Here is a 110,925-nt window from a genome sequence, read left to right as displayed (position 1 = left end):
CCCCAGCTTCTCCCTAGATTTAATTAGCAGGTCTTTCATCTCGGTCCTGGAGGAGTCAGCTATCTTCTGTCTCCTTAATTAACGTTCATTAAGCAAATCAGAACAACCGAGACTCTGCCCCCTCCTCCTTGCCGGAAGGTTTTAACCCTTGGTAGGTGGGCTTTGGGAGGGGAGCCAGCCCGGGGGGCCTGAGCACTGTACAGGCACCTAAGCCCCCCCAACACACACAGGTGGGACGAACCCCCCTGCGGCCACCTCCGCGTGGAATCCTGGACTCCACCCTGTCCAGCTTCCTTCAGGAAGTGATTGGCATGCCTGAACCTTACCTGGCTCCCTAGGGCTGCCCTTGCCCAGGTCAGAGCCCTGCCCGGTTCATTCTGTCCCTCACCAGTCCAGCCTCGCCTCCCTTGCTCCTGCACCCCCTCAGCCCTTTCCCTCCCACCCCCTGCTCTGTAATGCGTGGAAGCCCCGCCCACAAGGCCCCTTTCCCTCCCAGGTTGCCGTTTCCAGACAAAAATCTCCTGGAGAAGGACAGGGTTCAAAGCTAGCAAGCCATATGACAGTGACTCCGGGGACAGGTGACTCCAGGGACTGGCGCCTGCATGGCCCTTCAGGGGCATGTGGCCTTGGGGTGGGGGCGGGGGCTTTCACTCTTCAAAGCGGAACACAGGGACTGTCACGCAGGGCTTCGAGGTTGGGCCTCAAAGCTCCGGGCTAGAGGGAGACAGGCCATGTGAGCTTCTGTGGGTTTGGGGTTACATTGCTGTGAGGTCCTGTCTTCAGGGGACAGACACTGGCCCTCCCCAGAGCCTCCTCTTGCCTCGCGTTTTCTTGCAGTGTGAGCATCATCGGCCTTGTGTACGCTAGGCATGCACTCTGCTACTGAGCTGCCCTGCAGCCCTTTCAAGCCTCATCTTTACAGAGCGGCACAGGGTAGGTCCCCCCACCCCCCAGAGGGGTGAATGTGTGGGTTGGCACAGGGTAGACCTGTCACCCCTCAGAGGGGTGAGTGTGTGAGCTGGTGCAGGGTAGACCCTTCACCCCCCAGAGGGGTGAGTGTGTGAGCTGGTGCAGGGTAGACCCCTCACCCCCCAGAGGGGTGAGTGTGTGAGCTGGTGCAGGGTAGACCCCTCACCCCCCAGAGGGGTGACTGTGTGAGCTGGTGCAGGGTAGACCACCTTCAGGAGGGGCGAATGTGTGAGTGAATCCTGAAAGCACACCGGCTCCCTGATGGACACGTAGCCACGCCCTCTCACGGCCCAGCATCGCACACGGGCGGTCCCTAGCTGTCCCATTTAGCCCTTTCCAGCTGCTGCAGATAAATGTATTGCCGATCTCACTCACATCTTGAGAGTTTTGAGATTTGAGGGTGCACAGACACCCCATGCATTGGAGGCACACTGTATTCTGTGCCCGTCCCAAACCCTCTCTCAAGAAGAGCCAACCACATGGGAGGCAGGAACTTGGTTGGTCTCTTATTGCCCTGACATGTCACTTCCCCCAGTTCCTGCTTTGTACCGCTGGACCCAGACCTCAATGACTTCACAGGGCCATTATCTTGGATTCCAAGACTTTAGGGAGTTGGGTGACTGACTCTCAGCCACAAAGCCCTCCCAGGAGGGAAGGATGAAAGCCGTCCGGTACACTTGCCCTCATCCAGTGCTATTCCCACTGAGCCTGAAATGTGGGCACCCACCCATCGGCCTGGACAGAGACTCCCCAAGATTTGTGGTGAGTGTGGGAGCGAGTGTCTGTCCTAGACAGTGGGCTGAGGCCTGCCCCCTCCTGCTGTGTGTTCCTGGGAGTCTCTCCTGTCTCCGAGGCCCCCTGGAGTCTGTCCATCTACAGGGGTGTCCCGGGCTGCACAGGCCTGTTGTGTGGGGCCGAGGTGGCAAGAGACAGGCTGGAGGAGAAAGGCCGGCAACCTTCCCTGGGCTTTATTCCCTTCTCGGGTCTGTTCTTGACCACTGGTCAACTCCACACAGCTGTGCAGCCATGGGCCGCAGTGTTTTTGGCCTCTAGGGGGCAAGAGAGGCCTGTCCCTGTACTACAGCCAATGTCGCCACCTGGTGGCTAACACTGTACTCCTTGGGGCCTCAAGTGAAGAAAGGAAAGCAAGGGACCTTGGGTGCCTCTAAGCGCCTCCACTGAGGTCACCAGCCAAGGCAAGGTTACTGGCCCAGTTGGTAATCATCCAGCTGGCCCTGAAAGAGGCCATTGCCTCTAGCCCAAACCAGCCTGGAGTTCTGTGCACCCCACAAGCATGCCCTGGATGCTGCTAGGTGCAGACATCCTCTGTGGTGGTCTCTCCCTGCTCATCCCGCCAAGGCCCCGGGGGCCAGCTAGCCGGCCAGGCTGTTGGAGTGGAGAGCAGGTCCTGGTGACGGGATGAGACTGAAGCAGGGTGCCATGGTATCAGTCCCACACCACGCCATGAACTTGCCTTTGTGCTGTACAGGGACTGCAGGTTGGGTACTTTCAAGGGGCAAGAGGCAAGTGTGCCTCCCCCTGGTGTCCCCAAGGCCTGCACAGTGAAGGTGGACAGAGAGGGTGGAGCTTGCCCGAACCCAGTCCAGGCAGCCTTGCAGAACCATGGAGCTATATCTTAGCAACTTGTGTGTAAAGAGTAGGATCTTGGCTTCATTGTGGTGACCGTTGTCGGTGATCTGGGCTCCGCGCTGCATATTGCTCCAATGCTTAGGTATTTCTGACGGGGCCTTATTTATGTGCTCAGGGGAAGGTTGGAGGGACCTGAGGGGCTGCCACATAGACCATTGCTCCCAGGGAAGCTGGGACAGTGCAGCCACCTCTGCTGGCTCTGATTGAAGCCCCCTCCTGGGGGGGGGGGTCAGGAAGCCACTGGGGCTATGGCTACCACACAGGGGCCTCAACACAGGCTGTAGAGGTGGAATCGACAGGGCAAAGCCGCCCTTCCCCAGGACCTCATGTAGCCCAGAACATTCCGTCAGAAGGGCAGAAGACAGCCTCCGGGATCCTGACTGCAAAGGCAGCTAGGTGGAGAAGATTTGGGGCAGTCTTAGTGGGACAGAGGCTGTGGGCCCTGCCACAGCCACATGGGTGGTACAGAAAGGACCCAAATGCCGTGTGACTAATGGCGTCTGTGTCATGCAGCGCGGATCCCTCGCCTACTCAGTCTCTCAAGCAACTCGATAAAAGCCTCACGGGTTGAACTGAGAGAGTAACTAAGGACCTCGCCCAAGCCGCGTCCTTGATTGAGAGTTATTAGGGGTGTTGTGGGGAGTCCACTCTGCTCTGCAGCCGGGCAAAGGGCACTGGACACCTAGGTCTGTCACTTCGACATCGCTGTCCCCAGCTCACCCCTCCCTGTGGGGCCAGCCCACACAGGCCATCCGAGTGCTAACAGTGGGCAGCACTGGTCCATTTCCATCCTATAATTACACACCGACTCGACACGCTCATGAACCAGCTTGGCTATCTCGGTGACCCCTGTACCTATCGGTGTGAGGAAGGAAACCCCGGAGCGAGGCAGCGCAAGCTCCCCCCCCCACACAGGTTTGCGCAGTTGGCCGGTTCGCTGGGCCACCCCTGCCTGACCCCAGGAGAACCACTTCCCTAAACCTGACCCTAACTCCCATGCAGGGCTGGACCCCTGCTGGTTCTCCCCACCTGTGGGTCTGGCAGTGTCCAGCTCAGGGAGGTGTCCCTGCCACGGGGTCATTCTGTTCCACTATCTACAAGGGGGGCAGCTGCCTTGGGAAGGATATTAGCTTGGTGGAGAGAAGGGGAAGCCTCTGTTGAGGAGAGGAAGCCCCTTGGTAAATCGCAGGTGAAAAATATCAGCTTTGGGAGGAGAGAAGCCAAGAGCCGCAGCACTTTTGAAGGAGAAACGCGGACAGGTATGGAAGGAAACTCCCAGAGGCCATTCGGCCAGGTGAAGAAATGCCTGCCCTTGCCTTGCCTTTCGGCTCTGGAGGGTTCACCAGCGCACGGCTTCCATAGAAATGTCCCACTAATGGTGTCTCTACCCAGCCCATTTGTCAGAGAGGACCGCGGGCCAGGCTGGCTCACAGTCCCGGGGCGCAGCCCAGCCAGAACAAACAGGCACTCCCGGGCACGTCCAGCAGGTGGGGGTGAGCACGAAGGGACTGAGCTCGGACGGTGGGGTGTCGCCTGCGTGGGTCCCGCCCTCAGATGCCGTCGGGTCCCGCCTGCAGGGGAGGGCTGCGGGGCCAGTGGAGCGCAGAGGGGTCGAGCGCCGAACGCGGCGCAGCGTGGATCGGGGCGCAGAGTGGATCGGGCACGAAAATGGCTGTGTCCGGGGTCCTGTCCCGCCTGGCAACGGTGGCGTCGGTGGCGCTGGTGTCCCTGGTGGCGCTGGTGATGCTAGAGGCGCGTTGCGCGGAGGGCGCCGGCATGGGCTCTTGCTACGACGGCGCGGGGCGCGCACAGCGCTGTCTGCCTGAGTTCGAGAACGCGGCGTTCGGCCGTCGCGCCGAGGCCTCGCACACGTGCGGACGCCCTCCCGAGGACTTCTGCCCGCACGTGGGGGCTCCAGGCGCCGGGCCACAGTGCCAGCGCTGCGACGATGCGGATCCCCGGCTCCGCCACGACGCCTCCTACCTCACAGACTTCCACAGCCCGGATGACAGCACCTGGTGGCAGAGCCCATCCATGGCTTTCGGGGTGCAGTACCCCACCTCGGTTAACCTTACCCTGCGCCTAGGTAAGCGTGTGTCCCCTGTCACCTTGTCTCCATTCCATGGAGGCCCTGGCAGAGGAGAAGGGCTGTGCACCTGGGCCAGGCTGCAGGACCCAGATGTGAAAAGTCAGGACCTGAGCTGCAGGAGACCAGCCCAAGGGGCGCCCCTGAGGGTTTCTGGGGACAGAAAGCCTCCTTTAATTTTTGCAGAGCTGTGAAACTGAGTGAAGCAACAATTCCCAGGAAGAATTGTTAGGGAAGTGTGTGTGTGTGTGTGTGTGTGTGTGTGTGTGTGTGAGAGAGAGAGAGAGAGAGAGAGAGAGAGAGAGAGAGAGAGAGAGAGAGAGAGAGCGCTCCATGATGACCTGGTCCAGGCAGGGACTCCTAATCTGGTCAGCTTCAAAGGCCCAGTGGACCTCCAAGGTCGCGAGCAGTCTGGGGATGGGAGGTAGATGAACGCTGTAGCACCCTGGACAGGACAACGGTTTCTTCCTGCCACTGGATAGCCACCCGGCACATTGTCCCAGCCCTCTGCCTTGTCCATGAATTGCTCCACCCAGCCTGAGCCAAGGTGCAGGAGCATTGGGCCCCCCGGGGATAGGAACCCAGGGCCTCACTTCCACCCTGAAGCTGGACTCTTCTCTGCCCACTCCAAGTCCAGACGAGCCCAATGTCTTCCTTGCTACGTCCTGGACACTGTGCGAATCTTCCAAAGCTTTGATAACTTGGATTTGGCATTTTCATAATTCATTTTGGCACTAAACCTGACCTGAGGCTCTTCATAGGCTTTGTGTATCTCAGTACGAGCCAATATTCATATGTTTTGCTACTGAAATCTCCTTTGCGTACAGCCTCCAAGTCCAGAATGAAGGCCGTTAGGTAAGCACTCCATCCCTTAGCTATGTACACCCTCACAATAATACCCCGAGAAGTTCTGAATTCCAAAACACACCCGGAGCCAGCAATTTGGATAACAGATGATGAACTGTCCCCATGAAAAACTGGAAGCTCAGAGAGGGTGAGCGCTTTGTGCACAGACACACAGCTGCTGAACGACAGGCAGGACACAGACATTCCTGTGCAATGGAGATCAGAACATGAACTTGGCATGTGCTGCACCACTCATGACTAAGCTGGTTCTTCCCCATGGGTGGCAAAGCCCTGGCAAGACTAGGAAATGGCCTTGTCCTTGGAAAAGAGAGGTGGGAAGGATATTTAACCCCTTCGTCAGCACAGGCAGGCACATTCCTCTTGCATCCCAAACCCACTTCCCAGGGGTGAGGACGTGGTGACTGTCCAGAGCAGGAGGTGGAACTTGGTGAGGTGGGGTCTGCCCAGACAGGAAGCAGGAAGCTGGGGAGTTGGCTGACGGGACTGGCAAGACCCCAAGGCCATGGGAGGAATTTGGGGCAGGGTGAGGGACTGTGAGGGAGACACAGTGTTCCTAACAAAGACTGTCACATGTGCCCATGAAATCCAGATGCCAAGGAGGGCTCAGTCCTCAGGCACTGGGGGAGGGGGAGGCAGAGTGGGAAGTCCGTGTTTGCCGTAGGGGGCAGCTGTGTTCACAGGGGTGCTTGGGCCATGCCTGATAAATGCGACCTTTAGATGTTTCCACGAGCAGTCTCCGGGCATCACGGATCCTCCGATGTGAATGTGAGCGTGAGCGAAGATGCCAGATGCTCACGCATGTACATGTACAAGGCACATACATCTGGGGTGGGTCTTCCCATCCTATTGGACAGCAGCATCATGAATGAATGACTGTCTGGATGAATGAATGAATGAATGACAGTGTCACACTGCATCCTGGACGCTGGGCCAATTCAGTGTTCTCTTGCTGGTTCCAAAAGCAGGATGGGGTATAATCATGCAGAGGGACTTTGGACTCAGGCATAGCGTAGCCACTACTGAGAAGTTGGGACTCCGTGTTGCACCTCAGTTTCCCTGCCTGTACTGTGGGGACAAGAGCAGGCTGGGGAAGTGGCTCTGTTGATGGGGTGTCTTCCTAGCACACACAGGCCCTGGGTTCACTCCCAGCACTAAATACTGCTGATGGAACTCAGGAGGCAGAGGCAGGAGAATCAGGAGCAGGCTAGCCTTGTCCTGTCTCAAAAAAATAAAAATAAGAAGTTGCTGCCCCTGAGGACAGTCACGCAGCGACAGTGCTCAGGAGCCACCATGGCCCTCATGGATGAGCAGGAAGCCCTGGGTAGGGGCTGAGCCCTATGGATGGGCTCTGAATCAGGGAATAAGGGCTCAGCCTGTTCCAAGGCATCCGGAACCAGGGCCGGGTTGTGACGGCCCATTTGGGAGCTAGCTGTCTTAATTTTGCTGCAGCTAACTCATGGGTCATGATATCCAGGGATCAAGAGTTCCTTGGCCGTTAGCTGAGGTGGGCTGGTCATACCCCAGCAGCCCTCTGCTGCCCCTGTGTGCTGGGTGGGAGGGGAAAGTCAGAAGCAGCTCTAGCCAGGGTCCCCTGGAGGGGGTGGGGTGAGGAGTGGGAGAAGGGGAGGCAGAGGTCGGCTAAGGATGGAGGTCACAGCGTTCCCAGCTCCCCGCAGCTCCTGACATCTGGTCCAGATCCTATCCTGCAGTTGCTGCTGAGCCAGGTCTTCCTGCCCGTAATGAAAGGCCACAGTGGGGATGGTCGGGCCGGCTGCTCTCAGGGCTTCACTGAGGCCTGGAGAAGACAGCAGGGCTGGGGTGAGGGGTGGGTGGAGGGAGGAGGAAACAGAGGGCCATGGGGTGACAGACTGTTCAAGGACCAGTTAGTGGCTGTGCCTGCACCAAAGACACTCTGGCCAGCATTTCAGCAGGGCGGAATTTATTCTTCACATATGGGGAAACTGAGGCTCTGGGGATAAGGTCAGTTGTTCAGGGTCATCCAGGGTAAAGAATAGCTCCACGCCAGAGCTCCGCTGTCTGCCCTTAGGACAGAGTGGAAGGGGAAGCCTGGCCCTGAGCTTTCTGCCCTCCACCCCAGAAGAAACCGGTGTGATGGCTATTGGTGTCTGTCCTCTTGTCTTGGGTTGTCAGGACTCTCCCAGAACCATAGAAAAATGCATCTGGGTCTCAAGCCCCCAAGTGGAGGGGGAAGTAGCCGGATAGGCCACTGACATCCACCTGCCCGGTATTCAGGGAGCCTGTGACCTTGGCTCTTAGCCATAAGAATACAGCTATGCCCGTGACTGCAGGCTGGTCACAGGACACTGTGGGGAGAATCGGAGCTCTGAGAATACACGTGGGACACGGAAGCCTCAGTGGCAGCGGGCGGCGTGGGGGGGGGCGTGGGGGGGGCGGGGTCAGCACTGGCCTCTCAGGGCCTGCAGGTACTAGGAGTTGAGAGAAGCCAGAGCACTCCAGGCCTGAGGAAGCAGACAGGCAGCCCCGTGGATCTGGAACCCTCCAAGCCTAGATGGCCCCAGGGGAGGAAAGAACACCGTAGAGGTTAAGCAGCCATGGTGGAGGGCCCGGCTTGGCTAGGAACGGGACCAGGGGCCCTGCAGGACCCCAGAGGTCCCAAGACTCCTGAGTCTCCTGAGCTTCGGCTCTGTTGTGCCCCCTCTGGAGTGGATGGGTATGTTTGCCTTGGCTAGGGCCAGAGCCCGGGGACAGAGTCCTCAATCCACCTCCTCAAGGGACTTGGCTGGAATGCTAGGCTTCAGGCAGGTCAAGAGTCAAGGCAGTGGTCTTGGACAGCCTCCCTCCACCCACAGAAGTGGCCCTGGGCCAGCTGGCCCCGCCCCCACTCCCCAGGGCCTCCCACAGGGATCTAGGAGCTGCAAAGGTGGAGGGGTCCTGCAGTGGTGGGGAGGATGATTGGCTTACCAGCCTCCCATAGTCCCTTTCCACCTGACCTGTTCTGACAGACACCATGGCTCTCCTGCCCTTCCTGTGGGGCCTTGCTGTAAACACCCCGACTTCTACTGGCTCACTTTCTCTTCTCAACTTCTGGGAACCCAGACTAGCTCATAAACCAGTGGGCACCCACTGGGTGCCAGATCCCAAGCCCTGGGGGTGTGGCAGAGAACCTGCCCTGTCCACTCAGCTTAGGGTGCCCTCCTTCAGGAGCTTCCGGCCAGGCCTGCACTCGCCTGCCTTCCTGCCCCGGCCCTGAGTACCACCGTCACCCCCAGCTGTGAGTGGAGCAGGGCCCTTGTTTTCAGGCTTCCCCTCACACCCAGCCCAGGCCCCCTGGCTCAGTCAGTGAATACCAGAATGACTAAACAGCAGCTGAAGTTCGCTTGTGAGCCTTGCAGACATCTGATCACTTTGCCCTCTAATTATCACGCTCATTTTGCACACAGGGAAACTGAGGCACAGCACTGACCAGCGCCCAGTGTCCTCTGCAGGAGCAAGGGAGGGAGGGAGTGGAGAAATGTCCAGTGAAGGTCGGCCCTTCTAGAGGCATTGCTGCTGAACTGTTCCAAACATGGCTTCCTCCCACCCTGGCCCTGGCCCTTCTGAGGCCAGCCAGCCCTTACCCCATCTCATGGCCTGGCTTCACCTGCTGGAATCGGGATCCACCTCTGAGATGACCCACCCCTTCCCAAAGGCATCACTTGTCTCAGCCCAGCCTCCCACCCGAGCCCTAGGCTGGACATTTAAGCAGCTTCCAAACACCACGTGGTCCTTGGAGCTCAAGCAGGGCCCGGAAAGAAAGAAAGGCCCTGTAATGCTCCCGAGGGCACTCCAACAGTCAGGCGCAGCCAGCGCGGCTGCCCAGCCGGGGACCACCTCCACAGCATAGCTGTCACCCAGCCAGAGATGAAGCAAAGTGATGGGTGCTCGTCACGAGGGGACAAGTGCTTCCCGATTCTACTTCTAGAAAGTTCCTGGAGCCGTCAAATTCATAGAGGCAGAAAGTAGAAGGGGCCACGAGGGACTGGGGGGGGGGATGGAAAGTAGGTGTTTAAGTGGGCAGTGTGGGTGACGGCATCACAGTGCAAGGTGCCCGCTAAGAGAGGATGCTTTTAATTTGTGTACTCTTCTTAAAGAAATGTGCCCCCTCCCTGACCCCCCATATACTTAGGCAAGTATTTCTCAAGTCAACACCCTCTTCACCCTAAGACTGTTTGCCAAAGTGTCCAGTCGCTCTCCAGATCTCCCATTAGCCCCATCTCTCCACTCTTCCCTCTGCCCTTCCTCTGTTTATCGCCTATGTTTATTTATGTCCGGCTGTGGTTCGGAATGTCCACCCCCTTCGCTGCAAACTTGTATTCTGTCGACTCCAGTGATCACAGCTGGGCCTGGGCCTCAGAACGGTTCTTGACACAAAGCCTTGTGCAATCACCGGTCAGAGAAAACCTGTTTCCTCTCCCAGGCTACACAACAGACTCGACAGCCTTGATGAGCATTAGGTGGGAGAGCTGGTGTGGAGCCAGGCCTGGTTCAGTCTGGTTCCTGTGCCTGTGGACTGGGATCTCAGAGGGACCCCAGTTCTTCACAGGGACTCCAAATGCCCAGGGCTGCCAAAAGCTAGCTTGGGAAATACAGGACTTGACAGTGGATGCCAGGGCCTGGGGCTCAGGCCCGGGTGGCTCTCATATGGGAAGTAGCTCCCAGTGGTTGGTATCAGTCTGGCCTGCCCATGTGTTCCGGCTCAAACCTTGCGCCCCCTCTGGCGCCCCCCCCCCCGCTCCACCCCTCGCGGATCCCCAGATGGCTGTAATTAAAGTTTGTTTTGTTTCCATATTCCCAAAATAAGCCTGGCCTACCCACCAGGTCAGCACCGGATGCAGACCAACTTGGTTTACGGCAGTCCTGAGTCTCGACGGGCTTTATGTCCCAGCTGGTGGGGTAGATGTGCCCTAGCACCTGGTGCTTGGCTCAGGTGGCCCTTGCCATGACAGCCACCAAAGCCTGGGTGGCAAATCTCTGCGTCTCTGTGAGCATCTGTATCCCTTTCCTAGAAGCCCTGTCTCCCTGGGCATCCAGAGAGCCCCCTTGGAAGGGTAGCTGGCTCTGAATAGCTTTTCTGAGGGCCTGAGGACCAACTGTGTCCAGTTGGGACCCCTTCTCATTAGTGGAGTGCATCCCACAATGGGACTGGGGGGGGGTCTCAGACAGACAGTGTGCAAATGTGCCCAGCAGGCTTAGTAGGTGCTCAATGCAGTAGGCTGGGCTGAGATGCATGAGAGGTAGTTCAGGGAGTTGGGGAAGACAGTATTCAAGGTAGAGGGAACAGTATACCGGGTGGCCTAGAGCTAAGAAGCAAAACCATCACCCTGGAACCTCTCTGATTCCCGGAGCCTACAGTAAGAGCCTGGGCGGCTGGGGGTGTAATGCCTGTCACTGTATATCGGGGCCATTTCCTTCCCCTGCCTTTCAGGCTGCCTTCCTCACAGAGCAGGCTGGAGTTGTCTTCTAATTAACTCTCCAACAAACCATCCCTCTGAGCCCCTGTGATGTTGCCTCAGCCGCTCTCCTGGCTCGGCAAGGAAGGAGCTACGAAGTTCCCCAGAGCAGAAGCCTCGCTTGCATGCATGCAGTCCGTGACCCTCTTTTTCCGAGGGCAGCCTCCCTGCCAGCCACCTTTGAAGTGTCCTGGCTCCCTCCTGGGAGGTGTCTGACTGCTGACTCTCTACCAGGCCGACAGCACCTGTGTCTTCCCCAATGCCTGCACATCTGGGTACATCTGGGCCTGGCGCTCCTACTAGGGAGCCGGCCTGGCACCGCCCGACCCTGCCTAGGCCCCTGGACACCCTCTTGTGAAGGGCTCAGAAGCTCTGTGCCAACTGCACTGCCACAGAACTCTAGAAAACATCTTAAAACGGAACCTGGCAAGGCGGCTGCTTTTTAAAAAGTTTCGTAAAGCTGGGTTTCCTCCAATTTTAAATTAGAACAAGCTTCAGGAAAGAAAATTGGGAAAAACAGGGAAGCTGAAGGAGGAACAGTTGTGCTGAGTTCCGAGGACAAACATGCTCGCCAATTAGACGGCTGTCTTTGGGGCCCATGCCTTTTGTTTGGTTTTTCTGAGACAGTCCCAGGGATCCCGGCAGGCCTTGAACTCACTGTATAGCCAAGGACGGCTTTGAACTCCTGATTCTCCTGCCTCTACCTCCCGAGTGCTGAGATGACAAGCGTATACCACCACACCTAGTCTTTTAACTTTCTTTTTTTAATTATTTCTGTGTGTTTTCTGTGTATGTGCACACGAGGTCACCTCAGGGTGCAGTTCCTCAGCTGCTCTCCACTTTGTTTCTCCAGACAGGGTCTCTCACAGGCCTTGGAGCTCGTGGATTCAGGTAGGCTGGCTGGCCAGTGAGCCCCAGGATTGTCCTGTGCCCACCCCCACGCATCCCGACACCCAGTCCTTTAGGCTAAGGGCTCGAACTCAGGTCCTCATGCTGTGGGGCACACACTTTCCCGGTGAGCCGCCTGCCCAGGCCCTCACGATCCTGCACAGCACCTTGGTTCTTCTTCCCTTCCGCCATCTTGACTCTGGCTTTGGTCACCGTGGGAACTGCTGTCCTGTCATCCCTGTAGCTGTTTCTTCAGATGCCCAGTTTTCCCAAGTCTATAAAATGCCTTGACGGTTGGTCTGTGCTTTCAGGCCATGACCCCCCACCCACGAAGCTTCTTTTGTCGGTTACTGGGAATAGTCCTGCGGCTCCGGTCTCTGTCAGCAAACTGCTTCCCCACAGGGGCAATGTATTTACCCTCAATTTTCCTTTTGTTGTGGTGCAATCGGCATAGCTCATGATTGGATCCCCTTTCAAGTGTGCACAATTTGGGGTCACAAACACATCCCCCCGTTCTGAAGCTGTACCGAGGGCTTTCAACTTAAGAAACAGAATGGGCTGCCCCCCCAGACCCTGCAGCCCCATTATAAAATGTATAATCTCTTAAAAACATTCACTGTTTAATTATGTGTACGCTGTGTGTGTCTATGTGTGGGTGTGTACACAGGAGAGGAGGTGCCAAGGAGGCCAGGGAGGGTGTCAGGTCCCTTGGAGCTAGAGTTACGGTAGTTGTGAACCGCCCAGTGCCGGGAACTCTAGTACTCAGCAAGAGTCAAAGACGCTCTGAGACCCTGAGTCATCTCACCGGGCCCTGTACAACTGGAGTGTGTGTGTGTGTGTGTGTGTGTGTGTGTGTGTGTGTGTGTAGGTGTGTGTGCCTGTGGAGGTGTGGTGTGGGTGTGGGGAGGTGTGGTGTGTGTGTGTGTGTGTGTGTGTGTGTGTAGGTGTGTGTGTAGGTGTGTGTGTGTGTGTTGGTGTGGTGTGGGTGTGGGGAGGTGTGGTGTGTGATGAGTGTGTACTATGTGTGGTGTGTGTGTTACATGTATATATGTGTGTGGTGTATATGTGGTTTGTGTGTGGTGTGTGTGTAGTGCTTGCATGTGTGTGTGGTATGTGTGGTGTGTGTTTGTGATGTGTACATATGTGTGTATGGTTTTGTGTGGTATGTGTGTGGTATGTGCTGTGTGTGGTGTGTGTTTATATGTGGCATGTGTGGTGTGTATGCGGTATGCGGTGTGTGTGTATGTGTGGGGGGGGTGTGGTAAGTGGTGTGTGTGTGTGTGGTGTGTATGTGTGTGTGTGTGGTATGATGTGTGGTATGTGATGTGTGGTGTGTGTGTGTGTGGTGTGTGATGTGTGGTATGTGATGTGTGGTGTGTGTATGTGTGTGTGTGGTGTGTGGTATGTATGGTGTGTGTGGTATGTGATGTGTGGTGTGTGTATGTGTGTGTGTGGTGTGTGGTATGTATGGTGTGTGTGGTATGTGATGTGTGGTGTGTGTATGTGTGTGTGGTGTGTGTGTGTGTGGTATGATGTGTGGTATGTGATGTGTGGTGTGTGTATGTGTGTGTGTGTGTGTATGTGTGTGTGTGTGGTGTGTGTGTGTGGTGTGTAATGTGTGGTGTGTGTATGTGCAAGCACGTGTGCATGTGGAAGTCAGAGCAGGTCAAGTGTCTTCCTTTATCATTTTCCGCCTTGTTGCCTTTTGACTGGGTCTCTCACTGAACTGGAAGCTTGCTCTTTAGGCTGGCTGGCCGCTAACACTTGACGTCTGCCTGTCTTTGCCCTCCCCCACTCCCACCCACTCCATTCTGGGGTCACACGTGCAGCTGTCCTTGACTTTATGTGGGTGCTGAGATTTGAACTCGGGCCTTCGTGCTTGCCAAGCAGGTGTTGCTATCTACTGACCGTCCTCCAGCCCCTCCCGGCACCGTGTCTCCGTGCGTGAGATGCAAGGCATGTCTGCAGTGGTGATGTGTCTGTGACACACTTCTTCCATCTAGCACCACACCCTCAGGGCTCGTCTGTAGTTGAGGCCAAGGGTCAGGTTGCCCCACTTTCCAAGTCTTGCGTGGCTGGGCCATCTGTCTGACATGTGCTGGGCAGTTTCTTCCTCTCGGCCGTCCTGAGCAGTGGTGCTGTGAACGCAGATGTGTGTGTCTTCCTTGATGCCTGCCTTCGGTCTTTTCAGGATATTCCACACTGGGCATGCCAGGTTGTAGGGTAAGGCTGGCTCTCGCTTTTCCAATGACCTGCTCCTGTTATCCACAACGGTGGCACTTTAAAACTTACCGTCATCAGTGCATAGTGGCCTCTGTGTTGTCACCCACACTTGCTATTCCCCGGTGTGTGTGTGTGCGTGTGTGTGTGTGTGTGTGTGTGTGTGTGTGTGTGTGTGTGTGTGTGTGTGTGAGGGGCTCAGCTCAGCAGGACAAGCTTGCTTAGCTGACGTGAAGCGCTGCCTCTGCCTCCCATCACTTGACAATAACCATGGAGTCAACTGTAGGACGCTGTCATCGGCCCTTAACAATCCTGTGCCCGTTAGTCGTCATTCCGCTTATCCCAAAGTCTCACCCTGACGTCCAAGTACTGCTAACCTCCTTCCTGTGGCTGGGCTGTTTCCGGGCACTCGGCATAAGTGAGGTCAGCTAGCAGGGCCTCTGTTTTAGTGGCTTCGGCATCCCCTCTCACGGGCCATGGCTGCATGGCCCATCCAGACTTCGCTCCTTGTTGCCTAGCAGTAGAGCACACCAGTGGGTAGACATTTGGGCCGTTCTTAGTGCTGCTGTGGACATGCACATCCCGCTCTTCGTGGGTCACGCGTTTTGTGTTGTTCTTGGCCATCTGCCTGTGACTGGAACTCTGGGGTTGTACGCCAACCCCGTTCAGCATGCTGACGTGACTCCAGCTCGCTTCCCAAAGCGCCTTTTCCACTCTTACTCACAGTTGGGGCTTCACTTACCACACGTCCTACAGGGCACATAGTGTTAGTCTTTATTTTAATTATTTAATTATTTGTTTGTTTGTTTATTGAGCAAAAAGAGACACTGCCAGTCAGGGTATAATGGTTCAGATTCCCATACAAAGGGGTGGGTTGAACTAGATAAAATATGGGCAAGTATCTGGGCAGTGGTGGTGCATGCCTTTAATCCCCCCACTCGGGAGGCAGAGGCAGGCGGATCTCTGTGAGTTCGAGGCCAGCCTGGTCTACAGAGTGAGTTCTAGGACAGGCTCCAAAGCTACACAGAGAAACCCTGTCTCGATGCCCCCCAACCCCAAAAAAAGATGGGCAAGTAGCTGGGAAGCCGGCTGGTGCTGCCCTCCGCATGTTCCCGACAAGCATCAGCAGCCGATGGTGGTGCCCCAGCCTACAGCTCCAGGGGGTTTCTGCCAGGCAGCTCTCCTGCTTCCCCCATGCAGGGCTGTGTACCTGTTCCCTTCTGTAAGATGGTCTGCATCTGCCTGCTGCAGGGAAGGCCTATGAGATCACCTACGTGAGGCTGAAGTTCCACACCAGTCGCCCCGAGAGCTTTGCCATCTACAAGCGCACGCATCCCGGGGGACCCTGGGAGCCCTACCAGTACTACAGTGCCTCCTGCCAGAAAACCTACGGCCGTCCTGAGGGCCACTACCTGTGGCCGGGCGAGAATGAGAGGGTGGCCTTCTGCACCTCTGAGTTCAGCGACATCTCCCCCTTGAACGGGGGCAACGTCGCCTTCTCCACCCTGGAGGGCCGCCCCAGTGCCTACAACTTTGAGGAGAGTCCTGTGCTGCAGGTCAGTGGACAATGGGGCCTGGGGGGGTCATGGGGGGATGGGGCAAGCCTGGGTTGGGGGACAGCAGGCAAGCCAGAAGAGCTAGGACCTAGATGCCCTTAGGACCTCCTGGCTGGCATACCTTAAACCCTAGAATCCTTTTGTGGGTACCTGGTTTTCAGCTTTACTTTTTTATTTTATTTTATTTCTGTTTTGTTTTGGTTTTCTGTGTAGTCCTGGCTGTCCTGGAACTCACTCTGTAGACCAGGCTGGCCTAGAACTCAGAGCTCTGCCTGCCTCTGCCTCCCGGGTGCTGGGACTAAAGGTGTGTGTCCCCACTGCCCGGCTCGGGATCTCAGCACCTAATAGGCAGAAGCAGGAAGGTCAGGAGTCGCAGGCCCACCTGCATCCCGCCTGTTTCTCTCAGCTGTGCGAGGCTGCATAATGGATAACAAGTTCTACTTAGGAGCCTAGACTTCCACTGGTGAATTATTTTGTCTCCATCCAGGCTTTGGCTCCCTGGTCCTCAGAGGCCTCAGCATCTCCCAGGGGCCTTTCTGAGAACACAGAGCACCAGGCTGTAATGTGGCTTAGAGATGCCATGCTTGCCCAGCATGCACAGGGCCCTAAATTTGACCCCAGCACCACAAACAAGAAGAAGTGCAGGGGTCCCAATCTGCACAGCTCGGTGGGGAGAGCGCTTTCCTAGCACAAAGGAAGCCCTGGGTTCCATCCCCAGCACCATATAATCTGGCTGTGGTGGTGCACATCTGTGTAATCCCAGCACTTGGGAAGTGGAGTTCCAGCCATCTTGGGCTACATGTTAGGCCAGTCTGGGATAAATGCAATCACATCAGAAGAAGAATAAAAGGGGGGAGGAGGGAGGAGGGAGGGAGGGGAGGAAAAGGTGAACTGCAGCCTCACTCCGACCTCACAGTCAGACCTGCCTTCAACAGACCCCTGAAAGCAGTGACCTTTGCAAATCCCAGCCCCAGGTGACTCAGAGAGTGACAGGGACCCGCGGCCTCAATGCTGTACAGAGTTCTCAGGACTGAGTCCTGCTGGGGTGAGGAGCAACTGTACCAGGAGCTCATTTTCCATCCTGACGGCCTGATTGCTAAGCCAGGGGCTCCTGGGCTGAATTAAAATGTTGATTAATATTCCGCCGGAGCCGCCTCTGATTATAACAGCAGGCGGATGGAAATGTCACTCTCCACGTGCATCCCCCACTTCCTCACCACGCGCTTCCACGGGGAAGCTGCTCATCCAGCCCGTGATCAGCAAGTATTTATCAAGTGTCTGCTCTGTGCCAGGCGGAGCCCAGGGGCTCTGGCTTGTGGGGCTCGTGTTCTAGGGTGTCAGTCTTCTGCATGTAAGGGGAGAAAGCAGGGAGGGGAGAAGGCAGGCAACCTGCACACCAGGGTCTCAGACGGGCTGCTTCAGCTGCTGTACACACACACACACACACACACACACACACACACACACACACACACCACTTCTGTGCAGATGCCCGGCCCCACACACAGTAGTTGGCACTGCCACCCTCCTCCTCACACCCTCGGGGAGCCACTAATCTGGCTGCATTTTACAGATGGGGAAACAGGGGTACCAAGGCATTGGGGCTTGTCACAGAGTTGTACAGTCAGCAAGTGGCCCGGCCCCAAGATTGACCCAGGCCTCCTGATTCCTGGCCTCTCCTCAAGATTTGTCTCAGCCAGGCCTGTCCCTGTGCCCCAGGACCACCCCCACTTTCTGGGGACCAGGGAGCAGGATTTCCCAGTGGAGCAGGCCAGGAACACTTGCTGATGCTGTCCCTGTCCCCTTCTCCAGGAGTGGGTCACCAGCACCGAGCTCCTGATCTCTCTGGATCGGCTTAACACATTTGGGGATGACATCTTCAAGGACCCCAGGGTGCTCCAGTCTTATTACTACGCTGTGTCTGACTTCTCTGTGGGCGGCAGGTAGGCTGCAAAGGGGCACAGAACCAGGGGAGGCCGAGGGAGCAGGCCCCATACCTCAGGTCCGAGAGCCACAGAGCTGGTGAGGTACCTGGGGTGATCCAGAAGGAGTGAACAGGACCCAGCCCCCTGCCTGCATTTGAAGTCCTGCTCCTGGCGCCATTCCACCTCTGCAGACCTCCCCCAATGCGTTTCCACATCACCAGGAAATGTGGAGAGACGAGAAGTTCCTACCCCAGGCCTGTGGTGTAGTGGACATGAATTCAGTAGCTCTCAGTAAACACATGAGTGTACCCCAGAATAAAAGCCCGGGCTGGCCTCAGAGTCTGCTCTGCAGGGTAGTCCAGGCAGAAGCCTCCATGACTGGGAAAGCTGAGCTTGAGGGAGGAAAGGCTACGAGGCTGGAGTGAGGGCAGGTCATAGACAGAGATAATTCCCACCCCGCTGTCTCTGGGGAGCCACTGAAGACCTCAGATTGTCAAACACTCAAACCCAGCTATTAGCTGATTCCCCCACCTCTGTGACAACACACTTGGCGAGGCAACTTCAGGGAGGGAGAATTTATTTGGGCCCACCAAAGTGCAGTTCGGGGGTCCAGTCCGCCATGATGGGACGGCGTGACGGCAGGAAGTGAAGCGGAGAGAGATGAAGGCTGCCTCAGCTGGGGTTCTCCTTCTATCCACTCTGGACCCCAGCCCAGGAATGGGTCAGTTCACCCTCATCTAGAAACTCCCCCAGGGGCCGTCCGGAAGGTGAGTCTAGGTCCTGCCAAGTTGACAGTGTGAGCCACCACACCTTGGTATAGCAGTGTGGGGAAGGATGCGGAGAGGAAGGGGCGGGCCCTGAAGGAGGCGGGGAGCTGGGACCAGCAGGTGTGCTGAGACCAGCAGGCACTCAGGGATGCAGGGCTGGACCGCAGGGCAGCAGGGCCGGGAGCCTGGGCTGACAGTTAACTAAGGTGATGTGAGCGATAGGCTGTGGGTGTGGACAACGGTGAGGACGGCCCTCAGACGCTGGGCTCCCACGACTCAGGGGTGCTTGGTCAATACTGAAGCTGGGGAAGGCAGGGAAGAGCCCAGGCCCAATAGCTGGCACTTTGAGATGTCTGCTCCATGAAGACTAGGTGTGAAGAGACCTGAGAAGACACTGGTGAGGAACTCCAGATGACCCCCTTGACTTGCAAGTCGGGTCAAACCTCCCAGCAGGACTCCAAAGATGGTCATGACCGCCATCTGTTGTCAGGGGCTACAGGCCAGAACACATCTGGGTCCCAGCTGTGGGACCCAGACCACCCTCAGCTCTACAACTGGCTGTGAAGGCTGACTTCGGGAAGGAACAGCACCTTCCCTTGGGTCAGAGGGATTCCCGGGGAGTGGGGAGCTTGCAGCACCCTCTCAGGGATGGAGAAGTCACTTTCAAGTTCCCACGACCCCCACCTTCTGAGGCTGACAGGGGCTGGACTCAACCCTCCCAGCAGCAGTGGGGGGTTGCTGCCCGTGAGAAAATAGTCCCATAACCCCGTGTCCCCAAATTAGAGATGGTGCTGGGGGCCCTGGAAGTGGCCAGTCATCCATCACTGCCCTCTGAGGACAGAGGGGGAGTGGGACTTGACCTTGGGGAGCCAGGATGGTAACTCTGTCTGCCACTGTTGTGTCCTGAGCCTGCTCCGTCATCTACGGAGCTGAGGTATAGAGTCCTTCCCACCTCCAAAGACGCGAGCAACGTCTGGAGCTATTTGCTTTGTCTGGGACCATCTCAAAGCAAGGCAGGAGCAGGCCAGTGTGGGCTCTGAACCACACAAGGTCAGTCTCCACTCAGCACTCCACATTGCCACCCCGCAAAGCACTTCTTGGTTCTTACTGAGTTCACCCACCTCTTGATCTTGTGGGTGTCCTGGGATCATAGGCCCAAGGCTGCCTACCAAGGCTCAGACTCCGGGGACTTCTTGGGAGGGCACAGGGTGCTTCTTTCTTTCCCTTTAAGACACAATTGCAGAATTACCTGGGATAACCTTAGTCCGCTTAGAACTGACCCTATGACCCGTTGTCCACCCCGACCAAGAAACTGAATTGGCTTCTCCCTGGGTCCCAAGACCCCTGATTTGGGACTCCACCCAGAGAGAGACTTCTGTGGCAGCCAGTTACTATCTGGAAGCCACAGATGGACGGCATTCCAGGCCTCAATTTCTCAGTCTGTTCAAAGGGGATGCAGGAGGCTGGTGTAGACAAGTGTGCTTATTAGTTGGTATTTTGTCAACACAGCTAGAGGAAATCTCAACTGAGAAAATCTCTCCATCAGACTGTCCTGTAGGCAAGTCTCTGAGACATTTTCTTGATTCACGATTGATGTGGAAGGATCCAGCCCACTGGGGGTGGTGCCACCTCGGGGCAGGTGGTCCTGGTTGCATAAGAAGGCAGGCTGGGCCAGTCATGAGGATCAAGTCTGTTAGCGGCACCCTTCATGGCCTCTGCTTCAGTTCCTGCCTCTAGGTTCCTGCGCTGACTTCCTTCATAACAGACATAATGGGAGTGTGCAAGATGAAATAAACCATCTCCTTCCCAGGTTGCTTTGGTCGTGGGGTTTACCACACAGTAGGAAGCTAACTGGGGCAGCAGGCAGCAGGGTTTGCTCCGTCAAGCATTTAGGAACCCGGCGCTCTCTTTATCACAGCCCTGGGCAGGTGGTCAGGGCTCAGGGATGCCCACACTTGCGCTGCAGTCAAGGGGTGCCGCACAGCGAACCCCTCCCTTCTCCCAGTGTCTCCAGCCCTCCTCTGGTGCCTCCCTCAGGTGCAAATGCCATGGTCACGCCAGCGAGTGCGGCCCCGACGCGGCCGGCCAGCTGGTTTGCCGCTGCCAGCACAACACCACGGGTGTGGACTGCGAGCGTTGTCTGCCCTTCTTCCAGGACCGTCCGTGGGCCCGTGGCACCGCAGAAGACGCCAACGAGTGTCTGCGTGAGTGTCCCTGGGGCGGCAGGCCGGTGATGCTGCCTGGGAGACAATCCCCCAAACCGCACAGTGGGGCCGCTCCTGGGTGGGCCTGGCAGCGTGGAGTCCGCAGCTAGGAAGGGGAGAGGACGGGATGCTGAGGGGAGCTCGAGCATCAATCCCCTCACAAGTCGTTCCTCCAGGACACGTCCACCCAGAGAGGCGCCTGTGGTAGGAGGGCAGGAAGGTCCCCAAACTAGACTTAACCCTTTGTTTTAACTGTTCCAACCCTGGCCGCTAATGAAATCCAGGCCCCCTACCCCCACCCACAGGGCTCTGACCCGCCCACCCCAGCCTTTCCCACAGTCCCCCACAGTCCCCAGAAGGCCTTTGATGTCCCAGCTGTGTGTGGTGTGGCTCTGCCTGCCTAACCTCAAAGAGGCACTGGTGAAGGGAGGAGGGGCCCTGGAAGGCTACGGGGCAGTGGCGAGGGAGAAGCCTTCCCAGCGGGTGTACCAGCCACCCCAGCACCCCACTTTCCCGGTCTCCCTTCACAATCCTCCAGCCTGCAGCCCGGGGCAGAAGTCCACATACAGCCTCCTAGCTGGTCGACCTCCTGGGCCTGGGCCACGTCTGCCAGGGGACCGTGGGGAGGAGTCAGATTGTCCCTTGGGTCAGACAGCTTTTTCCTGTCTTCAATAGCTGCCCCAGGGGGGGACGCAGTCTTAATAAGTTCCTCTTGGCTTGCTGGCCTCCCCCCACACCCCCCCACCCCCCCACCCCAGGAAGCTGTGCTGCTCTGTGCTTGGGCCAAGTCTGTGCCTGTCTCTACATGGTGGGGGTGCCGAAGACCAGACTGCCCGCCCGCCTGCCATGGTCAAGTTTCTGTCCTCGGTCACCAGCCTGAAAGATGTCGTTTCATGTCTGACCCTTCACCTCTGACTCCTAGCCCAGGCAACCTCTGAGCCTCAAATTCTTTGCCCTTCACGTATCTCTAACCCTCTTGTCTCTGTAAGCCCCGCCCCTCCTCTGGCTCTAGCCGCCAACCTCCCCCACCTTCAGCGAAAGCTCTTCAAAGTGTGCAAATGCACTTATGGCCCTCACCTGGTTACACCCCTCCCCCCCCCAGCCCTGGGCTCCTGGACTCCTGGCACCTCTGTCTCCCAGCCACCTTGGCACCACACACCACTCACCTTGCGGTATCCACCATCCCCTGCCCGTCACACGGCAGAGTTGCCCACAACCAGCCTCTCGAGACACACACACACACACACACACACACACACACACACACACACACACACACCAAGCAGACACTGCTCCTCTGGTCCAGATGTTCTGCTCCTGGATGGGATGTGTTTCCTGCTCTATCACCTTCCCCATCCCAACGCCTTTCCGACTCCCTCCAGGAAAACATCATTTTGGAGTATTTATTATGGAGCCCACCTAGTTCTTAGGGAGCATTCTGTTTGGGGACATTCAATGACCAGGCTCTGTGTACTCGGTCAGACTAAGCCTGAAAACCATCCTGGACTCTGGCGCTTTGTGTCAGTCACTCTTCCTGTTGCTATGATAAAATGCCCAACAAAATAGTATAAGGAAGGGAAGGATCGTGTGGCTCACAGCCTGAAGTTACCTCATGACGGGGAACTCATGGTGGAGAGAGTATGAGGCAGCTGGTCCCACGGCATCTGCAGCCAGGGAGCAGAGGGTGGTTAATGTTGGTGGTCAGCTTGCTTCCAGGCTTCTTCTTCGGTCCAGGTCCCAGCCCAGAGGATAGTGCCGTCCATATTTGAGGTGGGTCTTGCTACCTCAGCCTACTGTAGAATCCACTGAGAGGTTTGTGTCCTTGGTGAGTCTCGGTCCTGTGAGGTTGACAAGATTAACCAAGCACACTCATCTGGGAGATGCCTGCTCCAGGGGACAGAGCCCCCTCCCCGAGCAGAGCGGGTCACTCACACTTACACCCCTCCATCCCTCACAGCCTGCAACTGTAGTGGACGCTCCGAGGAGTGCACGTTTGACAGGGAGCTTTTTCGGAGCACGGGTCACGGCGGGCACTGTCGTCACTGCCGTGACCACACGGCCGGGCCACACTGTGAGCACTGTGAGAGGAACTATTACAGATGGGCCCCGGGGACACCGTGCCAACCCTGTGACTGCCACCCAGCAGGTGAGTGGCCCCAGCGTCACCCTTCCCCAGCTCCTGTCCTCAGCTCCTTCTGCCTCCGCTGCCCTGTGTCTCCTCCCCAGGCTCCCTGAGTCTCCAGTGTGACGACTCCGGCACCTGCACCTGCAAGCCCACGGTGACAGGTTGGAAGTGTGACCGTTGTCGGCCTGGGTTCCACTCCCTCAGCGAGGGCGGCTGCAGGTGAGGATGTGGGCACGGGCGGTCTGCGTTGACCATGCTGTGTGTTGGTGCTAAATACGACATGGAAGGTACAGCAGGTCCTTCCTGGCTGTAGCGATTTTGAGGCCAGCCTACGATCCATAAGACCACACCCCCAAAGTGATTCTGAATTTGCAGTATTGGCCACTGTGAATTCCACTGTGATCTACCAGTATTAAATGTGTCTGGCCCCTCTCTATGTCCTTGCCTTACATTTTCTCATCCTGTAACCACCAGGCCCCAGCCTTAGGAGACATAGAGCTGGGGACATGGGAAGAAGGAACCTGCCCGGTGGGGTTGGAGTGGGGGAGACCTGGGAGGTTCACTTGCTGTGAGAGGGACAGAGTCCCAGGTTGAACCTGAGCCTGATGAGTGAGGGACCCAGAGACACTCCAAGTAGGAAATACAGCCAAAGCTGAGGCAAGGGTCAGGCGAGGCTCAGGTCTGGAAGAAGAGGCCCTGGTGCAGAGGAGGCCTCGGGGAGCTGAGGGCTGCTGTGAGCAGGGAGGCCAAGACAGGTGGCTGTGTCCGAGGCTGCTGGAGGCGTCGGCAGGGGTAGGCCTGGCCCTGAAGAGGGGGGAAGGAGACAGCAGATTCCAGAGCCCAAGTCTGTGGTGACAGAAGACTGAGGAGGAGGAAGGGATGGAGGCTGGTCCTCGTGGCAGAGGGCCAGGTGGAGACTGGGCAGGGAGCCAGGTATTATATACAAGTTTGGAGTGCGTGGTACCCAGCCATGAGGAGAGAGACTAGTTCGGGCCCAGCAATCTGCCACAGGCTGGCTATTAGAGAGGGGCCAGACACATTTAATACTGGTAGTTCACGGTGGAATTCAGTGGCCAATACTGGAAATTCAGAATCACTTTTGGGGTGTGGTCTTACGGATCGTAGGCTGGCCTCAAAATTGCTACAGCCAGGAATGACCTCCTGCCAGAGTTAGAACTGTGCACCACCCGTGGCCAGTTCTGTGTGGTGCTGGGGTGTGGACTCAGGGCTTCATGCATGATAGACAGGTACTCTGCTGTCCCCAAGCCGCACTTTTAAGTAGACTTGTCAAGGCTCAGCTGGTCAAGTGCTCACCGCGCAAGCATTAGGATGTGAGTTCAGATCCCCTGCCCCCATGTGAAACCCACAAAAGCCGGGTACACCATCTGTAAGCCGGTGCTGGAGGCTGGGGGGCAGGCAAGGACAAGTGGGTCGCAGGAGGTTGTTAGCCAACCAGTCTTGCCAAATTGGTGAGCTCCAGGTTCAGTGAGAGACCCTGTCTCAAAAAATAAGGTGGAATGCAAGAAACCTAATTTCAACCTATGACCTCCATACATACATGCACACACTCATGTACACACACAGGAAAGAAAAAATAAAATGAATGAACTTAGTTCTAGTGAATAATAACGTGTCCCCATGCATTTGAAAGGCAGGAGAAGCTTGTTGGGTGACATGGTGGTGCAGAAATGCCCACTAAAGTCAGGGCCAGGACTCAGTGGTGGAGTAAGTGCCTGCCAAGTATGTAGAGGGCTCTGGATTCTATCCCCAGCACAGCAAAAACACACAAAAAATGCTGGACCTGACCCTGGCTGCCTCCCAGGTCTTGGTCTTGGGACCTTTGCACATGCTGTTCCCCTCCCCCGAGCATGTTCCTTTTCCCAGCCCCGCCCCCTCAGCCTGTGTCACATACTACTACCCATGCTTTGATCCCCAGCTGAAGCATTGCCCCCTCGAGAAGCCCCCTGCTCCCCCACCCCGCCCCCCGCTCCCTCCCATTCTCCAAGGCTGGGCCAGAGGCACCTCCCTGGGGCTGCCTCACCGCTGTCCATCTCCTTCACGCTCCTGGGATCCCTGTCTTACCAGCTGATGTGTGGGTGGATGGATGAGTGAGTACGTGGACGGGTGCATGGAAAGATATGTGGATGGGTGGATAAATGGAGGTGAGTAGACGGCGGACAGAAGGATGGTTGGATGGATGAAGGTGGGTGGATAGATGCATGAGAGAATGGGTGGGTGGGAAGCTAAGGGACAAAAAGATGGATAAACAGATGGATGGACAGATGCACTAATGGAGGGGCAAGCAGGGGATGCTATTCAAGAGCATGGGTGATGGATGGGTGGATAGAGGAACCAATGGAGGACGATGGGTGGATAGGAAGTGATAACGTGAGTGGTGGATGGATGAACGGACAGATGGATGGATGGATGGATGGATGGATGGACGGAGGATGGATAGATGGATGGATGGACGGATGGCTGGATGGATGGACAGACGGATGGATGGATGGACGGGCGGATGGATGGATGGATGCACCAGTGGGTGGGTGGGGTAATGGGCAGGGGCATCATTGCATGGGTAGGTGAGGCACTTCCTGGTAAAGTGGGAACAGTGCCACCAAGCACAGTCTCTTGGATAATGCTATCCCTGACTTCTCGGGAGCAGGGAAGAGCATGAAGAGTTCTGAGGATGGGACAGGCCACTATGGAGTTGTTCAATGGACATGTGTTTTCTCTGTTTCTTCGGCAGGCCCTGTGCCTGCAATGATGCTGGCAGCTTGGGCACCTGTGACCCCCACAGTGGGAATTGTCCCTGCAAAAAGAATGTTGAAGGCAGTCTATGTGACAGGTGGGTGTGCTCATCTACAGAGTGGCCTTGGGGGTCTCTGGTGAGGCACCCATGCTGTGTAGTAAGGGAAAAGGCAGGGCAAGGTTCCCGGAGACCTGGGCAAGCCTGTCACCCTATGTTCTGTCTGAAACCCCAGGGACCTGCTACCCAGGAAGATAGCCAAGGCCCCATGGGCACTGCTTATATTCTGATCCAACAACATTGAGGGTTTGTTAGCCGAGGAAATGCATTATTGCTTCAAGATCAGAATCCTGGAAAGAAAACTCTGAACAGATAGGAAGAGCGTGCCTAATCCAGGCAGCAAATACCTGGTTATCACATTTCAGCTCTTCTGCCTCACACCCATGGTAGGTGTCACTGGTGGAGAGCTGTCCCAGCCCTCCCATCTCACACCAGTATCAGACATCACTAATGGAAAGCTGTCCCAGCCCTCCCATCTCACACCAGTGGCAGACATTATTAATGGAACACAACAATCTTAACCTCAGATCCTCAATGCCTTGCTCCAAGGAGCCCCTACCAACTTATCTAAGACAAGAATCATCCCTGTCCCGTGTGAAAGGGATACAGGAGCCAGTCCACAGGAAACCTCAAAGCTGGAACTATTTGAATAACAAAATTCATGAAGACGTGATTACATTATAACCCTAAGAGTGGGGCAGAGATCTGTAAAGCCAGTACATGATTGGATAAATAAACAGATGACAGCGGGGCAAATCTTCTTTCAGAATTCCAAATGCTGGAGAAGGGTGGGGTGGGAAACCAGGCTGGAAGCGGCAGGCAGCAGCCACTGCCCACAGCAGCCACGAACGCATAGCCTCAAGAGTCGGCTCTGGAAATAGTTACTAATAACAATGGTGGCTTTCAAGTGTGTTGCCAGCAAGTTCTTCGGTACTTGTCCCCTCCTGGGAGGTTGTTAGTTGTTTTGTGTCTTGTTTTTGAGTCATGTTCCCACTGTGCCACCCAGGCTGGCCCCACACTATTAGAGATCTGCCTGCTTCTGCCTCCTGAGTGCTGGGGTTCATTCAGTGCTACTCTTGGCCCTCCTTTTTTTTTTTTTTTTTTTTTTTTTTTTTTTTTTTTTTTTTTTGAGACTGTGTGTCAGGAGGTCAGGCTAACCTTGAACTTGCTATGTAGCTGAAAATGAACTGAAAATGACCAGGAGGACCCTGGTCCTCCCCACCTTCACCTCCTGAGTACTGGAGTTACTGGTATCCACCACCATGCAGGGTCAGTGCCCCTCTTCTAATGAGTAAACTGCAGTGACTGTTTAGACAAACCTTGTGGGCATCACAGTAGCCAGGAGATGATGTCACTTAGGAGGCTGAGACAGGATTGTTAAGAGCACAAGGCCAGGGCAGGGTATAAGACTCTATTTCAAAAAACGAGGGGGCTGGGAGGATGGCTCAGCAGGTTCCAGCACTTGCTTCTTTTCCAGAGGACCCACGTGGTGGCTCACAACCATCTGAAACTCCACTGCCAGAGGATCCAACACCTTCTTCTGGACTCCCCAGGCACCAGACATGCACATAGTACCCAGATATGCATGCAAGCAAAACACTCATACATATAAAACATTTTTAAATTAAAATATCCTTTAAGAACAAACAAACAGTCGGGTGGTGGTGATGCACATCTTTAATCCCAGCACTCGGGAAGCAGAGGCAGGTGGATCTCTGTGAGTTCGAGGCCAGCGTGGGTTACAGAGTGAGTTCCAGGACAGGGTCCAAAGCTACACAGAGAACCCTGTCTCAAAAAGCCAAAATAATAATAATAATAATAATAATAATAATAATAATAATAATAATAATAAATAAAAGAACAGACAAACAACAACAAAACCCAAAGCCTGTCGTGGTAGTGTGCACCTTTAATGTCAGCACTCAGGAGGCAGAGGCAGGAAGATCTCTGTGAGTTCAAGGCCAGTCTGGTCCACATAGCGGCTTTCAGGCCAAGCAGGGCTACATAGTGAGACCCTGTCTCAAACAAACACCCCACGGAAACGAAAGTGTCACTGGAGAGGAGGGCAGGTTTACAGTCAGAGGCACCAAGGCTAAATGCAGTGTCAGGTCCTGGATCAGGGAAACATGTTATCGAGGAGAGGAGAAGCCCTGACGCAGCCTGGAGTTCGTTAGCATCAGGCGAGGCTGATCTTTTCTTCGAGGCTGTATATCAGCAGCAGAGACTGAACCAGCAGGCTCAGGACCGTCTGTCCTGCCTTTCAAATTCTTGTGGTTCTAAAATAATAATAATAATAAAAATTAAAATGTTTTCTTAAACTTCCCCAGGATTCTGAACAGTCTAGCTGGGTGGACCCCAGTCCTGTGCCGTCCTGGCTCAGATATGCGACCCCGCCTGACTCTCTTGCAGATGCCGCCCTGGGGCGTTTAACCTGCAGCCCCACAACCCGTCAGGCTGCAGCAGCTGCTTCTGTTATGGCCACTCCCAGGTGTGTGCCCCCGCTGCCGGGTTCCAGGCACACCACATCCTCTCAGACTTCCGCCATGGTGAGCAGCACACAGAAGCTCCTTCTAACAGCGTGGTTCCTTGCCCTGGCTGGGCGTCTCGTTTTGGAAGCTAGGGTGGGGACAGCCCGTCCGCCAAGGCCCCTCTGGAGAGATGCCCCCGGCATCCACACCGCCTTGGTGGGCAGAGTGTGGAGGGGAGTCCGTCCGCCGGCACCTGCCCGCTACCCCTGGGCTCCTTCCCAGCCTCCACTCTCCCTGCCTCCAGCACGTAATCCTCTGGGTGGTACTGGAAGGCTGGGTATGTCCGCAGGCACCCTGAGCCCTGTGGACAGCCTCCATCCACCCCCAGGAAAGTTAGTCTCTCTTAGCATATTTGAGTTCCAGCTTAGAGTCTGGGCCTCCATGCATCAAGCACCTGCTGTATGCCAGGCGCAGCTGAGCTCCGCATTCCAGGGAATCTCAGCATCTATAGACAGATGTTCTCATCCCACTTTACAGACTAGACTGGGGCCTGTCTGAGATTGGTTCTGGCAGCCACGACTATGTCTTTGGACCAAAAGGGGTGGAACTCCAAGCTCTGCAATCCATCAGAGCCGGTGTGCACAGCCATACTCCTTGGAACACTCCCCCACACCTGAGAGTTTATAGTCTGGCCACTGGTCCTTGGGCATCCAGACACAGTGGCAGTGCGCCCTCTGCTGGACACCACACAGAAAGCACGTGACAGTGGCTGGTCAGAACAAGCTCTGGCCAGGGCTTGTCTTCTGAGTCCTAAGATAACATGGAGAGGGCTAGCGATGTCGCTCGGTTGGCAGAGTTCTTGCCGAGCATGCACAAAGCTCTGCCGGGATGTGGAATCATTGTCCTTACCTCGGGCATGGCCTAGTCTTCAGAGAGTGATTTTCCCCCACCGTTCCTCTCTGAGACAGGGTCATGTAACCCAGCCTGGCCTCAAACTCCCTCCCACTTCAGAGCGCTCTGGACTTGTTCCTGGAGGCCAGCCTTCAGGCTCACAGTTGGGGTGAATAGTCTGTCTTTGATGTGTAGGAGCTGGTGGCTGGCAGGCCAGAAGCATGGGCGCATCAGAGCGTCCTCTGCCATGGAATCAGAGCGGGATCCTCCTGGACCTGCAAGGAGAGGAGGGACTCTCAGCACCAGGTAGGTGACAGCCCTCCAGATCACAGCACCCAGGTCCCTGCCAGCTGCTAATCAGACAGTACAGGGAGTGGATGAGTGCTAAAAGACAGGTTCATTCTGCTCAGTTCCTGCATATCTTACGGTAGCCTTCCTGTCGACAGAGTCCTGAGGCGGTACAAGCCATCTCATTTCCATTCCTATGAAGTCCCCACCCAGATTCAACCATGGGGGCCATTCCACCTCATCCTAGTCCTCTCCCAGAGACCCCTTCCTGACTCTGCAGTCTGACTAAATTCCCACTTCTAAACGAGAGGGATTCCATTGGAGCACAGGTTTAGGGGTACCCGCCACAGCAGGTGCTGACAAGCGGCCACACGTTCGGTGGCTGAAAACACACACGTGCATTCTCTCGGTGTTTTTGGAAGTCCGAGGCATGGAGTGGGTGTCACAGGGCTGTGTTCCTTCAGGCCACTCCAGAGCAGAGACCGCGTCTCCCCTGCGGCACTCACCCCTCCCCACCCTCAGAGCCACTGTTTGCTTACATTCACAACTGACCTCCCCTCTCTGGAGATTCCCTTGGCCCTTGCTGGATAATCCAATAGCCCTCCTCTGTACCACGGCCTGTGCACTAACACCCCCAACTCCACCTGCAGCCTTAATCCTTTTTGCCTGGCCAAAGCCCCCCTGTGCAGACCCATCCCTCAGGGTTTCGGGTTGGGGACACCTTCGGGTACTATGATTCTTCAATCAAACCACAGCATATGTGAAATCACCAAAATACTGTGTGTGTGTGTGTGTGTCTGTGTGTCTGTGTGTGTGTGTCTCTGTGTGTGTCTGTGTCTGTGTGTGTGTGTCTGTGTCTGTGTGTGTGTGTGTGTGTGTGTGTGTGTGTCTGTGTGTGTCTGTGTGTGTCATGCATGTTTGCACGTGAGTGGGCACAATTGTGTGTATGGATGCAAACACGTGAAGGCCGGAAGTTGATGTCAGGAATCATCCTGATCCCTCTTCCACCTTGTTCCTTGAGGCAGGGTGTCTCAATCAATCCCAGAGCTCGCTGATATGACTAGTCTCACGCCAGCCAGCCTTGCTCCATAGATCTCCTTCCTGCCTCCACTTTCTGAGGCTGGGATTACAGCGGCCGCCATGCTCATGTGGCATTTACGTGGTTCTGGGAATCCACACTCTGGCCCTCTCACTTTGGTGTCAAGCCCTCTCCGGAGCCCTGGCCTTGCGTTTTCCACCCGCTGCAGGCACACGCTGTTTGGATGGCTACTTGTTGCCATCGATACAGATGCTAGGATCAAGTCAAGCATGTGGCTCTATCAAAGCCTTTCCTCTTCCCTTCAGAGAAGTTCCTGGGAGACCAGAGGCTCAGCTATGGACAGCCAGTCATACTGACCCTCCGGGTGCCACCCGGGCGCTCCCCACCTGCTGTGCGCCTGAGACTGGAGGGGGCAGGATTGGCTCTGGCTCTGAGGCCCTCCAGTCCACCTCAGGACACCAGGCGGCCAGGACAGGTTCAGCTCCGGTTCCTGTAAGTGGCCTCCGTGTCCTGAGAGATGGAGGGAGTGGGATGGGCAGGCAGGGTGGTCTCTGAGGTCGAGACACACTGGGAGGCTCCTGAGGACCCCAGGCTCCCTCTGTCCCTACGTCAGGCTGTCCCACTGACTCCCTGTCCCTTCCAGCCTGCAGGAGACCTCTGAGGAGGCAGAGCCCACACTGCCTGCCTTTGACTTCCAGCGGCTGCTCGCCAATCTGACTGCTCTGAGCATCTGGACCAGGGGCCGAGGCCTGGGCCATTCTGGTCAGTATGATGACAACACACAGGACCTGGCCCTGCGTTACTTGCGGAGTTCTCGCGGCACGGACTCTGAGATTGAGAAATCAGGACACGTGCAGTGTCTGAGGATAGAGGCAGGGGCTGGACTGTGGGGAACAGGGAGTCCTGGGGAAGGACAACTCTAGGAGCAGGTATATATATGGTCCTTGACAGAATCCAGCACCACCCCATCCCTCCATAGCGTCTTTTTGTGGGCACCGTCCCCCCTGCTGGGCAAGAGTGGCATTGCATCTCAGCCACACCATAGGCTGATAAGGATAGTAAGCTTTTAAGACAGAGTCTCACTGGTCTTGAACTCTTGATCTTCCTACCTCTGACCCCCAAGTGCTGGGATTGCAGGTGTCTCCCTCTGTAGCCCTGTCTGGTCTGGAACTTGCTATGTAAATCAGGCTGGCTTTGAAACTTAAAGAGGATTAAACTCACGTACCACCATGCCTGGCCAACTTTAAAAACTCAACGACATTTATTGGCTTGTATATATGTCTATTTATGGGCACACACTCGTGTGTGTACCACATGTGTGGACGTCAGAGGACAGCTTGTGGAATCCTGAGAATTGAACTTGTGTCACCAGGCTTGGTGTCCTGGGCTCTTAACCCGCTGAGCCATCATGCTGGCCCCAAGCATGGACATCTTGCTGTCTTCTCTGTGTGTCTGTGCCCCGCCCACCGGGATTAAAATCAAGATCCTGCAGAGCTAAGTGCACATCCTAGCACTGAGCTGGCCCACCGGCCCTTATCTATCTCTTGGTCTGAAAATCATGTTTCCTTTGCTCTTGACCGTTGTTTTTAAAATGATGCTTAAAAGCTGGCATAGTAGCTCACGCTCGCAACCCCAGCAGTTACGAGGATAAGGCAGGAGGATAGCAATCTGAAGACCGTACAGGCTATACAGCAAGACCGGGTCTCAAAAACAAACAAAAATAACAGTTGACTTGCAGGCTGCCTTTGTAAGCCCGGACCTATCTCACAGGTGCTCAGGAAGTGTTAGGTAGACATGCACGTAGGTCTCCCCCTCTCTCCTCCTTCTGCAGGTCAAGTGTTCCTGTGTGAAGTCCGGCTCACGTCGGCCCGGCCCCAGACAGGGCTTGCCCCACCAGCCTCTTGGGTGGAGACTTGCTTGTGTCCCCAGGGATACACAGGCCAGTTCTGTGAATTCTGTGCTCAGGGATACAAAAGAGAGCTACCTCGTGGGGGTCCCCACACCAGCTGCATCCCCTGCACCTGCAACCAGCATGGCACCTGTGATCCCAACACAGGTGAGTTCCCAGAATCCCATCCCAAGGCTACCTCAGCCGTACAGGCACAGGGAGGCTGGCCCGCACAGACGTCTCTTGGGGACCACAGAAGGAAGACATTCAGAGGGCCATGCAGGTAACAGCAGCTCGTGGGTGTCAACCCAGAGCCACGAGCCTGCACCCTCACGGCTTCATGGCGGTGGCCTTGGGAGAGTCACTCCCTGAACGCCCCATCTGTACAGTCTGGACAGTGATAGTGTGCACACAGCCCAGGCCGTGGAAACAAGGCCACATGAAGGTCAGGGGATTGTCCAGACTTCTCACAAAACAGCCCTCTCTGCACCAAAGCTCAGGGGTAGTTGACCAGGTGAGCTGGGGGGTCTTTTCCTGGGAGAGGCAGATATGGGACGTAATAAAATAGGGCCATCCCTTTCCTCCCTGGTGATGGCCCTCCACCTTTGACTCCTGCAGACATCGGATGGTATGTGCTCCATTACTGTCCCATTCTCCAAGACAGGGACCTGAGGTGAGGGGAACTCATGACCAGTAGATGGCAGAGCCACACCTCTTACCAGTCTGGAGTGGGGGTGTCATTCAGTAGAGCTATTTCCCACGCCTGTAGAGGAGAGAAACCTCACTAGGGTCACGTTACCAGGAGGTGCTAGGGGACAGACACAGGCTTCTCCACCTCTGTACCACAAGCCTTTCACCCTGCTGTCTCTATGGAATAGATGGGGTCTCTGTCACTCCTGATCCACAGAGCATCATCTCCCTGACCTGCGGCTGAAGACATCACCAGTTGAGCTTAGATGAGGCCTCATAATCCTTTCCCACATAATGCTCCCTGCAGACATCACCAATTGAGCCTAGATGAGGCCTCATAATCCTTTCCCACATAATGCTCCCTGCAGCTCCTATTGAGGGAATAGAATCTTCTCATGAGATGGAACTAATTTTTCACTCCCACGGAGCTGGACTTGGCTACAGCTTTCCACTCTATATAAGCAAGGCTCATTTGTAAATGGGTGGGGCAGCTGGTAGAAGAAGAAAGCCTGAGGGTGTGGTACTGAGGCAGGGGACCGCCCCTCATCTGCTTTTCCGGGGAATGAAGCTCCCTTCCTTCCTCCTTGCAAACCTGGCTGGACACTGCTGGTTGCCTCCTGCTGGGGGTGATCTTGACTTCCGTTCCATCCCTGTGGCGAGCTGTCCCCTCTAAGCAGCCCAGGCTCTGAGCAGACACCAAGGGCTGCTGGACTGGAGGAGGGAGTCTGTGATGTCTCCTCTTCAGGTAGCAGCAGGCGGAACAGAGCTGCCATACTGATAGCCTGCATGTACTCGGAGTCCTTGCACAGAGTGAGCCCCTGCAAGGCTGGAAGCCTGGGCCAGGGCCTCCCTTAGGTGGGTCCCTCAAGATGAAGAGGACACAGGAGCAGGGAAGGGGGCCAGAGTTACTGTGCCTTCCCTCGGCCTGAGATACTAATAGTGAGCCAGTGTCCAAGCTTCCTCCCAGTGTCCACACTCCATCCTTGACTCCTGCCCAGCCTCTAAGACAGGGATCTGAGGAGCAGGGTGGCCACGTGGCCAGTAGGTGGCAGAGCTGTGCCTCCTGCCCTCCAAGGAGCTGGTTAGATGGTTTTCTCAGCTCACTCAGGCCTTCAGTGGTGGACATGAACCGAGGCAGTCTCTCACCTGGGCACGTCATCCCCAGACCCCGCTGCCTCCACCTCAGGTTCTCACTGGTCTACCAGGATGTGCTCTGTGGGCTCCTTCACCAGAATACTCACTAAGGTAGTGATTCTTAATCTGTGGGTCACGACCCCTCTTACAAACCTCTATCTCAAAAAAAAAAAATTGCATTATGGTTCATAACCATAGCAAAATTACAGTTATGAAGCAGCAACAAAAATAATCTTATGGTTGGGGTCACCACAACATGAAGAACTGTATTAAAGAGCTGCAGCATTAGGAAGGTTGAGAACCACTGGTCTAGGATGTCCTAGGCTGAGGTGATGAACAGGTGTGTGTCTTGCTCCTTAGGGATCTGCCTGTGTGGCCACCACACCGAGGGTCTGTCCTGTGAGCGCTGTATGCCAGGTTTCTACGGCAATGCCTTCTCAGGCCATGCTGATGACTGCCAGCCCTGTCCATGCCCTGGCCAATCAGCCTGCACAACCATCCCAGGGAGTGGAGACGTGGTGTGCACACGCTGTCCCCCTGGTCAGAGAGGTGAGTGGCCCGTGCGCTTTTTCACAGAAAGACCAGACCTGATGCCCTGATCCTGCCCTGGCTCTAGAGGATGAGTCTGGGTTTGGGGATGATGGATGGGAAAGAGCCGGGCCCTACGTGTGGCAAGCATGACTTCTGGAGACAGAGTCTCCTTGTCAAGACCCCAGTATGCTGTGAGTTACTACAGACCTACCTGGGCCTGGTCACGTATAACTGAACCTTGAAAGGCCCATGTATGGGCCCTTAGAACTTGATTCATGGCTTGGGATGAAGCCAGGGGACCCAGGATCCTCACTGCAAAGATGGAAAACTTTGAGGCAAAATTTTCATGTCTCAAAGGAAGGCTCAGTTTGTAGAGTGCTTACTGAATAAGCTGGATGGCCAAGTCTGAGACTCAGAACCCACGTAGAGGAAGGCCAAGCGCAGTAGCACATGTCTACACCCAGCACTGGGGAGGCAGAGACAGTCCAGCAGAAACAGTGGGGGTCGGGTTAAGTCGGAGACCCTGTCTCCAAAAATAAGGTAGAAATTGAGAATGACCCCCCACATTGACCTCTGGCCTTCATGCACATACACAAGCAGGCACATGTACACCCACACACACACACATACAGAGGCACATATACACACATATGCATGCACACGTGTACACACACACAGACACACAGGCACATGCACACACACACACACACACACACACACACACACACACACACACACACACGACTCTTCAGCTTTCAGTCTTTAGGAATGTCTGAGAGGTAACATAAGGGACACGGAACCCTCCCACCCCAGGCTCCATGCTCTACCCCTGTCCCTGCGGCAGATCTCTTGCTACCCTCAGACGGGCATTTAACAGCATTTGAGATGTCTGCATGCATGCCCCACAAAGTCACCCACTTAAAGTGGACAATTAAATGGCTATTGGTATATTACATCATTAATTTTTTATCATCATAAAACTGTCCTCCTCGGCCATCGTTTTAAGTATGTGATTCATTGGCCTGAGGGGCCCTGGCGTCGTAGGCTGTTCCCCACCACCATGCACTGGTGAGCTCCGTGCCCACTGAACTGCTGTTTAATGCCCTCTGTCCCCTACCCCCGCTGCACGGTTTGACTATGTCTCTGAATTGACTCTTTGGGGTCTTGTCTAAGTGGAAGTCTGTGTTGTCCTGTGCCCCTTAGCATCTGGCTTCGTGTGGGATTAGTGTCTGCACTGAATGGTCTTGTGGAGTGTCCTGCTCCCGGGGCTGCTTCTGAAAGCAGTTTCCTGTCCTCCAGTAGCTCCGGGGTTGGGTGGATGGACTCTACCAGGGAACACAGGGCCTGATGTGTGTGGGGAGCCCCACAGTTGGACTCTGCCCCCCACCGATGTCACACTTCCCTCCATCTCTAACCTTTCCACTTCCTGAGCCCCACTGTGGTTCCCTGTGCCTTCAGATGTGAGGGAAGACTGCCAGTGAGGGCGGACAGCGAGAGACGCTTGGTGCTGGGTGGGACATTCCTGAGGGAGGACATCAGTTGCTGCTGCCAGAGGGAACCACCCTGGGAGGGTCAGGGGTGGCTTTCAGACCAGGGACTTCCGCCAGCCTCCTTACCCACATCAGGTCCGGGGCCTTGTCTGGTCATCTGGCTTGAGCCTGACCAAAGTCCTGGTGATGCTGAGGGAGACGCTGGTGAAGGTGGGAAGGATGAAGGTGGACACATGGGCACCTCCGCTGCTGAGCACTCAGCATTGAGTGCTCTCACAGACAACCCTGTCGAGGCCAGTGTGTAGGGCACCCACTACAGAGGCGAGGAACACCGCGGGCTGAATCAGGGAGGCACCGTGGCTTGCTCGGGGCCACATTGCCAGGGGGCAGCGCTCTAGGGCCGGGCTGCAGGCCAGCTTGAGCCACAGACCCTGCTCAGCTTCCCAGGAGCCAGAGGAACGACCGCTTTCCCACACCCTTCGTGAGCCAGAGCGCCAACCCTGCCCCTTCCACACACAGGACGGCGCTGTGAGAGCTGTGAAGATGGCTTTTTTGGGGACCCTCTAGGACTCTCTGGGGCCCCCCAACCCTGCCGCCGGTGCCAGTGCAGCGGGAACGTGGATCCCAACGCTGTGGGCAACTGCGACCCCCAGTCCGGCCACTGCTTGCGCTGCCTGCACAACACCACGGGGACCCACTGCGAGCGCTGTCGCGATGGCTTCTACGGGAGCGCCTCGGCCCCCGGGCCTGAGGACAAATGTGCTCGTGAGTACCCAGTTCCCAGACCTGTGGGGTAAGGCATGGGAGCCGCCGTCCTCAGCCCTTGTTCAGGACCCAGACAGGATGGCTGAGAGAGCTACCACACCAGCTGGCCCCTCTGTTAGGCTGGGCAGCCTGAGGTAGGTCCCTTGCCTTCTCCGTTCTCTAAAAAGCATTAGGATGTGTTCTTCCCCGAGGCCCCTTCAGTCCTGACATCTCCTGAGCTCGGATTCCGCAGTTCCACCCTGCAGTGATAACTCAGCTCTTTTCTCATATCGGCCCTTAGCAAATAAGGCTGGCACAGGGATGGTGAAGCCGTGGCTCTTCCTCATGTGACCCCCTCTGCCTGCCTGGGTTGCACTCCACCACATGCGTGTCCGAGGGCCACAGCCTGCATCTGCCTGAACTGGGCTCCCGGAAGTCCTGCGTCAGAGTAATGCAGCTTTCACCCCATGCAAGGTCCTCAGAGCCTTTCTCACGTAGGGCCATCCACACCTGTGTGCAGCCCCTCCAGGAGACCCCACTCTGGCATCGGGAAGGATGCTATACTATAGTTCCTGGGAGAGATCCAGATGCAGCTGCCAGGCTCTGCCTGCGGTCAGCGACCACGTCTCTGGCCCTCTCTCTAGCCTGCAGGCTTGAGGCAGACTTGGGGACGGGCGGGCTACATCCCCGCTCTTCTGAGCTGGCTCCCCAAGGACATAGCGAATGGGCTGAGGCCTGAGCTTGTCCCTCAAGCCTTTTCCAGGAGGGACTCTGGAACCTGGCCTGTGTGGCACTCATCTCTGGGGCTCCCTTGGCTTCTCGGCTTCTGCCTGTACCCCTAAAGTTTAAGCAAATGGTTCCAACACCCTTTCCTGAACCCAGCTTGCAGCTGTGACCTGAGGGGCTCGGTCAGTGAGAAGATGCCCTGCAACTCAGTGACCGGCCAGTGTGCCTGCCTACCTCACGTCACCGGGAGAGACTGCGGCCACTGCAGCCCTGGATTCTATGATCTCCAGTCGGGGAGGGGCTGCCAGAGGTAGGGGTGGGCTGTGAATGCCCTGGCTGTCTTGCCTGGGAGAGGAGGGCATCATGGAGCCGCAGGGACTGGCCTGGTCTGGAATGTGCCATCCCAGGTCCATTTCCACGTCCACTGTGCCCTCTACCAAAGTCACAAATCTCGGCCTCTTGGTATCAGATTCCTGGCTCGGCCAGCCCTGGAGGGAGGCCAAGGATGGGGGCTGGGCAGGTGGGCAGGCGGCTGGTTTGGTCGGATTCCCATCTCAGTGATACCCATCACTGGTGACGTTTTGACCACAGCAGCACCTGAGACAGTGTCTTGGCCTCAAAGGAAGACTCTGGGTAAAGGCTGAAGGAAGTGAATGGCCTTTTTAAGTGTGGATTTCACAGTGACTTACCAGATCTGTGGCAATGGCTTTTTTTTCCCCCCCGATGTCCTATGTGGCTTGTGCTCCCCGGTTCACAGGCATCAGAGGCTGGGTTAAGGGGTGGCCTCATCAACCCCCATACTTGTTACAGCTGCAAATGCCACCCGCTCGGCTCCTTGGAACACAAGTGTCACCCCAGGACTGGGCAATGCCCCTGCCGACCTGGTGTCACAGGCCAGTTCTGTGACAGATGCCAGCTGGGTTTCTTTGGCTTCTCCATCAAGGGCTGCCGAGGTGAGCAAGCTGGGCCCCGGTGGGCTGTGGGAGGGAGGGCCTGAGGTCGCTTGCTGGAGACAACCCACAAGAAGCAGGTATGGTGGGGGAGATGATAGGTGGATGCTGGCTGGTTGCCTAAGCCTGGCCCTTGAGAACGTGGAGCGCACGCGTGTGAGGAACTCGGCATCCTAGTGACAGCTCTAATGTGACCACTGAACTTTTGCATGTCTTCAGACACCATGTCACATGTGAGCCACGGTCCTCACGATACAGCTAGTACTGGCCGCTCTGGGGCCCTGGGGACATCACAATAAGACAGGCTCAAGGCTTGGTGGCCAGCTCTAACCTCGTCGGCCCCTGGCACGGAGCCCTGGAGTCTGCATCTGAGGACACTCCGGGGTTGTGGGGATTTCCAGGTGGGGTATGAGGATGCGGGGGTCGGGGTGGGAGGTGAGTCTGAGGTCGTCATCGGGTCCCCAGAGCTGGCTCTAACCTCAGACTGCAGGTGCTCCCCGCTGGGTGCTGCCTCGCCCCTGTGCCACGAGAACAGCACATGTGTGTGCAGGCCCGGCTTCGTGGGCTACAAGTGTGACCGCTGCCAGGACAATTTCTTCCTCGGGGACGGCGACACCGGGTGCCAGGAGTGTCCCGCCTGCTATGCCCTGGTGAGGGAGGAGGTAAGTCTCTGTGCTTAGGCTCCCCCACCGTCAGGTTCGTCTCACACCCCCAGGGAACACCAGCTCCACGCTGTGGACCGAAACTGCCTGGTCATTCACAGACCTCGAGCCATATGTCCCCACTGGCCACCTCTCCTGAGCTCACCCAGCCTCCTCACTCCAGTCTCCCTGACCCTCCTGTCCTGGATGAGCCAGAGGTGGCTGCCGTCACACCCCTCCCTAGCCTCCCAGGGCCCAGGGCTCGTACTTGTACAGCTCAGAGGGGATGTGATGACGGGCCACCCTTGGAGCAGCACAAACAGCATTTCAAACAGGGAGGTGGGTAACACTGAGGTCAGGAGTCGGAGCTGAGAGACCCCAGGCGGAGGGCATCCTCGTAAGCTTCAGTGTCCTATTCCAGAATAGCTAGTTCCAACCTTCCAGCCTCTGGGCCCAGTGGGGCTCTGAGAATATACGGTACTGTAGGAGAAAGTAAGTGGCATGTCCTGAGCTCTGGCTGCGAGCTCGTGGGGTAAGCAGGCCGTTTCCAGTTCTGCGGGACAGCATGCATTCTGTACCACCGGGTAAATCAAGCTGCCACATGGCCTCCCACTGCGTGGAACAGTTTTTTCTTCCAGATGAGTTCACAGTCCATTTGTCACTGAGAAAGGCACAGAAAGTCTAGAGTCTGCCGGAGCACGGGGGGTTGGGGGTGGGGGGGGTGGCTTTGGATCTGAGGACGGAGCTTGGGAGGTGGCCCTCTGCTCAGTGTGGTTGAAAGTGAACTGAGTCATGGCAGGCATTCATGTCGTGGCTGGCTCCCGATACACACAACCATAAATGCAGCCACTGTGCATGTCGGTAAAAGCATGGGGCTCAACGCTGCTGCTCGTGCTGGCAGCAGGTGCCCAGAGCACTTACATTGTGTCAAGGCCTGGAAACACAGTGAACGGGATAGACGGAAATGCGCCTGCAGGCTGGGAAAACGCATGAGGACTGAGTCTGAGCCTCAGAAACCATGTAAAAGTGGGAGGAAGTCAGAGGCAACCAGATCCCCTTGGCTTGCTGGCCAGGCAGATGAGCCTAGTTGATGAGCTCCAGGCCAGTGAAAGATTCTATTTTTAAAAAAAATGCCAGGTGGTGGTGCACACCTTTAATGCCACTACTTGGGAGGCAGAGGCTCTATCTGTGAGTTTGAGGCCAGCCTGGTCTACAGAGCAAGTTCCAGAGCAGCCAAGGCTACACAAAGAAACCCTGTCTCAAAAAAAGTAAACAAACAAAAACCTGGGTGTAGCTAGAGTTTTCCTGCCTGGCCCACAGTCAGGACAAATCTTTGTCACCAGCCAGTCCCACAGCCGCTCAGACCCAACCAAGTAAACACAGAGACTTATATTGCTTACAAACTGTATGGCCGTGGCAGGCTTCTTGCTAACTGTTCTTATATCTTAAATTAACCCATTTCCATAAATCTATACCTTGCCACGTGGCTCGTGGCTTATTGGCATCTTCACATGCGGCTTGTCATGGGGGCAGCTGGCAGTGTCTCCCTCTGCCTTCCTGTTCTTTCTTTTCTCCTCTCTGTTAGTCCCGCCTATACTTCCTGCCTAGCCACTGGCCAATCAGTATTTTATTTATTGACCAATCAGAGCAACACATTTGCCATACAGAACATCCCACAGCACCTGGGCACAGCACATTTTTAATCCCAGCACTCAGGAGGCAGAGGCAGACAGATCTCTGAGTTCAAGGCCAGCCTGGTCTACAAAACAAGTTCCAGGAGAGCTGTTATACAGAGCAACTCGGTCTCGAAAAACCAAACCAGACAAAATGCAGAAAAACAAACAAAAAATAGCAAAGTATCTAAACAGGAACAGCTGCTAAGATTGACCTCTAACCTCAACACATGCACCTCCCCACACAAACATGTACACATATGTGCATACATAAGCACATATATGCACATGCACTTACACACACCAATCTTCATGGGGCTCCTTTTCCCTCCCTCTCTCCCCTCCTCAGTAGGGCAGAGGTGTGGCTGGTGAGGTATCAGCAGGTGCAAGGCTATGAGAAGGGAAGAAGTTGGTGAAGTAGAGTAGGCAATCAGGTCCTCGGGGTTGGTGAGCCCTTAGCACAGAGGTACGTGTAGGATTGGAAGGGGAGAACCCGTGGGAAGGGTGGACCAGGCAGAAGCCAAGGGCGGTTCCAGCACCCAGAGATCCCAGCCTCATACAATTTTCTCCCCAACTGTCCGTAGGCAGCCAAGCTGAAGGCCAGGCTGATGCTGATGGAGGGGTGGCTGCAGGGGTCCAGCTGTGGCAGCCCCTGGGGACCACTGGACATTCTGCAGGGAGAAGCCCCCCGGGGGGATGTGTACCAAGGTCACCACCTACTTCAAGGTACAGGGAATGGCAGAGTGGGAGGTGAGGGGCCTGGCAGAGCCTGGGCTGATTGGATGCTTTGGGAGCTCAGAATAGTCATGATACCCACAGGCCTATCCTCCCATGTCCCTAGCCCATCTGTGATGATATTAACATGGGTCTCTGTCCTCTGCCTCCTGCCCTGCACTGACTGTAACTCAAGGCACATCCGATCTGGATTCCTTCATTTAACTATTTAACCACACCCTCTGCGCCACCTGGGGCACTGTTCCAGGTGCTGAACGGGTGGCGTCCTCTGGGCTTTGACTCTTGGCCAGTTTGCTAGCTGCCATGTCTCCAGCCAGTGTTTGGCACATTGCAAAAATGATTGGTAACTAAGAAAAGCAAACCTGTCATTAAGCCAGGTGGAATGTGGCCTCGGGACACAGGAAACTCCCAGAACATTGAAACTGGGTTGGTCGCTTTGTACAGCTGTGTTTGCAAGCAGCTGTGCCTCAGCAGCTGGCCAGAAGTGAGCCAAGTGCCAGTGAGCTGGACAAGCCATCAAATAAGAGCAGTCAGACGGCCCCATGTGAGCCTCAGTGAGAGTCACAGCACTGAGTTAGGGCTCCACTGCCAGCCCAGATTCTGGAGTTACTCACTGTGGTTCCAGAGGGCCTGCTTCCAAGTCCCTGTACGTGGTGGATTGATTGCAAGTCCTGACTTGCCTCCTCTGGGCCTCAACCTCTGCAGCTGTCAGATGGGCAAGTTTCTCCGTTGGTGTCTGGAGGCAGGGGGCAGAGTGGCACTGGGGTCCAGATGTGCCCAGGCAGGTGGAGGTCTCAGGTGGAGGCCTGGGTGAGGGGACTTTCCTGTGAAATCTCCATCAGTGATGACCACCGATTCACTGGTTTCCCACAGAGGCCCGGGAAGCCTTCCTGGAGCAGATAGTGGGCCTGCAAGGTGCCATGAAGGCCACGTGGGAACAGTTTCAGGTGCTGAGAGGGAGTGCCCGCTGTGCCCAGGCTGGAGCTCAGAAGACCTGCCTCCAGCTGACGGAGCTGGAGGAGGCACTGCGGTCCTCAGAGGAGGAGGTCCTGCGTGCAGCCTCGGCTCTTCCATTTCTGGTACCGTGGTCTCCCCCAGCCCTGCTTCCCCTGGGGTCTGCACAGGAGTCTTTGCCCCAGTCCTGCCCTTAACCGACTGCCCACGGTGTGGTGTACGCTTTAAAGGGATGCTTGGTGTCACCCGCAGACTGGGTCACACTTTCTGCTAACAGAAAGGCATTATTTGCAAAAAGCAAATACATTTCGAGTAGATAGTGAATGCATGATGGCAGCCAGTGCCGCTGGGTTTTTCATGTGCAGGAATGCTGCTCGGTGACCGAGTGCTGGTGTCATGGTTAGCTTTGTGTGTTTATATAATTATTGACACCACTCTATTCTACCCAGTCAGCTAGCCAGCTGTAACCCTTGACCTTCCAGGATGAGCCTCAGTGTCTTCCTCTGTTCTTTAAGGTGAGTCTCCAGGAAGTATCCAGCCCACCCACCAACTGGAGCCATCTGGCATCAGAGGCCCACATCCTTGCCAGGAGGTGAGCCCCGAGGCTTCAGGATGAGGGGGACTGTGTCCATATTGTTGACTTGGGGGCCAGGCCTTCTTGGGCAGGTTCCAGAGTCAGGGTTAGCCTCTAGGAGGTGGGACCAGATGAGCCCAAGAGCTGCTCAGTGGGGGGGGGGGTAAATGTTACCAGCATGGGAAGGGGTCGGGGTGGAGGGGGGATGGAGTGCGGACATGTTGGGAAAAAGCTTGCTCAGTGGAATGCATCTCAACATCTGGTGGCTTAAAAAGAGAAAAAAACCTTTTTCAGTTTATTATTTATAAACTTTATAAAGTTTATTAAGATGTAATTCACATGGGCCTGGGGAAATGGCTTACTCAGTAAAATGCTTATGACAGAGGCATGAGGACCTGAGTTCAATCCCCAGAACCCGTGTGAAAAGAGGGGGTGGGGTGGGGGTAGGCGTGGCACTGGCTTGTAATCTCAGCACTAAGGATGCAGAGACAGGATAATTCTGGGAGCACCTGGCCAGACAGTCCTGCCTAGGTCCCAGGGAGAGACCTTGTCTCCCCCAACCCCACACCCAGAGACAGGGTTTCTCTGTGTAGCCCTAGCTGTCCTGGAACTCACTCTGTAGACCAGGCTGGTCTCAAACTCAGAGATCGCCTGCCTCTGCCTCTGGAGTCCTAGGATTAAAGATGTGAGCCACCACTATCCCGGAGACCCTGTCTTAAGAAACAAGGTGAAGCCCAGTGGTGGTGGCCAGCCTGGTTTATAGAGCAAGTTCCAGGACAGCCAGGGCTATGCAGAGAGACCCTATCTGGAAAAATAACAACAATAACAAAACTGAGTAAGGTGGAGGGGCTGGGGAGATGGCTCAGCATTTAAGAGCACCAGCTGCTCTTCCAGAGGACCCTGGGATCCATTCCCGGCACTCACGAGGTGACTCACAACCATGTAACTCCAGTTACAAGAGGTCAGTCCTCCATTCCTTCACATGGGTGTATAGCAATCTAGGGCACAGACATATCACATCCTGCTATCCAGTCATCCACTAACAAGCACTGGTGGTGGGAGCGGCAGCGGTGATGTGTGTGTGTGTGTGTGTGTGTGTGTGTGTGTGTGTGTGTGTGTCTGTGTCTGTGTCTGTGTGTGTGCAGGTGCACGCGGAGGCCAGATGACAGACAGCCCAGGGTGTCATTTTTTAAGTGACATTCGCAGTTTCATGGGGGGGATAGCGTGGGGGGGGGCTCACCAACCATGCCAGCAGGTCCCAGGGCTCCGACTCTCTCCCTTACTGAGCTGAGATCCATGTCACTGTACCCGGCTTTTTATGTGGGTGCTGGGGATCGAACTCGGGTCCTTGTGCCTGCACAGCAAGCCTTGTGCTGACTGAGCTGTCTCCCCAGCCTTGCACTTAGGTTGCTTGTTTCTGCTTCCTGTACAAAACAACTTATGATCCTAAACACATAGGATCCATAGCAATTTTCCTCTTTTTAAAATTTTTAGGTTTATTTATTTTACATGTATGAATATTTTGCCTGCAGGTATGTATGTGTACCACATACTCATCCTCTTTTTTTTTTTTTTTTTTTTTTTTTTTTTTTTTTTTTTTTTTTTTCTGAGACAGGGTTTCTCTGTGCAGCCCTGGCTGTCCTGGAACTCACTCTGTAGACCAGGCTGACCTCAAACTCAGAGATCCCCCTGCCTCTGCCTCCTGAGTGCTGGGATTAAAGGCGTGCGCCACCATGCCCAGCACATCTCCCTCCTTTTTTAAAAAAAAGATTTATTTGGGGGCTGGAGAGATGGCTCAGTGCTTGAGAGCATGTATTGCTCTTCCAGAGGACCTGAGTTCACACCGGATAGCTCACAGCCTCCTGTAACTCCAGCTCTAGGGCATCTGACTCCCTCTTCTCCACCTCCGAGGACTCCTGCACTCACATGCACACAGACACACGCATGCTTATAACTCAAAAACAAACAAATAACAGATACTAAAAATAAACAATAAATCTACCCATGGGAGCTGGAAGGTGTGGGATCCCGTGGAGCTGGGGTCTCAGGCAGATGTGAGCTGACCCACGTGGTGGCTGAGAACTGAACTCTGGACTGTGTGAGAGCAGAGAGTGTTCTTAGCCGCTGAGCCGTCTCTCTAGCTCAGTGCTCCTCTTCAGCTCAAGGGACCAAACTCACTTTGGAGATGAGGAGACAGGTCCAGAAAATCAGTTGAGACTCACTCATGGACACACAGCTTGGAAGCAATAGAGCCGGGGTTCAAGCCCAGGCTGGCTGGTCCACTCCCTGCTGTGATGTCCCTATGAGAGGCCATGTGATGAAAGGCCTTGGCTAATTCGTGTGCCAGGACCAAGGTGTAACTGCTGTGTGACAGGAGCAGAAACAGAGACTGTCCCTGCTAATGCTGCAGCAGCAGGTGGGTGGAAAGGCGTGTCCTGCAGGAGACCCGTGAAGCAGGAGTCTGGGCACTGCCACCTCTGTGTGTGCTCCTAGTGACTGTCACACCAATTCATACAGCCACAGGGACACAGCCACCGCCATCGAAGCTGCTGCACGAAGGGCCCTGCTTGTCTCCAACACCAGCCACGAGCGCCTGTGGGATCTGCTGAGAGGGCGGGAGGCCTTGGCAGCCCAGCGGGAACTGGAGGACAGGTAAGGCCTCCACAGTGTGTGGAAAACCTTGGGCTCAGCTGCCAGGAGCCCACAGGAACCAGCCAGAGGCCACTGCTCCCAGAACCAGCTCTTCTGAGCTTAAGCCCTTCAGGGTGCCTTGGGGCTGCATTCTTGTAGGAGTGAGGCTGTGACAGCGGGGTGGACAGAGTCTCAGGGTAGCTGGTCTCTGCCCCCGCAACAATCTCTGTTCAGGCTTGAGCTAGAAAGCATGGCAGGGTGAAGTCATACGGCCCCCCCTCCAAGAGCTGACTGCTATATAGTGTTCGCTCAGCTCGAGAGGTCTCCATTCGTCAGTGGAGAGTAACACACAGTATTAATTATCCTTCTCCTTGCCCTGACAAAATACCCAATACGATTTAAAGGAAGACAGGGTTATTCTGCTCACAGTCCGAGGGAGTTTTTCCACCGTGGAGAGGGAGACATTGCTCCTGGGCTTGGAGTTACAGCCTGTGCCCCAACAAGCCAGGTTCAGTCACCCATCCTCGATAAGCCAATTAAAAGGCCACATTAGGGGGCTGGAGAGATGGCTCAGTGGTTAAGAGCAGTGACTGCTCTTCCAGAGGTCCTGAGTTCAATTCCCAGCACCACATGGTGGCTCACAACCATCTATAATGAGATCTGGTGCCCTCTTCTGGCCTGCAGTCATACATGCTGTATACTAAATAAATAAATAAATAAATAAATAAATAAATAAATAAATAAATAAGGCCACATTAGTAGTGAAAAGCAGAAAGAGGAGATTTACCAATGTGGCCACACTGGAAAGAGGAACAAAGACATCCAGAGGGGGAACTCCTCAGTGCCTCTGTCAGTCGTCTTTGGTCCTGATGAGAGGTCAATGTTTAAGCAGTCCTGGTCAAGGTGTGGCCCTGTCCACTGGAGGCCCACCATTGTTCCAGTTCCTTTTCCTATGATCTTCTGGGGGAAAAGATCCCCCTCTGGCTGGTTCAGGCTGTCTGCTTTCCCCTCTACATGGTTCAGACCATCTGCTTTCTCCTCTGGATGGTTCAGACTGTAGGCTTTCCTCTCTGGATAGGCTTTCCCCTCTGGATGGTTCAGACTGTCCGCTTTCTCCTCTGGCTGGTTCGGGCTGTGGGCTTTCCCCTCTGGATGGTTCGGGCTGTAGGCTTTCCCCTCTGGCTGGTTCGGGCTGTAGGCTTTCCCCTCTGGCTGGTTCGGGCTGTAGGCTTTCTCCTCTGGCTGGTTCGGGCTGTAGGCTTTCCCCTCTGGATGGTTCGGGCTGTAGGCTTTCCCCTCTGGCTGGTTCGGGCTGTAGGCTTTCTCCTCTGGATGGTTCAGTCTGTGGGCTTTCCCCTCTGGATGGTTCGGGCTGTAGGCTTTCCCCTCTCCTAGCTCTGGACTCCTGAGGGAATTCTTATTCCTGGGGTCCACAGTTTCAGTAATCTAATAACAAAGTGGAGAACATGAGAGGTTTGGAATATCTTCATCTCTGTTGGACCAGTTACAACTTGGCTTCATGCAGGGAAGGCATGGGGGCAGGGACAGGAAGTGGGCTGGTCACGTTGCATCTACAGTCAAGAAGCAGAGAGTGAACAGGAAATGGATCAGGCTCTAGAACCTTTCCAAGACCCTCCTCCGAGTGACCCACTTCCTCCAGCAAGGCTCCACCTACTATAGGTTCCTCAGACTTCCCAATGCCACTAATTGGGGACTGTGTTCAAACACACGAGCTTATGGGGGTCCTTTGGCATCCAAACAGGAACAGATGCCAAAGGTCAGCAGCAAGGGCATACATAGTCAATCAAGATCACAGCCTAGGCCGCTGTCCTTCCATCCCAGGTAGCTTCCTCTGCAGCTTTCCAAGAAGATCCAAGGGTCTGCAGAAACCTTGGGTTCTTGGGTGGTTCTTGGGTGCACAGTAGCCTGGAGCCTAGACAGAGTGGCAGGCCCAAACTGGCTAAGAGGATAATGAGTCTGCTCGTTTGAAAGTTTCAGAGATTGGAGAGGTGGCTCAGCTGTTAAGAGCGCCCACTGCTCTTGTAGAAAGCCCAAGTTCAGTTCCAGCACCCACATTAGGTGGCTTATAACTGCCTGTAACTACAGCTCAGGGCATCTGATACTTCTCGCCTCTTTGGACATCTGCACCTACAGGCAGGCAAACACATACACACACACACACACACACACACACACACACACACACACACACACACCCTGAAAACTGCAGATCAGAGCCATCTTTCCAGGCCACTGGCTGGGTCCTGACCTGCACAGGGTGAGTCTGCCAGGAGGTGGAAGAGGGCTTTGCAGGTTAACAGCTCCAGCCAGCAGCTTTAACAGAGATGGAGAAGCGTGTCCTGCCCTCTGTTCTGTGGCTCATCCTGACCTCTTTCCTCCCAGGTACCAGGAGGTGCAGGCAGCCCAGAATGCCCTGGGCACAGCTGTGGCAGAGGTGCTGCCCAAAGCTGAGAGGTCACTGGCCACTGTGAAGCAAGTCATTGGCGATGCTGCCCCACGTCTGGCCGCGCTGGTCACCCCTGGAACAATGGTCAGTTCAGCATCCCTGGAGCTCCTCGTGGGGTGGCAGTGACGGTTCTAGACTATGGAGAAGCCAGAGGGCCAGGCAGAGGCGGGCAGGGCTGCTTGTTAACTGGGAAGTGTCCTATTGAAACAGGCAGGGCTCGGCCAATCTTCCATACCCAGGCTGGAGCTGTGACATGAGCGAGGACAGCAGAGGGATGGGGTGACACATGCCCCAGTTCCCACGCCAGCGGTGACCTTGGCCAAGGATTTCCCTCCCTCACTTCCAGCCACCAGTGACCCTCTGTCTCATGGACTCAGCCTCCTCCATTTAACTTTAGAGGTGGGAGCTGGAGGGTATCTAGTGAGTTCTTCATTCAACACTCAGCACGTCTCCACTTCCTGCCAAGCTTGTCTGTGGGTAATCCTGAGATCTCCAGCCTCAGAAACCTGGCTTTAACAGAGCACTAAGCCGGCTCTTCATGCAGCTCACGGGGCGAGTGTGTGCCCAGCATGCTCAAGGTCCTGGGTTCCACACCCGATACCAAGGAAATTAAAGCCAGAAAGCCATCCAAACGCGTTTGGGACACAGGCTGCCTGCGGCTACTGCCTCATGGCTTCCCCTGCTCTCCTCATGTACAACAACCTGGATGACCCAGATGAGGGCTTGGGATCATACACAGTTCTGCCTTTCTAACATCTGGAACACTGCATTCTGAAGCACACTGGTCAAGGTTCAGGTGGAGGACAAACTGCGGGCCTGAGGAGGGAATCTCACCTTGTGAGGAAGAAAAGCAGTCATACTCGAGGGTCTTAACAGTTAGCTAGAATTGCCCGGAGCTGCACAGCTAGCAATTGGTGGGGCTGGGGTCTGAGCCCCCAGGGACAGGTTCGCCAGCCTGGCTTCTCTGCAACTCCTCCTTCTGCACTGCCCCTGGGGTACCTGAGGTGCCTGGGACAGCAGGAAGCCCTCTGGGACCAAGGTTAAAGTGTCAGTTCTGGGCTAGTAGCCACAGGCTGGCCTCCGCAGCACAGCAGGGCACAGGCTGGCCCCCCAGCACAGCAGGGTACAGGCTGGCCCCCCAGCACAGCAGGGCACAGGCTGGCCCCCCAGCACAGCAGGGCACAGGCTGCCCCTCCCCCAGCACAGCAGGGCACAGGCTGCCCCTCCCCCAGCACAGCAGAGCACTTTTCCCTGGACAGAGGATCCAGTCCCTGGCCCTTCCTGAACCCACGATCTCCCTGCAGCCTCAGAACTCCCAAGCCAGGCATCTGGACTGGAAAGTGAAGGCCCTGGAGCAGGAGCTGGCTCAGAGGGAGCGCCGGGCAGTCCAGGCTGTAGGAGCCCTGCAGGCGGAGGCTGGGGCAGCCCTGAAGAAGATGGAGCCCTTCATGCAGGTCAACTTTGAGTCTGGGTCCTGGAAGAGGGAGGGGCTGCCCTGGGGTAGGGGAGATGCAAAGATGGAAAATAGCACCCCCAAGTCTCTGGTGCCTCGCTCAAAACGCCTGAGAGTTTTAAAGGCGGCCAAGTCAAAGGGAGGGAAGTCTGCTTGCTGAGAAGAGAGTAAAGGGGTGGAGGGAGACAGGATGGACAGACAGACAGGCAGGCAGGGGAATGACAGAAGTCATATCCATGTACCCTCTCTCAGGGTCAGTCACACTGGATGGCTCTTGTGTCTCTTCCTCCCTTCTGCCCTTAGATACCCCATGTCCAGAGGCACCCATTCTGAACAGTCCATGGGACTCAGTGTTAAGTCATGCAGCCTTGTGTTCAGCCCAGAGAGATGGCACTAGACCAGGGGGTCTAGAATGGCAGTTTAACTTGGACCAGCCAGTAACATATAGAAGACTCATTTAAAAACAATTGTGCTGGAGCATTTTTCTTGGGGGATAATTTCAGACTCATGGGAAGGTGTTGCTGGAGGGCTTTTCTCCAGGTTCCACCAAGCCCCGCAGTCCCACAATCCACGTATAAAATAATCACTCAGACGCTTATAATATTTATAAACTGTATGGCCGTGGCAGGCTTCTTGCTAACTGTTCTTATATCTTAAATTAACCCATTTTTATAAATCTATACCTTGCCACGTGGCTGGTGGCTTACCGGCGTCTTCACATGCTGCTTCTCCTGGCCGTGGCTGCAAAGTCTCTCCTCCTTCTTCCTGTTTCCCCAATTTTCCTCTCTCTTTGTCCCGCCTATACTTCCTGCCTGGTCACTGGCCATCAGTGTTTTATTTATATAGAGTGATATCCATAGCAGGAAGGGTCTATGCACAGCACCCAAAGCTCTCATCCCCTTCCCACAGGGCCATTTGAGGTTGGTGTTTTAGCCAGCTACAGGGCCGGTGTCACACTCAGGAGGGCAACGTGATACCACCCAGGGGCCCAGCCTGCTGACCTGATTCAGAACCCCACAGTGGTGGTCAGGGCTCCTCCCCCAAGACCCCTCAACTTCCCTACAGACCCAGGAGACAGAGAAATATCTTTAACGAGAAAGGAAGAGGCCGAGGATTGGACCCAGGGCCTGGCAGGTACCCAAGCGAGCGCTGCTGCATTGAGGACCCAACACAGTGTCCTCTGACCTGATCCACACTCCCATCTAGGGTGAGGAAGCCAGGAAGGGAGGAGCCTCCACAGCCCCTTTGGGAGCTGAGTCCTGTGAGGGACAGACCCCCCCAACACCTGCAGATGTAGATGCTCCACTCCCCATAACCCTCACAGCACCCCATACCCTCCCCCCACACCCCCCCACACCATCCCCCCACACACACACACACCCCAGCCTCAGGAGCAAACTGAGGCTTCCCTGGCTCTTTCAAACCCATGTTGTTTATTTGTAGCAAATCACACAAGAAACTTTTTTTTCCAGCCTCAGACATTGTATTGATTACTGCTGGGTATCCACTTTGGAACTTCCCAGGGCAGCAAGTTAAATAAATATTCAGATGGGAAGACACGATGGGACATAAAGCTTGCGTTCAGTGTCCCGCCACCTAGGCTGATGTCCCCTCCCCTTGATACAGCTTTATATTTGAGCTGCACAAACACACTTTGGGGTCTGGCAATAAAAATATACCCCACCTCAAGGGACAGTTGACGGGGTCTCAGTGGCAGGTAGCACATTCACTGTGCAGTGAGACCCCTCCTCTCCAGATCTGGAACACCTCATTCCTCCTGAAGTAACCCCAGGAACTCACCTTGAGGCAGCGCCTCCACTTCTGAAGCCCTGTGCACCCCCCCCACACACACACACACTCTGTCTAGCTTCGTGTGAGCGTCTGTGCCACCGCGTGCTTGTGGCGGTCAGAGGACAATTTTCAGAGTTTGTTCTCTTTTTCTGACATGTGGGTCCTGAGGATCAAACTCTGATTTGTCAGCCTTGGCCGCAATCACCTTTACCCACTGAGCCATCTTGCAGGCCCAGGTCATGTGCTCTTTAACCCAGACGCTTGTAGTAACTAAGTTCCCTTTTATTTTTTTTTTCTACACTTATTTAAAAATGGGCACACATTTGCTACAGCGTCAGTGTGGGGGTCAGAGGACAGTGTGGAAAGCCCTGTTCTCTCCTTCTACCATGGGAGTCCTTCAGGGCATGGAGGAAGGAAACCTCAAAGCCCACCCCCAGTGACACACCCCCTCCAACAAGGCCACACCTCCTAATCCTTCCAAAACAGTCCCACCAGCTGGGGACCAGGCATTCAAACATAGGAGCCTATGGGGGCCGTTCTCATTCAGACCACCACACATGTGGGTACCATAGCAGTGTCTAAGCTACTGAAGAAAATGTCTCCTTCCTCCATTAGTCATTAGCTAAGTATAAATTCACAGGGAGGAGTTGGACCTTGTGACATCATCCCCATAACAGAATGCTGGTGTTGAGGCCCCTAATTGTATGTAGATCTTGTACAGGTAGTCATAACTGCCATAAGTTCAAGAATTCAAAGTTCATGCCATGCCCTGAAGTCAGCTTCCTGTGACTTTTACATTCTTTGTGTCTTCTCTTGAACAATCAAACCTGAGTTCTTCACTGTGTAGTCACATCTGGTGCCCGTGGGGGAAGTGATGACTACTCTGAGGAGAAGCCATTTAATAGCTATGGGCTGACGTCGCCTTAGGGACGTGTGTGCTTATCTTTGGCTCTAGTTTTCTGGTCATCCTCCAGGCTTCTGAAGATGAGGTCTTCTTGGGATTGATTTGGGTCTTGGTGTCATATAATCAGATCAGGATGATCTCCAGTCAGAGTAATTCTGAGGTTTGGAGCCTAGCCTGCCCATCTGGGGCCCCTCGGCCTGTCTCCAGGAAGGCCCTGCCTCTCTTCTCCTCCTTGCAGCTACGCTATGAGACCACAGCGGCCCTGACACAGGCTTCCTCAGCTGTCCAAGCTGCCACGATGACCGTCACAGGAGCCAAGACACTGCTAGCTGACCTCGAGGGTACGTGTGTCCTGCTGAGCCCTGGGCTCTGTATATGGCCCTGACGGCCAACTTGCCTTAGCCAGGGATGCCTGGTTAAAGGGATCAGCATCCAGTTATGTGGATGTAAGCCAGGTAGACCAGTCCTTCTGCCTCTCAGGACTTCCATGCTGTTTGTCTCTTCCTGTCTCACATGCCAGTCACTGGGAACTGGCCCCTGTGGCCACGTACAGAGTTCTTCAGGACATATGGGAAGAGAAGCTGTTCTCACTGACAGGGGTGTGACTCAGGGCGAGCGCGCTGTCTAAAGTATGCAAGGTTCCAAGTCCCATCTTCAGCACAGGTAAAAAGCAAAACTACGCCAGGCGGCGGTGGCGCACACCTTTAATCCCAGCACTCGGGAGGCAGAGCCAGGCAGATCTCTGTGAGTTCGAGGCCAGCCTGGGCTACAGAGCGAGATCCAGGACAGCCAGAGCTGTCACAGAGAGATCCTGTCTTGAAAAACAAAAACAAACAAACAAAACAAGCAAACAAAACAAGCTAACCCAGGGGCCCAGGGTGTGGCTCAGTTGGTCGAGTGTTTGCTGAACGTGCATAAGGCCCTGTGTTAGACCCCCCCTCAGCCCCCCCAATAAACCAGGCATGGCGGTGCACACACAAGAGGATCAGAAGTTCAAATTCATTCTTGGCTACATAGTGAGTTTGAGACTGTTCTGAGATACATGAGACCCTGTCCAAAAAAAAAAAAAGAGCAAAAACCCCAGATTGCTGGACGGTTGATCACAAGATCACACCTGTACTCTTCCTAGTACTAGATAAGCTGAGGTGGAAAGAGAGCCTCAAGTATGAGGTAGCCTGGGCTACCATAAGTTCTAAGGCAGCTTGAGCTATTGAATGAAAGCCTGTATCAAAATGCCACAAACAAAACAAAACTATGTGTTATAGAGTTTCTGTTTAGAGCAGGCTAGGCTTCACTGACTGCCCAAACCTCTGAAACTTTAAAAAAATGAAGGCCGAGAGGTGGTGGCGCACGCCTTTAATCCCAGGATTCAGGAGGCAGAGCCAGGCGAATCTCTGAGTTCGAGGTCAGCCTGGGCTACAGAGTGAGTTCCAGGACAGCCAGGGCTGCACAGAGAAACTCTGTCATGAAAGGCGGGGGGGTGGGGGGGGGACGACGACACAGGTGAGAAAGGACGAAAGAGAAAAAGAATCCATGTGGCTTGTTTCACAGGTGGGTAGACTGAGAAAATCAGTCATTCATCCGTCCTTGAGTCAGAGCCAAGCACTCTCTCTACCTCAAGGTCCACTGTGTGATTGATTCTCAATACCGTCTTCAAGCCAGAGAGAAGTCTTGGTGGCTCTTTGTCCTTCCAGCCCTGCCTGCTGCAGGCTGGAGATAGCTTAGCCCAGTGGTGCGGGAACGGGCATGTTTTCTGGTTTCCTTGGGGCCTGGAGTCCTGGTCATTCACTGGGGCCTCCTGTGAAAAGGACATGGCTGTGTGCACACTTGTGTAACAGGAGTCATATTTAGGAAAATGTAAATCTGTACTACGGAGTGTCTTATGTTATTTTAGGGGGCATCAGAACCATGGAGGGTTGTAAGCCACCCATTGTATAATCTCATGACTCGCTGGCCTCAGCTTCCTTCTCCCTACATTGAGATGCACATGGCCTCCCAGGTGTCACCTCCTCCTTGTTGAGAGAAAGACTTTTCACGTGCTGGGTGGAAATTTGCCCCTGTGACTTTGCTCTATAACCCAAAAGATTAACTTCAAACCTCAATCCCAGGCTCTTTCAGCCCTCTTGGAGCACAGTCCAGAGGCTGTGACCACCTATGATATGACTGTAATAGAGACCACAATACAGACACCATAATAGCCTATAGGTCTTTGCATTTGCTGAGGCCAATGCCTCACTCCTTTAGCTATTCTCCGGGGTCACCTTGAGAAGGGGACACACAGATCTCCTGTGTCTCCAACCTCTGCTCCCAATGTCCAAAAGTCCTGAGGCTGGTCAAGTACTGCCAGTCGCCACCTGGCAGGCTCTCTGGTATGAGACTGTTTGTTTCTCCTGCCTCAGACTTGGTTGATTTTGCAGGAATGAAGCTGAGGTTTCCTCTGCCCAAGGAGCAGGCAGCGCTGAAGAGGAGGGCAGGTAGCATCAGGGTCAGGCTCCTGGAGGACACGAAGAGGAAGACCAGGCAGGCAGAGAGGATGCTGGGAAATGCTGCATCTCTCTCCTCCAGCGCCAAGAAGAAAAGCAAAGAAGCAGAACTGCTGTCCAAGGACAATGCCAAGGTCAGGTTCAGGACAATAGTCTCGTTGACAGCAGCTGTCTTGCCCTCGGTGCTGACTGCTGTGGGTCCTGGCTCTCAGCTCAGAAGCACATGTGGGTGACCTCACTGATACCTTAAGGAAAAGGAGTCACTGGGGGCCTGTGAGAATGGGAAGACTCTAGGCTGAACCAAGTTCAAGGCTTAAGTCATATGACCAGGACTCACCAGGACTCACACCTAGGCCCACTGGGATGTTGTCTAAACTTCTAGGTTTTTCTTTGTTTGTTTTTTTATTTCTTCTTATTTACCTTTTTATACAATTTTAAAATGTTTTATTTTATGTGAACAATGTTTTGCCTGCATATATGGATGTGTACTATGTACATGCCTGGTGTGGGCAGAAGTCAGAAGGATCCCCTGGCTGTGAGCCACTCTGTAGGTGCTAGGGACTGAGCCCAGGTCCACTGTAAGGGCAACAAGTGCTCTTAACTGCTGAGCCATCTCTCCAGCCCCCACTTTTTAATTTTCTGACAGTCTCCTGTTTTTAATCCTAGGCTGGCCTTGAAATCACTGTCTAGTTGAGGATAACCTTGAACTTCTGATTCTCCTGCCTCTACCATCTCCCAGTTTATCCAGTACTAAAGACTGAACTCAGGGTCTCATGCATCTAACGGGCCACCTTCCCTGTCCCCTAGGCTTTCTTTATCTGGGGCCAAATTCTAACTTCTCTCTCTCTCTCTCTCTCTCTCTCTCTCTCTCTCTCTCTCTCTCTCTCTCTCTCTCATGCACGTGAGTGTGTGTGTGTGTGTGTGTGTGTATGTGTGTGTGTGTGTGTGTGTGTTCCTCAGATCCAGAGCTCACATGCAAGTGAACTCTCTTCATGAGTGCCTAAATTACTGAAGGACTGGCCTGAAACTAGAGGTTCCAGGTGCAGTTTCTTGTCTCCTTGCTCAGACTTTGGGCGGTTCCGCCTCCCCCTCCCCGGACCTCTGTTTCCCCATCTATAAAAACAGGTGGGATTTCTCCAAGAGGAGAAATGAGGGGTTTGTACTGAAGACACATCCTGCCCCCAGCGCATGCCTGTTGATTGTGGGAATGAGTAAGCGAATCTTCTAGGTTATGATGTAGACTGCTTGGCATCATGTCATAAGAACTCTTGTCCAAGCAGACCTGGTGGTACAAATCTATATCCCAGTTACTTTGAAGGCTGAGGCAGGAGGATCACAAACCCAAGGCTATCATGAGTAACTTAGTAAACCCCTGTTTCAAAATATAAGAACTGGTCATGGCACGTGGGTCAGTCATAGAGTACTTACCTAACATGTGTGAGACTCTGGGTTCCAACTTCAGTCCTGAGAAAGAAAACCAGAGAACAAAGCTCCTCTTTCCCAAGGGACTTATTCTTCCCTTTCCTGCTGCTGTCCTGCAGCTCACCAGAGCTTTGCTGAGAGAGGGGAAACAGAGCCACCGTCATGCCAGCCGACTCGCCAGACAGACCCAGGCCACACTCCGCCAGGCCTCTGGACTAGTGCTCACCTCAGAAGCACGCAAACAGGAGCTGGAGGAGGCTAAGCAGGTGGGTGTGCCCAGCCCTCACACCATCCACCTATGCCCAGTGTCTTAGTTAGGGTTACCGTTGCTGTGACGAAATATCGTGACCCAAAGCAGCCTGGGAAGGAAAGGATTTATTCCACTTATATTTCCAGATAGCAGTCCATCACTGACAGAAGTCAGGGTAGGAACTCAAACAGGGCAGGAACGCAGCAGTAGGAGCCGATGCCGAGGCCATGGAGGGGTGTTGCTTGCTGGCCTGCTCCTCATGGTTTTCTCAGCCTGCTTTCTTAGAGTACCCAGGACCATCAGCCCAGGGGTGTCACCACCCACCATGCCTGGGCCCTCCTGCATCAATCACTAATTAGGAAAATGCCCTACAGTCTTGCCTATAGCCCAGTCTTATGAGAGACATCTTCTCAGTTAAGGTCCCCTCTTCTCAGATGGCTTTATCTTGTTTCAAGTTGACATAAAACCAGCCAGCACTCCCCATCACCCTAGGGAGCCACTAAGATATTCTTTCTGGCCCAGGTGGCCTCTGGGCTGAGCACCGTGGAGCACCAGATTCAAGAATCTCGAGGGTCTTTGGTGAAGGACATCAAGGTCCTGTCAGAGCTGCTCACCAAGCTTGGTAAGGAGACCCCAAGGCGAGTCCCTGGGGGTCAGTTGTAGGATACGTTTCTCCTTGTCCTAAAATCCATGGCTTCCACTTCTGCCCTGTCACCTGTCACAGGCTTTGAAGCTTGTGCAGGGCAGGGTGGGAGTCTGGAACTGAATTCACGGTGTCTGCAGGGGCACAGGGGGCAACATCTGCTTCCTCTAGGCCTCCGGTGAGTCTGGTATGGGTCGGGAAAACAGAAAACTCACTATGTTCAGGGAAAAACCCTTGGGTTCCCAAAGAGTCCATTAGCAGTTAGAGCAGACAGAATGACAGAAAAGCAAGGGCACATCGGTGACTAGGACTTGATTCCGACTCTGCCCCTTCCTGGGTGGTGGCACTTGGGCACGTCACTAGACCTGTGAACCGGCTTGCCCACCTACGAAACAAGCGTGAAAGTGGGGGACTCAGGAAGTGTGTGCGTGAGTAGGGAGAATCAGCAGACACTGGTTCACAGGAAGGAAGGGAAATTCCACATGAAGTTGGGGGCGGGGTAGCGCATGGTCATAAACCTAGCCCACAGGAGGCTGAGGCAAAAGGATAGATCCAAGTTCCAGGCCAGCCTTGGGGACATAGTGAGACCACACCTCAAAAAAGAGAAGGAATGTGGGGAGAAGAGACGGCTCAGCTGTAAAACCATCTGCTTCCTGCTCTTCTAGAGGAGCCAAGTTCAGTGGCAGCACCTTGTCTGTTCACGACAGTCTATCTCCAGCTCCAGGGCATCCAGTACCCTCGTCTGGCCTCTGGGGGTACCCTCACACACTCACATAGACATACAGACAGACATAAAAATAAAATAAATCTTAAAAAAGGAGAGAAGGAAAGGAAAGGAAAACTCTGGACAGGCTTTAGCAAAGAGGACTGATAGATGAACGGCTAGGGCCCTGTGGATGTCCCGGACAACGGTCAGAGAGGTTGGGCTGGAATGAACAGCATATATTTTTAAAAACTGTGCTAAGATATACATAACATAAAATGTACTTTGTTAACGTGTTTAAATATCCTTCCTTCCTTTCTTCCTTCCTTCCTTACTTCCTTTCTTTCTTTTTTTCCTGAGACAGGGTTTCTCTGTGTGGTTTTGGTGCCTGTCCTGGAACTCACTCTGTAGACCAGGCTGGCCTCGAACTCACAGAGATCTGCCTGTCCCTGACTCCTGAGTGCTGGGATCAAAGCCATGCGCCACCACCGCCCCGTTAAGTACACGTTTTGATGACTGTGTTAGCCATCTTTCTGTTGTTATGACAAACCTCCCAGGCAATCGACTTCAGAGGAGGAAGAATTTGGGTTAGGAATACGGCTCAGCGGCAGTGTCCATCTCGCAGGCACAAAGTCCAGGGTCCATCCTTGGCACTGCAAGGGAGCGAGCGTGCAGGGAGAGGAGGCGTTAAAGGCTGACTTTGGCTCTTGGTTTGAGTCCACTGACCCTGTTGCTTTGAGACTTGGGCAGCTCAGTGCTGCCCGGCAGAAGCACACAGTGGAGGAGACCTGGTCACGTGACGGCAGTCAGGACCGAGCAGTGCTAATATCCCCATCAGGGCACGTTCCTGTTGACCAGACCCCACCTGAGAAGGGGACGGCCACCTCCTCCTCTTGCCACAGGCTGGAGACAGAGCCCCCAGCGCCTGGGCCTCCGTCATTGAACATTGTTGTGTCCCATCGCCACCATCTATCTTCAGAACTTTCTTTCTTTCTTTTTTTTCTTTCTTTCTTTCTTTCTTTCTTTCTTTCTTTCTTTCTTTCTTTCTTTCTTTCTTTCTTTCTTTCTTTCTTCCTTTTTTTTAAGACAGGGTCTCTCCGTGTAGCTTTATGCCTTTCCTGGAACTCACTCTGTAGACCAGGCTGGCCTCGAACTCACAGAGACCCGCCTGCCTCTGCCTCCTGAGTGCTGGGATTAAAGGCGTGTGCCACCACCGCCTGGCTCCAGAACTTTCTTGACTGTCCAAAGAGAAATGGCCCATTGAACACGGGCTCCCCATCACCCTTCCCTGTACCTGCCTCCTTTCTATGGCCTTGACTTCTCTAGGGAGCTCACCTAAGTGGACTCACACAGTGCTTTCCCTTTAGAAGTTTTAGGAATTATTTCTTTATTTGTGTGTGGGGCTTGAGGGAGGCGGTGGGCTTGTGTACTTGTGTGTGGAGGCCAGAGGTTGACTTTGGGTATCCTCTCTATTACTCTCCACATTATGTATTTTTACTTTTTGAGACAGGGTTTCATTATGTACCTCTGGCTGTCCTGGAACCCATTATGTAGACCAGGTTGTCCTGGAATCCACAGAGATCCACCTGCCTCTGCTCTCCAGTGCTGACATTAAAGGCATATGTCACTGTGTTAGGCTATTTACTTATTTTTAAAGTTTTTATTTTATTTTGAGACAAGGTCTCAACAGAACTCACTATGTGGGTCAGGCTGGCCTCCAGCTCACAGAGATCAGCCTGTCTCTGATTCTCAGGGACTGAATTAAAAGCATGTTCCACTGTGCTTAGCTTATATTTATTTTACTTTACTCATTTATTTTGTGTGTTTGTATGTGTGCTTGCCATGGCACACAGATGGAGGTTAGGGGACGGTTTATAAGTCAATCCCTCCCTTCCACCATGTGGGAACCCAGGTCCTCAGTGTTGGCAGCAAGTACCCATTCTCTCTGAATGACCCTCTGCCTCATATTTTGAAACAGGGTCTCACTGAGCCTGGAGCTCATTGATTTGGCAAGGCTGGCCTGAAACTCCTTGAGGCTGGGTATTGGTGGTGCATGCCTTCAGGTGGATCTCTGTAAGTTCAAGGTCAGCCTGGTCTACAGAGTAAGTTCCAGAACAGCCAGGGCTACACAGAGAAACCCTGTCTCAAAAAACCAACCCACCAAAAACAACAAAAAGAAACCACGTGGGGCTGACTTTTACCCCGTCACCTCCCACCCAGTTGAGCTCCGTTTTTCTGTTGAATGTCACCGCACTTCATGACAAAGTGACAAGAGCACCTTGGACCCCACCCTGCATTCCTGTGTGAGCACTGACCCAACTCTTTGTCTCTTGGAAAGGCTCATTCCTACTGAGTGGGAGGAATTCACGAGGGGCCAGCGTGAGAACCCCATGGCTGCCCCCCAGGCCCGCAGCCGTTCCCACCCCATGCCACCCTGGGCCTGTCTAAATCTGGACACCCGAGGTCTCCTCTGTGAACCCACTTGACCAGCTCACGGTGGTATCTGCAAATGTGTGCTGATGTTTGAGCCAGCACAGATCCTGGGACCTCTCTCCCACAGTTTTGTAAATGAGGAAACTGGTTTTGGAGGGGAATCACTGAGGCTTTTAAATTTTTTTACTGGGCCAGGAAATGGCTCAGTGGGTGAAGACACCTGCTGCCTAGCTGACGACCTGAGTTCCAGCCCTGGTCCCATTATAGATGGAGAGAATGGACTTCTAGCCATGCCCTCAACAACAAATAAGTAAAAATAAGTAAGTTATTAAGAATAAAAGTCCCAAGCCAGGTGGTGGTGGTGCACGCCTTTAATTTCAGTACTCGGGAGGCAGAGGCAGGTGGATCTCTGTGAGTTCGAGGCCAGCCTGGTCTACAGAGTGAGTTCCAGGACAGGCACCAAAACTACACAGAGAAACCCTGTCTCAAAAAACAAAAACAAAAACAAAAGCAAAAACAAAAAAGAATAAAAATCCCACCAGGTATGGTGGTACATGGCTTTAATCCCAGCACTCAGGAGGCAGAGGCAGGTGGATCTCTATGAGTTGGAGGCTAGCCTGGTCTACAGAGTGAGTTACAGGACAGTCAAGACTACACAGAGAAACCCTGTCTCAAAAAACCATAAATAAATAAATAAATAAATAAATAAATAAATAAATACCCAACCAGGCGTGGTGGCACACACCTTTAAACCCAGCACTCAGGAGGTAGAGGCAGGAAGATCTCTGTGAGTTCAAAGTCAGCCTGGTCTACATAGCAAGTTCCAGAACAGTCATGATTACAAGAGAATAAAAAATAAATCCTTGAGAACTTGTTTAAAGATTTTTATTTTTATTTTACAATTGAGTGTTTTGCCTGAATGTGAGTGCACCATGTACATGCAGTGCCCACAGAGGCCCAAGAGGGTGTGAGATCCCCTGGAACTGGAATTATAGATGGTTGTCAGCTACCACATGGGTGCTGGGAACTGAACTTGGGTCCTCTGTAAGAGTAACACCTACTCTTAACCGATGAGCCCCCTCTCCAGCCCCAGATATTAACTCTGCATGTGAGCTCCATGGGATGGACACCCAGGCCTTTACCTCCTCCTATATTCCCTCTCAGACCATTTTTTCCAGTAGGTAGTGGACAGACCAGGTTCTGGGTGTCTGACCTGGGTCTCTGGTTCCCAAGGCCGGCAGGCAGCTAGCCTCTGCTGAAGCTGCCTGTGCTCCTCTCCAGGGTCCTTGGATACCCACCAAGCTCCTGCTCAGACCCTGAATGAGACCCAGAGGGCCCTAGAAGACTTGAGGCTGCAGCTGGGTTCGCGTGGAGCGCTGCATCGCAAGCTGAGGAGGCTGGAGCAAGAGTCTGCCAGGCAGGAGCTACAGATCCAGAGCTTTGAGAGTGACCTTGCTGAGATCCGCGCTGACAAGCACAACTTGGAGACCATTCTGAGCAGCCTACCAGAGCATTGTGCCAGCTAGACCCTGGCACACCCTCCCCACCTTGCTGTTTCCTGCCCATGCCCCATAGATGTCCCAGGTCTCCCTGCTGTGTGCTCATGTGAATGACCACACTCACTTTCTGGTGTGAGTACATGTTCACAACTCCACAGGTAGCCCTGTGTGCAGCCCTCACTCAGTGTGTGTCCCCTGCACACACATCAGCACGCGGTACCCCAGCATCAGTAAGAGGCACATCTGCATTCGTTCATGTGTGTGTGTGTGTGTGTGTGTGTGTGTGTGTGATGCACTTGTGTATTCAGGACCAACTATGCATGCACACACATGACAGTCCAGAAGCTGTCAAGAGGTAGTCATGAGCTTGGACACACTTTGCATCCTGGGTGAGTCCTGGTATGAGAAATTCCCTGACATATCTACAACCCTGCCTCCAGAGAGTGGAGCTCAGGCAGGGGTGGCACCTCCAAGGCTGAGAGGTCTTGAGAAGGCAAGTCCCACACTCATGTTACAGAACTGGCCCTGGGCCTACCATGCCCCCACATTGCCCACTGGTCACCCAGCAGCTCTAAGAACTGAGGTGCCAGGCAGATCAAGAAATGCCATGATTCTCAGAAGTGGCATCCAAGGCCATGCTGTGGCTTTGGAGACCCACAGGGCAAGGCACAGATGTCATTATCTTTTGTGGACTCTTCCCTCCAGGGATCTGGATCTGCAGCAGACTCACTGAGGGAAGTGCCTACCTGGACCCATGCCCTGTCTGTCCCCTGATCTACCTGAAGAACCAGGGTCTGGGTCATGAGGCCTCAAGCAGGCACTAGGAACGGCCCTTTGTGCCCTGCTGACCTGGTTAGCCTTTGGTTGACACATCTCAAACCTGTGCCGTGGCCCCACCTGTCACGAAGGATGCCACAGGGGTGTGGAAGCCATTCAAGGTCTGCTGCCCATGGCTGCCTCTGCCCAGGAATCCCTGGCATTTCTTCCTGCTGTTCCCCATCTTTTTCTGGGCCTTCTTTTAGTGCACAGCAGGGTCTGGGCACTGGGATAACAGCCACCTTTGCGAGCCCTGTCCCTTGCCCAGGTCCCAGAGGAGCTGATGGTGATGTGAACCGATTCTGATTATGAAGAAATAAAGGGCCGTTTTCTGAGTCGGGTGTTGTGTCTTTGATCGGCCAGTGCTGGTGGGCAGCCAGGGCCTGCTGTGGGCATGAACAGAGCACCTCTTGTGGCTGGCCTGCAAGTAGGTAGAGCCTACGTTTGTGATCCCAACATGTGGGAAGGAAGTTGGCAGAACGGGGCTCATGCCATGCCAGGCTCTGTCATGGCAGGCTTTGCAGGGCCATGTGACCACCTCCTTTCCTCTCGGATCCAGGGGGCTTTCAGACAAAGACTCGGGGCCAGGGGAGAGTTGGCCTGCAAAGAGGTCTTCAACGGATTCCTGCTTCAGGGTGGAAGGAGACACTGAGGCAGGAAACTGAACTTAAAACCGTCCAGTAGCACTTCAAGGAGCAAGAAAGGACACCGTTAAGCAGGAGGAGGGCTTGGGTCTGGAGCTAGAAGGGTGGAGAGAATGTTCCAGATAAGAGGGTGGGTAGCCTCCCACTAGCTCCCTCCTAGCAGCCAGGGTTACAGGGTAGGGACCTGGCCAGAATAGGTCATTGCAAACCTAGGTTAGGGCAGGTTGTAAAGCACACTCTAGTCTACCAAGGCTTTTGGCCACAAAGCCAAACCGATTCCCAGATTAGCTTCAACAAGAAAGCGGAGGTCACCGGAAGGGTGATTTGGAATCGAGGGCTAGGAAAGGCTGCCAGGGTACAGGTAAGTCTGGAGACTGGAACCTGGGGCTGCTGCGGTGGGCAGCTTCTTTCTTCGGCCCCCTTCTTTGGTCCTGCCTCTGTTTCCTCTGTTTGCTTAGGTCTTGCCTCTGCAAGTTAGCATTTCTTGTTTTCCTTTCTTTTTCTTTTTCTTTTTCTCTCTCTCTCTTTTTTTTGTTTTTTTTTTTTTTTCGAGACAGGGTTTCTCTGTGTAGCTTTGTACCTTTCCTGGGACTCACTTGGTAGTCCAGGCTGGCCTCGAACTCACAGAGATCCACCTGGCTCTGCCTCCCGAGTGCTGGGATTAAAGGCGTGCGCCACCACCGCCCGGCTTCTTTTGTTTTTTGAGACGGGGTTTCTCCGTGTAGTCCTGGCTGTCCTGGAACTCTCTCTGTAGACCACGCTGGCCTCAAATTCAGAGATCCGCCTGCTTCTGCCTCCTGTATACTAGGATTAAAGGTGGTCGCCACTACTGCATGGTGAGCACCACTGTCTTTCTTGAACCTGGTGGTTGATGATACTGTACAGCTTCCCCCTCCCCAAAGCCCTGGACTTGTATATCATCAGATTTTGATTTTGATTTTGATAATTTATTCATTTTTATTTTATATGTATGTGTGTTTAGCCTGCATGCATGTCTAGGAACCATATGCATGCTTCGGATCCTCTGGAATTGAAGTTATAGACAGTTGTTAGCTTCCATGTGGTTGCTGGGAACCAAACCCAAGTGGACAAATAGACAGTTCTTTTGGGCTGCTGAGCCATCACTCCGGCCCCAGGTCAAATGTTTGAGTGGTCAGGTCCCCAGCATGGTCAAAATAACAGGGACTCCTGGTCCAAGGCTTTGTGATGAGACATGCCCTACACCTCCCTCCTGGAGTGATGGGGGGTGGGGTGAGGCCAGTGTTCAGAGGAGAGGCACATTCCTCCAGAGAGAACCTTAACATCAGGGTGAAGGTAAGGCTGATGTGGTGGGTCTTTAAAACTGGATGAGACTGACTTGGTGAGTTGCCAGGGTCGGGGTAGAAAGGCCGAAGATAGGCGATTGGGTGAATAGGCTCTGGGGTATGTGATGCCAAGGAAACAGGGTTCTAAAACAAACGTTGGGACAGGATCTGACATTCCTCTGGCCTTAACCCATCTGTCCACTGATAAACGTTCAACCCCTACCCATTTGAGCCATGATACTCAGCAAAACTCAGTCCCAACGTCCCCAGTGGGCGGAGACTTCCTCTCCATTCCTGGGTGACAAGTGTCAGGCCTGACATGTGACTCATGCAGTATGGTCATGCCTGGTGTATGCAGAACCACGGGAAGGCTCAGAGGTGGGGCTGCTTATGACTGAGTGGAATGCAGCAGCAGCTGAACATCTGGCTAACCAGGCAGTCGGCCGAGCAGGAGAACTTGGGGTGGCCCCTGCCCCGTCCACGCAACAACCAGGAACAGCTGTTGTGTAACAAGTGTCCTCTGGGGTTAAAATGTTCCATCCTGCAGGGGAGCCCCTAAAGCACCAAGGTAAACAACCAAAAACAAAAGCTTTAAGAACCCCCTGAAACTGACCGGACTCACTAGGTCCCTCCCTGCCAGGGTAAGCAGAGCTGCAAGAAAGATTCTCAAAGAGGAAGAGCTGCCTGAAGAGGTTAGACGGACTGAGGTTCCCGGGAAGAGGTTAGACCAACTGAGGTGCCCGGGAAGAGGTTAGACCGACTGAGGTGCCGGGGAAGAGGTTAGACCGACTGAGGTTCCCGGGAAGAGGTTAGACCGACTGAGGTGCCGGGGAAGGACACTGTCCATGCAACCTTATGGAGCTGTCTGCAGTGTGTGCCATGTTTTCCAGGGTCCCAGCTTGGGGAACGGTCATCCATGCTCCAGTGGGCTTCGGTGATGCAGCTGTCTGTGAGCCATTTCTGCTCCTGTAGTGGCCCTTCACCCACATTCCTGTAAGTGACCCCAATAGAACGCCTCGGTTCACCAAGCTGGACTCTGGTGCTATCCCTACTTCGATCTCTCCTAGGTTCCCTAACTGTGGTGAGTAGGTGCTGTAGGCACATGTGTTACATCTCCCCAGGAAAAGTTTTGGCACACAACAGCAGCCACCCAATTACCTGGGGCGATAGACAGCATGGGACTGACCAATGAGTGCTCTATGCTAAGTCCAGTTCCTGCCCGAGCTTTTTTTTTTTTTTTTTCTGTGTAGCTTTGGAGTCTGTCCTGGAACTCACTCTGTAGACCAGGCTGGCCTCGAACTCACAGAGATCCGCCTGGCTCTGCCTCCCAAGTGCTGGGATTAAAGGTGTGTGCCACTACCGCCCAGCCCTGTCTGAGCTTTAAGCGGGAACACTGCCATACAGGCTTTGCATTCCCAAGCCCCTGACAGCCTTACATCTACACTGCATCCCTGCTCCTCTTTCCACTCTTCTGCTCAGTAGGGAGCTTGGGACGAACGCATGGGCAGAGGGAGGTAACATAAGAGCAAGAGTCCATGCCCTCCTGACGTTTTTGCCCACGTTGGCCCCATCTCATTCTGTCTGGCCCCTCCCTGTGTGAGCCTGACTATTCTCCCCTGAAAAAGGACAATCATCTGGTTCCAGGACCCCATTCTAAGGAGTCTAAACCCGAGACAAATCCAGGGAAGAGGAATTCCTGGACCCAGTCCCCAGAGACATACCAGAGGCGGTGATGTCTCTTTCCCCAGGCCAAGACAATCGATCTGTGCCTGTGTCCACAATTTAACAATTCCACGGAGACCCTTTCTCTAGAAGATCGACTGGACACTAGAATTCATGACCTTTCTTTACAAGTCTCCAGATCTTGCATCCATAGTCTGGCTTCATCTGGAATCACTGGCTGCTTTCTTTCTCACCCTAGAGGACTTGTGTCCCAGGCTTCAGCTTCCAGATTTTTCTTTCAGATAGGCATACCCATCCTGTTTCATAGGTTGGGGGATGAAATGGCACACACAGAGGCAAGTGTCAGGCAAGTGAGCACCCAACGAAGTCTTTATTAACAACACGTATTTATCTAATTGATTTAATTAGTGTTCTAGTGGCACAACCGGGCAAAGGCGACAGTAAGGTGACAACCTCTATTGGCACTTGATCCTCTCAACCAGCTCTGCGAACTTCTCACTGAGTTGTGACATTGTCTCTTCTGGCGGACGGGAGAGATGGCTGTTGTGCATTTTCCGCGTCCTCCAGCAGAGGGGCGGCGGCGGGCTAGGCGTCCAGCAAAACAGCCGCTTTGATGCCCTGGGCGCGCGCGGCCGCGGGGAGGGGCGCGGGAGGCGGGCCGCCGGCGGGGCGGGGTGTGTCCGGCCGCGCGGTCCCTCCGCCCCTGGGTCCCGTCGCCACACGCCGCCGAAACTCTGGACCAGGCGCGCTCTCCTCCCCGTCGTCCCTCTCCTTGGCCGGAGTCAGGCGCACACCATGTCGGTCGCGGTCAGCAACAGGTTCCAAGGTAGGCGCCTGCTCTCCACGCGCTGTCCCGCGCCCGGCGTCCCCGGGTTGTCACCTGTGCGCGCGGCGCGGCGCGGCACGCGCGGGAACTCGGAGGGGGCGCGTGGCCCGGGAGGTCGCCTTGCTTCCCCGCCGCCTCTTTGTCTCCCGCAGGAGGGAAGGCGTTCGGCTTGCTCAAAGCTCGGCAGGAGAGGAGGCTGGCGGAGATCAACCGGGTAAGCCGCGCCACCGCGGGGGACAGCGTGCGGGTTCCTTGTGCCCCAGTGTGCCACCCTATCCCCCAGACAAAAATCAGCCCCTTCCTCCCCCTGGCCTTCCCTAATTGCATCTCGGGCCCCTGCCGGGTGGCCTCCGACTCCAGGTAAGTCCACTCCACCCCTTAGCTCGCTGCCTGGCGGTCTCCGGTTTCAAGTTGTAACTCTCTGTACCAGGGAGGTGGGGCTGGTGAAGGACCCCGGTGCCGGCGGGCAGGGGCTTCCCGGGAGCCCGCTGGGACCACCTAAGGATTTTGGCGCCAGAAGGGACCCCTGGGCCAGTGCTGTCTCCATGGACCACAGAATTTAACACTAGGGGTTGGCTGGCAGATGCTGGCATTTCCCTGTCGCCTCCCACATCCAACTCCAACACACAGCTTTTCACCAGCTTTTAGAAAAGTTGCCCGAGGGACTGCTTTTTTTTTTTTGAACCGACAGGGGAAGTTCTAGAGAGAAATCCTTCCGCTGCTGCCAGACACACAATAGCAGCTCCGTACGTTTGCTACTGAGCGTGTAGATCCCAGGAGATAAGGAAAGGTGTCAGGGCCTCCTGGATTGGCAAAGCACGGAGGTGGCACAGCCTCCTTTACGGTTCCCAGGATCCGGGTTCAGTAATGACTAGTGTCTTCAGTAAGGGCTTCTCACCTCCCGCGGGGTCACTTTGTGGGCTCAGTAAGGCAAGGAGCCGGCATGGTCTGGGGTCTAACTCTAGGGAGACATCCCATGAGGGTATTAGATCTTTCTCTGTGTATGTGTCTGTGTGTCTGTGTGTCTGTGTCTGTGTCTGTCTGTCTGTCTGTCTGTCTGTCTGTCTGTCTCTCTCTCTCTCTCTCTCTCTCTCTCTCTCTCCTGTACTGGAGACTGAACTCAGGACCTTCTCCATGCTAAGCCAGCACTCTGCCATTGAGTTATTAATATACAGGAGGCAGAAGTAGCCCACTGACACAAGGTTAGACATTTCCCCTTATTTGCCCCTTTGGTCTCTGGATACTCAGAGGGACAAGCTCCGGGTCCCTGGTGGGGAGCTGGGTCAGCACCCTGGAGGTCATTGGAGATGTGGGGGCTGTGGTCTCGTTGCCATGTTTCCTTCCTATTCCTTTATTTCCTTACTGCCTAGACAGAGCTGGGCTGGGTCGGGCCTGTGGGCTTCTGGAAGGTCCCTCAGCACCACCCCAGCCTTGGCTGCTTTTGTTTCTGGACAGAAACCTGGGGCTGTGACCTCATACAGCCCCCTGGGCCACTTGATTAGGCAGGTTCTGAGCTAGTTGACTCCACCCATAGGCAAGAGGACCCTAAGCTAGGGACCGCTGGAGATGGGCATCAGGTGACCTTAGAGGCGTCTAAAGAGTGAGACCTTGGGACTTTCTGTGCTGACCCCACCCTTGGGGTTACAGATGAAGGCTTGGGATGGGGTAGGATGGGGCGGGCCTGTGGCTGTTGGGCTGGTTTTTGTCTGTACTGGCATTGCAGAAAGTGGACCGGTGGGAGCTGCGATCTGACCACGCCAGGACTTCCAACGCCTGGAGAGGGCCAGCGTCTGAGCCATTCCACACGGGAGCAACTGTCACAGCTGGCAACCTAGTGTCTTTGCTGCAGGATGCCGTTTTCAGATCTTCCACATGAGCCTGGGCACTCCAGGGCTGTAGTGTAATCCAGAGTGGGGGTCCCTGGAGGATTATGCTAGGTGTCTGAGTTACTCCCGCATTACAACAGGCCAAGGTGACCACGCTCGAGTCAGAGCCAGGAAGCAGGCTGCCAAGCACTGGCTCTGTGACGTTCAGCAAGCTGCTTCACCTCTCTGAGCCTCCTTTGCCAGCAAGAGATAGGAGTAGTGATTTTTTTTTTTCCCAGCCAGATGATGTCTGTGAAGTGCACAGAGTTTGCTGTTGTGAGCATCATCCTTTGTGTGAAGTCTTCAGGTATAGGGAGTGGGCATGGAGTTATACCGGGAGCATGCCAGCTGCTCCCTCTTCCCTGCAGTGGAAACAGTGGGCCCACCCCTTTTGAACCCCTGCAACAGTCAGTGGAGAAGGATAGACTCGAGTTTGGGGTAGCTCTGCTTGAGGGCCCCAGTCTGGTTGACCCATGGCCATGGCTTCAATGAAGTGTCCTCAGAATACAATATTCTGGAGAGCTGTGTTGACAGTCAGATTGTCTTCCACTAGAGAACACCTTCCTAGCCCTACTGGTGAGGACTGGGGCGCCGAGCTGGGCTGCGCCGAGCTGGGCTGCGCCGAGCTGGGCTGCACCGAGCTGGACTGCGCCGAGCTGGACTGCACCGAGCTGGGCTGCACCGAGCTGGGCTGCACCGAGCTGGACTGCGCCGAGCTGGGCTGTGCCGAGCTGGGCTGCACTGAGCTGGGCTGCGCTGAGCGGTGCCTCTTGGCCCCATGTAAGCAGGAACGCATACAGCATGACTTGGTGACTCATGACATGGGGGTTGTGTGACCAGCTGTTGTTGCCCATGAGCATGGGCATCACCAGCTGCTGTCTGGGCAGAGCCCAGCTCTAAGGAGACTTTCTGGACCAATCCTCCAGTTTCCCGTAGGGCCTTTCCCCATCCCTGGGTGGCTGTTTGTGTGCAGCAGGGTCGCTCAGTCTTAGCAATTGTTATCACAGGGAGTCAAGCGTCAAAGGCTAGCAGTCTGGTGGGGCTAGGGGACACTGAGGGGGCACGGAGCGACACATAATACAGCTTTTTAGGGGTTCACTTTAGTTTCTTCTTTAAAAAGTACTTTTGCTGGGTGGTGATGGCACACATCTTTAATACCAGCACTTGGGAGGCAGAGGTAGGCGGATCTCTGAGTTTGAGGCCAGCCTGGTCTACAGAGCAAGTTCTAGGACAGCTACACAGAGAAACCTTGTCTTGAATAAAAACAATAACAAAAAATATTTTTAAAATTTCATTAACTTATTAGTGTATATGTAAGTGTGTGCAGCATACATACCACAGTCTGTGTCTGAAGGCCAAAGGACAACTTGGAGGAGTCGATTCTCTCCTTCCATGTGGATCCCAGGGATCGAGCTCGGGTCATCAGGCTTAGCAGCAAGCCCCTTTACCCACTGAGCCATCTCGAGATCCCCATTTTGGTTTCTACCGTCCTTTTTCGGGTTCCTTGGCGTGTGCTGGCGCTGCACCAGGCATGTTGATTACTCTAACACTGTGTGCTGTGGGCGCTATCATTCCCATTTTATGACTACCCGGCTCAGAGAAGTTGACTTAATTGCCTGAGATTAAACAGTCACAGTTTAGCCAGAGGTGCTGGTGTTTGCCTGTCACCAAAACAGCTGGGAGGCGTGAGCAGGAGGGTTGAGTCGCAGGCCAGCCTGGGGTACAGCGGGAGACCCTGTCTCAAAAAGACAGAAACAGCCACAATGGAGCCCAGACTTTATAGATATTATTTGCTTCAGCTCTGCCTCACCGACCCCTTTTGTGGATACCCAGCACCCCTCCACACTGTGTGTGTACATGTCAGCACTACTGGATCAAGCTGGACCAGGCAAGTGCCTCCTACTCCCTCCACATAGCTGGCATTCCCCACGCCCTGATGGCATGGTAGGTGACCCCAGGCCAGCCAGGCCCGGCCTTATATGGCAATGGGAGAAATTTCCTCTGTCTTCCCATAGGAACCTAGAGATGCCGTGGGGCTGGGCTGGCTGCCCCTTGGAGTGTCTGTGCACTGGGGGTGATCCGGGGGAGCTGTTGGTGGGGAGGCTGCAGCTGAGCCTGTGATTGGCCAGGATCTTTGAACACACATGAGGATGTGAGTGTGGCTATGTTCCATGCCTGGTGTTCACCATGCGTCAGCTCAGCTCTGCCTCAGTGGAGTGCTCCGTCACGCGCGTGTCGGGTGTGAAGAGAGAACCGTGAACGTTCCTCTGGGGCAGGGATGATACCCATCTTAGAGAGGAGGGAAGGCAGGGCCCAGCCTGGTGAAGTCACCTGCCCCGGTCACTCAGCCAAGGAAGGGGCTCAGATGAAGTCTGTCTGACTCCAGACACCATCCCTGGCCTGCTCTGGCCCCAGTCCACCAGGTGGCTGCAGCTCTGTGGAGGCCCAGGCCTCCCTTGCTGATGTAGGATAAGGGATCTCTGGCTCCTGTCCCCATGTCTCGGCCCTCTTGGGTCAAATGAAGGACACTGCATTCCCTGTCCTGTTTGGGTGCCTACTGGTTACCTCCGTGCTCACTTGCCACCTGGGAAGGAAGCTGGGGGGGGGTGCGGGATGGGGTGAGGGAAGACCTCTGTCCAGAGTGACTGCGTCTCCTGCCCGCCCTCCCAGCCACGTGGGGCCACGGAGACATGACCCAGGAGACTATGCAGGTGTGTCTTTTCCAGTGTCCCTGGCAGTACCGCTCTGTCCTTGCCCGTTGGCATCGAGGGCACCCGGCTCTCTTGCTCTTCCCTTAATATATTATAAAGGAGATGGTGATAAGAGGTCACGTGGGCCTCTGGGGATTCAGTGTCCCTTGCAGGTCTGGTCAGTTGTGACCTTGCTGTGGCCATGTCACAGGCAGCTGGAGATGGAATTTCTGTGAGGTCTGCTTTATGTGTGTGGTCACTGGGGTGTTTTTCTTCAGCTGCCCGGCTATTGGCGAGGACACTGTGTCCGGATAAGGCCCCAGAAGGGCCCTGGGGAATGTGAGCCTGCTGTCTTTGTGGGTGCTTGTTACAGGTTCCTGCTGCCCGCCAGGTGCCAGGCTGGGCATTTGCGGCCTGGCCCTGGCCCTTGAGAGCCTGGGGCCTGTGTCAGAGGCCGCAGGATCCCAGCACGGTGCTGCCTGTCCTTGGCACTCACAGGGCACCAGCCGCTGGTCTGTTGGCTGGCTTCTGGGATGGTGATATCTATCCACTCGCCTTTTCTTTTTATAGTGGTGCTGGGAATCGAACCCAGAGCCTCATGCATTCTAGACAGTACCTATGTCCTCAGCCCTCATGTAGCTGATGTGTCGAGAGGGCCAGGAACAAGGGGCCTTGAACATGCTAAATGTTCTGGAAAGGAGTTGAATCAGCTATGGCAGGCGACTCCAGAGGTCTGACACAGCATGGACTTGCCAGCCTTTGGTGCTTTTGAGTTTTTTGTTGTTTTGTTTCTTTTTTTTTTTGTGAGATCATGTTACCCAGGATAGCCTCAGACTCACTTTGTAGCTGAGGATAGACCGTGAGTTTCTGATCCTCCCATCTCACTCCATCACACCTAGCTGGTGGTAAATTCTTCCTCACGGAACTAACCCCTCCAGTCTCTGAGCCCTTGGGATGGGGCTGGGGTGGAGGGAAAGACTTTATCTCAGGTTGTTGACCAAGACAGCCGGGAGCCAGGGTGGCTGCCAGCACAGTTCCCTGGGGCTGTGGCGAGCAGAGCTCTCTACCAGGTGGACAGCTGTCTCCATCCGGGAAGCCAGGAGTTTGAGGACTAAGAGAAGCTTGCCATTAAGGAGCGGTAACCAGAGGCTCCAGCCTCCTGTGGAGGTCCTCACGGATGGGCCCTCTCTTGCTTTCTCTGCTTTCTGGGTGTGGCTGGGGGGGGGTAGGTGGTGGTGACTGACACAGGATAGAAAGGCCAGCTTTATATATGTCATCTTCAGCCAAAAGGAGTTCCTTGAATCCTTACAGCAGACTTGTGAAGGGTCTTTCACTGTGACCTCATTTTATGAAGGAGGTAACTGAGGCCCAGTGTGGAAAAGTAAGGCATCCAGGGCCACAGAGCACTACTAGACGGGGGGGATTTGGGGTAGCACCCAGTCAACTTGACTCACCCCACCCCTTCTTAGCTCTTGCCCTGCACCTGGAGTCCATCCATTATGACTTTAGGGGGAATTGATCCCTGGGGGCCTCAGTTTCCCTAGTTATTGACCAAGGAGCACAATCCAGGTGCTCTGAGATCCAGAAGGGTCTGGATTCTGATGCTAGGTAGATGCTTCAACCTGCTGTCTTCCCAAGCCTCCCCTGGAGGCTTATAAGCCACTCTAGTGTTTCAGCTTCTTATGTTTCCTGAAAAACTTATCTTTGGGGACAATAGGTTGGATTGGGAAAAAAGATAGGGTAGCCTCAACCAATGGAACAGGATGCCCTGACTCCTGAGAGCTTTGGAGGACCTTCCCTGAATAACCTGTTGCCTCAGAAAAAGGTGACATCCCACCCATCCACCCACCCACCCCTCCTCCTCCCCCATTGTCTTTCTTCTCCCTGAAATATGTGGCTTGGCCACCACCTTCTAGTTTGGGGCAAGGTGGTAGCTGGAAGGGCCTAGGGATAGAGACCCTGGGGGAGGTGCAAATCTCCTGTAACCCTCAAGTGGTTCAGTGCCCCGCCCCCTCAGTTTCACATCCCAGCTGTCGATACCTGGAAGGGGAATGAGAGGTCTGCAGCCCCAGGTCAGGCAAGTGGTTAATAATGGATGGTGGTCTCAGCGGGGGTGACAAGCTGACAGTTAAGCACAATACGTGTTACATTCCTAACAAGCTTCAGTACTGACTGGTGTCCGTAGTCGCTAGTTCACACTAGCCTTCAAGACAAGCCTAGGAGACTGCAGGGATCTTCTTACTCCTCTGATGGCCAGACTGAGGTCCAGATAAAGATGCAAATTTTCACACAGCGACTAAGCAAATTAAATTCAGGCATTCTGACCCCAGTTCATCCCTTGTTGATTATTTGGCTTTTCTTCCAAATATCAAGGCTGACTGTTATCTCTCTCCATAGCCTGGATTCAAGGTCCAGCTCAAGGGTACCGGCCTCTGGGCAGAGCTTTCTCCAGAGGCTGAGCAGGGATATGGGGGAGGTTCAGGGAAGGGAACCTGGCCTGTGCTTGAGCCAGAACCGAGAGTCCAAAGCCTGGACTATGGTGGAAGCTGGCACCTTAGCCTGTGAATCCCCACCCTGCCTCCTGCACACCTGTCTCCTCTGCTCCCAGCCAAGGACACAGCTGTCCCAGCCCAGGGCTACCTACCCACGCATGAATGGGTCAGCTGCTTTTCCCACCCTGGTCACTCTGGTGGCCCGAGCATTTGCCACCGTTGGTTCCAAAAGAAGATGTGAATCCATTCCTGGAGTCCACCCCATTGTCTGTCACACACAGCCACGGTTTGGAGAAACCGCTTATTTCCAGGAGGTGGCTGGAGGAAGTGGTGGGGACAAATGTTAGGTTTCTACCGAATTCTCTAAACACTTGTTGATGGAGTGAGGAGTGCTCTAGGCTGGCCCCTGTAGGGTGCTGGGCATCTGTAAGTTACTATTCTCATGGTCGGGACCAAATATCTGACGAAAAGCAACTTGAGGAGGGCTCACAGTCGTAAGGGACGCCCATCCCAGGGGAAGATGTGTCACAGGACCATGAAGTGGCTGGTCACATTGCATCTGCAGTCAGGAAACAGGCGCTGGTGCTCACCTTCAGGGTGTGGTCTTCCTTTCTCTGCTCTACCTCTCAGGAAGCCCCTTCACAGACATTCCTTCTCAGAGGTGTGTTTCTACGGCAATTCCAAGTCCAGTTAAAGTGGAAGGCCGAGCATCCAACATCGGAGGGCACTAGCTGAAAAACATGTCCTGGTGCGCACCTCCCCACGCGTACTTCCGAGAACGGCTTCTGCTCTTCAGCTGTGGATGAGCACAGAGGCCAGGCTGCCCGGCCCGGGAGGTCATTCCCAGCTCAGCCACTCGCTAGTGATGAGACCCTGGGGAGGTTGTTTGTCTCCGGGTCTCTGCTCACCTGAGCACCTGCTCTGCAGACCCTGTGCCCCGCAAGGGCAGCTGGACAGCGGGCAGCATCTGAAGAAAGCAGCGTCAGTGGAAACTGTGGCAGGGACCATTCGTCCCCTGGGACAGAAGGAAGAATCAGAGCAAGGTCAGGTGGATTGCAAGTGGAGGCTGTCTCCTTTAAAAATAGGGGCTTAGGGGAGAACCTTGAAGATCAAAGTCTTGATGTGAGGGGGAGAATCTTGCAGATGTGTGGAGAAACTTCACTCTGGATGGGGCAAACCTGGAGCAAAGGTTCTGAGGTAGGAGTGAGCTCAATGAAAGGAGGTAGTGTGGAAAACAGGCCCGGATGATGGAGGCGCAGGAGACGGGAGATGGGAGGGAGACATGCTACATTAATTGAGTGATATGTAAGATGGAGATATGTGCTTAAAAAAAACGTTTCCTCTGCATAAAGGAGGTCTTCAAAACACGCTCCTCCCCACCCCTCTACCCACCCCTGCTGCATCTTCTGAGAGCACAGTCTGAAAGTCCAGTGAGAGGAAGCCACTATTAGTCTCTCCTGCAGTGTGGGCAGAAATCCCCAGGACTTCTGCCCCGCCACATAGTGTGGGAGCAGAGCAGGCCTCTGGATCTTTCCCCTGAGGTGCCACATGCTGGTCCTGTGTGTGTGTGGGGGGGGGGGGGGCGTGCACATGTATGCATATGGAGATCAGAGGGGGATATTGTTTTCCTTAACCACTCTCTACCTTCCTTATTTATTTATTTATTTATTTATTTATTTATTTACTTACTTACTTACTTACTTACTTACTTACTTACTTACTTGTTTTCTTATTTGAGACAGGATCTCAAGGCCTGGAACTCTATGAAGACCAGGCTGGCCTTGAACTCATAGAGGCCCACTTGCCTCCGAAGTGCTAGGATTAAAAGCATGCACTACCATGCCTGGCTTCCACCTTATTTTTTGGGACAGGGTCTCTCACTGAACCCAGAGCTCCTCAGTTTGGTCAGATGAGTCCTCTGACCGGGGAGCCCTGGGGATCCTCCTGTGTCTACCCCCCAGCACTGAGGTTACAGGCTTGTGCTGCTACACCTGGTGTGACCGGTGCTGGGGGATGGACTCAGGCCCTCAGGCTCGGTGGCAGGCACTTCACTGAGATGTCTCTTCAGCCCCTGGCTGCACTGCATGAGGCTATCCAGGCTTTAGTGATGCCAACAAAACACGGAGACACAGTGAGTTAGAAGGGAGCTAAGTAGATGCCATGTGAAAATCAGAACTGGTTGACTTCTGTAGTCATGCTCACTGTCCATGGTCCTAAGTAGGGTCTCCCCCGCTTTTAGTGCCCCTTGTTTTACTGCCCCGAAATCTAAAAGCCACTGACCTAACCTGTCCCTAAATGGACAGAAGAGGGATCAGGACCCTGAGAGGTATTTGGTTTGCTGGGGTCACCAACAAGAGTGCGTTGTCCCACTTTGGTATGGTAATGGGGGAGCTAGGCAAAGAGCTGTGAGAGAGAGCCCAGAGGAAAAGCAGGAAGGGGACAGCCCTGGCTTCCTCTCCAGCTAGGTGGGTCCCTCCCGGTAGTTCTCAGCGCTGTGTAGGCTAGACACCTTCTGTAACCCCTCTGGTTGAGTTCCAGCCCATAAAATCAGAATGTGAATGACTGGAGGATTTAATAAGACAACACGACTCTGGCTGGCCACAGTCAGTGCTTAGCCACATGACCCTTTCTGAACCCGGGGAGGGGAGCCACATGCAGGTGGTTGTCCCCTTCTGTCAGAGGATACTGAGGAAAGCAGAGGAATCTGAGCTGCAGAAGGGTCAGACAGAGGTCACTCAGGTCCTTGTCTACTAGGTTCACGATAGACTGGAGTTAGGAAGTGAGCTCTCCTCGCAAGATGTGTGTGTACAGGCTGGCGTCTTTTAGTGGGAATTTAGAAAAAGATTGATTGGCACATTTTATGAGTGTTACTTATTAGTTACGTGTGTGCAAACGTGTACGTACATGTATGCACACGTGTGTAGAGGCCAGAGGTCAACCTTGCTCTGGAGTCGTTCCTCAGGAGCTGTCTACTTTGTTTGAGACCTGGGCTCAGCGAGTGGGCTAGGCTGGCTGGCCAGCAAGCCCCAGAGCTCTCCTACCTCTGCGTCCAAAGTGCTGGCCGTTAGTTACAAGGGTATGCTGTCTGGCCTGGCTTTGGACTTGGTACTGGGTCTCCATATTTGTGTGGCAAGCACTTTTACCTGATGGAGCCATCTCCGTAGCCTCCCCAACTATGTGGACTCTGGTTCTAGGATGGGAAACTTTATCCACCCTATTTCTTTGCTCCCGGATGCCGAAGGGCAGCACAGTATAAATGCATTCAGGCTGTGGTCCCTCAGGAAACGCCCAGTGCATGAATGGATGAATGGATAAATGGAGGTGTGGTCCACAGGAAACAGTGCTTACAGAGTCTGAACGGTTGGATGGGACTGTGTCTCCCTTGTCCAGACACCTAGCTCATTATAAGCTGAGCAGAGGTGTACTAAGATACCTTGATACTGCCCTGCACTCATAGGCAGCATATGAGTTTTTGATGTTTTTTTTTTTAATATTTTTTAATGTATATAAATATCTGGCCGCATGTATGTCTGTGTACCACATGCATGCAGTGGCCTTGGAGGTCAGAGAGGGCATCGGATTGACGAGAACTGGAGTTGCAGGTGGTTGTGAGTTGCCGCCATGTGGGTAACTGGGAACCAAACCCTGGGTGCTCTGCAAGGGCAGCCAGTGGTCTCAGATGCTGAACCATCTCTCCACCCTTTGTGGCTGCTATTTTAAGTCAGACTCTTGATATGTAGCCCAGGTTGGCCTTAAACTTGCCATCCTCTTGCCTCAGGCTCCCAAGGGCTGGGATAGCTTTTTGTTTTAAGCCAAGAGACCAGATATGAAGACCACCCGCACACCACTCAGTGCTGTGGTTTAAGGCTGCTTAAATATGGTGGAGCTCGGCAGGGTTTTTTACTGTGTGAACATCAGTGTCCTCAGATGTAAAACTGGTAATGGCGGCTACCTCCTGAGGTGCTGGGAGGTCTGAGGAGAGTCAGTGTGCCCGAGTGCCACCAAAGGCTGCTGTTACTTTTGGTTCCTCCCTGTAGCTGCCCACAGTATCCATCTGGTTCTGAAGGGACTCAAGCATTTGTCTTCTGTAGCTTCTGAAGGGAAGCACACCAGGGATTAAACCTCATTTGACAGGGGAGGGTGGAGATGTGAGGTTAAGTGATCTCATAAGGGTAGCGTTCAGTCATTTTCTGGCCAGAGAGAGGTACCTCGGGCCATACATTGCCCTCATGTCATCCCTGCAGACTCAAGGAGTAGTCAGCCCTGATGCTCACTTGGTGGGGAAGGTGATGTCCAGGGAACACAGAGAGGTCGTTTGCTGAGGACCATACACCTCAGAAGTGAATGACAGACTTGGAGCTGTCTCTGGAATGCACAGCTTCCCAGATTCTGGGAGCTTGGTGTCCTGGGGACAGTACAAGGCACATCCCTGAGGGTTTTCAGTCCCCTAGAGTAGATGCTCTGGTAAGCCCTGTCCCCAAGCTCAGAGAACACCTCCTGCCACCAAGGTGACTGAATCTGCCTTGAGGATTCACAGGAAGCTGGGATGAATGCTGCATGGGATGCTTACAGGTGACCTTTGCCCCCAACCCTGGCTCAGTACTGTGGTCTCACCTCTGTAGGAGTTCCTCTGTGACCAGAAGTACAGCGATGAAGAGAACCTGCCGGAAAAGCTTGCAGCCTTCAAAGGTGAGCCAGGGCTGCCTGCCCAACTGCCCCCGGAAGAGCTGGCTGCTCCCTTAGCCCATGGCATACAGGACTCCTTGGCCCTACAGCTCTCATTTATCTAGAATGCCCAGCTTCCTGTCAGGCTTTGAGACAGGGGTCCCCCAAGAGGCAGGAGCAGGCCCTTTCTTCTCCTTCCTCCGCCACTGGACCTCTGGCTGCAGGCCTGATCTGGCCCTGCCCTCTGTCCCATGGTTGCCCAGTGTGGCTCAGGTTGGCTCCTATCCTCTCCATCCAGGCCCTGTGCACTCCCAGGGCCCCAGCACACAATCTGCCCTTTGTGAGCAGTCCCTGCATCTCCCCCTCCCTGGTGGAGCCTCTCAGGAGCCCCTGTGGAGAATAGACATTTGTGTCGCTGCAGTGGGGCAGGGGGGCAGAGTTTCTGCCCATTGAATCCCAACAGCATGGGATGAAAAGAACACAGGGCTCAGGAGCCTGCGCGGGGAGAGGGGCAGTATAAAGGTTCCTCTGTTCGGGGCCTTGGTACTTGGTCCTCCGCCAGTGGCCCGAAAGGAGAGGAGCCTGGGCACACAGGGAGTGGGCAGACCCACCTTTCCTGCCTCTGGGGCGCACTGGGGGGGGGGATGGGAATCCAGCGCTCTGCAGAGGACATCCAGGATGTCCTATCCCTTTCCCAAATGTTTGCAGTGTGGGCATCCTTCCCATTCCAAGGCCAAGTACCTGCCAGGGCGCTTGCCTGCCTCGTCTGGCTCACAGTGTCTCGGCCAGGACTGAGAGGGCGGTAATATTAATAATGGTCGGCAGGTGCTGAGTGTCAGTCCATGTCAATAAAGCCCCGTTCAGCAACAGCCGGCGTGCTCTGCTGACCCCTCTTCCCCATCCATTAGGAGGCAGATGGTGAAACTCTTCATTCACAGGCCAGCACACTCGGGCTTGGGGGGGTAGAACTGTTGGCAGAGGGATCCCATAGCTCACTTAGGGCAGAGTTGAGACTTAAACCCTGTCCGTCTGTCTCTAGAGCCCCAGGTCTCAGCCTAGGTATATGATGTCATGGAGTGGGGAGCCTGCAGGAGAGGTGTGCAAAGGGCACAGGGGCCCACTCCTTATAGTGGGGTTCTAGGAAGGAAAACAGGATCTTGGGCTCTGAAGTCACATCTTCATTGGGAGGTAAGGTTGGGTCTGTTGAGCAGGGAGTCCTAGGGAAGCATAGTTTAATTGGAGAGACGCAAAGACCCTCAAGCCATTCACTCTAATGTATCTGATGGGTGCTCACTGTGTCTAGATGGGTGCCCTCTGTATCCGATGGGTGCCCACTGTATCTGATGGGTGCTCACTGTATCTGATGGGTGCTCACTGTGTCTAGATGGGTGCCCTCTGTATCCGATAGGTGCTCACTGTATCTAGATGGGTGCTCACTGTGTCTAGATGGGTGCCCTCTATATCCGATAGGTGCTCACTGTATCTAGATGGGTGCTCACTGGGCACCAGACCCCTTGGATGTGCCAGCAGAAGTTGAAGTTGTGAGGAGGGGCCTGAGCGTACCTGGGAGGACACTCCAGACTGAGGGACCAGCCAGGGGGGATGGAGGGGAACAGTGTGCTTTTCATCCTGGTTCTCCTGTGGTGCAGAATAGACCACACTCTGCTGAGGTAGGGGTGACATGTCCAAAGCTACACAAGAGCTTGCTGGCATACAGCCCTGGTCAGAAGACATCAAGCTGGGGCGGCTCCCATCACCTTCTCTTGCTGGTCTCCTTTGGCTTGGGAGTTGCCGTCTCAAGGTCAGCAGGCTTTGGGGAAGGTCCCACACATGCATCTCAGTTTCAGAGCCAGGCTTGCCGTACTAGCTACCCATCAGCACCTCCTGAGATACTTGGAGGCACCCCAAGGCCTGCCCACCTATACGCTCCACCCCGAAGTCTCCAAGAACATAGTTTGTTTCACTTTGCAGCTTACTCTAAGGAAGCTACCTTCTTCCTACCAGGGTCAGCGTGGCCCATTGCTGTTTCCCTTGGGGTTCCTGTAAGACAGTGGTGCAAGCAGGAGTATTGTGGACACTGATCTTTAAGAAAGAATGCAGTCTGGTAATGATGGCTCAGCAGACGACAGCGCTGGCCACAGGAACTCCCGATGACCTGTGTCAATCCCCTGAACCCACGGAAAGAGGGGAGGAGAGAACTGACATCTCAAAGTGGTCCTCTGGCCTCCACACACATGCATGCCCAGACGCACACATCATACACATGCGAACACACACACACAATTCAATCAAGAGATGTAGGCGGTTTAAGCAGAAGTTGATTTATCAAGGTGAAGCAAAGCAAAGATTCCAAAGAGAGACTGGAGTGAGCTTTTGCTTTGTAGAATACAAAGAAGATTTCATGAACATTCATGATGTGGGTAGCATATTCATGGAGGAAGGTGATCCAGATCACAATAGATCAGATCTCCATTTTAGGATTATTTCTTCCCATGAGTCTCTTGAAAATCCCACAAGGGAGGCTGGTATCAACACCACAAGGCAGTAACATTATGTATTATATATGTGGATAACATATTTTTAAGTAATATAAAATAATATCATGACATTTAATCTTTTGAGGATGCAGACCCTATGTTTGCGTGCGTGTGTGCTTGTGTGCGTGCGTGCGTGCGTGCGTGTGTGTGTGTGTGTGTGTGTGTGTGTATGTGCCCTTGTGCAGCGGGAACAACCAAACTGGAGCCTCTAGCATATTCAACCACAAAGAAACACTGTGACCATCAGGAGACGTGGCTACCAACATGCACTGTAGTTTCCCCATAGCTGATTCTTGCCTATCTGGTATCAGGAAAAAATTTTTGGCTCTTCCACAGACAACAGCTATGACAGGACTCCTGGGCTGGGGAGGGTGTCAAGGGCTCCCCAAGTTTTTAGTCGGCCCTTTGCAGGGAGTCACTGGGCTCTGCAGGGAGAGCTGTGGCTTCCGAGCTAACAGCAGCTTTTGTTTGTGATTTCCAGAGAAATACATGGAGTTTGACCTGAACAATGAAGGCGAGATTGGTGAGTGAGGCCTTGGAGGCAGAGCGGAGGGTGGACAGAAGGCTTGAGAGCCAAAGGGCCTTGCTGGTCTGGCGAGGGGCCCTGGATGAGGCTAAAGAACACCCTGATATTTCCCCAATGGGACCGATGGCCTGGCTACCCTGTCACCAGCAGCAGGGGACCCAGGGCAATATTGAATTCTTCTCGGAGACTTCCACTGAGGTGGCTCTGGGATCTTGATTAACACAGCAAAGAAGAATTTCAGACTGAGCTGTTATCACTTATTTATGTATATGTTTTGGGGGGCACAACTTACAGGAGTCTGTTCTCTTCTGCAGTGTAGGTTCTGGGGTCTGGGGGTGAAACGGGTTGTCAGGCTTGGGAGCAGGCACTTTGACCTACTCAGCCATCAGCCAGCCACGGCCCTCTTCCGTCCTCCCTTAATCCCTCCCTCTTTCCTTTTTTCCTTTCTTTCTTTTCCTGTATTTTGAGACAAGGTTTTGCTGTGTAGTCATGGCTGGCCTGTAATCACAGAGATCCATCTCCCTATAGAAGGGTTTCCCACCATACCCAGCATCACCCCCTTTTCTTACTGTTCATGTTTGAATCCAGTTAAAACCTTTGAGTCAAGCTGGGCGGTGGTGGCGCACACCTTTAATCCCAGCACTCGCAGGCAGATCTCTGTGAGTTCAAGGCCAGCCTGGTCTACAAAGTGAGTTCCAGGAAAGGCGCAAAACTACACAGAGAAACCCTGTCTCGAAAAACCAAAAAAAAAAAAGCAAACAAACCAAAAACCAACAACCTTTTAGTCAACTCCAAATTCACTTCATTAAAAAATGAAATGCGGGTTGGATGGGGTGACTTAGTGATTAAGGGCACTGGCTGCCCTTGCAGACAACCAGGGTTCATTTTCTAATAGCCACACGGTGGCTCACAACCCCTAATAACTCTAGTTCCAAAGGATCTATCGCCCTCTTCTGGCCTCTGAGTGCACAGCACACACAATGCACATAAAAACACTCATACACATAAAAATAAATATATCTTTTAAAAAATGAAAATAAAGAGGAAGGGCTGGAGAGATGGCTCGGCAGTTCAGAGTGTGTACTGCTCTTGCAGAGGACCTGAGTGTGGTTCCCAGCCCCCACATAAGATGGCTTACAAATAACTGTCACTCCTGGGGACCTGGTACCTTCTGGTGACCTGTGAGCGCTGTGCTCATGTACACAAGCACACACATAATTTTTAAAAGTACAGTAAAACATAGAAAAGAAAAGGACAGCAGTGGAAGTAGAGTAGTTTTCTCGAAAGAGAATTACACAAAACAAATCGAAGCTACCAAGAAAGGGAAACTTAACAATAGCTCTCTATGTGATTTCGATTACTTTGAATGAAGTAATTTGAGATTACTTCATTCAAAGGATATAATAATCAATATCTAAGTTTAAAAGGTAAGTAAAAATGTTTTTGTATACTTCTTATCTGAAGAATTTGTCTTTTCATAAGTGAGGTTTTACAGTGCTTTATGAGGGCACTACACAGACTTAACAGACTGAAGAGATAAAATTGTAGGTCAATGGAATTCTTAACATAACATAGGTCACTAAGAGGTCAAGACATGTTCTGACTATAAACAGGGCCCATGGTCTTGTCTGGCAGATTTTTCTCAGAACAGACAACCGGGTGTGCTGGTAAAGTTAACCTCAAGGGTCACACACATTCTGACTGTGAGCATGGCCGGCCGGCTGTTCTGTCGGTCTTGTTAGGAATCTCTCAGGGACCGGAATACCGCCTCTATGCAGGATATTCACAGCAGGTTTTTTGTTTGTTTGTTTGTTTTTTCTGTCATTCAGGTTGAAATTCTTGACTCTGCCAGTACGAGACTCTAGGCGTATCCTCAGGGCCAAGGAGCTCCTCTCCCTCCTCAGACCCCTTTACCTATCTTTCTCTCCCGCCTCAAGCCTAGTGCACTCTGGTCCCTTCTACTCTTGGCCCAGCGTCACTGCCTGAGAATGACCCTGGTGTGCCTCCCTGCTGGAGCCAGAGCTCTCAGCCTAGAGCTCCGTCCCACCCAGGCCTGTGGGGGCTGCTTGACTCCTGGACCAAGGGGCGGCTGCTTCCTTCTCCCCGAGTCTGCCGGTGCTCGCTGCTGTCTCTTGTCCTGCAGTTGGCCGGGAGCGTGGACACAGCCTCTCCCCTCCAGCAGAACCCACTGCTTCCTGCCGGCAAGGTGCTGGGGTGGCAGAGACGCGGGAGTCCCGGGGCACTTACATCCTGGTGGGAAACTGTCGTTTGCTCTTCACCAGCAGGGCTGGGCCGTGGTCCAGGCTGCTCAGTCATCCCCAGTTTGTGGGTGGGAAAACCAAGACTCAGAAGTGGAAGGATTTGGTGGGTCCTCAGTGTTGAGGGGTAGGCTTAGTCCCTGCATCGCTTCCAAGCAGGTTCTCTGTTGCTCTGTCCCTACCCAGGCTATTCCATTGCATGAATGGGTTCACATGCATTCAACCAACACCGGAAGAACTACCATTTAGAATTTTAGGCTTTAGATGATTTCATATTTTTGTTTTGTCTCATTTTAGTCCAGGCTGGTCTGTAACTCAGTATGTAGCTGAGGATGACCGTGAATGCCCGATCATCCAGTCTCCCGTTGTGGGGATTACAGGCGTGAACCATCATGCCCCCTTTAAACGGAACCAAGGATGGAACCCAGGGCTGCGTGAGTGCTAGGCGCTCTACTGACTGAGCTTTGTCTTGAGTGGGTTTTTGTTTTTGTTTTTCTGGCCAAGGCTGACCTAGAATTCACTATGTAGCTCAGGCTGGCCTCAAGCAGTCCTCCTTCCTCGGCCTTCCCAGTGCTGGTTTTAGAGGCATTCACTACCACATTTGTGTTACTATTTCTGAGCTTAAAAAAAAATTTAAATTACATTTGTCATTGATTTGTTTATGTGGAGTGGCTGGACCACTACAGCGTGTATTTGATGGTCAGAAGACCACCTGTGGGAGTCAAGTCCCTTCTGCCGTGTGGGTTCCAGGGGTCAAACTCTGCCTCAGGCTTGGCAGCAGGCACCTTACCCATCTTGCTGAGCTGTCTTGCCAAGCTACCATTTTCTATTTTAACTGTTGTTGATCAGCTCACAGCGACCATCTCTCTAGATGGATCTGGTCGCCTCAGGGGTTATCTGTAGGGTAAATCTCACCAACGAGAAGGGCACAGTGGGTCAGGGCATTCAGCGGCCCCATGCCACATGCCTCCGGGAGAAGTCTTGCCAGTTTGAAGTTTGGTGGCTAGTGTGTGTGCCGTGAGCTCTTTTCCACAGAAGAGCCTGGCAGCCCAGGAGCTTCGGACCTGGCACAAATGCTGCCCACCTCAGCCCGCCTGACAGCCCTGAGATCTGCCCCTACCCACCCTGGTTTGCTGATCCATTGTTCGCTGTGAACAATTCCCAGGAAATAGCCTCAGATGCTGGTGGCAGCGGAGAGCGGGCGGAGGCCCCTGGGGGGGTGACTTGTGGTACTTGTTTCTCTGTTTTCTCCTTTTGTTGCTTTTCCTGCGCTGAGGGGTATTTTTGGCTCCCTGTCCTTCTAGCCTCGGGAAAGTCCTACAACAGCAGAATGGAAGTGGCAGGTGGCTCTGTGTCTCTGCTGTGCTGTGCCAGAGGAAGTTTGGCTTTAAGTGCCTGGGGACAGGCTAACTCCCAGGCACCTTGGCTCACCCTAACGCAGAGGACCTGCTGGGAGAGCATTGTATATATCATGTCTGCATAAGCATAGTTACTATTTCTTCCTTTTTCTTTCTCCTCTAAACTGATTGTATGTGCCTGCATGTGTGTTCAAGTGCGTGTGGGCACACATAAATAAGTGCGTCTGTGTGTGGCTGTGTGTAGAAGGTAGAGGTTGGCATTAGGGTCTTCTAAATTGCTTTCCTCTTTATTTATTTATATTTTTTTGGACCTGGGTTTATTGATTTGGCTAGGCTGGATGGCCTGTGAGTCTCTGGGCTCCTCTTGCCTCTGCCTCCCCATCCCTGGGATCACAGGCTTGTGCCAGTGTGCTTGAGTATTTATTTGGGTTCTGGGGCTTTGAACTCAGTTCCTCGTGCCTGCACAACTTACTGACTGAGCCATTTCCCCAGGCCTTCCTCATTATGTAGCCCAGGTTGGCCTAAAACCTGCACTGATCCTTGTGCCTCAGCCTTCCAGCTGCTGGGGTTGAAGACATGTGTCACCCCTCATCCCAGAGAGGTGAAGCAGTCTTCCCCAGACCCCCAAGCCAAGAGTAGAGAAGCTTGATCCCAGCCCAAGTCTGACTCTAGAAGCCCAGGTCCCCACCTGCTGGCCTTTACTGCCTCTGAAGAGAGCAAGGAGGGCTCACCCCTGCGACCGCAGGAGAATCATCACTGGCTGCAGCCTGCAGGGAGAGTCGGTCACTGTTAGCTGTGTGGTACAAGAATGGGTCATCTCTGGCTCCCTACAGGGCCTCAGTGTCCTGTCTCCACTCAACAGATCTGCTTTTCCTCCTGGCAGATCTGATGTCTTTAAAGAGGATGATGGAGAAGCTGGGGGTCCCCAAGACCCACCTGGAGATGAAGAAGATGATCTCGGAGGTGACAGGGGGCGTCAGTGACACCATCTCCTATCGAGACTTTGTGAATATGATGCTGGGCAAGCGGTCGGCTGTCCTTAAACTGTGAGTACCTCCTCACCTCTTGGGTCTCAGAGGCAAGGACATCTTGTGGGGAGAGGCCCCAGGCTCAGGACACATGGGCCATCCCCTAGTGAGTGGACAACTCATTGTGCTGCTTACAGAGTGAGGAGCTGGAGTTTTCTGAGCCTGTTTTCCTTACCTGGAGAGATTAGCTTCCATTGGGGTGCATGGCAAACCCCAAGATTGGAGGCCTCATGAATGACAAAGATAATAGCAGCATTGTCTATCTTTTTGTTTTGGTTTTTTGAGACAGGGTTTCTCTGTGTAGCCCTGACTGTCCTGGAACTCACTCTGTAGACCAGGCTGGCCTTGAACTCACAGAGATCCGCCTGCCTCTGCCTCCCGAGTGCTGAGATTAAAGGCGTGTGCCACCACTGCCCGGCTTTTTGTTTTGTTTTGTTTTTTAAGGTTTTTGAGACAAGGTCTTCAGAGTCTTAACTGTGTACCCGTGTAACTCTGGTTGGCCTGCTACTCACAGTGTGTAGCCTAGGCTCTCTTCAAAAGTTGTGTCAATCCTCCTGCCTCAGCCTCCCAAGTGCTGAGATTATAGGCATGCAGTTCCATACCAGACGTGACTATGGTTGCCCCCTCCCTCCCTCCCTCCCTCCCTCCCTCCTGTATAAGAAGCTTGGAATCGAAACCAGGACCTCATACATGGTAGGAAAATGCTCTAACCATTGTGCTACACTCCTGCCCCTCCTGTCAACATGTTCTGAACCTGCTTCCTCATTTGTAAAGTGTACTCCTACTCCCTCTGGTTGTGGTGAGTTGACAGTCTGTAATCCGCTCCAGCTGGGCATGGTAGGGCACATCTGTGTTTTTAGCACTAAGGCAGTAGATGCAGGAAGGACAGGAGTTTCAAGGCTATCCTCAGCTACATAGCAAATTTAAGGCCAGCCTGGGCTACCTAAGACCTACCTCCAACCTCTTTCATTACCTCCCTCCCTGAAAAAGTCAACTCTACTTTGAATCCTGACACTGTTACTTGTTCCCTAATGACCCTGAGCAGGTTATCTTTGACCTTGAACTTTGGTTTCTTTTTTCTTTGTGTGTGTATGCCTGTGTACCCGTGTGTACCCGTGTGTGTGTGTGTGTGTGTGTGTGTGTGTGTGTGCGCGTGTGTGTGTGTGTGTGTGTGTGTGTGTGTGTGTGTGTGTGTGTGTGGTTTATTGTATAGCTCAGGTGGCCTCTCAGGAGCCAGGATTGTGAGTGTGCACCACCATTCCCGGTTGATTCTCAGTGTCTTCTGTGGAAAGTGGAGATGCTGGCACACGAAGCATCGTCCTGAGGGTTAGTGAGATGGTGTGGTGATTTCCACCTGGTGCCCAGCTGAGGGCAAATTCCCATGTGGTACATCTTTAGGACTATACTTGTCTTGCTTAATGAAGGCGCTTGTTCGACCAGCTAGCGAGACAGCTCGGTTAGGAAATGGCGTGGCCCAAGTTTGGTTCCCAGAACCCACATTGAAAGCTAATATGGTGGCACATTCCTGTATCCCAGTGCTTAGAAGGCAGAGACAGGTGGAACCCTGGGGTTCACTGGCCAGGCAGCCTATTTGGCAAGTCCCAGACCACCAAGAGACCCTGTTTCAAAGAAAAGAAAAAAAGAGGAGGCACCTGAGGAGTGATTTCTGAGATTACTTTCTGGCTTTTACACACTGGCACACACTCATTCAAGGTGCTCGTTGAGGCCCAACGAGGTCAAGAGGCTGGCTCCTGAGCCTGTGTTCCAGTTGGCCAGAGCTTGTGGCGTGCCCATTTCCATATAAACAGGAAGAGGTTAACTGTTGGAGTCACTCCGCTTGAAGCAGAAGGCCAGCTTTACTAAAACCCAGTCTCCCCGAAAGGTTACGTTTTTGAGCCTACTTTGTCTCCTCCCCAGAGTGGACTGCGTTTGTAGCCCAGTGGGGAAGGATTTTGTTTTGTTTTGTTGAGGCAGGGTAGGCTGGCATGCCTTCCATCTGTCCTGTCCTTCTTTCCTTCCTTCTTTTTTTGGGACAGGGTCTCTCTATTTTGTAGCTCTAGCTGTCCTGGAACATGTTATGGAGATCAGACTGGCTTGGAACTCACAGAGCGCGCTGGGATTAAAGGCGTGCACCCCATGGCTGACCAGCCAATGGGGAGTTGTTTATTTTTAAGATCCGATGGGATTCTTGAGCAGAGCTCTGGCCCATCCCACTCTTCTTCAGACAGCTTGGATAGGGGAAGGCACCGGCCTGGAAGCCAGAGGCCTAGAGGGCTGTCTCCTTTCTTCCCCCTGACTGCCTGAGCAGCTGGGGAGTTCTACTGCCACTCTACCCCAGTTTTCCCTCTATGAAGTAGGACCAGCAGCACCTTCCACAGAACTACCAGTGTGATCTTTCATGAGGCCTTCCCAGAATGCTTTGGGGGCGTCCTGTTGAGGACCCCGCAGAGCAAGGCTGGGGAGATCTCTGTATGAGAGGAGGAGTCCTAACCCTTTTGTTTTGTTTTCTTTATCTCTAAACCAGGGTCATGATGTTTGAAGGAAAAGCCAATGAGAGCAGCCCAAAGCCAGCTGGCCCCCCTCCAGAGAGAGACATTGCCAGCCTGCCCTGAGAAGCCGCCTGGACCTTCTGGGCTGCCATCCCCGACCCCTCTGCTTTCTCACTGTGAGCTGTCTTCTGTGTTTGTCCTATGGACTCACTTCTTCTTCCTTTTCATTTCTTCACGGAAGCACATGTTACCTGCCTTAATGAGACTGGGGAATCCTGAGCCTCGGTCCCTCCTCCCTGCTCCCTGCTGCCCTTCCCCCCAATACAGAAGGGTTGATAGCAAACCAAAACTGGAAAGGGAACTTCAAGCCTGGGTTCCCATGTTTAAAGAGGGTCCTGCCAACCAGTTCATCTCTCATCTTTCTAGGTTTCTTTTTTCTTTTTTTCTCTTCAAGACAGGATTTCTCTGTGTAACAGCCCTGGTTGTCCTGGACCTCACTCTGTAGACCAGGTTGGCCTCGAACTCACAGAGATCCGCCTGCCTCTGCCTCCCAAGTGCTGGGATTAAAGGCATGTGCCACCACAGCCTGGCCTCTTTCTAGGTTTCTAAGCTAAATTCAGACTGCAGGTTTCACCCTGGTGGGCCCCTCCCCTCTCCCCACCCTCAGAAGATCATGAGCAGGCACAAAGGCCCAGGGCAGCTTCATGCGTCTGGTGTTCCTGGTGCCTCCCAGACACCACTGATGCCCCTTGGTTCTCGCCACTCTCCATCCTCAGTGACATAACACACGGTAAGGAGGAAAGCACAGCCATTGGAGCCCTTCACAGGAGCCAGAGGGAGCCCTGGCTTTGCTCCTGACCCCACCTTTACGGAAAGGGTTTGGGCGGCAGAGTGAGGACGGTGGCCCGGGGGAGCCATTCCAAGGAGGATGCTGAGGGCGCCTGGGCAGAAAGTCGGGTGACGTGGTGAACCTCAAACAGAAACCAGCTGACTGGTTGTAAAATGCCCAGATTCAGCTATTTACAGTCCACCCCCACTGCCCTCCCTTCGCTCGCTCCCTCAGCAGTTATTGATCGAGTACTTATTACAAGCTTTAAGTCCTCCTGTGTGCTCCGTCCAACTCATAGCTCCCTTTGCAAGTCACTCCAGACCTGGAGTCTGGCGATCAGACCAAGGGCATCTGGCAGATTTTAGCTGGGCCAGTCTCCTCTTTTCACTGTGCTGACCTACAGGGTTAAGTACCTTGCAGAAAGGTCAAGGGGTTCACCTAGATAGTCAAGAGTGTGACTGGAGGCCAGGTACTCAGGTGCCCTGCCCCCTGCTCTAGTCTGCATTGGTCAAAGGGAAGGGTGAGGAAGACTGTCTCCCAGCCTGGTACTTGAGGAAGGTTTCATCCCCTCAAAGACCTTGGGTCAGGACTCACCCTCCGAGGGTCTCCAAGTTGGCAGCGGGGTTTGAGAAAGGGCCAAGCCTCCCTTTGGCATCTGTCTTCCCTGTAGCTTCTTGATGACCCTCAGAGACCATTTCCAAGAATTAATGCAGTGAAGCATCAACCTTGACCCATCTTACCCGAGTGGGAACCTCAGCCTTGACCCTGCCTGTGTTCTGGAATCTTTTCTCCTGGGCACTCGGGACAAGAGACAGTCATTCATCAACCGTATGCATCAAGCATCCACTATACCCACTATATGCCCCGAGTCCAGAACTCAGCAGTGAAATAGACTGACACATGAAATTTATGTCTACTGGGGAGTCACACCCAGCCAGTGACAGTGTGACGTTAGGAAATTGGGGGGGGGGGGTTGGCAGCGCCAGCAAGGGGTCGGTATCCTGTAGTGCCAGGACTTCCAGCTGGCTCACGACTTGGCAAGAGTGTTAGAAGAGCCTAAGCCCTAAGTGGAAAAGGACTGGGCACTGTTCGGCTAGTGTGGTTTTCCTGGGGCTCCTCAGTGTCCCACAGTTTAGTACCCAGATGCTGTCCCCACAGCAGCTTGAGAGTGCAGCAAACGAAATGGCCTGCTCCAGTTAATCCTCTGGTCTCAACCAGTCCAGCTCAGGAGAGATCATTTAGCTATGACTGGCTGATTTTCAGCCTAAGGAGCTGCTTCAAATGCACAGTCTAGTTTAAGTTTAACCCAGCATTCCTCCTGTAAATATAAACTCCTGTCTACCCGTACCCTGTCCGCTGACTTTTTTTTTTTTAAAGATTAGCATCTTTCCCCATGCCTTCTGCCTCTTTCTCTGGCTGGGCTGGGACCTTGCACTGTATTCAATGTGTCCAATTTCCTGTGATAGGGGAAGGCAGAACCAGTCAGTGGATTCATAACTTATGAGATTACACACCACCTCCATAAAGGAGGACAAAGGAATACGCCTTTGACCTCTCCAAGGCACAGGAAGAGGCTCTAACTGAGAGGGACCCTTTGAGTCCCTTTAGTGGTCTGTAGATTGACCCCTGGGAAGAGTCTTAAGAATAACCCTTAGAGGGGAGGATTTTGCATATATTTCAAGCTGTATCTATCTGTTGGCTCCAGGGTTCTTAATCTCTCTAGTTAAGGGCTTAGCTTTCTTGGGACATCAGCTGTCTTTGTTTCTGAAAAAAGACCAAATCTAACTGGTGTAACCAGCCACATGGGGACTGCCAAGTATGGCTTTGTCCCTGTGACTCAAAGGACTTTGTCAGGTAGATGTGGGTGAATGACATTATGTGTGTGCATGTGTATGTATGGGTGGGATGTCATCTCCTGCAGATTGGAATAAAACTAGACCAATTTACCAGTGTCTTTGTGCTTCTTGGGGACGACTCTGGGCTCAGCAGTTTCAGAAGGTAGCTGACACAGGGACCAGTTGAACGAGTGTGTCACAGACTGACAATTGACTTCATCTGGCTACATGAAGACTCACTTCTACTTGGTTTGCTGTGGTTGTTTTGGAGACAGTTTCTCTTCATAACAGCCCTCCCTGGCTGTGCTGCAAAAACATCTTGCTTTGTGGACCAGGCTGGCCTCAAACTCAGAGATACGCCTGCCTCTGCCTGTGCTGGGATTAAAGGCCCACGCCACCACGCCCTGCCATTACAGTGAGAAGAGGCTTGGAGCACACAGACAACTTGACAGAATGTGTCCTCTGGAGCTGACACACCAGCACCCAGTTAGGAACCTCTACATTTATTGCAGTTAGCACATCTTCAACATTAGTTAGCACATCTAGATCTTAACCATTCCTGGCTGAGAGGAATAATTTAATTACTCTGTGTGGGACTCCCTTATTTCATTACACAATTCATTTTTTTCAGACAGGGTCTCATGTAACCCAGGACAGCTAAAGATTGCTATGTAGCCGAGGATGACCTTGAGTTCCTGATGAGTTCAAATGAGCAGAGATGACAGGCACGCATCGCCATAATTGGGTTTCGATGAAAAGTTACTAAACCCCTAGGTAACTAGAAACCACCTCGAAGGTTAAAGGCGACACTGAAGAGTTACGGCTGTGGGTAATTTTCCAGACTTTGAATGACAAAACGTGCGCCGCCCAAGGAAAGACACCTACAGAACACCGGCGCGTGCGCGGGCCTCTAGAAGGAGGGCGGGCGCCGGCGCGCGCCTCATGGCCACGCCCCCTGCCGGAACTGGCCAATGGGGCCGGGTGGACTGGCAAGCGCGCGACTTCTGATGAGTCCGCGGCTGAATCGGACCGCACCGCAACCAGCGTGGGTGACGTCAGCCATGCGCGCCGGAAGCGCGCGTCTCCCGCGCGCCGCTGCCGCTAAGGGAAGGAAGTTGGGGCCCGAGCGGCCTGGGCTCTGTTGGGAAGGCCGGGGGCCGCAGCGGCAGCTACCTGGATACCCTGAAGGCGGCACGATGGGAGACGATATGGATGCCATAGTCCCCGAGCGGGAGATGAAGGTTAGAGATTGGCCGGGGCCTCCCTGCCTGCGGTAGTCCTGGAGTTGCCCTGGAGCGCCCCCCGCTCCGGCAGCTGCTCCAGCAGTTTGCCGGGTTCAGAGCGCTCGCCTCACAGAGCGTCCGCAGTCCCGTGCGTGTCGCGGGCGTAAGTTCTCTCCAAGTGCGGGCCACCTGTCCTTGGCGGGGCTTGGCCACGCCTCTTAAGTCCCCCCAGCTACTCTCATGTGTTGGTCGCCATAGGAGTAACCACGACTTTTGTCTATTGTGTGCGAGGTACCGTGGCCATCGTCACTCTAGCCCCTGCCACTAGCTCATGAAGAGAGGAAATTGAAGGTCTGAAAGTAAATTCTCCAAAGTCACGTGGCCAAAGCATTAAGTCTTATTTTTAGGCAGGGTATCTTGTAGTCCAAGCTGGCTTCTAACTCTGTTTACTGGAGGTTGGTCTTGGACTATTAATTCCCCTGCTTCCACCTCCTAAATGCTGGGATTATTGGTGCGCATCACCACAGTTGGCGTAGACCCTCACTTCTTAGCTCTCTCTACACCGATACTTGGAGGTGGTCTAGACTACCCAAGGTGAAACCAAGAAACACTTTCTGACTTCCAAAACCCCTAGTTAATTAGATTAGAAAGACGCTTTGGCACAAGAAATCAGCTTGAAGTTGGAAAACTAAAGGGAAGGCAAGTGGCTGTAATGATAAGGGGGATGCCTCCCCAACACATCCTTCTGGATACTGTGTTAATAGTTGACTTGTATAATCTGGCTGAAAGAAAACACAGAGAACCGTAGACAGCTGGTAATGAGTGAATTGCAGGAAGGTGTTAGAATTTGTGTGAACAGTGAATCACTAAAACGCATGTATGGGAGAGTGGTCCATACCATGCTTAGAAATCGGGGCTCTTTCTTGAGCACCAGAGCCTGTGCTGAGCCCCCAATGGACATGTGCCATGTTCCTCAGATGTGCTGGGTAGAGAGGCCTTAGAACCTCAGGGTGAACAGCAGTATTTGAGTGACTGTCAGTACCAGAAAGGAGAGCTTTTCTGTGCTGCTTCATTACACTGGCCCTCCACACAAAGGCCCTCAAGACCCAATAATATAGTCATGACTATTAGGATGATAATCACAGAAAAGATAGATTTATTCCTTTATGAACCCATAGTGTGGTCCCATGCGGAGAGTTGTGTGAACCTTTGCCCACTGTATTCAGCTAGGATTAAGAATATTTCAGTCTACCTTTGAGTAAATATACATTAAACAAGGAAATTAGTATGTGTGGTTGTGCTCAACACCTTTTATGAGGCATACCATAAGGCTCTATGGTAATAAGTTTTCTCTTGTAGCTGTCACATTCTTTTTATTGAAACCCTGACCTAAAGATAGGTTTAGCTAGGTAGGAGAACACGGATGCAGTTTAACAAAGTGATGACAGATTAACAAAGTGTGAGCTGTCAGATCCCCAGGAACTGGAGTTGCAGACAGATGTGAACTGCTATGTGAGTGCTGGGAATTGAACCCAGATCTTCTAGAAGAGCAGCCAGTGTTCTTAACCACTGAAACCTCTCTCCAGCCCTCTGTATTTCATTCCACAAAAGTTACTCAGTATTATGCCATGCACCACCAAAAATATAGAGAGTCTAAAAACAGAAAATTGTTGGCCTCAGGGCAATAAGTGTATTTTTGTTAATACTGAAATGGTGTTTCTGGACTATAATAGTGAACATGATTTAATTTCTTCCTTTCTGAAAATTGATCTTGTTTCATTCTCCGAAACAGGACTTTCAGTTTAGAGCATTGAAGAAAGTGAGGATCTTTGATTCTCCGGAAGAATTGCCCAAGGAGCGCTCGAGTGTGCTTGCCATATCCAATAAGTATGGTTTGCTCTTTGCTGCTGGCGCCAATGGCTTGTGTGTTTTTCCTACTAAAAGCCTTCTTATTCAAAACAAACCCGGAGATGATCCCAATAAAATTGGTAAGCACTTTGGTGTATATAGCATAGCAGAGATGATGGGGCCGTGGTGACATGCTAATTGATGTATTGCCTTCCTGAGGCACAATTTTAATGTGAAAATTAAAATTGCTTTTGGGCATATAATCTTATGCTTCTGTGAGCTGTTCCTCCAAGATCAGGGGAAGAAGAACTTACTATTGTGCCATGCTTTTCTTTTACTCAGTTGAACTTGGACTCTGGCTGTCTAGGAGAAGGCATGTTAGAGCCAACCCAACAGATGGGAATGTGTACTTGGGGCACTGTAGCAAAAGCATTTTCAGCAAGGGCAATAGGAAGAATCTTGGGATATTTAATGCATCACTACCTCCTTATAGGAAAGTTAAGTTGAGCACTAGTGGCCTTTAATCCCATCCCCACCCCCATAGTCAAAGGCAGGAGATCTCTGTGAGTTTGAGGCCTGCCTGGTCTACAGAGTGAGTTCCAGGACAGCCAGGACTACACAGAGAAACCCTGTCTGGAAAAGAAAGAGAGAGAGAGAAGGGGAGGGGAGGGGAAGAGAAGGAGGGAGGGAGGGAAAACCAGTTAGCAGGAAAGTTAAAATTAGTTCTTATAACTAAGGATCCAAGGGTATATGTTTATATAGATGACAAAATGTTTCATATTGACATGGATAAAGGATTATGGCTGTGTGCCTAGAACATGCTGTTTTCTGCTTTGTCTTTTCTGTTTTCATAGTTGAGACAGTCCAAGGCTTGAATGTCTCTCTGAAATTCCCAGTACATCACCTGGCACTGAGCTGTGACAACCTTACACTCTCTGCGTGCATGGTGTCCAGTGAATACGGCTCCATTGTAGCTTTTTTTGACGTTCGTACATTTTCAAATGAGGTAAGCTACTGTAAACTGTATTTTCAACATGGGAACAAAGAGATTTCCTCATAGACATCTAACTTGGAAGCTTTATAAACTGATGACAGGGCTGTTCCATGGTCTGGGTAAGGGGAAGGTTTTTATTGTAGATATAAGAGTGTGAACAGCCAAGAGGCATTTGGAAGAGTCCTGAGCAGAGAGAGAAAGAAGTAGACTGAACATGGCCTGCAGACAGGACGTTGCCAGAGCTGTCTTCAGGAGGGGAGAACAGCAGGGGATGGAGGACAGCGAAAACAAAGTGAGCAGAGACGGGGGCAGCATGCTGAGAACGGAGGATGTGATTAGCGGAGGGAAGGCTGGGATCTGGAAGTTCAGGACAGGGAAAGAGGTAGACGCTAGCATGGACTCTGAAGTGTATAGCAGGTACTTAGGCTATGGAAGGAGCCTGGAGGCCAGTGTGAGCTCTGAAATGCTAATAGGCACCACAGATAGCCTGTGTCTCTTCAGAGGGGAGGGAAACGATTCCTTTTGGTAGATGGGAACCAGTTTCAAAATTTCATAAGGAATGCTGACTTTTATCTAACCACCAGAAATCCTCCTATAGTCTTGGTTGAGCCTATTTCTGGATATCTGGTCTGCTTTTTGGAGTCTGGGGAATTGGAGTAATTTCCTTTGGACCTAACAGATGCATGTCAGGTTGACATGTGAAGTCTTTCTGGATTAAAATATAGATTATAAAAATATTCCTTAGATATAGACTCATAAGTCTTTGAGACAGAAACTATTTTAGCAAATTAATTTCTCATTTACACACAAGACTACCGCTTGAGGAGGCTTAGAGATATGCTCTGTGACAGACCAAGGAGCTAATGGTGAAGGTCTGGTATCTGTGTTGTTTGATGTAGGCTCTCCTTATGCAGGGTTCTTCCCACCCAGGTAGGTTATTCAGTAGTAGTGTAGAACACTGGCTATGTGTTTGGGATTCGGTGTTTTCGTATGGCTTGTCTTTTTGCATGCTTCCTGTAGTAGGTACAGTGTCTTCATTTTACAGATAGACAGATTTCAAAGAATTTGACACCGGCCAGGTACGCTAGCACACACAGGTAATGAGTTGGAGACTAGGCCAGGCTATAGCACTTGTCTCAAAAAACAGAACAAATGAAACTCACCCCACCAAAGCCAAAGAAAGAATCAAAAAGCCTAGCAAGGTCATTAAGCAAATCCAAGACTCCTGCTTTTGCATATCCCTACCAGCAATCCCTCTGAGTGGAGTGAAGTGATTGATGGTCATTTCTAAGTTCTGTTGAATTGTTTGTAACAAGTAGATTGCGATGCAGAGCTACTTCTTTTCCCCCTTGGTTCTGAAGAAATGTAGAGTTTGATTTAAGAAAGAATGCATATTCAGTCATTTCCTCTGGATCCTAAGTGCCTTTGTGTTTGTTAATTTATTTTGCATTTGTGCCCTTATTTTAACAGGCTAAACCACTGAAACGTCCATTTACCTATCACAAGCTTTCAAAGGATGCAGATGGGATGGTGACTGATATGAAGTGGAACCCCACTGTCCCTTCCATGGTGGCAGTTTGTCTGGCTGATGGCAGTATTGCTGTCCTGCAAGTTACAGAGGTGGTGAAAGTGTGTGCCACTCTTCCTCCCTCGGCAGCGGTTACATGTGGTGGGTAATAAAGGCTTCCTGCCCATAAAGTACAGTAACAGCAAGCTACTTAAAAAGTAATTCCTGGAAGTAAAAGTGGATGGCTTTCTTGGCTTGTTTGGATTGCTGGGGATGGGGAGAGGGTAGAAACTGAGAATATTCTTTATTTCTATAGTTAATGGTCTTGAAGCCAAACAGCATACATGAATTAATTTGAGTGTGCTTAGGCTATTGAGAGAAAGAAATACTTAAGCACAGCACATTGAAAACTAGATTTCTGAGAATATTGTTTGTGAGTCTGAAGAGTGGCCATCTGAAAGTCTTTTGTACCTATGAAAAGCACTAGAAGTAACAAGTAGAAACAACAGGATGCTTTCTTGGTTCTTTAAACACCTTCATTCTCCTTGTCTTGCACAATTCTACTGGAAGGCATTCTTAGCTTTCAGTTGATGGTCTGGTGGTCAGCCGCAGTTGCCTGTGTTGTGAGATGGCCGTCCTTGGGCATGGGCTATGTAGCGCTCTCGATCCTGGGTTGCTTCTCTTCACTGGTTTTCATTGGCAGCATTGTCTTCGCAGTGTGCTGGAGCCCCAAAGGAAAGCAGCTGGCGGCAGGAAAGCAGAACGGAACTGTGGTCCAGTATCTTCCCGTGAGTTCCTGCTTCCTCTAAGTCCCCACTGTGGAGGTCCTTCGGGAACATCTTTGTGACTTCTTTTTTCCCCCCTATTAATAAACCATTTGTGATTGGGATATCTTAGGTTAGGGTGCTTGCCTAGTATGTGTGAGGCCTTGGGTTCAATCCTTAGCACTACAAAATAAACAAAAAGGAATTTATATTCATTGTGATAAATCTCTCCATGACTGAGGAAAAGATTTGCCCTCTTTGCTCTGTCTCTGGTCCTTCCAGAGACTCCACTGTTGTGTGTAGTCAGGCCTCCTCCCTTCTATGGCTGCTCATACAGGTCGCTGGGATGGACATGCACTGTTGCTGTTTTCCATAAAGTAAAATGTGGTCCTACACTATGCACTTTTCCCCTAATCAGTCTGTTTGCTCAGCTTAAAGAGAAATAATTTTTAATCCTGCCATTCAGAAACAATGATATTTTAGTAGAAAAATTTTCCAAATCCTTTTGAGACATGGTCTCAGTATGTAGTTCAGTTGGTCTTCAAACTCTTCCTCCTCCAGCTTCTGCCTGCTAATGCTGGGTCACTGGCATGTGCCTTGGCTTCTTAAAATATATCAGGAAATGTTGGAATAAAACAGAAGGAGGCATTTCTACTCACAGCCATTCTTTGTTGTTTGGCTTTGTTGGAACCTTTCATGTCTGTGAAGGAAGTCTGGTTAGCAGGCTGCATAGAGGGGCAGTTCTGTACAAACAGCTCAAAAAGAAAAGGAGTTGAAGACGCTATTACCATGACTGATTGACTCCAGTTAAAGGACAGTTTTTATATATCAACCTTCTTATGTGGGCAACAAACAAAACATGTTCTTGTTGCATTCTTTCTTCTCTTAGGGGTTCTTTTTGTTTGTTTTACTTTTTTGAATTATTTATTTTGCATGCATTCATGTTTTGCCTGCATGTGTGTCTGTGTGAAGGTGTCAGAACCCCTGGAGCCGAAGTTATAGACAGTAGTGAGTTGTCATGTGGTTGCTGGGAATTGAACCCAGGTCCTCTGGAAGAGCAGTCAGTGCTCTCAACCATTGAGCCATCTCTCCAGCCCCTGTTTGTTTGTTTGTTTGTTTTTAAAGATTTATTTATTAACTTATGTATACAGTGTTCTGTCTGCACATATCCCTGCAGGCCAGAAGAGGGCACCAGATCTCATTACAGATGATTGTGAGCCACCATGTGGTTGCTGGGAATTGAACTCAGGACCTTTGGAAGAACGAGCAGTGCTCTTAACCTCTGAGCCATCTCTCCAGGCCCCCCCCCACCCCCCGTTTTGTTTTTAAAGACAGGGTCTCACCATGTATACAAGGCTGTGCTTGAACTCAGAGATCCACCTGCCTCTGCCTCAGGAATGTTGGGATCAAAAGAGTGTGCCATCATGCCTAGCCAAAAAAAAAAAAAATTATTTTATGATTCTGAGTGTTTGCCTGCATGTGTCAATATGTACCACATGCATGCATTGTGCTTTTGGAGGGCAGAAGAGAGCCATCAGACCTGGAACTGTAGTTAGGAATGTTTGGGAGCTATCATGTGGGTGCTAGGAATCAAACCCAGGTCCTCTGCAAGAGCAGTAAATGCTCTTAACTGCTGAGCCTCTTTAGTAGCTGGGAGTACAAGCAGTCACCTTTGCTTGTCGGCAAACTTTATGTGAAATTGGATGCATAGTCTTGGGAAGCATTAGCTTCTAAAATGATAATGCAGTTTATTGACTTACTGCTTGGCTGTTTGCTTGCTTGTTTATGTGTTTGCTTGGTTTTGAGACAGGATCTCTGTGTAATCCTGACTGTTCTGGAACTCTGCTATGTAGGCCTGGCTGGCCTCAAACTCACAGAGATCTGCCTGCCTCTGTCTCTGGGGGGTGGGGCTGGGATTAAAGGTATGTGCCACCATGCCCAGACCTGCTTTTTTATTTTTAATAACTTAGTATACTGAGGTCTTCTCTCCAGTTCTATGCAGGGAGCTACTCTCTCTCAGTGCCTCCATAGTAGTCTACTGTGTAGACAGACTCTAGTGATCTTACTGATGGTCTTCTGTGGATGCTGCTGCATTGAGCATGCTCATCAGCTGCATCTGAAGGTGTTGCTGGGAGCAGTTCCCTGGTAGGGTATGCTAGGAGTAGATGGTGCTCTCTTTGTTTAGAGGGTATGGAGGGGAGATAGAACACCAGTTTCTAGGGCATCTGATTGGATTTGAGTTTCATTGATTTAACCATTGTTTCATTTTACATTTTTCAAATCTCTTTCAGACTTTGCAGGAAAAAAAGGTCATTCCGTGTCCTCCATTTTATGAGTCAGATCATCCTGTGAGAGGTAACAACTACTCTACTTACTTTCTGGCCTCTACTGCAGCTGTTCTAGCCATGTGAGATCCTCCATCCCTGCTCAGGATAGTGTAGGAGCCAGCTTCCCATTTAATATCATGAGTTATTCAGTGTAATAGCTTGAAATGTATCTTGCATTTTTTTAAGAATTCATTTTCCCTAATAATAATCCTGTAGAAAACCACTACTTATAAGAAACTGGGCTAATTGATGCCTTTGCAACTGTGAATTATCCTTATTTAGTGGAGTATGAACCTTTGATAAAGCCATAGTACTTTTGGGTTTTTTTGGTCTGAGTTAACTCTTGTAGCCCATGGTGACTATTCCAAACATATGATGTTTTTTGCTGTATCTTCTTGCTGAGATTGGTGACCTAGGAATTAGGGGTGTGTGTCTTTCAGTTCTGGATGTGCTGTGGATTGGTACCTATGTCTTCATGATCGTCTATGCTGGTGCAGATGGGACCTTGGAAACCTGTCCAGATGTGGTGGTAGCTTTACTCCCGGTAAGCATGTGAAAAGAACATCTTTGTTTTCTGAGTCACAAAATCTTCTAGTGAACTAACTTAGAATTAAATTCCTTTCCTTATTGGCTGTGATGGTAGAGTCAGGTGTAAGCTTTCAATGTTATACCATGGGCCTGGGGCCAAAATTGTGGTGTTTATTTAAGAGCATTGTCTTAGTTACTGTTTATTGCTGTGAAGAGGCACCATAACCAAGGCAGGCAACTCCCCCCACCTCCCCCCAAGATAGGGTTTCTCTGTGTAGTTTTGGTGCCTGTCCTGGAACTTGCTTTGTAGACCAGGCTGAGTGGGTCGCTCATGTGTATCCTGTAGCAGGCTGTAGCAGAATGCAGTTCCTGCTCAGCTTGCCTGGCGATGGGGTTTCTGTTCCTATGAGTGCCCTTCAGAGCTCATCCCTGTGTTTGTGCACAGGTTTTACATCAGGTTTCTGATGAAGCTTAAGTGATTTTGTCTTGAGATTGTGAGCTGGGTAGGAGTCCAGAAAAACTGCAGTAAGATTTCTCTCCTGTTGCTAGAGTTTTCCGCCTTGCCCACAGTCAGGACAAATCTTTGTCACCCGCCAGTCCCACAGCCGCTCAGACCCAACCAAGTAAACACAGAGACTTACATTGCTTACAAACTGTATGGCCATGGCAGGCTTCTTGCTAACTGTGCTTATAGCTTAAATTAGTCCATTTCCATAAATCTATACCTTGCCACGTGGCTGGTGGCTTACCGGCATCTTCACATGCTGCTGGTCATGGCGGCGGCTGCCAGTCAGTCCTTCTGCCTTCCTGTCCTTTTATTTCTCCTCTCTGTTAGTCCCGCCTATCCTTCCTGCCTAGCCACAGTCGATCAGGTTTTATTTATTGATCAATCAGAACAACTTGACATACAGACCATCCCCCAGCACAGCCAAGTGCAGACCATCTCAGACACCTGCACTCAGGCCCATGGTCCTAATCATCCTCTATGCGGACCTGCTGGGTAACGCCACAAAGAACCCAAGAAGGGCTCCCACAGGACATACAGAACATCCCACAGCACTTCCCCTTTTCTTTTTTTAAAAAGGAAGCTGTTTTTAGTTCCGTTTTAGAATCTTTTTTCTCAGGTTTTAGGTACAAACTCTTGCCCCACGTTGGGCGCCATTTGCAGAGGCCTCACTCTCCCCTCCTCTTGTTTATAGAAAAAAGAAGACAGGCACCCAGAGATATTTGTGAACTTCATGGAGCCCTGCTACAGCAGCTGCACAGAGCGACAGCATCATTACTACCTCAGTTACATCGAGGAGTGGTGAGCAGAGCGTTCCTGCTGCCATTGTCAGGCCCCACTCAGTCACTGAGTTCCATAGGGACTTGTTCAGAAGAGAGGTCTCGATGTGTTGTTAGCGGATGGGGATCATGTCCTTGTGGCTGCAGTGGCTGTTTCCCAGTCCTGATGTGGTTATAGCAGTGTGTACTAATCTGCAGAGGCCAGTAAATGTGTGCCCACCCCTTCCCCACCTGTTTGCTTTTTGAAGCAAGGTCTCACTGTTAGTCCTGGCTGTAAAGACAAGGCCAGCCTCGAACTCAGAGAGGTCTGCCTGCCTCTGCCTCCAGGCGTGGGGCTAGGATTAAAGGCATGTGCCACCACAAAGTTCAGTTTTCTCAAATACAGTGAGTGACTACAGTGAAAATACTGATTGGTTGGTTTGTTTGTTTGTTTGTTTGTTTGTTTGTTTGTTTTGAAAAAGAGTCATTTGTAGCTCAGACTACGATGAAATTCATAGATCCTCCTGCCTCAGCCTTCTGAGTGCTGGGATTACAGGCATTAGCTATCATACCTGGATTAAAAATACTGATACTTAAGGAACTCACTCAGGGTTTCTCCAGGAACAGTTTACCTTTGAGAGCCCATTGGAGCTTCTCCTCTCCAGCTGGATTTCCCTGCCCTGGGGCAGGGTTCTTGTGAGCCCTGCCTTGGTTCTCTGTGACAAGGGTGTCTTTCATGGATAGTAGTGGGCAGGTGTTGCAGGGCTTTTTGGAACTAAAAATCTCAGCACTACTGCATCACACACCTTCCATCCTCTCTTCAGCCTTGAGGAGACCTTGCCCTGTGTTGTAGACTCAGTTGGGGTTGAGCTGTTGGTGGACTTGAATGTAATGGCCTTTCGGGTTTGTTCTTAAGGGATTTAGTGCTGGCAGCATCCGCAGCATCAACGGAAGTTAGCATCCTAGCTCGACAAAGTGATCAGGTAAATTTCTCTTTTTTTGTCACTTTTATGTTGAATGATGCTATTTTGAGAGAGGTCAAGTGGAAGTGACTGGTTAAGACTGTAATGCGTGTCCTTTTCAATGACCTTTTAATGCAAAGACTAAATGATAACATGTCACGGACAGCAATAGCCTTCTCTCTGCCTTTCCCTCCCCTCTCATATACATGGTTTTACAGTGTTAGGGATTGAACCCAGAGCTTTGTGCACATGCAGCAAGCACTCTGCATGCACACACCCCAACCTTGGTATCTCTTCTTGTTACACTCGCCCCATTTTTATAGTGTCTTTTCATCTTTCTGTTTGCAGTCCCCATACACCCATACTGCCATTTTCTGCATGCTGGCCTGTAATGGTTGTCAGATCCCTTTTGTTTTGCTTATAGGCTTGTGGTTTGTTGTTGTTGTTTGTGTTTTTTTGGTTTTTTGTTTTTTTTTTTCAAGACAGGGTTTCTGTGTAGCTTTGGAGTCTGTCCTGGATCTCGCTCTGTAGACCAGGCTGGCCTCGAACTCACAGAGATCCACCTGGCTCTGCCTCCCAAGTGCTGGGGTTAAAGGCGTGCGCCACCACTGCCAGCTCTGCCTATAGGCTTACTTAAGAGTTAGAGTCAGCTTGGTTTGCAGCCTTGTAACTGTGCCTTGAATACACCTCAGCACAGCCATGCAGTATGAGTGTGTGCTCTTCTTGGCCTGAACAGCTTCTGTTTTTCTAGCTTCATCGCTTGTCTCCTGTTCCCTCTGACTCTTGCTGCCCAGTTGGCCAAGACAGAAAGCTAGACAGAATGTTAATGAATCATAAGACTCAGGAGTCGTTTGTTGAATGGAATGGAGCCCAGCCATGAAAATAGGAGCAAAAGGGATGTTACTGGAAAGATGTAGAAGCTTCTCAAGGAGTGTAAGCAGCAGGACTGGCCAGTGTGAGACAGGAAACAAGGCTTTAAGGTTGCCTTCTGTCTCAGCAACTAGTGACACAGGCCCCTGCATCTTTAGGAACTGCCAGATTGTGGCAGGCAACCTGAAACTTAGAAGACGGGACGGACACACCAGAACCACTCCCATGCTGGGCTACTCCTGGCTTTAAGGTGGGGTTCCAAGGGTCAGAGTCTCCCCATCAGCACAGGAAGCTGAACCACGCCACGTATTCTCTGTTGATTCACCGGGGCCGAGAAGAAGCAGTGCAAAATGCTGAGCAACACAGCACACATTTTTCTGCTTGTGCATTTTTTTTCTTTCTTTTCAGACTAATTGGGAGTCTTGGCTACTGGAGGACTCGAGTCGAGCTGAACTGCCTGTGACAGACAAGAGTGATGATTCCTTGCCCATGGGCGTTGCCATAGATTATACCAATGAAGTAGAAGTCGCCATCAGTGAGTGTTGTTTAGTGTTTGCTGCTCAATGGTTGATGCTTAGAAGCCATTAGCACATTTCTAGCTGCAGAGTGGTGGAGGGTGCGTCATGACAACGCGAAGCTACCCAAAGATGGTTACTCACTAATGAAACCACAGCCAGACCCGGTTCATGTGTCTTCATTAGAGTGAATGTGTAATATTTGGTGCCCAGTGACCTCCCGGGAGTGTCACCGTCAGTCAGCTGGCAGTGCACCCAGCACTCAGTTAGGGAGGAATGAGGGAGAGGAGCTCCAAGCTCGTGCTTGCCACATGGGGCCTGCGCATGTTCTCTGAATAGTCCTTTTCCCTGGGGAGGTCAGCAGTGTGACCACAGTGACTGAGATGTGAGGAGGCAGCTGAAGAAGATTTGCCTGCTTGAACTTCACGAGACAGAGAGCTGTCTTGGTCCAACACTTTGAGCTCCATGTCCTTTCCCTGGTAGGCACATTTGGTCTGATGAGTATTACAATCAATCCACATGAATCTATTAAAATGGTAACAGAATTTATTAAGGTATAAATTGAGGAAATACACTCATGATTATAGAACGGAGTAGACAGCAAAAGTCGTCTATTGATCTGACTGGGAGCAGGAGCAGGAGCTCTTTCTCCAACCCCTTATAAGAGGTCACATATAATGTCATGAAGCACCACCTCCTCTGGGCCGTATAGCCAAAGTCATGGGCGGAGCAAATACCACTACACATGAGCTTGCACTCCTGATATGATACTCTTGTGTACTTAAAATTCAACTGTGAATGAGTATAAAGTAGCTTAACTCACTCTGTGTGTGTGTGTATATGTGTGGTGTGTATGTGTTAGTGTTAGTTAAAGAACCATCTTTTCAGTTCTGTGTGTGTGTGTGTGTGTGTGTAAGAGCCATCTTTTCAGTTCAGTCCCAGACCTGACATCGACCAGAGACTCCTCTTGTCCTGGTAGTGCTGAACCTACCTCTCGAATGGAGAGAGCCTTGGGGAGTACAAGGCTGCCGGCAGGACAGGGTCCAGCAGGATGCGATGGGACAGTGACAGGAGCTCTTGCTGTAGCTGCTGCATGCAAGGCTGTTCACATCTGAATCAGCTACTGTTGAAAGGAGCCCTCAGGACCTCTTCAGGGCAATCTGCCCTTGTAGGCCCAGGTGGCCCTTTAACACCTTTGTTTTCTTTTTTGACAGATGATGAAAAGACACTTCCTGCTGCTCCGGTTCTCCTGTTACTTTCAACAGATGGTGTGCTTTGTCCATTTTACATGATCAATCAAAATCCTGGCGTCAGGTCCCTAGTCAAGACCTTGGAGCTGGTCTCGGTAGAAGGAGAGCGGCAGCCCAAGTCATCAGGTGTGTGCCTCTGCCTGCTCTGGCAGCCCAAGGACATCTCCAAGACGAAGGTGACTTAAGATGTGGTCATCTATACACCATCAGTCTACCAGAGGAAGGCTTGGGAACATGTGTGCACATCTTTGCCTCCATTCATCGCTGGGTTCTTTCTCAACCTTTACAACACTTGACAGAGAAAGGCAGCAGTATTGATCCCAGCTCTGTTGTATTTAATCATGAGGGTTGGTCAAACGGGCAGTTGTTCATGGACAGTGAAAGATGTTTATTGAGAGCAAAGAGGTAAAAAGGTGTGTCATGAAGAATCACTGTGTGCTGTGTTATACTTACACCGGAAAGGGGCTGTTAAACTCTAGGGGCTATTTCTGGCTAATAGAAATATGGAGACTTTAGTGTCTCTGATTTATATTTCATTGTCTTTTGATTTGTTTTTTCCTCTTTGAAACATTGTCAGACAATAATATCTGTATTGCAGAAAAATTAGAAAATCCAAGAACAGATTCCATAGACTGTTGAGCACAGTCAGCATTTTGGGATGGAATCTTTGTGCACACATGGAGAGTGCAGCTTTTTTTTTTTTTCAGCAGCATCATAACATTTGTGAGAAGAAATTGTCAAACTTGTTAGATGTACTTTTTTCCCCCATATATTGACATTTTGCTATTTTCTCTTCAGTTCTGTGAGAATGTAACTGATACTTTTCTTCTTGCGTGGCTAAAATGCCCATAATATCACTAGTTCTGCCTAAAGTCTGCTGACCATTAGGGTGGGATATGTTTGATTATGCTTGGTGATGTTTTCAGACTGTTCCATCAGCCCGAGTGACCATACATCACAGAGCACTCAGATACTTTGGGCCCTGCCAACTGCTGTGTGACCCCAAGTGATCCACCAGGATGCTGGCATAAACTAGCAGTGCCGTATTGAATTTCGGGAACCCGTGGGGTGTGCGCTTTGCATTATGTTCTCCCCTCACCGTTTTCATGAGCACCTATACCTAGCTCCACAAGTCTGTCTAGTGAGCAGGGCAGGCAGCCCATCTGGTTGACACCTGTGGGGTAGTTGTTTCTGAGCACTGTTCTGCACGAGGGACTGAGAACCATCATCGAGTACCTGAGCACAACCATGGTAGCGGCCATTAGCCTTTTCTAGAGACCTTTCTCCTTCCTTCTCATCTAGTGCAGAGGTGATGGCTATGCCCTGACGAGTGAAAACAGAGTCATGAAAGTAGGAGATAGTCTGTTCTGGTACCTGCCCAGTATGGCTAAGGTGTAGTCTAGGTTTGGACAACATCGATGGTTCTGTCTGTTTCCACACAGCAGCTCCAAGGATGTGTTGAATGGCCAGAAGTAATAACAAAGTGATGGTCTTCAAATACTCATTTCTAATTGCCCTGGGAGGAGTATGTGCAATTTCTTTTCTTTTTTTTTTTGCTTTCTTTCTCTCTCTCTCTCTTTTTTTTTTCTTCGAGACAGGGTTTCTCTGTGTAGTTTTGGAGCCTGTCCTGGATCTCACTCTGTAGATCAGGCTGGCCTCGAACTCACAGAGATCCGCCTGGCTCTGCCTCCCGAGTGCTGGGATTAAAGGCGTGCGCCACCACGGCCCAGCCGTGCTGTTTCTTTAGGATGTGGTCTCTGTTTTCCGTTCTGGTCTAATCTGAATGGGCATGGAAGGTGCTCTATGTCTGCATGTTTCTTTGAAGGTGGTCCTTGCTGGCTCCATAGATATTGTGTAGAGGAGGTATTTGAGTGACCTATTGAGAGTAGTGTGTTAGGTGCTCTTCTGGAGTGACGGTTTACATCAAGAGTTGGCATTTTCACTACTGTCTCCTTGATGCTCTTAGTATCTCTCCTGAAGACGAATTGCCATCTTAGCCTCACAGCCAAGGCCACCTAATATAAATTGGAAGTCTATTTATTTTTAAAGTATTTATTATGCAGTTGAGTTGATAATTTACCTCATAGAAAGTTGGAAAGTAGAACAAATTCTAACCCTGCCTTTTTGGAGGAGCTGTTTCCCAGTGTGTTTCTGTAGGAACACCTTCGTAGTTATGGTCAAAAGGTGGGCATCATTGGAATGCTGGTTTTATTTTTATTTATTTATATATTTTCTCATGTGATATTCTGACAAATAAAGCTTGCTTGGAGTCAGGGCAGAGCTAGCCACTAGTTAACCATAGAGGTCTGGAGGTCTGTACAGAGAGGAGACAGGGAATGATAAGGCGGGACAGAGGATCTAGACCTTTTTGGACCAAGGAATGGTAAAGGTAGGAAGCAACTGGCTGCTGCTCCGCCCCTTCTCTGATCTTTCAGGTTCTTACCCTGATATCTGACTCTTGTTTTTTTTTTTTTTTTTGGTTTTTCGAGACAGGGTTTCTCTGTGTAGCTTTGCGCCTTTCCTGGGACTCACTTGGTAGTCCAGGCTGGCATCGAACTCACAGAGATCCGCCCGGCTCTGCCTCTCGAGTGCTGGGATTAAAGGCGTGCGCCACCACCGCCCGGCTTGACTCTTGGTTTTTATTGATAAGGTTAATTAGGTTTACACTTCATCTGATACCCAACTTGGGGTTTGAACCCATGAGCTTGGGATTAAGAGTCCCACGCTCTACCAACTGAGCTAGATGGGCAGTTGGGACAGGAAATGTTGGGACAGGAAACATCCATTTACAAGTTTTAGTGATGTTTTTTAGTTTGTAATAAGATCTTACTGTGTGGTCCTGTCAGGTCAGGAACTCACAGAGATCAGCTGCCTCTGCCCCCTAAGTGCTGGGATCAAAGATGTGCATTGCTCTCCCCAGCCTACTACCTGATTTTAATTTAAGCTGTAAACTTTTTTAGGTTCTTAGCTAATTTTCATGGTTTATTCAAAAGAATAATTGTCTAATAAATCATTGAGTTTTTTGGTTTTTTTTTTTTTAAGGATTTGTTTTATTTATTTATGAGTGCTCTATCTGCATGTACACCTTATGTCAGAAGAGAGCATCAGATCCCACTATGGATGCTTGTGAGCCACCATGTGGGTGCTGGGAATTGAACTCAGGTCCTCTGGAAGAGCAGCCAGTGCTCTTAACCACTGAGCCATCTCTCCAGCCCCGACATTGAGTTTTTTAAATCGTTGAGATTGTATTTACTTGCGGGGGTGGGGGTGGGGGTGGGGAGAGCACACCTGAACACCTTTAATCCTTGCACTGGGGGGGCAGAGGCAGAGGCAGGTGGATCTCTGAGTTTGGTCTACACAGTGAGTTCCAGGACCACCAGGGCTACACAGAGAAACCCTGCCTCTAGTAAACTAGCTAAATAAATAAAAGATTATATTTATTCTCATTCTTTAAATTATGTTTATGGGGTTTATTATTAGACAAGGGATCACTGGGGCCATTTTTTATGGGTTTTGAGAAATGTTGCAAAATGTTTTCTAAAAGTCCTGCTTAGTGTGTTTGATCCCTGCTAATGGGCAAAGGCCTCAAGTTGGCTTTACCTGTTCTAAAGGGTAATATATTTTAATTTTGATGTTTTAGAGGGAAGTCAAAACTTAACTTTAAATTTACATGTCTTTTTGGTTTTGTTTCTTTTTGTCTTTGTTTTTGTTTTTGAGGTAGGGTCTCACAGTGTAGCCCTGGCTGGCCTGGAACTCTTGTGCTGACCAGGGTGGCCTCAACTCAGAAATCTGCCCGCCTCCACTGGGAGTACTTAAATAGACAAATGCCACCACGCCTGGCTAAATTTACATGTCTTTGATTAAAGAGATTAAATATTTGTTTCTTTATGTGAATTAGTCTATCTGCTTAAATTTATTAACTTTAAAACTTAAATATGATGGACACCTTTTTTAGGAGTTAAAACTTAGTTCACTTACCTCAGTTATTTTATCATATCCAAGTACTTTTTTTGGTGTTTTTGAGACAGGGTTTCTCTGTGTAGTTTTTGGTGCCTGTCCTGGAGCTCGCTCTGTAGACCAGGCTGGCCTCAAACTCACAGAGACCCGCCTGGCTCTTCCTCCCAAATGCTGGGATTAAAGGCGTGTGCCACCACTGCCCGGCTTGTATCTGTTTCTAATCACCTGTGCCAGTTCACTGTTTGCCTCTTTCAGATAGCTGTATCTGAGGCTTTTATTTCTAGGACCCTGTCTTTAGTGCATTTGGAATTGCTGTTGAGCAGTGTTTTGAGGCGGAGACCTGCATGAACGAGGGCCATTTCCTCGTTAATGAAGTAGCGCAGAGTGAGGTTGACTCCTCACTATTCAGTTTGCAGTGGCAAACTCATTGTGTTTTCTATCCATGGAGTCCCGTTAGGCTAGGACTTTTCCCTAGTTTGGCCTTCTTCAAAATTTCATAGATCTTCTTTTTCTGTTTGTTTGGTTTTTGAGAAAGGGTTTGCCTGTTTCACATATTGTCCTGTGGAAGCTGACGTTGAACTCACGGAGATCCACCTGGCTCTGCCTCCCGAGTGCTGGGATCGAAGGCGAGCCCACCTGAGGCTTGCTTTCTGTTTTCTTAGCAGGCGTGGTCTCCGTCTCCACTCCCTCCACCCTCAGCCCTCGCTCCCGTGCCTCTGTCACATGACTACACAGGGCTACAGTTTAACTCTGTTCCTTTGTTTCTCCTTGGTTTTCTCCTTGCAGGAAGTTTTCCCACCACTCCAACCTCCCCTCAGGCGCCGCCGCCGCAGCTGCAGAACCTTGATGTCTCAGCACCAGCCTCTTCGCCTCTTGCACCTGTGACCTCTGCTGCACCTCCCACCACCTTCCCTTTGCCCTCTGCTGGCGGAGCCCCTTCTGTGTTCTCCTTTGGCCCTTCATCCTTGAAGTCCTCCTCTGCCCCCGTCACCGGGGAGCCCCCTCCCTATCCCACTGGCTCTGACAGTTCCCGAGCCGCTCTGGCCTCTGGCACCTCCTCCACCTTCTCTTTTGCTCCTCCTTCCAAAGGCTCCCTGGCCCTCCCCGCTTCGGCATCCCCCATGGCCACAGCTGCCGCTCCCTTCGCTTTTGGATCATCATCAGGTTTTAAGCCCACCTTGGAAAGCACACCAATGCCCACTGCCCCAAACACAGGGATGAAGCCTTCGTTCCCACCCTCAGCCTCTTCCGTGAAAGTGAACCTGAGTGAAAAGTAAGTCACCTTGAAAGTTGGATTCTGTGGTAGAATGGGTGGAAATATTGCAAGGTAGTAAGTCCCTGAACTAGGTCACTGTGAATGGAGTCCTGAACAGACCTTTCTGAAGTAGTGCCGTGGAAATCTAACCAGTGTAAAGGCTTGCAGCTCATCTGCAGGTCCAG

General features: G+C 52.5%; 3 protein-coding genes across 8 annotated transcripts in view; all 3 read left to right on the top strand.

The window, feature by feature from the left end:
- Positions 1–4,228: 4,228 nt before the first annotated feature.
- On the top strand, positions 4,229–62,783 carry Lamc3 (laminin subunit gamma 3). The gene is made up of 28 exons (XM_028884664.2): positions 4,229–4,705; positions 15,403–15,707; positions 17,520–17,650; positions 20,437–20,603; positions 22,561–22,749; positions 22,830–22,947; positions 25,478–25,576; positions 27,947–28,083; positions 29,092–29,202; positions 30,529–30,715; positions 30,867–30,985; positions 32,055–32,279; positions 34,296–34,484; positions 36,476–36,721; positions 37,583–37,736; positions 38,237–38,379; positions 38,860–39,038; positions 41,275–41,416; positions 42,299–42,504; positions 42,895–42,971; positions 45,471–45,605; positions 47,988–48,135; positions 49,356–49,505; positions 52,438–52,540; positions 54,617–54,816; positions 56,224–56,370; positions 56,877–56,976; positions 61,415–62,783. The coding sequence occupies exons 1-28, from the start codon at positions 4,288–4,290 to the stop codon at positions 61,657–61,659; spliced, it is 4,770 nt and encodes a 1,589-aa protein (XP_028740497.1). The 5' UTR covers positions 4,229–4,287; the 3' UTR covers positions 61,660–62,783.
- Positions 62,784–66,759: 3,976 nt separating this feature from the next.
- Positions 66,760–89,218, top strand: Aif1l (allograft inflammatory factor 1 like). 2 transcript variants are annotated; one of them, XM_037204579.1, is made up of 6 exons: positions 66,760–66,905; positions 67,058–67,119; positions 78,575–78,641; positions 81,636–81,677; positions 86,159–86,342; positions 88,849–89,218. In XM_037204579.1, the coding sequence occupies exons 1-6, from the start codon at positions 66,875–66,877 to the stop codon at positions 88,934–88,936; spliced, it is 474 nt and encodes a 157-aa protein (XP_037060474.1). In that variant the 5' UTR covers positions 66,760–66,874; the 3' UTR covers positions 88,937–89,218. The 2 variants fall into 2 exon arrangements, with proteins under 2 accessions (XP_037060474.1, XP_028740498.1); XM_028884665.2 differs by having other exon boundaries at positions 66,762–66,905; positions 86,180–86,342.
- Positions 89,219–92,544: 3,326 nt separating this feature from the next.
- Positions 92,545–110,925, top strand: part of Nup214 (nucleoporin 214) — a 91,870-nt gene continuing 73,489 nt past the window's right edge. For 3 of the 5 annotated variants that reach the window (XM_037204578.1, XM_028884668.2, XM_028884669.2), the window contains exons 1-12: positions 92,545–92,718; positions 94,493–94,688; positions 95,403–95,554; positions 97,013–97,211; positions 97,767–97,837; positions 100,105–100,168; positions 100,581–100,684; positions 101,868–101,974; positions 102,848–102,914; positions 104,172–104,298; positions 105,493–105,654; positions 110,272–110,758. In XM_037204578.1, coding sequence (XP_037060473.1) covers positions 92,674–92,718; positions 94,493–94,688; positions 95,403–95,554; positions 97,013–97,211; positions 97,767–97,837; positions 100,105–100,168; positions 100,581–100,684; positions 101,868–101,974; positions 102,848–102,914; positions 104,172–104,298; positions 105,493–105,654; positions 110,272–110,758 — 1,781 coding nt within the window. In that variant the 5' untranslated portion in view covers positions 92,545–92,673. Of the gene's footprint in view, positions 92,719–94,492; positions 94,689–95,402; positions 95,555–97,012; positions 97,212–97,766; positions 97,838–100,104; positions 100,169–100,563; positions 100,685–101,867; positions 101,975–102,847; positions 102,915–104,171; positions 104,299–105,492; positions 105,655–110,271; positions 110,759–110,925 lie in introns of those variants that run through there. The other 2 variants (XM_028884666.2, XM_028884670.1) reach the window with 2 other exon arrangements.

Source organism: Peromyscus leucopus, chromosome 4, assembly GCF_004664715.2.
Source record: "Peromyscus leucopus breed LL Stock chromosome 4, UCI_PerLeu_2.1, whole genome shotgun sequence".
NCBI lineage: Eukaryota > Metazoa > Chordata > Mammalia > Rodentia > Cricetidae > Peromyscus > Peromyscus leucopus.
Note: the sequence above shows the minus strand (reverse complement) of the source record. Positions and strands in the feature narration are given on the sequence as shown.

Coding starts and splice junctions, on each gene's coding strand:
- Lamc3 (XM_028884664.2), top strand. CDS start 4,288: ATGGCTGTGTCCGGGGTCCTGTCCCGCCTGGCAACGGTGGCGTCGGTG. Junction 4,706..15,402: donor TAACCTTACCCTGCGCCTAG/GTAAGCGTGTGT, acceptor TGCCTGCTGCAG/GGAAGGCCTATGAGATCACC. Junction 25,577..27,946: donor GAAGGCAGTCTATGTGACAG/GTGGGTGTGCTC, acceptor ACTCTCTTGCAG/ATGCCGCCCTGGGGCGTTTA.
- Aif1l (XM_037204579.1), top strand. CDS start 66,875: ATGTCGGTCGCGGTCAGCAACAGGTTCCAAG. Junction 67,120..78,574: donor GGCTGGCGGAGATCAACCGG/GTAAGCCGCGCC, acceptor TCACCTCTGTAG/GAGTTCCTCTGTGACCAGAA. Junction 81,678..86,158: donor GAACAATGAAGGCGAGATTG/GTGAGTGAGGCC, acceptor TCCACTCAACAG/ATCTGCTTTTCCTCCTGGCA.